The 144,179-nt window shown below is 40.2% G+C and overlaps 5 protein-coding genes across 6 annotated transcripts; 4 read left to right on the top strand and 1 right to left on the bottom strand.

The window, feature by feature from the left end:
• Window positions 1-2,303: 2,303 nt before the first annotated feature.
• On the top strand, window positions 2,304-3,224 carry LOC124291262 (putative proline-rich protein 21). The gene has a single exon (XM_046728201.1). It carries the CDS (start codon window positions 2,304-2,306, stop codon window positions 3,222-3,224), a length of 921 nt encoding a protein of 306 aa, XP_046584157.1.
• Window positions 3,225-24,747: 21,523 nt separating this feature from the next.
• LOC124291263 (glutaredoxin-1-like) lies at window positions 24,748-31,974 on the top strand. Its single transcript, XM_046728203.1, has 2 exons — window positions 24,748-25,306; window positions 31,575-31,974. Exons 1-2 carry the CDS (start codon window positions 24,986-24,988, stop codon window positions 31,671-31,673), a joined length of 420 nt encoding a protein of 139 aa, XP_046584159.1. The 5' UTR covers window positions 24,748-24,985; the 3' UTR covers window positions 31,674-31,974.
• A 7,078-nt stretch (window positions 31,975-39,052) lies between these two features.
• Window positions 39,053-76,475, bottom strand: LOC124291274 (vacuolar protein sorting-associated protein 45-like). The gene is given in 15 exon segments (XM_046728248.1): window positions 39,053-39,381; window positions 43,584-43,675; window positions 43,677-43,716; window positions 45,580-45,701; window positions 46,179-46,286; window positions 46,913-47,071; window positions 50,136-50,303; window positions 56,838-56,948; window positions 57,036-57,170; window positions 57,798-57,908; window positions 64,933-65,070; window positions 66,099-66,167; window positions 67,943-68,022; window positions 70,439-70,634; window positions 76,282-76,475. Coding segments are annotated over 15 exon segments (1,698 nt in total). The 5' UTR covers window positions 76,375-76,475; the 3' UTR covers window positions 39,053-39,305.
• Window positions 76,476-79,065: 2,590 nt separating this feature from the next.
• On the top strand, window positions 79,066-106,461 carry LOC124291268 (40S ribosomal protein S8-like). Of its 2 annotated transcripts, none has more exons than XM_046728236.1 (6): window positions 79,066-79,116; window positions 80,385-80,491; window positions 85,015-85,114; window positions 96,818-96,993; window positions 99,296-99,425; window positions 106,291-106,461. In XM_046728236.1, the coding sequence occupies exons 1-6, from the start codon at window positions 79,113-79,115 to the stop codon at window positions 106,398-106,400; spliced, it is 627 nt and encodes a 208-aa protein (XP_046584192.1). In that variant the 5' UTR covers window positions 79,066-79,112; the 3' UTR covers window positions 106,401-106,461. The 2 variants fall into 2 exon arrangements, with proteins under 2 accessions (XP_046584192.1, XP_046584191.1); XM_046728235.1 differs by lacking the exon at window positions 79,066-79,116 and adding an exon at window positions 79,293-79,392.
• Window positions 106,462-126,709: 20,248 nt separating this feature from the next.
• Window positions 126,710-138,211, top strand: LOC124291273. Its single transcript, XM_046728247.1, has 4 exons — window positions 126,710-127,210; window positions 127,993-128,170; window positions 130,752-130,972; window positions 137,894-138,211. Exons 1-4 carry the CDS (start codon window positions 127,124-127,126, stop codon window positions 138,098-138,100), a joined length of 693 nt encoding a protein of 230 aa, XP_046584203.1. The 5' UTR covers window positions 126,710-127,123; the 3' UTR covers window positions 138,101-138,211.
• Window positions 138,212-144,179: the final 5,968 nt, after the last annotated feature.

Here is a 144,179-nt window from a genome sequence, read left to right on the forward strand (position 1 = left end):
CCGTGATCCATCACTCATCACACCGCACCCGTGATCCATCACTCACCACACAGTACTCACGATCCATCGCTCACCACACCACACCCGTGATCCATCACTCACCACACCGTACCCACGATCCATCGCTCACCACAGCGCACCCATGATCCATCGCTCACCACACCACACCTGTGATCCATCACTCACCACACAGTACCCATGATCCATCGCTCACCACACAGTACCCATGATCCATCACTCACCACACCGCACCCATGATCCATCACTCATCATACCGCACCCGCGATCCATCGCTCACCACACCACACCCATGATCCATCGCTCACCACACCACACCAGTGATCCATCACTCACCACACCGCACCCGTGATCCATCACACACAACACCACACCCATGATCCATCACTCACCACACCACACCCATGATCCATCACTCACCACACAGTGCCAATGATCAATCGCTCACCACACCGCACCCATGATCCATCGCTCACCACACCGCACCAGTGATCCATCACTCACTACACAGTACATACGATCCATCACTCATCAGACCGCACCCGTGATCCATCGCTCACCACACCGCACCCATGATCAATCACTCACCACACCGCACCCATGATCCATCACTCACCACACAGTACCCATGATCCATCACTCACCACACCGCACCCATGATCCATCACTCACCACACCGCACCCATGATCCATCACTCACCACACCACACCCATGATCCATTGCTCACCACACTGCACCCACGATCCATCACTCACCACACCACACCCATGTCCATCCATCACTACCACACTGCACTCCTAATGATCCATCACTCACCATACCGCACTCTGTGGATCCATCATCCATCCTCACCACACCGCACCTGTGATCCATCTCACTGCAGACCGCACCTGTGGTCCATCTCTCACTGCACCACACCCACGAACCATTTCCTCATGGCTTGCAGCAACGATCCATCCTGCACTGCACCACTAATACCCCATGATCCATCCTGCACTGCAACGTACCTCAACGATCCATCGCTCACTGCACCACACCCACCAACCATTCTGCACCTGTAATCCAATACTCACTGCACCACACCCATGATCCATCCTCACCGTATCACACCCACGATCCATCACTCACCGCACCACACCCGTGATCCATCACTCACCATGCCACACCCGTGATCCATCCTCACCGCACCGCACCCGTGATCCCTCCCTCACTGCACCCCACCCGTGATCCATCTCTCACCGCACCACACCCACGAACCATTCCTCACCGCACCGTACCCACGATCCATCCTCAACGCAAAGTACCCACGATCCATCCCCCACCGCACCGCACCACACCAGTGATCCATCCCTCACCACACCACACCCACTATCCATCCCTCACCGCAGAGTACCCACGATCCATCCCTAACTGAACCACACCAGTGATCCATCCTCACCACACCGCACCAACGATCCATCCTCACTGCACCACACCAGTGATCCATCCTCACCTCACCACACCTGCATCCCCACGATCCATCATTCACCATCCTCCCACCCGTGATCCACACTTCACATTCACCATACCACACCCGTGGATCCATCCTCACACCGCACACCTGTGTGATCCATGGATCCATCTCTCTCTCACCGCACCACACCCATGAACCATTCTCACCGTACCACACCAACGATCCATCCTCACCCCACCGTATGCATGATCCATCACTCACCGCACCACACCGCACCGCACCACACCCACAAACCATTCCTCACCGCACCAACGATCCATCCTGCACCGCACCGTACCCACTATCCATCGCTCATCGCACCACCCCCGCGAACCATTCCTCATCCGGCACCGCATCAACGATCCATCCCGCACCGCACCGTACCCTCGATCCATGGCTCACCCGGCACCACACCCACGATCCATCGCTCACCACACCACACCCACGAACCATTCTTCACCGCACCGCACCAACGATCCATCCCACACCGCACCACGACCACTATCCATTCTTCACCGCACCGCACCAACGATCCATCCTACACCGCGCCGCACCACACCCACTATCCATGGCTCATCGCACCGCACCAACGATCCACCCCACACCGCACCACACCCACGAACCATTCTTCACCGCACCGCACAAACGATCCATCCCATACCGCACCACACCCACTATCCATTCTTCACCCCACCGCACCAACGATCCACCCCACACCGCACCACACCCACTATCCATGGCTCACCGCACCGTACCAACGATCCATCCTGCACCGCACCACACCCACTATCCATGGCTCATCGCACTGCACCAACGATCCATCCCACACCGCACCACACCCACTATCCATTCTTCACCGCACCGTACCAACGATCCATCCCACACCGCACCACACCCACTATCCATTCTTCACCGCACCGCACCAACGATCCATCCCACACCGCACCACACCCACTATCCATTCTTCACCGCAACGCACCAACGATCCATCCCACACCGCACCACACCCACTATCCATGGCTCATCGCACCGCACCAACGATCCATCCCACAACGCACCACACCCACTATCCATGGCTCACCGCACCACACCCACTATCCATTCTTCACCGCACCGCACCAACGATCCATCCCTCACCGCACCACACCCACTATCCATGGCTCATCGCACCGCACCAACGATCCATCCCGCACCGCACCACACCCACGATCCATAGCTCACCGCACCACCCCCGCGAACCTTTCCTCACCGCACCACACCCACGATCCATCCCGCACCGCACCGCATCGCACCGCACCGCACCAACGATCCTTCCTTCACCACACCTCACCGTACCCACGATCCATGGCTCACCGCACCACCCCCGCGAACCATTCCTCACCGCACCACACCCACGATCCATCCCGCAACGCACCGCACCCTCACCGCACCAACGATCCATCCCTCACCGCACCGCACCACCCCCGCGAACCATTCCTCACCGCGCACCACGATCCATCCCACGATCCATCACTGCACCGCACCGCACCGCACTGCACTGCACCGCACCGCACGCACCGCACCGCACCGCACCGCACCAACGATCCATCCCTCACCGCACCGCACCACCCCCGCGAACCATTCCTCACCGCACAACACCCACGATCAATGGCTCACCGCACCACACCCACGATCCATCCCTCACCGCACCTCCCGCTCCTAACAAGCACATAGATCCATCAGGTTGACATTTTATCTGTAATGAAATACACTGTCATGAAGAGACCCCCTTGTGGAGATGGACACATAACCTTTGAACTGTTGTTTTGTATGGTATGTGAATAGATCGGACACGTGACTTTCTAAGTATATGACAGATCCAATCTACCACAACAGGCCTTAAGACACAATGGTGTATGGTAAAGAACTATATCATTAAAAGGTGTGTTAGTGCTCGTACCACTTGGCAACCAGGACAGGAAGTAACATCCGACGATGAGACACACAGTTTTCGTATATTTCAGAGAATGTCTCTCTGAAGACCTCAATGTCGGTCCACGCCTGTTTTGAGCTGCAATGACCCGAGCGTGTCTACTCGCAATCTTGAAGATATGAAGATAAAGTCCGATCATCAGAAGCATAGGGCACCAAAACAGGGTGACGACCAACTGGAGATAGGTCTGGTTAAATATTGCAAAATATCCACATATGGGCTCCTCGATACCAACAGTTCCACTCTCCTGTTCATTCTTCCAGCCAAACATTGGAATTAGTCCTATAACTGTGGAGATGGACCAGATAGCTACAGATACAACCAACACGGACATTCTATTGCAGACAGTCGGGTAATGATAGGGCTGGGCGATCTTCACGTATCTGTCTACAGTAAGGGCCGCCATGTGGTACACCGATGTCAAACCCAAAATTTGGACAAGTCCCATTCTGAAAGCACATTCGTAGTACAACTGGTAGTTGATGAGGTTGTAGGTGGTGTTGTACAACAGAAAGAAGCCGCCCAAGGCGTCTGCTACAGATAAACTACATACAAATACATCGGCGGGTTCCCGTGACATCTTCATCCGTAGTATAGTGTGCAAGACAAGGATGTTGAGGAAGATTATCCATACAGCCAGCAGGAGGATAACAATGTTGATAATGAGATCAAAACGTGTAACACCATACCCATTAAGGGCCCAAAAGACAATTTCACCGGAGGTAGGGGCTGTTTCATTACTGGACATGTTCCCGGTACGCTAAGACACGGCTGGTAGCAAGTCACTCTTGAATGTTGTAACTCCCTGACAGTACCACTACTTCCACTTGTTTACAAGGCAACACATCTGCGACACATCCACAATGTAGCCTGTCGTTGCCAGGTAAATGGCCATTACTGTACATGTGCGAGCTGAATGGGCCCAAGTGATTCACTGTGTGATTGTATTCTATCACGCAACGGATGTCAACTGTTATTTATCGAGTGCTGTCGGTTGAAATATATGCCCAATGGTGATGTTATGATAAATAATGGATTCCTGGATGTTAAAGACGGTAAAAAGAATTATTGATTTCCCCCAAGTCTGTTCGACGGAAATGAGAGTGTGCCTGTGGTTACTGAGGTGGAGCCTATAAACAGCTGGCACTGGAGGAACTCTGTGTAAACACTCACAGTAATGGTCTCTCCTGAAGCTGAAATTACTGCTGTTATATGTGGAGTGCCACAGATTTGTCTTTGCACTATAGATACGATGGCATACATGTGTCTCCAGGGCAACATCATATAACACCAATAGATGGGGTACGCCATTATCCTTTTCTCTAATGCATTAATAATATGCTCGTTAGTTCAAACAGATTTGATATCTGTTACGTGATCTAGACGCCAAGTGGTCAGTGAATGCGTTCTCGCAACGTACCCCTATTAAGTGATCTACATGCCCCGTGGTCAGTGAATGCTCTCTCGCAACTTACTCCTATTACGTGATCTACATGCCCCGTGGTCAGTCAATGGTCTCTCGCAACTTACCCCTATTAAGTGATCTACATGCCCCGTGGTCAGTGAATGGTCTCGCAACTTACTCCTATTACGTGATCTACATGCCCCGTGGTCAGTGAATGCTCTCTCGCAACTTACTCCTATTACGTGATCTACATGCCCCGTGGTCAGTGAATGCTCTCTCGCAACTTACTCCTATTACGTGATCTACATGCCCCAGTGGTCAGTGAATGTCTCTCACACCCTTATTAAGTGATCACACTTACACTCCTATTACGTGATCTACATGCCCCGTGGTCAGTGAATGTGAACTTACTCCTATTACGTGATCTACATGCCCCGTGGTCAGTGAATGCTCTCTCACAACTTACTCCTATTACGTGATCTACATGCCCCGTGGTCAGTGAATGCTCTCTCGCAACTTACCCTTATTAAGTGATCTACATGCCCCGTGGTCAGTGAATGCTCTCTTGCAACTTACTCCTATTACGTGATCTACATGCCAAGTGGTCAGTGAATGCTCTCTCGCAACTTACTCCTATTACGTGATCTACATGCCCCGTGGTCAGTCAATGGTCTCTTGCAACTTACTCCTATTACGTGATCTACATGCCCCGTCGTCAGTGAATGGTCTCTTGCAACTTACTCCTATTATGTGATCTACATGCCCCGTGGTCAGTGAATGGTCTCTTGCAACTTACTCCTATTACGTGATCTAGATGCAAAGTGGTCAGTGAATGGTCTCTCGCAACTTACTCCTATTACGTGATCTAGATGCAAAGTGGTCAGTGAATGCTCTCTCGCAACTTACTCCTATTACGTGATCTACATGCCCCGTGGTCAGTGAATGCTCTCTCGCAACTTACTCCTATTACGTGATCTATAGGGCCCCATGCAGTAGTGCAGCCTCAACTTCCCGGATGTTTCGCACCTGTTGTCGCCGCGAAAGACTTTGACCAATTTCGTCCCACAAGTGCTCAATGGGGGATACATCTGGCGACAGTGCTGGTCAATGAGTAACCTGGGTGTGTTGCTGGGCCAGATACTGCATGGAAAGTCTAGCTGTGTGTGCCCATGCGTTGTCCTGTTGAAAAGTATGGACATCTTGGTGGTGATTGAAGAATGATACAATGTGATTCTGAAGAATCTGATCACGGTAGTAAAGGGCATTAACTCACCCTTGAAAGACATGAAGGTAGTCCTGTGATTGTAACTTATTCCACCCCAGATTTTGACACTCCCACCACCCAAAGGTCTGTCTGAACCACACACTCATCAGCATAACGTTCACCACGTCTACGCCAAACACGTAATCGGCCGTCAGTATTACGTCGATGAAGACGTGACTTGTCAGTGACTACCACACCATGCCCTTGTTGTAACCTTCCTGTTAGCCCATTGTATACGCTCATTACGGTGTGTGTCAGTCAGAAGTGGTCCAACGTAAGGACGTCGAGCATCGAGCCCTAGGCGTGTAGACGGCGTCGCATAGTGTCAACGCTGATGACCCCACGTCGACCTTGAACTAGTGCAGCAGTGTTCGATCACGGATATGGTCAAGGTCAATATGGCGATCCTGACGGTGCGTCGTGACACGTTGTTGGCAAGGTCGTTGAAGGTCACGGGTGCTGCCTGTCTGCTGATGTCGTCTATGAAGCCTAATGATGGTGGAGTGGCCAAGTCCAAATTGTCGAGCAATATCCCTGCTGCTGGTGCCAACCTGAATCTTGCCTAGTGCACGTTCTCTTTCGTGAGGTGTTAACCTCGGCATCTCTGTCCTCGCTTTACAATCGTTAGTGAAGCAATGAGAATCGGTTCTCATACACCTGCTTTTAATGTCAGCATGATTTTATAATGAAATTCGCGCTTTTTTCATTGCGTGGCTGCATGTTGATGCGTTTGGGAACAGGAATTTGTTTCTAAAGCATTTTTTCAACTAGACATGCCCTTCGACATCATGTTAGACATGTTCATTGATTATTGTCATGCTGAAATCCATCTTGATGATAATATGGACAATTTTAGACTGGTGCGTTTTCAATGTTGGTGAGTATATAATGTTCTCTGCATCAAGGAAGCGCTGTAAGTATTCCATTACGGAACATTGTATCACAATGAATAACACTGAAACATAACAATATATACTGTCACAGTACCAGAAAGGTTGTTTGTTTTAATTAACCTCTTTGAGGTATCAGAAGGTACTGGTTTCAATTTAAAAGCATTAGACTTACTGATAGCTGATACAATAGCTGCTAGTCCTGACATCCGTGATCATCATTTTCGGTTACACTTTCATTGCCTGATAATGCAACCGTGTTTGGTTAATCTACAATGGCGAGCTTCCCTTTCGCCGCGCTGGACTGTAACATTAGGGCTCCTTACTACTCTACTCCAGGAATTTACGTCCAGAAGCGACAAAACCTTTCCACATTCATAAGAAATGTCTGCCAACAGCAGAGTCGATTGTACAATTGTGACTATATTATGAACAGATATTTGTTTCAGCAGTATTACAGCTGTATGATGTTGTTAGTAAACAAATAGGGTCTGAACCAGACAATCCAGTGATTGTCACCATGCGATACGACGACAGAGCATATGTTTATGAATCACTATGAAATAGTGATGATACCAGGTGTTCGCGAAAAGGTGAGCGTATTTTGCCCCACCGATGGCACCCGTCATAAACATATACCAGTCACTTGTTTCCCTGAAATAACCCGGGAACGTATGGTATAAGTCAAAATAGGGAATTGCATCGGACATCATATTTGTTACTGATGCATCAAATTTGGATATTTCCTCCACATGTCTACCATAAAACATCTTGAAAGATTTACTGGGGCCTTGAATCTTGTAACCTTGATCAATCAACTTCTGAAGAGAGTGACATGACTCTCCTTGAATGTTATCAATGAGAAAGTCCAGCATTTCACATATTGTTTTCTCGGTAAACTTCAAATGACATATGCTTTCATTTTGACAAATTGTCCCGAACCTCTTAAGATAGATATGTACGTATATCTTTGTTCACCACGTTTTTTACAAAAGCCCCATGATTAAAGGAATGAAGTTTTTCCTTAGGTTTGTTATGTGGGATAGTGGTATACAATGTTGAGTGGGTGAGTGAGTTTAGTTTTACGCCGCACTCAGCAATATTCCAGCTATATGGCGGCGGTCTGTAAATAATCGAGTCTGGACCAGACAATCCAGTGATCAACAGCATGAGCATCGATCTGCGCAATTGGGAACCAATGACATGTGTCAACCAATTCAGCGAGCCTGACCACCCGATCCCGTTAGTCGCCTCTTACGACAAGCATGGGTTACTGAAGGTTCATTCTAACCGGGACCTTTGATGGTACATTTGCTGGAACCAGCAATGCATCTCTCCTTGTTTGGGTTTTAAGGTATATACGAGACAGGGCATTGGCTACCTCTGAGGAATCTTTTGAGATGAGTGGCTCTGATTTTTCTTCTCGACTAGCTGAATTAACCACAGTCAATGCATAACTGATAGTTTTGCGTCTTGTCTTTTTGAAGGAAAACGATGTCGGTTGTGCTGGTAAACATATTTCCAAAATAGCTTGCTTCCTGAGCCAATTTCTCTGGTTACTTCGGCAATAGTAGCATGTTTTGGAATCGCCGCTACTCCTCATCAATATTACCGAGAACTGTGCTAAATTTATTTCTTTACAAGTATTTATCGTGCCAGTTTTCAAGAGATATAAACCCATTTAAGCATGACCTTTATGGGTATGTAAAATGTCCATTGAAACAATCCATAAACAACATTCAAATACGCACACGCACACGCACACGCACAGAAACAGTCCACTCCTCACCACCACACCGCTAATACCGCGTTCCGCACACAACTTTAACTCCACAAGGAACAAAACTCATGTTGGTGTTTTGCAACCTATAAAAAGTCAACCTCAGAGAAAGCGTTGTTGATCAATCGAAACAGATACGTTTCGGAGTAAAAGGCAAACAAGCCATGAAATACATGTGGTGACACCAGGTACAAAAATAAAAAATACAATTGGTTGAACTACAGGTAGGATCCATCACTGACAATATTCAGATAAGACCTCTGTCTGACATCCAGGAAGTTATATTATCTTTATCAATAACAGTTGTTGATACCACAAGAGTATATTCCATAGTATTCGTAGCCTACATCTTCAGAGAGGATATTCCTTCCTTTGGACGACTTCTGTGACCGGTCATTCCTGGTACGTTATTAATGTGCATTCTTTGAAATGTAAATATAACAAAACAAAACTCCTCCAGTAATTTCCTCCAAAGATCAGTCCTCATACAGGTAATGTATTTCTCAAGCTTTTATGTGATTCTTTGTATTCTTGACGAATCAATATTTTGCAGGACACTGCACTGACGTTCACAAAAGCGACATTGCGTACCTTATTTCTAACATCAAACATCTGACGCAAGTACGTATGCCTCACATTCAGACTTATTTGGTTAATCAATACAGTTTGTATAAAATGGACGAGTACAGGTGAAAGGGATTATATGTGTATAGAAACACAGAAATGGACAATTAAATGACGCAGACATTCAATTGGTGTCTTTATGTACCGGGAGTGGAATAGATGGAACATGCGTAAATAGAATTACTATCCCCCGAGGAGCGTCTAAACAGCTGGGACATATAACTAATGTGTTGTACGCCAGATTGTTAGATATAGTGTGTACGTACTGGATCACCTTTCACTTGGTATATAGTATGAGGCCGTCCGTATATTTTTCTGTGTTTCTCATCTCCCGACCGACCCAAATTTTCCTTTCGACAGAACAAAAAACCAAAAATGAATTTTACAAAATGTCGCCGACAGTAATGATTTGAGCCCGATCAAACGCAAAATGTGTCTTAAAGTCAACTTTGAAAAAAAGAAAATAAAAAAAATATTTTGAAAAGTCTCCCAAGCATCATCCGTGAAGGTCTGGGTTAGAATGAACCTTCAGTAACCCATGCTTGTCGTAAGAGGCGACTAACGGGATCGGGTGGTCAGGCTCGCTGACTTGGTTGACAGATGTCATCGGTTCCCAGTTGTGCAGATCGATGTTCATGCTGTTGATCACTGGATTGTCTGGTCCAGACTCCATTATGTACAGACCGCCACCATATAGCTGGAATATTGCTGAGTGCGGCGTAAAACTAAACTCACTCACTCACTCTCAAGCATCTAAATGGGCGATCTTTTTGAATGTATCTTCCCTTCACTAATCCGCTTGGAGCGCTGATCCGGACGGTCCAACCTTAAACTGACAGCGGATGTCTTATGCGCGTTGGGTACTAAACACTTAGAGACAGTTAACCAGTACAGCCTTCACCATCACCGTTAACGTTCACGCTGGTGCATATGGACAGTATATCTTTTCCCTTGACCGATGATATATCAAGTGTGATATCCTGAATATTTGTTATGTGATTCCATGATACACCGTGGATAGCCATGACTGCTTATATTGCCTTAATGAATCGCAAAATGGCCATTCGAAGCGAGGCTGTGGAATCGTTTTCAGATCATATTTTGTCATTTTGTTGACGTTTTGCAATCGGTAATTCAAGTCTGGCACTAGATGTCTGAATATCACACATTTAAGCCTGCAGTGTATTTTTGCATCTGTACTCAAACCTATATCGTATTACGCAGATTAGGCTACATTCATGTAATTCAGTACGATCGGGAGCTGATATTGTGCGTGAAATGTGAAAACATTGTTATGCAACGTGTGAATTTCGTCTTGAATTTTATCTGATATTTTTGTATGATGGTGCGTGTGTACTTTAATATTACATTACACATGCATGACTTTATTCAGTCATTGTACATAAGTATTATCTGTTAAATTTTTAAAAAAATATAAATAATGCATACACATATCTACATGGAATTTATGTCATCAAAAACATATTTTGATTTTAAACACATTTTCTATGTTAATTCCAAACAAACTGACATAACACTAAAGTTTTCTTCAGAATCGTTGAATGAAAATCAGAATATAAACCTATAGCTAGATAGTATATGGTCTGTCACGTGAAATATTTTATCAACATAATGTTACTAAAACAAGAAGAACATTCTATACACATCTAATTCTATCATGCACATCCTCTTGGGTGGTCAGAATGATCCGTTGTTTGTTGAGATAAATATCTGTAAATGAGTACTTATGTTTAGAGGTTGAATGGTGTTAAAGTTTTGTAAGAAATGGATTGATGAATTAACATATATAATGACTCACAGCACTGACTGATGGGCACATTTTATAAGGGCTAAAATTTTTATTTCAAACTATGATGACTGGTATTTATACTTCAACCGACTAATTGGATAATAGGTGTATGGTACATTAAGTATGCGTCAGGAACATAGTGTCAGAATATAAAAACAAAATAAAATGTGTGAAGAACTGCTGATCAAAACGTACTATTCATATTTATAATTAAAGGTTACAGTCTACACAGAATCGCTTCAATTGTCAGGGATGTGTAAAAATCACAAATTTGCGATAAAGGTCTTCCAGGGGATACAGGTCCGTTGGTTGGAGGTGTATCTCCGATTCATTTTACCTTGAGATAACATAAGGGCTGATATATAAAGTGAGTTTACATTATTTCATAGATGCTATGACACCCGAGACTTACACTGTCTCGTGTTCTGTCGTAGGAAATGCCGTGACAATATAGCGATTTTTCATGGCGTTTTCCCGTTATCTTCTATCGTGTCAATTCGTATTGCGTTTGGAAAATAAACAAACTGTGGACCTGCAATCAGTGTGCTACCAGTGCACGACCGCCTTTGACCGGTGGCCAAAAAATAACTACAAAAAGTGATAAATCTCTCCAAAATAAAGAACATTCTGACATTCACCGCTATTGTTTTTCTACCACCTACTCCTTCTGACATTCACCGCTGTTGTTTTCTACCACCTACACATTCTGCCATTCACCGCTGTTGTTTTTCTACCACCTACACATTCTGCCATTCACCGCTATTGTTTTTCTACCAGTCCTACACAGTCTGCCATTCACCGCTATTGTTTTTCTACCACCTACACTTTCTGCCATTCACCGCTATTGTTTTTCTCCAACCTACACATTCTGACGTTCACCGCTATTGTTTATGTCCAACCTACACATTCTGACGTTCACCACTATTGTATTTCTCCTACCTGCACATTCTGACGATCACTGCTATTGTTTTTCTCCAACCTACACATTCTGACGTTCACCGCTATTCACCGTCCAACCTACATCTGACGTTCACCGCTATTTTTCCCAACCTACATATTCTGACGTTCACCACTATTGTTTTCTCCAACCTACACATTCTGACGTTCACCGCTATTGTTTTTCTCAAACCTACACATTCTGACGTTCACCGCTATTGTTTTTCTCCAACCTACACATTCTGACGTTCACCGCTATTGTTTTTCTCCAACCTACACATTCTGACGTTCACCGCTATTGTTTTTCTCCAACCTACCCATTCTGACGTTCACCGCTATTGTTTTTCCAACCTACATATTCTGACGTTCACCGCTATTGTTTTTCACCAACCTACACATTCTGACGTTCACCGCTATTGTTTTTCTCAAACCTACACATTCTGACGTTCACCGCTATTGTTTTTCTCCAACCTACATATTCTGACGTTCACCGCTATTGTTTTTCACCAACCTTATTCTGATGTTACACATTCTGACGTTCACCGCTATTGTTTTTTTAACCAACTACACATTCTGACGTTCACCGCTATTGTTTTTCTCCAACCTACACATTCTGACGTTCACCGCTATTGTTTTTCTCCAACCTACACATTCTGACGTTCACCGCTATTGTTTTTCTCCAACCTACACATTCTGACGTTCACCGCTATTGTTTTTCTCCAACCTACATATTCTGACGTTCACCGCTATTGTTTTTTCCCAACCTACACATTCTGACGTTCACCGCTATTGTTTTTCTCCAACCTACCACATTCTGACGTTCACCGCTATTGTTTTCTCCAACCTACATTCTGACGTTCACCGCTATTGTTTTTCTACCAACCTACACATTCTGACGTTCACCGCTATTGTTTTTCTCAACCACATTCTGACGTTCACATTCTGACGTTCACCGCTATTTGTTTTTCACCGCTAACCTCCAACCACATTCTGACGTTCACCGCTATTGTTTTTTCCAAACCTACACATTCTGACGTTCACCGCTATTGTTTCTTCAAACCTATATTATTCTGACGTTCACCGCTATTGTTTTTCACCAACCTACACATTCTGACATTCACCGCTATTTGTTTTTCTCCAACCTACATATATTCTGACGTTCACCACTATTGTTTTCTCCAACCTACATATTCTGACGTTCACCGCTGTTGTTTTCCCCTACCTACATATTCTGACGTTCACCGCTATTGTTTTTCTCCAACCTACCCATTCTGACGTTCACCGCTATTGTTTTTCTCAAACCTACACATTCTGACGTTCACCGCTATTGTTTTTCTCCAACCTACACATTCCAACGTTACACTTTCTGACGTTCACCGACGTTCATTGCTTTTTCTCCAACCTACACATTCTGACGTTCACCGCTATTGTTTTTCTCCAACCTACACATTCTGACGTTCACCGCTATTGTTTTTCTCCAACCTACACATTCTGACGTTCACCGCTATTGTTTTTCTCAAACCTACATATTCTGACGTTCACCATTTTTCTTCATTGTTTTCTCCGTTCACTATTGTTTTTCCAACCTACATTCTGACGTTCACCGCTATTGTTTTCACCAACCTACACATTCTGACGTTCACCGCTATTGTTTCTCCAACCTACCACATTCTGACGTTCACCGCTATTGTTTTTTTCTCCAACCTACACATTCTGACGTTCACCGCTATTGTTTTTTCAAACCTACACATTCTGACGTTCACCGCTATTGTTTTTCTCCAACCTACACATTCTGACGTTCACCGCTATTGTTTTTTTCTCCAACCTACATTATTCTGACGTTCACCGCTATTGTTTTTCTCCAACCTACACATTCTGACGTTCACCGCTATTGTTTTTTCTCCAACCTACACATTCTGACGTTCACCGCTATTGTTTTTCTCCCAACCTACACATTCTGACGTTCACCGCTATTGTTTTCTCCAACCTACACATTCTGACGTTCACCGCTATCACCGCTATTGTTTTTCCAACCTACACATTCTGACGTTCACCGCTATTGTTTTTTTCCAACCTACATTCTGACGTTCACCGCTACATCCAACCTGACGTTCACCGCTATTGTTTTTCTCCAACCTACATACATTCTGACGTTCACCGCTATTGTTTTTCTCCAACCTACACATTCTGACGTTCACCGCTATTGTTTTTTCATTCCACCTACCTACATTCTGACGTTCACCGCTATTGTTTCCAACCTACATATTCTGACGTTCAACCTATTGTTTTTTCCAACCACATTCTGACGTTCACCGCTATTGTTTTTCTCCAACCTACACATTCTGACGTTCACCGCTATTGTTTTTCTCCAACCTACACATTCTGACGTTCACCGCTATTGTTTTTTCCAACCTACACTTCTGATTCTGACGTTCACCGCGTTACCGCTATTTTTCTCCAACCTACCCATTCTGACGTTCACCGCTATTGTTTTTCTCAAACCAACCTACATATTCTGACGTTCACCGCTATTGTTTTTCTCCAACCTACACATTCTGACGTTCACCGCTATTGTTTTTCCAACCTACATATATTCTGACGTTCACCGCTATTGTTTTTCCAAACCTACACATTCTGACGTTCACCGCTATTGTTTTTCTCCAACCTACACATTCTGACGTTCACCGCTATTTTTTCACCGCTATTGTTTTCTCCAACCTACACATTCTGACGTTCACCGCTATTGTTTTTCTCCAACCTACATATTCTGACGTTCACCGCTATTGTTTTCTCCAACCTACTATATTCTGACGTTCACCGCTATTGTTTTCTCCAACCTACCCTACATTCTGACGTTCACCGCTATTATTTTTCTCCAACCTACACATTCTGACGTTCACCGCTATTGTTTTTCTCCAACCTACATACATTCTGACGTTCACCGCTATTGTTTTCTCCAACCTACACATTCTGACGTTCACCGCTATTGTTTTTCTCAACCTACTACATTCTGACGTTCACCGCTATTGTTTTTCTCCAACCTACTACATTCTGACGTTCACCGCTATTGTTTTTTCCAAACCTACACATTCTGACGTTCACCGCTATTGTTTTCTCCAACCTACACATTCTGACGTTCACCGCTATTGTTTTTCTCCAACCTACACATTCTGACGTTCACCGCTATTGTTTTTCTCCAACCTACCATTCTGACGTTCACCGCTATTGTTTTTCCAACCTACACATTCTGACGTTCACCGCTATTGTTTTTTCTGACGTTCAACCTACACATTCTGACGTTCACCGCTATTGTTTTCCAACCTACATTCTGACGTTCACCGCTATTGTTTTTCAAACCTACACATTCTGACGTTCACCGCTATTATTGTTTTCTCCAACCTACACATTCTGACGTTCACCGCTATTGTTTTTTCCAACCTACACATTCTGACGTTCACCGCTATTGTTTTTTTCGTTCACCAAACCTACATTATTCTGACGTTCACCGCTATTGTTTTTCTCCAACCTACACATTCTGACGTTCACCGCTATTGTTTTTCTCCAACCTACACATTCTGACGTTCACCGCTATTGTTTTTCTCAAACCTACACATTCTGACGTTCACCGCTATTGTTTTTCTCCAACCTACACATTCTGACGTTCACCGCTATTGTTTTTTCCAACCTACACATTCTGACGTTCACCGCTATTGTTTTTCTCCAACCTACACATTCTGACGTTCACCGCTATTGTTTTTCTCCAACCTACACATTCTGACGTTCACCGCTATTGTTTTTCCAACCTACACATTCTGACGTTCACCGCTATTGTTTTTCTGTTTTTCAACCTACCTACCATTCTGACGTTCACCGCTATTGTTTTTTCAAAACCTACATTATTCTGACGTTCACCGCTATTATTTTTTTCCAACCTACACCATTCTGACGTTCACCGCTATTTACGTTTTTTTCCAACCTACACATTCTGACGTTCACCGCTATTGTTTTTCCAACCCTACATTCTGACGTTCACCGCTATTGTTTTTCTCACCTACATTCTGACGTTCAACGCTGTTTTTTACTTCACCTACCATTCTGACGTTCACCGCTATTGTTTTTCTCCAACCTACACATTCTGACGTTCACCGCTATTGTTTTTCTCCAACCTACACATTCTGACGTTCACCGCTATTGTTTTCTCAAACCTACACATTCTGACGTTCACCGCTATTGTTTTTCCAACCTACACATTCTGACGTTCACCGCTATTGTTTTTCTCCAACCTACACATTCTGACGTTCACGCTATTATTGTTTTATCCAACCTACCTACACATTCTGACGTTCACCGCTATTGTTTTCTCAAACCTACACATTCTGACGTTCACCGCTATTGTTTTCTCCAACCTACACATTCTGACGTTCACCGCTATTGTTTTTCTCCAACCTACACATTCTGACGTTCACCGCTATTATTGTTTTTTCCAACCTACCGCATTCTGATCACCATTCTGACGTTCACCGCTATTTTTTTCCAACCTACATATTCTGACGTTCACCGCTATATTGTTTTCTCCAACCTACACATTCTGACGTTCACCGCTATTGTTTTCTCCAACCTACACATTCTGACGTTCACCGCTATTTTTTTTTCTCCAACCTACCATTCTGACGTTCACCGCTATTGTTTTTCTCCAACCTACACATTCTGACGTTCACCGCTATTGTTTTTCTCCAACCTACACATTCTGACGTTCACCGCTATTGTTTTCTCCAACCTACATATTCTGACGTTCACCGCTATTGTTTTTCTCCAACCTACACATTCTGACGTTCACCGCTATTGTTTTTCTCCAACCTACACATTCTGACGTTCACCGCTATTGTTTTTCTCCAACCTACCTACATTCTGACGTTCACCGCGCTATTGTTTTTCTCCAACCTACACATTCTGACGTTCACCGCTATTTTTCTCCAACCTACACATTCTGACGTTCACCGCTATTGTTTTTTCCAACCTACACATTCTGACGTTCACCGCTATTGTTTTTCCAACCCAACCTACATTCTGACGTTCACCGCTACCTTGTTTTTCGTTCAACCTATTGTTTTCTCCTACACTACATATTCTGACGTTCACCGCTATTGTTTTTCTCCAACCTACACATTCTGACGTTCACCGCTATTGTTTTTCTCCAACCTACACATTCTGACGTTCACCGCTATTGTTTTTCCAACCTACACATTCTGACGTTCACCGCTATTGTTTTTCTCCAACCTACACATTCTGACGTTCACCGCTATTGTTTTTCTCCAACCTACACATTCTGACGTTCACCGCTATTGTTTTTCTCCAACCTACACATTCTGACGTTCACCGCTATTGTTTTTCTCCAACCTATACATTCTGACGTTCACCGCTATTTCTTTTTTTTCGTTCAAACCTACTACATTCTGACGTTCACCGCTATTTTTTTCACCAACCTACATATTCTGACGTTCACCGCTATTGTTTTTCTCCAACCTACATATTCTGACGTTCACCGCTATTGTTTTTCACCAACCTACATATTCTGACGTTCACCGCTATTGTTTTTCTCCAACCTACCCATTCTGACGTTCACCGCTATTGTTTTTCTCAAACCTACATTATTCTGACGTTCACCGCTATTGTATTCTCCAACCTACACATTCTGACGTTCACCGCTATTGTTTTTCTCCAACCTACACATTCTGACGTTCACCGCTATTGTTTTCTCCAACCTACACATTCTGACGTTCACCGCTATTATTGTTTCTCCAACCTACATTCTGACGTTCACCGCTATTGTTTTTTCTCCAACCTACACATTCTGACGTTCACCGCTATTGTTTTTTCCAACCTACACATTCTGACGTTCACCGCTATTGTTTTTCTCCAACCTACATATTCTGACGTTCACCGCTATTGTTTTTCTCCAACCTACCTACATTCTGACGTTCACCGCTATTGTTTTTCTCCAACCTACACACCATATTCTGACGTTCACCGCTATTGTTTTTTTCTCCAACCTACACATTCTGACGTTCACCGCTATTGTTTTCTCCAACCTACACATTCTGACGTTCACCGCTATTGTTTTCTCAAACCTACACATTCTGACGTTCACCGCTATTGTTTTTCTCCAACCTACACATTCTGACGTTCACCGCTATTGTTTTTCTCCAACCTACACATTCTGACGTTCACCGCTATTGTTTTTTCTCCAACCTACCTACACATTCTGACGTTCACCGCTATTGTTTTCTCCAACCTACACATTCTGACGTTCACCGCTATTGTTTTCTCCAACCTACACATTCTGACGTTCACCGCTATTGTTTTCTCCAACCTACACATTCTGACGTTCACCGCTATTGTTTTTCTCCAACCAACCTACACATTCTGACGTTCACCGCTATTGTTTTTCTCCAACCTACACATTCTGACGTTCACCGCTATTGTTTTTCCAACCTACACATTCTGACGTTCACCGCTATTGTTTTTCCAACCTACATTCTGACGTTCACCGCTATTGTTTTCTCCAACCTACACATATTCTGACGTTCACCGCTATTGTTTTTCTCCAACCTACACATTCTGACGTTCACCGCTATTTGTTTTCTCCAACCTACCCATTCTGACGTTCACCGCTATTGTTTTTCCAACCTACACATTCTGACGTTCACCGCTATTGTTTTTCTCCACCTACCACATTCTGACGTTCACCACTATTGTTTTTCTCCTACCTACACATTCTGATGTTCACCGCTATTGTTTTTCACCAACCTACACATTCTAACGTTCACCGCTATTCTTTTTCTCCTATCTACACATTCTGAAGTTCACCGCTATTGTTTTTCTCAAACCTACATATTCTGACGTTCACCGCTATTGTTTTCACCAACCTACACATTCTGACATTCACGGCTATTTCTTTCACCAACCTACATATTCTGACGTTCACCACTATTGTTTTTCTCCAACCTACATATTCTGACGTTCAACGCTGTTGTTTTCCCCTACCTACATATTCTGACGTTCACCGCTATTGTTTTTCTCCAACCTACCCATTCTGACGTTCACCGCTATTGTTTTCTCCAACCTACCCATTCTGACGTTCACCGCTATTGTTTTTCTCCAACCTACACTTTCTGACGTTCACCGCTATTGTTTTTCTCCAACCTACACATTCTGACGTTCACCGCTATTGTTTTTCACCAACCTACACATTCTGACGTTCACCGCTATTGTTTTTCTCCAACCTACACATTCTGACGTTCACCGCTATTGTTTTTTCACATTCACCGTTGTTGTTTTTCATCAACCTACACATTCTGATTTCGTTCATTGTGCATTGACGTTACAAGCTTTTTACGTGATAGATAGTATCTTGGCTAATTGACAAGAGCGATATAACTTGCTGTGGCTTGAATGCTCGTATAGACAAAGACAACAACCCACCAGAGGCACTTAAACAAGCTGCACCTACCAACTTTGCAGCGTTCCCTGTTCGTACACAACAATAGAGTCAATGGTATGAAAAATAATTTGGATACATTTTGGTACATTTATGGTTTACCGAGAACGTATTCAACAGAAGTACCATAGGTGATTGTGATAAAAGAACGGGATGAAGTGCAGTAGAACATGAGTATAGATATTGCTCATTGATGTTTACAGAAGACACAGTAGAGGGTCAACATAAATTAGATGACTATAAATAGAATGAATGTCAATCTGGCGTATTGTATTATACATTGAACAATTGTACTTCACAAAGGATCTTTCTATACCAGGAGGATAACGAAGATGTTAAGTCGAAGAAGGCACTCTTCCGGAAATTCTTCCCCGCTCTTCCTGCAATGCGATGACCAGCTGTGGAAATGTCTGAGGCATACACGTCGATCGAGCTCATCACATAGGTGTTCTATTGGGTTTAGATCTGTGATCGGGAAGGCCATGGCAAGATACTGACGTGAGAATTGGCAAGGTACCGGGCCTTGTCCCATGTTGTATGTGAAGTAGCGTTGTCATGTTTGAACAACTCCCACTGTCGGTCCATAATCGGAAGCGTGTGGAGTGCAAGGACTTCGTTGATGTACCGATTTACTGTCAAATTCCCCTAAACCACCACTAAATCAGATCTTTGTGTGCTGGATATCGCACCCCACACAATGACACTTTCTCCGCCGAATCTGTCGACCTGTCAAATACAATTAGGGGCAAAACATTCATTTCTCAGACGGTAAACACGCTGTGTTCCATCTCAACGCTGAAGAGGAAATCGTGATTCATTAATGAACCAGACTCGCCTCCAGTTTCTAAGGTTCCAGTTCCAGACACTACGACAGCAGTGCAAATCGACTGCGCCGATGGAAGTCTCGCAAAAACAGGGGCGACAACTGACTTTCTTGGTCGAATCCCCACTTCATTCCTGACAGTTTGGTCGGAACGTCTTCTCAAACCAGGGATGCGTTGTGCAGTTTCCACGGCTGTGGCAAAGACGATGACGCAAGTGAGCAACCTGGATGTAGCGTTCCTGGGCGTGGGTGGTAACTCTTGGACAGCGGCTTCTCGAGCGATCTTGGGCGGAACTGGCCTGCAGGTAACGATCCCATAGGCGAGATATGCTGCTCTGATGAACGTTGAAATGCCGGGCAACTGTAGACTGCGAGTACCCAGCTTCAAGGCGGCCTATGGCGATGTTTTGATTGGCGGCACTCAGTCGTGGCATGATGATTTCCTCTTTTCCAGCATTTTCTTCCCACAGAGGTTATTCAAATCACCCATGCCTTTTTTTTAAGAGTGTATTTCAGAGAGGTGTATGTCCTACTATATACCGTTTTCACTTTGTAAAGCATTATTAATAATGATTTCCCCGTTGGCTTTAGTCACGCCACCTTGATAACGCTGTAAGAGTCTACATAGAAACCATACTAATTTATATAATGTAATATGTAGGAGTGATTATCCACAGAATTGAACTTACTTCCTTCACCCCCTTAAGTTTTTTCCTTATCCTGGACCTCGTCAGCACAAATCCCAACACCTCCTTTACATGAATGACCTTGAACTTCTTGCCAAAGGAGGCTGGACACTGATAAAAACCGGATTCATCGTGTCGTGTCCTTTTCCAATGACATTGGCATGCCCTTTAATTTGGGCTCGACAAATGTAAAATTCTTCTTCTGGAACGTGGCAAGATAGAAGTGGGACGATAAGTCACTTTATTTGATGGAGGAGGAGTTATTAACCATCTCGTGGAACGTCAGACCTATATGTACTTAGGAATGCAGGTTAGAGGTCTGCGGAATGCCCTTATAAAGAACAAACTTCGGGCAGAATACAAATGTAGACTAAAGAAAATATGAAATTCAGAATTGAACGCTCGTAACAAAATCAAAGCCACAAATACCTATGCTATGCCCGTCCTCTCTCATTCTTTTAGTGAATTTCTGACTATTGACATCCTTACACGAAGAATCTTGTCAGACAATGGAGCCCACCACCCTTGTTCTTCCCTCAACCGTTCGTATTTATCAATGTTAATGGGTTAACAGTTTTATTAACGTGTGGGCTCATCACGATAGAATTGTACTGTGTACCTTTGTACAGATTTATTTATCTGGAGATTCTCTTGTGAAACATGTCAAAACACGATGAAAGCAAGGCATTCTACAATTTTCATAAACGAGCCAAGGATGTTGACATATGAAATGAGCACAGATTCAGTTTTTCCAAAAAAGGATCTCTGAACGACTACTGCGATGAGTAGTGAATTAGAGATATGTTGAAATGAATTAAGGATATCTCGGAGATAATGTATTCAGAAATTATTGATATCGTAAATTGTTTTAAAGATATCTTGAATTGAACTAGAGATATCTTGAAATGAATTAAAGATATCTTGAAAAGGGATATTCAAAACGATTTCAAGATATCTTTGATTCTGTAAAGTACATTCACACTGTACATGCTACTCCATAAAAATCATCATCATCCAAAAATCATTGTCAGACAGCCATTCCAGCAGCTGCTCACTATATGCGAGAAATTAGAATTTGAGAACCCCCTTTCAAATGCAGCAAATATGACCAACAATCAAAGAATTCGTGTGCAGTCGGGTAAGTACTATTCACGTTCCACGGGAGAGGCGCATGATGCACGTGGATATAGCTAAAGCATGATTCGTGAGTTGTTAGTTTAAATTTATCTGTATATCTTTAATGTCTAATAGGGAAATAGATACATTTGCTTATATATTACGTTTCTGCATCTTCTTAGCATATCATAGCCGTCAAAGTGTATGAATAGATTGGATGTTATTGTTCAGTTTAATGGGAAAAGAAACCCGATCTTGTGTAAGAATTCATTAATATTTAGTAAGATTCATTCCCTTCTTAGTTCTAAGAGACATTTAGAAGGTGGAACAGTAAGGAAGGATAACAAGCATTGTCACTAAGGTGGCGTAGTCCCCCGCTGCAAACTATCAAATCAAACTTGAAAAGTAATGAAAGTGAAGGTTGTAGTTTAAGATGAAGTTAAATGGCAACAAAAACATGACCAGTCAACCTCTCTTGATATCTTGCTCTGTAGTTGTTCAAACACAAAAATATTTTCAAGACTCACTTTGACCTTGACATGAATGTCATGGTGTGTGAAATAAGCAAAAATAGTTATAAAGAAGTCGCTGATCAAAAAACATTCAACAGAAGTCTTGAAAGTCTATGAAGAGAATCCAGGGAACCGTTCTTGAGATATCTTGCTGACAATCTTAACATGCAGGTTAACGTGCTGAGATCTTCAAAGTGTCCCCGTGACTTTGAAAGGAAGGTCAAGGTCACCAAACCTGACTTATACCTTTCTCATACTGTGATGAACCTAGGTACCAAACATGAAAAGAATGTAGTCAACGGTTCTTAAGAAATTCCAATTGGTACGTCCATACGGACGGAGCCTAATACAATATATGGATAATCAACTTTTTTAATTGTGAGAGCCATGTAGGTTCTAACACCGTTATCAAGCAACTTCCACCGAAAAATCACCCTCACTACAATAAAGAAGTTGTTATTCATAAATTGTTATCTTTTTCTTAGATTAATACCCCTTTAAGCCGAAACCAAATACAGTCAGTCCTTGTAATTAAATTTCACAACGAAAATGTGGTCTCTGCAGTAGTTTAATTGAAAACAACAATACAAATCAAAGCGAAAATGGCGAGGATGACAAAATTTCTAGGCAGAGGAATACATGTACTGTAGGATGACGTGAATCGGGTGACCGGGTAATTCATGCACATCACTTGATAAGCTCACAACACCAGCAGCCAATCAATGGGGAGCAGCATCAAAACAACGTTCATGTCACCTATCAGTCAAAGGCACGATGCGATAAGAAACGCAACAGTCAGACTGTAACAAACCGGAACAAAATGTTATAATATGTAAGTGATACGGCGGATTAAAGACAGGTGTCCTGAGAACCTGTACATGAGATGTGTGAAACACTGGCGGGTGAGCCCGTATAGGTCCTGCACAAGTCTTACACCTAGTCCCTGAATATATAGAATTCCTAGAAATTGAAAATAATTCAGAGAAGATATTTAATCCGAACGTAAACCGTCATCAAACTGTTATCATTTGTTTTTTCTGGTAACGTTCGTCTTAACGTAGTGGGGCAGACACATCAATAGAACAGCGCGCCAGTTAGCCCTGTGCGAGGATTCTTAATTTAGGTCGCCGGCACCGTCGTTTGTTTTCTGCCTTAAATTAATCGTAATTATCCTTAGAAAGTATTAAATTAGGCATCTTAGAAAAGAAATACAGTTCGCTCTACCACCATGTATAGTGTAATAAAGCACACTTTCGCCCTGAACTATTATAATGTTAAAGCACTCGGACATGTACACGAAGAAGGAACCTACAGACATTAGAACAAGACATATATGTCTTGTTATTCGTTGAAAATATGATTTGTTGTAATAAACGTCAAGTTTTGTCTGATATAACTTCTTTTGTCATTGTTACAGCTATATAGCTGGAATATTGCTGAGTGCGGCGTAAAACTAAACTCACTCACTTATTTTTACACCTTGATATCAAATAATGCAACAAGGGAAAATTTTATCAGGTTTTGTCTGATATAGCTTCTTTTGTCATTTTTACACCTTGAAATCAAATAATGCAACATGGGAAAATTTTATGAGCATTAAAAAATAAAAAAAATAATGTATTGCCATCTTCACTTTTTTTGTGACCCCATTTTGACTTTTTTTGTGGCCATTTTGAACTAGATGTTTAATGGCCATTTTGACGTGTGGCCATTTTGACTAGGACCACTGGTTAGTGGTTACTGGCCACCTCTTCGCGGCATCAAATTTTGACTGGTTCCCGTCCCGAGCAAGGGCAGAGACACCAAGCGGGCGATTAACTTTAGACTAGTTTGCATGCAAGTGAGCGCCAGCGCTCTGTGTTGCAAAACAAGCGCCATCCTGGCTCCCGGGCCTCTCATTAGTTTATATAGAGGCCCTCTATATAAACTAATGAGAGGCCCGGGAGGCCCTCTATATAAACTAATGAGAGGCCTGGGAACCAGGATGAACAAGCGCGGTTACTAAGAAGCAGGGTACCAGTCTACCTCAACATGCGTCATGAACCGCATTAGAAGAAGGGAGACAAATTTTACGTTCGGGCTCGAAACAGCGCTTGTTTTGCCTCCTTTACCTTTACAAAGAAGGAGCATTTTGTTGCACGCGCAGTGCAAATATTGAATGAATTTCTTCCGCAAAGGTTTCGTACCAACCACTGTTGTCAACATACACTGCTTTGTGCGCTTCGCAGGATCATACAGAACTACAAGCACAATCATAATGTCTGACGTGAAAGATCTGGTCGACAGCAAAATAGCTGGAAAGAAAGTGATGGTTTTCTCCAAATCTTCATGCCCATTCTGCGTGAAAGCGAAGGACGTCCTCAAGAAATACATCGGAGATATCCTGTCGGCGGATGACTACGAGGTTATGGAGATCGAAACGAACTCCAAATGTGGTGCAATACAGAACTATCTTGGCAGTATCACAGGAGGAAGCACGGTACGTAACATGACACAATCAATGATATTAATTTATGAATATTATTTGGGATGGGGAAACGGGAGGAACTCTTACCCAATACAAACCTCTGTGCACAAATACGCTTAACACCGTTCGGACTTTGGCATTTCCTGCTCCCTGATATCACCCAGTGTCATTCAAACCAAAGCAAAATGCCAAAAATGACCTCTGAAAATTAGCTTCTTCGTAAAGCTAAAGCTGCTGTCGTCATGGGTACTACAGATATGCGCCCCAGGCTCATTAACAGGTTGGGGAAACCTACCGATCGGCAATATAATAGGCCAAACGGGATATTATCCCTACAGTACCTGGCCTGGCGCAGGGGAAAAGGAGGGAAACTCAAAACAGCGTAACTTGATAACGCTTAAAGGCTTCCAATAATATTTTGTCAGTTCACCCTTCATATGCAGCACTTCCCGTACACGGTCAGGTAAAGTCCGATATAAGTCTCTAACATACCATGGTGTAACGTGTTTTCTGGGTAATAACGCAAAAGATAATCATGTAAATTATTGCGTATCAGTAGATTATCAAAACTGTAATTCCGTAATTAAATGTCATCTCACCTTTCATAAATTTATTGTCAGAATGTTGTCGTCTGCTGGTTTCCAATGCAGCGAACATTTTGTGTCTGTCCTCCAGCACGAGCGGGAGAAGTGACGTACCATGTTTTCGGGTTACTCGTTATAGCGCGGGGTCACGACCTTGTATGGAAGCCCAGGTAATGCATTCTCCCAAGAAGTCAACAAATACGTGGCATTTTAATGAAAAGTCAAGCAAACTTGTCATTTCTCTCTTGATTATTTGAGTGGGTTTTTTTGTGAAAATTGTTAAAAATAAACATATTTACAGGTAAGTTATTCAATCATGTGCACATTCATTCTTCTTGGCACGCCATGGCAGGGACAATAAACAGGGATAAAACACGTCTTGTCTGCGCAGTACAGTGACATCGCATCAGTATTTTAAATGAACCCAGTGGTCACAAGCCGAGACGAATTCTGCACCACGGAAAAAAAAATATGTAAGAGATGACCAATTCGGTCTTCCATAGTTTTTTTATTACGTCGTCAACATTCCATTAGAGTCACGTGATGTTTATGCTTGGCGTTTCACTCTAGCAGACGATGGTCCGCTTGACATGTTACGAGCTTTATTTCAAAAGTTATGATCACATTTATGAAGGTTCTGAAAGTGCATTACGTTCTAGGGTAGAATTTTAGTACTTTGACAGAAATTTAAGTCACAGCTAACATGAAAGCTGGATATTTCAAACATTTTGTGTCCCAGTTGCCACGGAAGCTTCTGCACTGGAGACAGTGTTTACAGGTGGCGCTGTCATCTCTCTGTATGCGAGAAATTACAGGAAAAAGACATACCCGAAAACATGGTTCCCCCGAAAACATGGTACGGCACGGTAATTCAGTGAGAGATTTTCCCATACACACAGAATTTCCACGTAAAGTTCGTCATGTTTGTTGATGCGATGTGCTGCAACTGCCTCTTAATTTTTTACCAGATATTTTCAATTATCTTGAGATCAGGAGACTGGGGGGCCATTCTGTGTTAATAATACCATTTTCTTCTTTGTAGTTTTTCACAATTCTGGCCCGATGTACGGGGGCATTATTTTCCATGAATACATATGGCTCGTGTGTATAATGACAGGCTATAACTAAAACTTCTTTTTTTTCAAGCTGACGAGGTCCAATAGCTATTCATCTCTATGATCATATAAAACCATTTCGTGAGGAAATTGATAGTTTGTAAAATAATTCGAAAAATGTTAAAATATATACCGATCGGCCTATAGCAAAATAGGCAGAACAGCCTATAATATCCTGTTCGGCCTATTATAGGCTGATCAGTAGGTTTCCCCAACCTGATTAAGTATACACAAACATACCATGGAATGAAAGGTAAATATCAAATATTTACTTGAAGAATTGAATTTTACCCATTACTGATATCAGTTTATATCATCAAAGTACCGATATTATTTCTGAAACGTTGCCGATAACCCTGAAATCAGTACTGGCAACTTAACAGTTATCGCCATATTTTAGTGGTATTTACAAAATTACTCCGTTGTTCGTTAAATTAATGAAACAGAATTAATTATGATACTTAATTAGCCATTCACCGATGTGTCCAGCCTGTTCACTGCCGCCGATCGTGTTTTTATATAACGCGATGGAAGGGAATCATGGCAGTATAAATAGATGTTTTCTCACAACTAACTGTAACAGTTATCTCCATTTAGAATTTCTTATGCCATTCGTGAAATAATATATATTTATATGATACAGTAACCTCGAATAATTGATTGGGTGACTATTTGAGTGTTTCTTTTACAGTAGATTGATAGGGAATGAAAAAATTAATGACTTCTGAACTTGAACTTGCTATTACATAGGTCGTGGGTTCATAACTTTATCTTGAATTTTTGTCTTATGTTACTTGTCGTGAAGAATTTTCTTTTGCTGTCCATTATTTTTGTCAAATACCATGGGGAAAAAATACCGGAATTGTAAATGACCGGAACTGCGCACGTGTGATACTGATGTATTGGCGATAACTATTATGCTGCGATAACTGTTCGCTATCCAGTATGAATAAATGTTTTGGAAAACATTAGAGCTTTCTGCCATATTGGAAAGTGATCTAACAAAATCACATTTCACGCAGGAGTGTCATAAGACATATAAGACATTCTGAAGTGTGGCCCACATGGGCACAATGTGAAGCCCATTTCTGGTGTCCCCCGCCATGATGTTGCTGGAATATTGCTAAAAGCGGCATAAAACCAATCTCAGTCAGTCAGTCTGAAGTGTGGTTGGTATATAGAGATTATTAACTGAGTTTGTTTCCATATCATTAATATCATATATTAGGCATAACACTGTCAAATGGAATCAGCGAGTGCATGATCAGAGATAGTGTATGTCAGCTGTAGTGCCAAGGTTTACTCCCATAAGAACTACATCCCATTTGAAGTACATCCCAAATTAACTACATGGATTAATTAGGGATTAAGTATCTGAGTAGAGGCACCCCCATGGCATGTAATGAGCACAGCCCATCAGCTCTCCCAGAAGAACTACATGCTTAAAATCCTATTGACCAGTCATGTTGTTGTAAAGGTAATCTAATAACCAGAAAGTAAAGGACAAGAGCGAAGCGTATGCTAATGAATGTTCTTGTATTCATATGATTCGTATTCATAAAACAAGCCAAGCTTAGTATTTGGAGTATAGGTAAAGGTATATTAGAGTAAAGGAGAAATATAAACGAATGATTTTTAAGTTCAAATAGTATTGTTATAAACTGCAACCGAGTGCCAGACTCCAGACTTTATCTGCACAAGATCTTTCGCCGGTCAACGGTTCTTCAGGTGTACTATGAAAAGTAAGTCATAGGCGACGCATAACGGTAGTATCTATGTCGTCATCATGCGTATAAGGTTAGTGACAATAGGTAATATGTAATAGATATATAAGACATATCTTCTTAGGTAGTTGAAAATACTGTTCATAAAGCAGTAAAAGTCACAAGAGAGACACTTAAACAAAAGAAACAAACACAGAGATGGACATTCTTCCATTTGTTCGTACCTACAATCCTAATAACTACACAGTTATGCCCATTATAAAAGCAAATTTTCCAATTTTGTATAAAAGTGATACTATGAAAAAAGGTTTATCAGTCAGTGTAACAAAATGTTAAACATTTCGATGCGGAACTTGTTCAATCATAACTGAAGACTGCAAATTTACATTTTGTGAAGGCAAACTATTTACTATCAAAACCAGCATGAACTGCTGCAGCAAAAATGTTATATATGTTTTCTGTTGGGCAAATCCATTAAGCAGACGCAGGTGACAGCATGTAGTGAATCTGTGCACTGGACCATAACATGTGTTGTTTTAAGCTGTAGTTCTTATGGGAGGACACCAGTGCCAAGTGTCTGTATTGATACTGTCAAATAAAATCAGTGAGTGCATGATCAGTCTTGACGTGTGAAATCACCAAAGGCATGTGCATGATGTGGCCTTGCAATTGTAAGTGTAACCCTGTCCTATAAGACAAAATACATGTATTATATACTAGCCACATAAAGAAACTGTGCATTGTCAAAATATTATCCCAGTTGATAAGTACGATAACAATGTCAAAGGTACATATAAACTTCAATGGAGGGATCATGTGACCATAACAAGTCGGGAGAATTTCAATGGAAAAGTCAATCACAATGACGTCACAAGTCCACAAGCGGGACAGGGGTCAAACGACCATGTCACAAGCTCAATAACGGGTATGTCCACCATCGGCATTGAGAACAGCAGTGCATCGACGACGCATAGAGCCTATCAAACGTGCAAGGAAGGTTTGTGGGATGTCACGCCAGATTCTCTTAAGTTCTGTTGCAAGGTCAAGGACGTTATCTGGCGGATGAGGAAGACGGCGTAGCCGTCGATTCATTTCTCCACTAAAACAAGGGTCTGCGGACATGATTTCGGCACCACATTCGGCGAGCTTGTCGATGACGTTGTGTCAGGATAGGCCGTATGGAGGGACGTCGTGGTCTGATCCCGTGATGATGTAAACGTTGTCGAACTGTGTTGGTTTCGGGCAATCATCACTGCAGTCTGAAACCTGTGGCGAAGATGGGTCACCCTTATCCATCTGTCCTGTCTTAGCGTTGTTACACGTGGACGTCCAGAACGTGGCCGATCGATGACGTCATTTGTGTTCTGGTAGCGTCTCACCAGTGCAGAAATGGTGTTCTGGTGGCAGTGGAAATGTGCAGCCACTTGTCGTTGAGACATTCCCCAACGGACCATCCCAATGGCCTCATGACGTTGTGCAGACGTGAGCCTTGGCATGCTATGCGTTTCAACAGCCGTTTAATTTTTTGAATGATCGCAAGGGCAGGGGTTGAGCTTTCCAAAGTGACAGTATTGTGTGGCATTCATTTGCTCTGTTTCTCTTTCCCGGAATGCACGTGCAACAACGTATTGCACGTCTCAAGGACCCACTGACGTCACGGAACGTGGCACGTGCATGCATGTTGGATACATGTCACTAATCTCTGACTTTAAATCCTTATGTGTCTACACAGGTTTGATAAATTTAGATTTTAAATTTTTGTATGCACAGTTTCTTTATGTGCCTAGTATAGATGTCAACTGACGAAGGGGCAAGGAAAAGAGCAGAAACATTGTGTATACAATAAAGGAGCAGTTGACATTAGAGCTGCCACTATGTGGCGAATATGATACGTATCATGGATATTGGGTAATGAATACGAATAATTATTCACGAATACAATATTGTAGTTAAGTGATTGATGTACAGTATGGAACGGACATGTTGACAGTGTTAATTTGTCGTAGCAATAACCAGTGATCTCATGACACTCAAATTTGGTATGTAATAGTTATAGATGACAGTACCATGTGCGGCCTTGGCAAACTAACATGACTTGCACTACTGCAATGTTAGTACATGTTCCGTTCTTGCATATGTCACTTTGGAAAAGGACATAAGAGTTCAAGTAAAACATGCTCCCTTAAAAAAATCATAAATATTCGTTAATATTCGGTCTCGGTGACCACGAATAATGAATTGAATTCATGAAGGGCTCCGGTTCAGTTCACCGAATATGCGAGTAGATCGTTACAGCCTTAGTTGACATCCATAATATTTTGTCTTATACTTGAATACCAACTTCGATATGCCTCTCAAGAACCTCCCAGGGTTTAACACAGCTCTTCGAAACTGGGAGTCCTGGGGACTCAGGGCATATTCTTTTGAGAGTCCATATCCAAAATTGGGAATCCATCAATTTGCATGAAATCAATGATCATGGATGCTTCCCATTTGATAATGATTATGTTTTAATATGTGTTACTTTCAATGTCTTGAGAATAATGATTGTAAACAGAATGTTTATATGTTAATAAGGGATATTACAAACTCAGAAAGTTCTTTCCCAGAAAAGAAGTATATTGTGTCCACAAGGACACACTGGATATTAGTTTGGGGGTACTTCATCAAATTTCCTTGACCTCCACCCTGTCTAGGATGTCAGTGATGTGTGTTTGTCCATTCAAATTTTGACTGATTGCGACAAGGGCATGTTTACAGTTTATAATTTGTCACTGTGTTTTTGCAGATAAAGTTGTTGGATACCTTGGAAAACGGTTTGTGAATATATCATAGCATGCCGTCTTTTTTTTTCCAGGTGCCAAGAGTTTTCATCAATGGTCAATTTCTGGGTGGTGGAGATGAAACTGTTGCTGCACACAAGAGTGGGCAGCTGAAGTCCCTCCTACAGGCCTGACTTACTACTGACACAGAACATTCATCGTCAACTTGACGGCAAAATTGTCTGCAAACAAAAGTATTCAGAAACTTGTGGATTATTGGATGAAAAAATGAATTAAACCAGACCATTGACTCTTCACTGACATCCCAGAATTTCAAGCCAAGTATTTATCAGTTCCAATAATAAATTATATGTTGATATCTTTCAAGTGGAGGTTTGTTTAATAGGTCTCCGCTTTATTGTTTTAATCAGCATTTAAGTTTGAAATTTGGTCACTTTGTAACTATTCTTGTTCATAAAAACGTATTTAGTTTGACTTTGTGTGTATGTTCAGCTGAAGTCATTGCACTTCTGTCCAGCATCCAGCACAAACACGATTCCCTGAATAACCACAGAATTAATGAATCTGAAACTTGGCCTGCTTGTCGAACAAATGGTAAGACATTAATTTGTTCAACTTCAAGAGGTGCCTATCTGATTTACTGTATGGCCACCATGTGTAGATAACACATCAAGTAGTAGTGGAGTGTAACACATACATTTCAAGCTTTGTGACGTTATAAATTGTTTAACTTTGCACTAAGGCCATGACACCAAGTTATCTCACACGTCCTGGAGACAGAAATCCACAAGGACAATGAACTTGAAACTTCACATGCTTGCTCCCACTAATATTGAGAAGTGAATTTGTTTAACAGATTTGAATCCAGCTTTCAATATGACTGGCAGAGCTCTATATTTATTTATTGTTTAGCATGATACACCATGAGGTAATAGTAGTAGCAGCAGCAGCAGTAGCACTAGTTCTTGTTAAAAAAAATCATTAAGTTTTAAAGATTAAAATTTAAACTAAACTGCAGCAGAAAGATGTTGGTTGATCCTGGCACAGTCACAGGCTGATAAGGCTCATCATCAGCTCAGAGCCCTTGACCCCTCTACACACAGCTCAGACAGTGAATGGGACTTCTCCCAGGAAGAGACGCCTAGTTAAACCCACCAAGAACTTTCCGGAGAATATGAAGACTCCCCAGAACTGAGTGTACATCTTAATTCTTTTGACTATTGTTCAGGACATTATTGGTCAGTGCAAAGTCTTGACAAATACGACCAAGCCCTGCAGCAAGAATGGGACAGATTATCTGTTATCATCTTACATGGTCGTACCTGAGAGAAAACAACACAACTGACTTGAACGCCATGACGCTGCTCCGATCGGTGAATTGTCAGCTGAATACAAGCAGCTATCAGTGATGTAGTAGTATTATGTAATAAGATCATATCACATGTCAGAATGTGATATTTTAATGATAGTATTTGGCACTAGAGTCATTCATTCATTTTTATACATGGGTATAAAAAAATGTATCTCTTTGTGGCTAAAGTCATGGTTACTAGTAGCTAAAGTAAGTTACAAACAATATTGACTGTGTATAAGCTTAAATTTTATTACCAAATGTTCTCATAAATGTTATTCAAGCAACGTTTGACATGGTTACAATGATGAAGTACATGCAAGATGTGTTCATTTTTAAACTGGCAAAATATACATTTGTCATCAACTAATTTTATAACTGCTGGATCTTGTTCTTTTCAGAAATTTAGTGTACATTAACCCAGATTTGATTAAAAAAGTAAGGAAACTTGGTCCTATACAGACCATTAAATGAAAAAGGGGGACAAGTCTGAAAGTATTACAAATAACATATTTTGAAAATTGTCACAGTTCACTGGGTATTTGTTTTTACATTCTGTTTTTGTTGGGTCATGGACTTGACATATTCAAAGTAAAATACAGTTGTGAAATACATGCATGGTGTGTCAGGGGTGGAAATAACTATAAAATTGCTACTGTACTCCAGTACTGTGGCACATGCAAAATCACTTGCCCTGATAATTTTTCCACTTTACCGTCCGTTTTCTTGTTGATTTTTTAATTAAACAACATAATTAACATTGGAAAGTCAACTGGACACCGGTACAGTGTGATATACAAATTTGCTTGCCCGACAGAAAAACACACTACACTCAGATGTCGGGCAATGGGTTATTTCCACCCCTGTGTGTCAGTGCATCTTGAGAAAACTAGAAGTGTCTGTCTGGAGTAGATTATGAATCAAGAGGTGGAGTTGCAGAGTACAGTGTACAGTCCCTAGACATTGCTATTTGAATGACTGACTGAGTTTAGTTTTTCGCCGCTTTTAACAATATTCCAACAACATCACGGCGGGGGACACCAGAAATGGGCTTCACACATTGTACCCATGTGGGGATTCGAACCCGGGTCTATGGCGTGACGAGCCAACGCTTTAACCACTAGGCTACCCCACCGCCCCCTATTTGAATGAATGAATGAATGAATGAATAAAGCATATGCGTGATGTGTCATAAATAACACTAATAAAGATGTATTGCTACTAAATAGGTGATCATCTTTATAACATGACCCATGTTCAGTAAATAAATCCTTTATTTCCATTCATCACAGTTGTGAATCAAGGATCATCCAAAGTACCATCAGTGACAAGCAGGGACATCTGAATGGCAATATCAGATACTTCGACCATGATGCCTTCAAATCTCTATCAACACAATATTCATTCTGCACCGAGTCCTTAGCTTCAGTAATAACACATGAATCATTCAAATACACAGAGAGAAACATTTATAACTAAAGGGTAATCATATATTCATATGATAAATAAAATATGTGATACACATCCTAAGACAAAGTAAAAAGGCCTGGGCTCACTTGCACAAAGTTATAGTTGACCAATGCTGGAACTATTATAATAAGTCAATAAAGGTCTGTACCGCCAAGACTATTTCCTGCTTATTCATATTTCTCTGAAAAAAAAAGACTTTCAATTCTGGGGAATAAAGGCTTATTTGATGATACATAACAAGTGATTGCCACTAACATGGTATCATGTGATCAAAGTGTCATTTAGTTACTTGAACATACATCAATCATTGTCATTTGACAATGAGGTTTGACATGAAAAGTGAGGTTTGGCATGATTCCTTCAATTTAATATGTACAAGGAAGGTGACTGAATGTTTGCTCAGTACACTGAATAACAACCAACTTGGTGTGCCCATGTGTGAGTATTTGAAAACAGTTTCAGTGCAATTTCTCAAGCTCAAGGTAAGCTCAAGCTCAATTTTGATTATTGGTTTGTTTCACAGGGACCTTATTCATTAAATCCAAATAAAAAAATGCATCCTGGCACTTTAGCTCACTTGGACAACAAAACAAGACACTTCATAAACCTCTCTGTTGCCATGGGTACACAAAGATTTACTTCATAATTATTGAGGACATAAATGATATTTTTAAGACAAAATATGATGACATCATCAGGAGAAACATGCATGGCAAACTTCAGCTCCCTGAGCCAAACGTGCCCTTTGAGTTATCAACACATTGTCAAAATAATAGAGCATAAATGTGGAATAAAAATATGTACCAAATTTCGCTACAGCTGAACAAATATGCCAATGTACACAAGGTATTGGATCAAACAAACATTTATCATGGTGACTAAATACTTCCTCTAATACATTATAGCCATAAATTCTGTTTTGGCTGTTATCAAACTATACAAATCAGTTACACTTTTCAACAAATGTCCTCTTCACTGTAACTTAATTCATGAGGAATTGCACAAGAAACAGCATCAAAGCAGATCTACTGCACCAGTGGCACTTGTTACCAATATCAGCATATTTGAGAGAGTATCCACATCTTCAAATGCCTGTAATTCTCATGTACTTCCACAAAATAATGTTCCAACGATTCTCCAATCCAGACACATATACTGATTCTGACATCATATACAACTGAAGATAACTCTCAGGTCATATCTTTAACCAAGACCCCAAGAATGAAGTACCTCTCAAAGCTTGGAATCTTTCCCCTGCTCCCTTTTCCCCTCAGAATTGGGAGGAGATAGCTACTGCGACACCATGTTGCAGATTCTGGCTGTCGCTCATGGCCCCAATGTATAGATCTACAATCCTGGAAGATCTGACTGAACATCATAATGAATAGATGTTTGTAATACTGTTCTTTTCTCAGTGAGCTAGTCTCATGGCTAAAGCTCAGCAATTACCAAGTTCATTTTTGCAGTAGCCATGCTGCTACTGTTATCTGGGTGATATCCTCTGCACACACAAACATACATGATAACAACAAGGTTTTGTGCTGTGTTTTCTGTGCATCGGAGGGACTGTCAGGTGGGACTGAACTGCTCCGACTGAGGCTGTCTAATCCATCCACAAGTTTGTTCAATACTGGTAAAGAGTACTGACCGAGTTGATCTGCAGCTACTTGGCCATGAACTCGGTAACCTGGGAATAAGTTTCCCATGCTCAAATAGAATCAAAAGATGTATCCCAGCTTTGAGATTGCACAGTGGACTAGTTTTGATAATGTTTCCCTTGCAACTACTCATTAGATAACAGGCAGTGAAGAGGACATCTGTTGAAAAATCTAGTGTTGACAATCACAGGACACTGAGAATGTACAAACAATGTACAGTCAAGCAGAAAACAGCCAGTTTAATATATGTGAATATGATTATTACAGTTGCATTAATTAAAAAAGTCATTTTCAAAATGTTCCAACCATCTTGAATTTAATGGCATCTATCAACCAAGTAAAGAAATAGCGCCAATGAATATAATGCAACTATTGAGTGGGTGAGTGAGTTTAGTTTTATGCCACTTTTAGCAACATTCCAACAATATGATGACGGGGGGACACCAGTGCAAGTATTGAAGGGCCACCACATGAATGTAAAGGGTTGAGTTGAAGAGCTCCTGGTTCAAACTGTAGGTGAAATATACAATCTGAGGTCAATGAAGATACATGATGAGGAGCCTGTTGGAAATGTTAAAGGGAACAAAATGTGAACAAAGAGAACAGTAGCATGTTTTGGGGAGAATTGGTATCAGTGGTCATCAGCTGATTTCTCCAATGTTCTCTCTGCATTTCCCTCCTGGATCAAGCCATGAACAGATGTCATAACCATCTGGGGTGGCGGTTGTGGGGGGTGCTTCCATAATGGTCTTAAGTATCATTGTTGTCCATGGGAACATTACAGATGTGAGGACCGCCTCCGTGGTGTAGTGGTCCGCCCGGACAGCGGAAGGTCGCGGGTTCGATCCCCGACTGCGTCATACCAAAAGACGTTAAAATATGGTACTGGTTGGTCCCTGTCTGGCGCTCGGCATTAATGGGTACAACAAGGACTGGTCGGCTCGGAGTCAGTATAATGTGTCTGAGTGGGATATTCATGCTTCACTGCAGCATGGTATCTTAGTGGGCTAGCACTATAAAACCAGCTTAAGTCTGGGCTAGTACAAGCAGCCGCATATACACCTACACACGCATGCACGTCGTCATATGAGCGAAATATTCTAAAGTACAACGTTAAACCCAATTTCACCTCACCTCACAGATGTGAGATATTGGCTGATGTCATGGTACCATTCATTAATACTATAAGCTGCTGGAGGAGGTGTTCTTAGGGCTCTTCAAAGAATGGACTGGAATGCCATTCCTCACACTGTCAAGATTAACTTGTGATGAGCATGAGGACAAGGTGAACTGACAGGAATCTTTAACTCCCTATGTGTTGCAGCTGTTTGTGTGAAAATGATGTAACAGAGTGGTCTTTTGGTTGCTCCAATCACTGACTTCCTATTGATAATATTGCTTGTCATTCATAATGAATTTGGAACTTCGTGAAATCACTGTGACCCCCAGGGATTTCATGTATTCCCTAAAATTTCCAGGGATTTCATGAGATTACTGATTTTCATGGTGTTCCATTACACACATTCCCTGTTAGGATGTTTGTAGCTTAAAACTTTACTGTTGAGTCTCATTTCATCCCTTAGTTCTTTGGAGTTGAAAACTTTGACAATTTACCGATGACACTTTTGGCTAATTACTACCTTGAGTCGGGATACCAAGTTAATTTTCTCACGGCTTTACTGTTTAGTCTCATTTCATCCCTTAGGTCTTAGGAGTTGAAAACTTTGACTATTTACTGATGACACTAAGTCAAGCTAAGAGAGGGAAATTACCAGATTTCGATAATATTCCAGTTGATGTTTTGACAAATGACATCTGTATAGATTATCTTCATAAACTGTTTTCTACATGTTATGAGACTGGTCATGTACCCTCCAACTGGGCCCAGGGGATCAGTACCCCTACCCCAAAGTCTGGAGCTGACAACCAGAGAGACCCAATGTCTAATCGTAGCATCACACTAGTGCATCTTATTGTTATGATTAATAATTTAATCAATATTCCTTTTGTAGTTTCAAAAGTTACAGATGTTGTTTTTAGCGATTTCGTTTATAAATGGAGACAGTACCTTTTACAAGTTGGTATTTTATGTTAATTGTAATGTCTCGCTATGAGAAAAGCAATAGCTTTGTTTAGATGTGTGGTAGCGCCGCTTAGAATTGAAACTGTAAAGATTTTATTGAAGATGAGTGTCATGTTTTATTGCATTGTCCTTTGTATGCTGATGAGCGATTGCAACTTTTATCTAAATGTACAAGTCTTTTAGATGCTTTCTTTAAAATCTGGGTATGTTGAAAAAGTTAGTTTTCTTCTAGCTTGTCCAGGTGTATCGATTTTATCTGCCAAAACCTGCCTTAATATTCTTAAAAAAGCGTACTGCAAATTTGTACATATCATCTTAATGTAACTTGTACCCTTATTATTGCATTTTTAATATTCATATATTATACTCTGTATATTGTGGCACAAGTGTCTCTCATAATTCCGTACGGAATGGCTCAACATTTTACTGTGATGTAGCATTTAAAAAATTAGCGATTTTTTCAAACATTTTGCTTTCTTTATTGAAAATAGAAGTTTAAGTTTAAACAGACTATACCATTCATAGAAATAACTTGGAATATACATCATCCCACTGTTGAAGAAGAGCTTTGGGATATGGGTTTGGGAAGGAAAAGGTATTTTTCAAACCATATATTTCATGTTTGTCCTCAGCGTCTTCTTTCTACGAATGATGTGACAATGGACAAACAACTGTTTCTCCACAAAGCTGTGATTTTCGAGTCGAATTGTGGTGGTCAGGGTTTCCAGAAATGTAACTGTTGTCTTAACCAGTGTAAATCAATACGTTGTAAATGTTTTAAAGTGCTACTGAAGTGTAATAGCTTGTATGATAACACTCTATCTTGTCCCAACAAATGAATTTTATCAGGAAATACTCTGTACTCGCATCATAAATTTGGTGTTCTCTATTTCAGTAAGGGCTTACCAGGATTTCATGAAATCCCTAAGCCAATATTTCAATCATTTCATGGAATCCCTGGAAATTTTAGGGAATACATGAAATCCCTGGGGGTCACAGGGATTTCATGAAATCACTGACTCTTTCAGGGATTACGTGAAATCCCTGGTTTCACACATTCCCTGTACATATATATAAATCAAATGATGATACATCAAAACAACATAGACTAGGAACAATATCACAAGCCATAACTTGACAAGGAGTTGTGAGCATTTTACACAAAAAATGTCTGATAATCATGGAAACCATTGCATGCTTTGGAAGAAATTGTTCATACATAATGCTCTTGCTCCTATGAACATCATCGCCGTGTCCCTCTTCCCATATGATGACTGGGTGACGTTGCTCCAACAGCCTGGGAAATCTCCTGCAGGAAACTGGAATGAAACAGGTACTGGTAAGAAGCTAATTCAGTTGCAAGCTCTATGTAGTATGTTACTCTATCGTTATGGTGACACATCTGCTGATGTTGAAGTAGCATACATAACAATGTGATCTTTTTACTTACCTACCATAGTATACTGAACCACAAAAGAAACATCACACATTAAAAGAGCACAAGTTTCAAGACATTAAGATTTTATGGATTTTTACATCTTTTGAGGTAATTTGACATCACAAAGATGACATTGTTTTGGATTCTGTGTACGGTTCAAACTTTTTTCACTATCAATGAACATGGTGATGCTCGTGAATGCGTCTTTATGAAAAGCATGATAACCAAGCTAAAATGTTGACTCAATGGGTATAAAAGGCACCCCAAATTACCAGCCTGTCATTCGTTTCCTGAACGCAGCGAGTATGCCAAGACTGACAAAAAATCAGAGGGTGCAAGCCATCGGACATCTCCATGCTGGTCAATGTCCAAGGGTCATTGCTAATGACCTTAACTGCAGTATTTGGACGATTGAGCATTTGAGGGAGCGGTACAATGCCACAAACAGCACAGATGATCACCCACACGGTGGCAGACCGAGGGTTACGACTGCACGTCAAGATCGTCACCTACACAGACAACACTTGCAGGACCGTTTCCGCACACATGTGAGTGAGTTTAGTTTTACGCCGCTTTTAGCAATATCCCAGCAACATCATGGCGGGGCACACCAGAAATGGGCTTCACACATTGTACCCATGTGGGGAATTGAACCTGGGTCTTCAGCGTGACGAGCGAACGCTTTAACCACTAGGCTACCCCACCGTGGCAATATCAGCAGTGTAGGACTGTAGTCTTTCTCCGACGAAAGTCAGTATTATCTTTATGTGGCAGATGGCAGAGCTAGAGTTTCAAGGAGAGGTGAACACTACACCGATGGCTGTTTTGTGGAGAGAGACACATGGGGAGGACAGAGCATCATGGTATGTGGTGTTATTGCACTTAACCAGAAACTTGGACCCGTGGTCTTCTAGAACATTGGCCCAGATCGAGGCAATGGAGCAAACGCTGCTCACTGCATCAACCAAATGTTAATACCTAAGGTTGTGCCACACTTTGCTTGTCACCGGAATCACGTGTTTCAACACGACAACGCCAATGCCCACACTGCCAGACTAACAACAAACTTCCCCCAGCAGCACAACATCCTCACACTGCCATGGCCTGCCCTCAGTCCGGATTTGAACCCTATACAGCACCTCTGGGATGAAATCCAAAGAAGGCTGGATGACCAACAACTGCTGCACAACTCACTGCAAGATTTCAAAGAGTGTGGACTGATATCCCCATAGCCTTCCTCAATCGTTTAGTGCATTCAATGTACAGTAGATGTATAGCAGTTATCAACACAAATAGTGCTCGCACGAGGTGTTGAGTTCAACTCTCTAGATCAAGGACATGTCTTCATCACGTGACACCATATTCAGCCAAACTTGTTCCAGGAGTGACTCTCTATAATCAGGAAAGATCAGTTCCTAAACTACTAGTTCCTCAGTCTACCAGTTTCCATATAGTATGTGTGTGACGGGAGTTTCTGTGATATAGTACACATCAGATGAAACATGTTACTATTTCATTGAGAGAGCTGACCATCTACCATGGTACATCAGGTAGTGTGTGTGTTACTTCATATAGAGAGCTGACCATCTACCATGGTACATCAAGTAGTGTGTGTGTTACTTCATAGAGAGAGCTGACCATCTACCATGGTACATCAGGTAGTGTGTGTGTTACTTCATAGAGAGAGCTGACCATATACCATGGTACATCAGGTAGTGTGTGTGTTACTTCATAGAGAGAGCTGACCATATACCATGGTACATCAGGTAGTGTGTGTTGTTACTTCATTGAGAGAGCTGACCATATACCATGGTACATCAGGTAGTGTGTGTGTTACTTCATAGAGAGAGCTGACCATATACCATGGTACATCAGGTAGTGTGTGTGTTACTTCAGATGAAACATGTTACTATTTCATTGAGAGAGCTGGCCATCTACCATGGTACATCAAGTTGTGTGTGTTGTTACTTCATAGAGAGAGCTGACCATATACCATGGTACATCAGGTAGTGTGTGTGTTACTTCATAGAGCTGACCATCTACCATGGTACATCAGGTAGTGTGTGTTACTTCATAGAGAGAGCTGACCATCTACCATGGTACATCAGGTAGTGTGTGTGTTACTTCATAGAGAGCTGACCATCTACCATGGTACATCAGGTAGTGTGTGTGTTACTTCATAGAGAGCTGGCCATCTACCATGGTACATCAGGTAGTGTGTGTGTTACTTCATAGAGAAAGTTGACCATCTACCATGGTACATCAGGTAGGGTGTGTTGCTACTTCATAGAGAGAGTTGACCATCTACCATGGTACATCAGGTAGTGTGTGTGTTACTTCATAGAGAGCTGACCATCTACCATGGTACATCAGGTAGTGTGTGTGTTACTTCATAGAGAGCTGACCATCTACCATGGTACATCAGGTAGTGTGTGTGTTACTTCATAGAGAAAGCTGACCATCTACCATGGTACATCAGGTAGGTGTGTGTTGCTACTTCATAGAGAGAGCTGACCATCTACCATGGTACATCAGGTAGTGTGTGTGTTACTTCATAGAGAGAGCTGACCATCTACCATGGTACATCAGGTAGTGTGGGTGTTACTTCATAGAGAGCTGACCATCTACCATGGTACATCAGGTAGTGTGTGTTGTTACTTCATAGAGAGAGCTGACCATCTACCATGGTACATCAGGTAGGGTGTGTTGTTACTTCATAGAGAGAGTTTACCATCTACCATGGTACATCAGGTAGTGTGTGTGTTACTTCATAGAGAGAGCTGACCATCTACCATGGTACATCAGGTAGTGTGTGTGTTACTTCATAGAGAGAGCTGACCATCTACCATGGTACATCAGGTAGTGTGTGTGTTACTTCATAGAGAGAGTTTACCATCTACCATGGTACATCAGGTAGTGTGTGTTACTTCATAGAGAGAGTTTACCATCTACCATGGTTCATCAAGTAGTGTGTGTTGTTACTTCATAGAGAGAGCTGACCATATACCATGGTACATCAGGTAGTGTGTGTGTTACTTCATAGAGAGAGTTTACCATCTACCATGGTACATCAGGTAGTGTGTGTTACTTCATAGAGAGAGCTGGCCATCTACCATGGTACACTAGGTAGGGTGGGTTGCTACTTCATATAGAGAGTTGACCATCTACCATGGTACGTCAGGTAGTGTGTGTTGTTACTTCATAGAGAGAGTTTACCATCTACCATGGTACATCAGGTAGTGTGTGTGTTACTTCATAGAGAGAGTTGACCATCTACCATGGTACATCAGGTAGTGTGTGTGTTACGTCATAGAGAGAGCTGACCATCTACCATGGTACATCAGGTAGTGTGTGTTACTTCATAGAGAGAGCTGACCATCTACCATGGTACATCAGGTAGTGTGTGTGTTACTTCATAGAGAGAGCTGACCATCTACCATGGTACATCAAGTAGTGTGTGTGTTACTTCATAGAGAGAGCTGACCATCTACCATGTTACATCAGGTAGGGTGTGTTGTTACTTCATAGAGAGAGTTTACCATCTACCATGGTACATCAGGTAGTGTGTGTGTTACTTCATAGAGAGAGTTTACCATCTACCATGGTACATCAGGTAGGGTGTGTTGCTACTTCATAGAGAGAGCTGGCCATCTACCATGGTACATCAAGTAGTGTGTGTGTTACTTCATAGAGAGAGCTGACCATCTACCATGGTACATCAGGTAGTGTGTGTGTTACTTCATAGAGAGAGCTGACCATCTACCATGGTTCATCAGGTAGGGTGTGTTGCTACTTTATAGAGAGAGCTGGCCATCTACCATGGTACATCAAGTAGTGTGTGTGTTACTTCATAGAGAGAGCTGACCATCTACCATGGTACATCAGGTAGTGTGTGTGTTACTTCATAGAGAGAGCTGACCATCTACCATGGTACATCAGGTAGTGTGTGTGTTACTTCATAGAGAGAGTTTACCATCTACCATGGTACATCAGGTAGGGTGTTGCTACTTCTAAGAGAGAGTTTACCATCTACCATGGTACATCAGGTAGTGTGTGTTACTTTAGATAGAGTTGATCACCTACCTCTTAAAATTGTGTATTGTAGTGCCACCAAGAACTACTCGAACTCCTGGTGTAGATCTGTTGATGCTGTGGATTGCCAAGGCTTCTTCATACTGTACAGCCACCAATCACAAATACAACAATGTCTTGTGGCCTGTGCAAAGGCAAAACAACATATTACTGTGATAACATCAGTTTTAATGTTAACATGGTTTGGTGAATCTTGGAAAACAGAGGCAGTCCTATCATTATTGCATTCAAATACAGAAAGTAACAGAAAGTTTCATGTTAAATGATAGATATTATTATCTTTGTTATTCATGAGAAGACTAGTGTTTCATAGCCATTTTCCGTCCAAGGTGTGGTCCTTGGCAAATGTGGAGTAGATTAGGCAAGCAAGTAAGAAAAGTGTGGCCCTTACTGGGACATGTAATCTAATCTGTCTGAAGAGAGACGACAGTAGGACCCAAATGTAATGTTCACCTCACCATAAAGAACATCATTACAATTAGTGGTGTAACGATTCATCGATAGTATCGATGTTTACATCATCAACTACGCGATACGAGTGCATCAATACAAAACACATTTAGGCAAAATATCAGGATATTTATATCGCGAGGGACCATGATACATGCAGATATGAAATATTGAAATATGCAGATATGTTTTAGTTGTTTGACAAATAATACTATTGATTTACAACTATGAACGATGTCTTAGCGTTGTTAAGAAAGAGAAAAAGAGAAGATAGTATTTTGAAAGCAGATTTAAGTGATTCTGAATGCTGATATAAATTACATTGAGTTGTTTGTGAAAGCATTGGTGTAGAAACACAACTTTCCAAGGAAAACTTCACTTTCAGATTTATATATATTAGATCAAGGTATACTGAATATGTTTGACTTTCTTAAGCATTAAATGCTGAAACTTTATTAGATGAACAGCTTTTTAAGTGTGTGTGAATGGAACATAAGTTCTGCTGTATAACAAATTGTAAAGTATCGGGATACGTATAGTATCACCACTATTGTATCGTGATGATAATCGTCTTGCAGGTTCCTTGCTAATACTTTCATGATATATCGTCTAGCCTCATTAAACTGATATCGGGATACATCGTCTTAAACTGATATCGGGATACATCGTCTCGCCACTTAGGCCACGATACACAGTTCTAATTACAATAATAGACATTAATGTTAGTATCCTAACATTTGGTGACGTCTGAGATATTAAACACTCTATTTGTGCAACAGTGATAACTCTGCACACCCTGGTTGTGCTAGATACATATCTTATATTGAACAATAACATATTAACTAAATAAAGTGAAAAACATGTTTTCCATTTCTTGAGAAGAACCTGGTTCCCGTTGACAAAGGGATCAAAGCATGATGACAGTCGTGAGGTTAAAAGTATATGATAATCATAGTGATCTAGATCCTTCTGTGGAATCGGACCAAGGTCATATTATAGTGTTAGATAACTTTTAGCTCTCTGAGCCTTGTGGTGTCTGAAAAGTAGCCTCTGAAAGATTTTCAATGTTTAAAGCATAAATTCTGACTTTTTTTTCATTTTAATGGCATTAACAAATATCATTCAAGGTCACATCAAATTACATCTGTGTTTCAGATTCATTGATCATATACTGTCGGACATCCTTCTGTAGTTAAAGGCTCATCCCTTCAGTTGGTTTGGAGAAGATTTGTTCGTTAGAAAGTACAACAGAAGCATGGCAAATGGATAAAAGAGGGACAACCGAGAGACAGACACAATGTTATCTGGACCTTCAGTCTTTGTGAGCTTCATATTTTCAATATTTGCAGGCACAATTATCAGGTAAATCAAAACAAGGCCTCTATCCCCACTGTCTATGAAATATTTTGTCTACAGAAGTTTACAAAAGCATATAATTAATGAGATATAAACAAGGCCTTTGCTTCGTTGTTGAGAATGATGCCTGTCATATGTTACATGAACATGATGATGGTGTTTTACTATTCACTGTTACTACCTGTCCTTGAGCTGGCTGGGACCGAGGTAGGGATAGCTGGACTCCTTCAGCTTGCCCTTAATCAGCTGATCTATGATTGAGTACACAAGAGGTTTGTGCTGAGTGTACACATTCTCAACTCCCTGGAAAGACAAGAAAATCTCCATGCATACAACAGACAATATGACCAATATGTCCAACACTGTTTGACACAACAGGACCCAAAACCACATCAAATAAAACTGGACCCAATTCAGATTTTGTTGTTGACTCATGGATGGTGGATGGAATGGATTTGTTGCAGTAGCTCTCCAATGGTTAGCCTTCACATTCATACTGAAAATAGCAATGCTATAGACATTAAAGCAAATTGTGATTTTAGTCTAAAATATCCATTTCCAAATTTACTGTCAATCACATGTACTAAATGCCCTGCTTCACCTTTGACCTGGTTCTGGCACAGCCCTATCTGTAAAATATTCAGTGCAGTTGCTTACCAACTGGGCTGTGTAATGCAGTTTCCCAGGAGACATTTGAATGTGTACATAACACATACTGTTGGCCCGATGAATGTGCAGATCTGATGGTCAAGTACCTACTTTCACCAACTAGTTTGTTACCTTCAGTCCTTTAAGGAATCTTTTTGTGATTGCACCAGGATCATGCACTCCAAACAGGTCACTTCCACGGGCCTTTTTCCCTCCATATTCAAGCATGGCTTGAACCATCTGGAAATGTATAGAAATTAGTGCCAAAGCACTGTTACAAAAGTAGTCTATTGTTTAAAATATCAATAATCGAATGAAAATCTGATTATGACAGGATAATATTCTCTCAACAGTCATATTAAAATTAGTGTTTGTTGCAGCATTGAAATTCAAATATTAATGATATATTTAAAAACACTTGAAACCAGTGTCTAAATGTTATGACTGCTTCACAACCTGCCGCAATGAACGTAGCATGCTGTACATTATAACAATGGCAGTACTCCTAAGCTAGGTTTCTATCATATGCTTTCAACGTAGAGCCTCATATTACTTGTGTGAGAAAATCAAAAAAAGGATACCTAGCCAAAGTTTCATTGTCATCAGATCTTGTGAAAAGAATTATATATTGAAAGTTTATATTTTGTGGAAAGCTTAATTACCAAATGTACTGAAAGAAAAATGCATAATTTGTTGTGAAGAGTTGTCAAAGTTCAAATCTGCATCTCAAGGATGAAATTTTTATTGATCTGCTTTCACTGCCTTGGAGTTACAAGACAAGTTGTCTGTCAATCTTGGAAATTGTTTATGTATAAAATCCTGAATCATCTAAATGAGTGTTGTTGACTGAAGGTGTCAACACTCACAGATCTGTAGTCCTCGCTTAGGCCTTTTTTGCGAAGTGTGTCCACCAATCCTGACAAATCGTTGTTGGTGTGATTCTCGTACCGTAAAGCATACAGCATCACCATACGTAGCATATCCAGAGGACGCACACTGTCATTCGACATGAGGCCCTTGATCTTCTGTAAGTTGAAACAAGAAAACAGTACTGTCACTATCCACTGTCAATGTGTCATGGGGCGCAGCAGGAATTGTTGGTAGGGAATATTATCGTCAGATCATAGGTTTTTGGTCATGATACGTTTGTGATGGCAGTGTTTACTCTGACTATCATGAGGGATGTTGCGTTACAGGGACATAACAAATTTTTGAATGATGGCTTGTGTTTAGAATAAAGTTATCTTTTAAAAGTTAGCGACAGACTTAATAATTGTTCAAGATGGTGATACAAGGATACCAAAACAAGTACATCACATAATATGTTTTCTAAGGAAATCTTATGGCAATTTTTAAATTTAGTCTTCCTAAGTCAGTCTTAGACAAGCTTGCAGAAATTTGTTCAGGTTACTGTCTCAGTTCCTAAGAAAACTTGTACCAAATGAAGACACTGTGTATGCAAAATATCATGAATCAAGTGCTATGTAACAAATTTAAACACTGCACCAATATTGTTTAAATCAATTTCAACAACTATCTTCAGATTAATATGCCAACCTTAACATTTGTGTAAATTGATTAATTTCTGTGAAAGCTGCTTGCCCTGTGCTGATGAGAACCTCAATAACAAGGCCATGAGCACTTCAACCAAACATATCTTTATGCAGAAGTTGTGTCCAGCTTGTCCAGAGAAGGCACAAAAACATTTTATGTAATTCTGCTATTATGATTGTTGTTTGGACTGCCAAAGTTTCTATGTTACATGCATACAGAACTAAAATGATAATGTTTGGAGATGCTGATGTCAGAGGCCTTTTAAGGATTAGGGCAACTCTGCTGCCCACCTTTATAGTGATATAGACTAAACCCTAGATGTACACAGCACACTGGGACAGTGTGACATTGTGTATCCCTAGGTGTACACAGGACACTGGGACAGTGTGTATCCCTAGATGTACACAGGACAGTGTGACATTGTGTATCCCAAGATGTACACAGGACAGTGTGACATTGTGTATCCCAAGGTGTACACAGGACAGTGTGACATTGTGTATCCCTAGGTTTACACAGGACACTGGGACAGTGTGTATCCCTAGATGTACACAGGACAGTGTGACATTGTGTATCCCTAGGTTTACACAGGACACTGGGACAGTGTGACATTGTGTATCCCAAGATGTATACAGGACAGTGTGACACTGTGGATCCCTAGGTGTACACAGGGCAGTGTGACATTGTGTATCCCTAGATGTACACAGGATAGTGTGACATTGTGGATCCCTAGGTGTACACAGGACAGTGTGACATTGTGGATCCCTAGGTGTACACAGGACACTGGGACAGTGTGACATTGTGTATCCCAAGATGTACACAGGACAGTGTGACATTGTGGATCCCTAGGTGTACACAGGACACTGGGACAGTGTGACATTGTGGATCCCTAGGTGTACACAGGACAGTGTGACATTGTGTATCCCTAGGTGTACACAGGACAGTGTGACATTGTGTATCCCTAGGTGTACACAGGACACTGAGACATTGTGTATCCCTAGATGTACACAGGACAGTGTGACATTGTGTATCCCTAGGTTTACACAGGACACTGGGACAGTGTGACATTGTGTATCCCAAGATGTACACAGGACAGTGTGACATTGTGTATCCCTAGGTGTACACAGGACACTGGGACAGTGTGACATTGTGTATCCCTAGATGTACACAGGACAGTGTGACATTGTGTATCCCTAGGTTTACACAGGACACTGGGGCAGTGTGACATTGTGTATCCCAAGATGTACACAGGACAGTGTGACATTGTGTATCCCTAGGTGTACACATGACACTGGGACAGTGTGTATCCCTAGGTTTACACAGGACACTGGGACAGTGTGACATTGTGGATCCCAAGATGTATACAGGATAGTGTGACATTGTGGATCCCTAGGTGTACACAGGACACTGGGACAGTGTGTATCCCTAGGTGTACACAGGACAGTGTGACATTGTGGATCCCTAGGTGTACACAGGACACTGGGACAGTGTGACATTGTGTATCCCTAGGTGTACACAGGACAGTGTGACATTGTGTATCCCTAGGTGTACACAGGACAGTGTGACATTGTGTATCCCTAGATGTACACAGGACAGTGTGACTTGTGTATCCCTAGGTTTACACAGGACACTGGGACAGTGTGACATTGTGTATCCCTAGGTGTACACAGGACAGAATGACATTGTGTATCCCTAGGTTTACACAGGACACTGGGACAGTGTGACATTGTGTATCCCAAGATGTACACAGGACAGTGTGACATTGTGTATCCATAGGTGTACACATGACACTGGGACAGTGTGTATCCCTAGGTTTACACAGGACACTGGGACAGAGTGACATTGTGTATCCCTAGGTGTACACAGGACAGTGTGACATTGTGTATCCCTAGGTGTACACAGGACAGTGTGACATTGTGTATCCAAAGATGTACACAGGACAGTGTGACATTGTGGATCCCTAGGTGTATACAGGACACTGGGACAGTGTGTATCCCTAGGTGTACACAGGACAGTGTGACATTGTGTATCCCAAGATGTACACAGGATAGTGTGACATTGTGGATCCCTAGGTGTACACAGGACACTGGGACATTGTGTATCCCTAGGTGTACACAGGACAGAATGACATTGTGTATCCCTAGGTTTACACAGGACACTGGGACAGTGTGTATCCCTAGATGTATACAGGACAGTGTGACATTGTGTATCCCTAGATGTATACAGGACAGTGTGACATTGTGGATCCCTAGGTGTACACAGGACACTGGGACATTGTGTATCCCTAGGTTTACACAGGACACTGGGACAGTGTGTATCCCTAGATGTACACAGGACAGTGTGACATTGTGTATCCCAAGATGTATACAGGACAGTGTGACATTGTGGATCCCTAGGTGTACACAGGACAGTGTGACATTGTGTATCCCAAGATGCATACAGGACAGTGTGACATTGTGGATCCCTAGGTGTACAAAGGACACTGGGACTTTGTGACAGTGTGCACATTGAGATGCTATGAGTAATGAAGAAAGTTACCTGAAGTATTCCTGAGTGGTCACTCTGGCAGGCTATTTCTTGCTCTGTCTCCGACACCTCCAGTAGACAGTGGCTGCCCACCAATCGGGACAACTCCCCAACAACTGTTACATGCTTGGAGACGGTGCCAGACATCTTTTTGAACTGGGGATAGTTCTCAACAAATGCCTGCAGATAATGAGAACCATAAACACCATGTGTGTAGGGTAGCCAGGACATTGTCTTCCTGGTTTGATAACTACCGTACTTATTGCTGTCTCTCTCTTTACAGATATATCAACAAGTGTTCAACAATAGCTTACATGGTTATATATACCTGTACAATATACAATGTCAATATACACCATTAAACATGTTGTCAGCATAAATATACTGATGTATTGTAAGTATTGGGACATTATCCATCCATCAGAAATTCAAATTGTAATGGTGTCTAATTTTGATTTTGATGACATAACAAAACACAACAATGGTGTCAAAACACATATACAGTAATCAGAATATTTTTATCAGCTGAATTTGGTCAAAAACTTTCAGAAACTAGAATAGTGTGAATATAGAATTAGGTCCCTAAACAAGGCACAGCAGCTCACCTGAACTATGAAGACAAGATTTCAATAAACATTACTGATTAAACATTTAAAGTTACCATTGTAAACAAATTTGAAATTGGTGCAACAGAATCCACTTTTGCAAATAACATCCAGTCTGTGAAGTTGTCACATGTCACATATATGCAGATGATTACAAACAAATACTCCAGACTCCTTCAGGAAGCATTCAATCAAGCACATTGAGCACCACAACATCCCCTGATTCGTCACTAGAACAAACATAACAGGCAAATGCCTGCAATCTGAAATTATCAACTTTTGTTCTGGCTTAAGCACTGTGTTTGCTGTAACAGTCTAAAACATGACAATTAATTTACCATAATAATATTGATATATCTGCATATAATATTCATATATCTGCATATAATATTCATATATCTGCATATAATATTCATATATCTGCAATTAAAGTTGAAAGAAATAAAAGACACCTGAGCTTCCAGTAATCTGTGATGTGTGGCAGGTTGGGTGGGAATCCATGCATGAGATAGGATAAGTTATAAATATACAATTTATTTTTAAAATTTTAAAATTTTAAACTTATCCTATCTCATGGTATGCATTATCCCATAGTTGGAAGGCAGGCCGCAGATTACCTGGTGTCAACTCTACAACCGTGAGGTCGATAACACAAGGAGGCCAGGAAAAAGCACCAACTCCCAATATAACTCCGAACTTGTGATGGGTTGAATCTAAGTGATAACCCTTTGGCTTACACAGCACAAAAACTCTAGGGAGTGGGCGGTCCGAAAATTAATGTGCTTTTCAGCCGTAACTTTTGACAAGCAAAACGACGCACTTTGGCAGGTAGATCCCGCGATTTATCAGGTGACCCCAGTGAACTAAAGTCGAAGACCTTAATCTGGACAGCCCCTGCTTCGAAACTATCCTCCACAGACACACGCTGGAAGGCGGTGAATGGGAGAACAGCCCGGTTGCTCAACTCGTTAAACGTTTAGTACCAATCCCCCTAACTTACCAAAGGTGAAAAAGGACTTAGGAACGGAACGCTTTGAAAACCATGTAGGTAATCGGAAATCAACACTTCGCTGACGTGATTGCTCAGAGAGTAGAAGTCAACAAGTGGAGTGTCGACCACCTCTGCATGAAGTACAAGACTGGCCTCACAGTCTATCGAGTCATGGGTATGACAGTACTAACACGCCCTAGTTCCAGCTAGGTGAGGTGATCTATGCCCAAATATAATCCATACCAAGAAGAAAGATTGGATCGATATCTTTCATTGATATAGAGAATGCAAGACCGACACAAGGTAGGAACTGCATCTTATCTGCGTTAGCGAGCCGATGACAACTGCTGCGCCAGAACCAATGGACCCAGTAGGTGAAGACCTTCCACGTCAGTGACAGACAGATCCCGGAGGCAGTGTGAGGCAAAGACCGTGTCCAATCTCCAAAAACAACCCTCCATGATGGCATGAAGGGAACAGTTTCTGTGTAGCGCAATCGTAGAGGCCAAGGCTCTCGTCTCATGATAGTTGGTCGTAGTAGGAGGAGGAAGGTCACCATAGGCACGAAGGATGGTGGATCGCATCCAGAATGCCAGTGTGGTACGAGAAACCTCTGTACATGAGGCAGTTGACAGAGGAATAAACAGTCTCTTGCATAACCTATGACGGTTCTTGGAGGCAGCTTAACAGACCTGTAAAGTCCGGACAGGAAATAGGGAGAGATCCTCGGTGTCGTCAGGGCCCAGAATAGTAGACAGCGGCGGAAAGGCGAATAGTCTGTCCCGCTGTCCAGGCAACTGGGTTTCAGGGACGAAATCCTATCTCAAACCAGGGAAGACTTTGGCATGTCTGGTACTCTCTAAGCACAACCGGGTGACATCCAGTGCGTGAAGCTAGGAGATGTGGGCAGCAGTCGCAAGAGCCAAGAGGAAGAACGTCTTAAGAGTGACATGCTCAAAATCCTTCTCCGCCAGAGGTTCGCATTCCTCTGACGGAGATGGTTAAGAACCACGGAAAGGTCCCAGGCAGGTGGAACTTCCAGGATTGATCAGCAACTTTGTAAGATCTGAGGAAAGACTTGAGCTCAGGGACAGTTGACACCTTCAGTTGACCCGTAGCCCTCGCAATAACTGTGTTATGCGCGGCCAGGTACGTAGACAAGGTAGAACCCTTTAAATCCTTGGAAGTTCTAGGATGCTGGAGGTACTCAGTAACCATCTGTGGCGATGCTGTAGTGGGAGATACAATACCCTTCGCCTTGCGGTATGCTTTAAAATTCTTCCATTTGTCATCATAGAGTGACCTGTTTGAAGTTTGGTGCACAGTGGGAATCGCCGTAGCGACTCGCTTGGAATATCCCTTTAGCAGTTAGCGATTAATGTAAATGTGCCAGGCATGAAGATGGAGCATGAGTGGAGACCAATGCAGCTGATCGGAGTCAGGATGAACCAGAAGATCGGCGCGATCGGGAAGTGGTACTGGATGTGGATCGGCCAAGTCTTGCAGGTCTATGAACCAGCTCCTGGCCGGAAATCAGTGTCATCCGCTGCGTCATGCGTAACTTGAGCAGTATGAGTGGAAGTAGTGCCACTGGTGGAAACGCATACGCGTTCAAGTCATCCCAGGGGATGGCCAGAGCGTCGTGTTCCCATGCCAAAGGATCTGAGAAACGAACATTTAAAGCTGGTGATTGAAGCGGGTAGCAAACAGATCCACTCTCGGGTTCGAAATCGGAAGGCACAAAGTCTTGAACACCTGCGGATGCAGTTTCCACTCCATAGGGGATGGTTGAACCGGACAGGACAGAGAATCTGCAATGACGTTCTTCACCCCTGGGGTGTGATTGGCCTGGAGCGTGATGTTGAGTCCACTAAGTTGAAAAACTGTTGTGTTCACTGAAGAAGCTGAGGAGACCCCCGTGGATCCCATTCGAATGATGTGCCACACGACTGCAGCATTGTCCGATCAAATCAAAAGCTTGGTTGATTGTAAAAGGTGTTGCCAGTGAGTGATCGCTTGAATCACTGCCCTGAACTCCAGAACGTTGATGTGGTACGTGTGGTCTGTGGAAGACCACTGTCTTTCCACCTGCTGATCGAGAAGGTGAGCTCCCCACCCGTGTAGAGAGGCGTCTACGTACAGGTGATGTACTGGAGCAAACGGCGACTCATCAACTGTTGGAGCCGTAGAGATTTTTGTTAGGCCGTGGACATGAAAGGTAGAAGGATTTTATCTGGGAGCAGAGAATCCGTCCTTAATTCATTTCAGGCTCTTGAAACCATCATTTAGTGTACTGGATAATTTCAGAATACAAGGCCGAGGTGGTAGGGCGATGGTAGACCAATCCCGGTTCCTAAGAGTATAAGAGTGATCCAGGCGTCTCAACTGCTGCAAAGCTACCCCCAGGGGTAGATAACTCAGAGTGAGCGGGAGATGCAGGCATGGCTATTTGGACTGGATCAATCTCAGGAGGTGGACCAGATGAAGAGCCAGGAGCTACCGAAGCCGTATGGGCTGGAGTAGAAGGCTGTATTTGGTTCCAGGCTGAGGTTATGGCCTGATCATCATATTTAGATCTGGAGTCGCTGTAGGAGTGGGATTGTTATCAGGTTCCCATGACTCAGCAATGATCCTAGAGTGAGTCAAAGGATTCTCAGAGCGTGTAGACGGAACATCATAAGAGACTGTAGGCCTATTAGTGGTATCAGAGCAATGATCACCCGAACATCGGTCAGAGGAACTGTATCGAGATCTCGACATGGTAAGTACCGAAGTAGGTTGGTAAGCCAGTGATCTGGATTCCTTAGTATGGCTAGGTGATCCGGTATGATATGAAGAACTAGTCCGGGTCGCTGTAGTTCTAGTTGGTGATCTGGTTCTGATTAGAGCTCTGGTTCGACCATCTGAATAGGATCTGCCATGAGATGTGGATCTGTACTGTGATCCCGATTGGTCAATGTAAGGTGATCTAGATCGTATAGGTGACCTGGGTTGGTAAGATGATCTGGATTTGTTAAGTGATCTGGATCGATTCGATGCACTAACTGGAAACTGTGATCGTGATCTGGATCTATAAGGTGATCTGGATCGAACAGGTGATCTGGTTTGCAGTTGCGATCTGGCTTGATTTGGTGATCTGGATCTGTTTGGTGATCTGGAGCGGTCTGGCGATCTACTTCAATGTTGTGATCTGGATCGGTTAGGTGACCTAGATTGGTCCGGTGATCTGATTCGAGGTTGTGATCTGGATCCATTCGGTGATCTGAATCGGTCCGGTGATCTGATTCGAAGTTGTTATCTGGACCCGTTTGGTGATCTGGATCGGTTAGGTGATCTGGATTGATCAGGTGATGTGGATCGTAGTTGTGCTCTGGATCGTGGCTGTGATCTGGATCAATCCGGTGATCTTGATCGGCACGGTGATCTAGATTGGGCTTGTGATGGCAGTCTGGATAGTGAAGGTGATCTAGATCGTTGTGGCAATCTGGATCCGCGATTAGGTGACGAAACCTGAAGTGTTGATTCATGATGAATGTCCCCTGGCGATGCCGTTGTAGCCAGCTCCGTCCGGTTCAGTGAACTGTGGGGAGACAGTTGGCTGGTTGAACGCGGTTGGCCAGGCTCCAAACAAACTGAGACAGTCGAGGGGGATATGTACCGATGATCTGGATGATGATAATGTCGATCTAAGGTCCCCTGGTAGTGTAGATGGGACAGGCAATGAAGAATTATCGATCACAACCACCCGCGAGTGATCTGACGCTATAGAAGCAGGTGATTGATGCGTACGTAATAGGTGCCGAATGTCCTCAGAAAAGCAAGAATCTGATGAAGCGTCCATAAAATCCTCTTGAACCACAGACGTCGCTCTCCTTGCGTGAAGGTACGATTTTCTGTCGCTGTAACTTGATACGCTTGGCGGGAGTGGGATCAGATTCTGTTGATTTCCTGTCCCTATCGGCGATTCTCCAGGAGCAAACATGAAGGTAGGCCTTAAAATTCTCATCTTTTAGTGAATTACACTTGCCACATCGTTTGTTCCAGTTACATTGTCCAATACAGTCACTGCAAGACAAGTGAGGGTCGAGGGACGAATAATTCGTCTTGCAAAATTGCAAAATTCCAGCAAAATTATGACTTGGGACACCAGAATGGGCTACACACATTGTTCCCATGTGGGGAATCAAACCCGTGTCATCGGCGTGACAAGTGAACGCTTTAACCACAAGGCTACCCCACCTCCTGCCTGCGCACCGAGACACAAGAAACACACTTATACCTGCACCACGTGAAGTGGGTCTAATAAGTTCTAACAACGTCATTCGTTTATCAGTCGGGCACCAATGACGTCATTTCCAAGGGACATAAACAATAGTGTGTTTATTATGGCCATAGAACTCTCGGGTAATGTGGGAAATATGAATCAATATAACGCAAAAAAAAAAAAAAATTAGTTACTTACTAAAGTGCAACACAAAAAGGTTATATAAATTGTTATGTCAACTTGCCCTTTAACAGGCACCCTTCAGACTCTACGTTAAACATGTCTCAAGATTGGGCATAAAATGTTGACTAGTTGTTTTAAGATCTGCTCCGGAAACAAGACCTACCTATGGAAACAGGAAGTATCAAAATGCAAAAATTCCACAAATATTTAAAGGCGCCACTTCAGGATCTGTATGATGTACCAGCCAATTTTTGATGAAAATCAATGACCAGTTTTTGAATTGTGCTCCAGAAACAGAATGATTGTGAGCTTACTGACAGAGACAACTGTATTTCACAGCATTATATGTCACTGTGATAAAAGTGAAGAGGTAAGCCCTGACATGTAATCCTTGATCATGTTAATCAGTTAATATTATGAGGGACTGTCAAAATTTCAGGCCAGTTTAAAAATCATCATGTAACACTTCAATAACAGACCAATACAGATGACTTGTGTTAAACTGTGATTAGTCTCTCACCAAGATATGTATCTGTAAAGCATTAACAGTTTTTGTTCACAATAATTCAGAATATTTGAATTGTAAACATGGCAGTAGCATATCGGTTATATCGTTTATGGTCACTGACCAGTCCCCCTGATGGAAAATCAAACAGATAATTTTACTGTACCTTCATGTCAGCAATAGATTCCACTTTTGCTTGACTTTTGGATTTCTTCTGAAATTCTTCCATCAACTCTTTGATATTTGAACCAATCTCTCCAAAATTCACGTACATATTCTGCAGAAAAACACAAAGAGCATTTAGAGCATGTCATATGAAGCCGATCATGAACGCATGTTATGGTCAAGAAATATGCTTACTTACATTGGCATAAAACTCATCATGTTCAGCAGACAACACCACTTCCTGCAAGTCCTTGGTAATGCCTGGGACACTGGCTAGATTTATGCGATTGTTGTTGATAGCCAACAGCTCATGTACCATTGCCTGGTAGGTCCACTATAAACATAAGTTACAAAACATAAATTATTAAAGGAAACCTCTGTTCACTTATTACTTCCCTTCCCTTACAAGGCTTATTCATGAAAAGTAAAAGTAAATCAATTAAGTTAACAAAAGCTCACAATTGACATCCGTCACATTAGAGTAGTCCATGAAAGTAGCACTTCCAATTCACCTTGCAGGGCAGCAACAAATCACTGACTTTGCTTCAGTCTGCAATGATTTCTACTATTTGTAGCATAGAGGTGAAATTATGTTTGAGTTCATGAGCAGAAATCAAAACAATGATAAGAAATGAAGTAAGCTTCATGTCTTTGTAACCTAGAATCTCTCCATGGTCTATAACTTTTTGACAAAGCTAAATGTGAAAAAACCAGAGGCAGATGATATACCTTGCAGTTTCGGTTCAATTGTAAACCCTGAGATGTAGAGCTACTCAAACTAACTGAAGGATTGGGTGACTAGCCCACCCAAATATACTGCTGTAGAAGTAACTATGTGACATGTTTCCTAACCTTATCATAGATATGCGGAGATAATTGTGACAACTGGTCTCTGGTAGCAGTTAAAGTCTGATCCAAAACGTGTGCAGATGCACTGAATGTTTATCATTGGTACAGTCACCTGATTCAGAAGTGGTGTGACAGCATCATCTCTGCGGTCTAGGATCAGAAGAACTGGAGCCACATCAGTCTTACGGAACTCGAACAGGGCAGCTTCTTTGTTGATCACTTGCTGAAAGTCAAGGTCCAAACACTTAAAACAATTCACACCATTTAGATAGAGGAAGTGAGTGCACATTTTTGCTCTATCACGCTATACAGGTAAACCAATGGTTGGCATCTTCATCAATGCATAGTGTAATCATCCAATCCTCATTTTCTCTGCTTTGTAAAAGGAATGAGGTAGTGGACACTTCAGGGAAAAGGTCATCCACTATGTCTGAAATTTACTAAATCTAAATATTTTCTATATTGTATACTTATCCAATCTCATTCCACATTGTTCATCACTGTTCATTGTTTGATGATCTGTCCCTTTCTATGTGAAATGTTATGTATTGCATCATGCAATCTATTTTTGAAATCTTGTGTAATATGAATTACTTATTCTGTAAAGCTTTCCACCAAGAATATTGTATACTGTTTGTACCGAGGGCCTAAGGCCGCAAATACTGAATAAAAGAATTAAAAAACTTATCCTGCATTGCTTACTTCCTGCACTTATTGCTTATAACTCAGAACATGGCTGCCAGACAATGTCAAAATGAACAGATTAACTGGTAAAATCCCAATCTGTGTCTCTGCATGCATCGCCAGAAACTACACACTTACAAAGGCATTATTAGCTGTTGGGAATGCAGTAAAAAGCATGGATTTGAGTTATTCCAAGTGCTACTTCTTAACTGACATGCCCTCAGAACAACACTATCCCCCTTCCTGGGGAGAAAAAACTGGAGGTCACATACTTCTGGAGATTGGTGAGTTGTTGGACAACCTCTAATGGGCTGAGGCTTTGGTCATTGTTGATGTCCATTAACACCATGTTGCACAGGTAATGCCTTGAAGACTGTGTCCCACCTCCAGAGGCATCTCTGCATTATGGACGACACAGTTCAGTCACTGTGGATCATCATGGATGTAATCACTCGAATGTCGGGATTGTTGGTCATACAAAGTTCCAGCCTTGCTTCATTATAGGCATGGAGGATGGTTGTTTTTAACCATTAGGAAAAGGTATTCTTGCTGACTTCCCCCCTGCAACGCCTGGGAGAAATAATACTTTCCCAGTATGTCTGATGCCTTTGTTTCACTGACATTAAACACTAAGCACATGAACAGGAATCAAGAGAACGTCTTATTCTTCTTCTGAGCTGATAATAGATGAAACCCCAGCGAAGACCCAGATGCACAGAGCTATGTCTGAGCCATTGAAACCTTACTCTAATAACATCTAACACATGGGCTTTCCTAACTCTTGCTGCTCTGGCTAGAGATAGAAGGAAAGGCATCTTTCTGGCTTAACCTTCAATGGAAACATCTGCAATAAGCTCGTAGATGTTCCAAGACGGTATTGAGTTCTTGGCAGGTGGTTGAAATTTGGGTCTTAGAGGTTGAAGGAATGGAGCATGGACAGTAATTCCAGAACCCTTGAGATTCTCTAATGGTTGAAACTGCTAAGAATCTATTGCAGATAAGTAAGTGGCAGTCGGGTCCGACTTCAAGTGTCTTCTGGTCCATAGACAGAGCAGGAAGTCCGCTCAGAATTGGGGAGATGCCTGCATAGGATCTTGTTTTTGGGCTCCACAAAACTGCTCAAATGACTTCTATTTGTCATCACACAGGTGTCTGGTGTAAGTCCTATGCGCTAGCTGTTCTGGCTGAGAAACTCTTGCCACTCAATGCCTTGTGCAGACAGTCCATGCATGCAGATTGAAACTGTCCAGCTTTGGAGCACAAGGATATTTTCCCAGGCCAAAGGATGAAGATGATCGCAGTTAGACTTCATAACACCAGAAACAAGGTTTAGAACTGTCTCGCACCATTGTCCCATGGACTAATCAGATTACTAATTGTAGTCTGAGGAATGTTCACCCGAGCTGTTTGGTGACAGGAGCGCTACTAGCACACTCATTAACACTGAGAGTGGGGCATTTCTTTCTCCTACAATTTACACAAAGTGTGTTACACAAAAATCTGCAATGTGACAGAAACTCCCCCCCAAAAACACACACATGAGAGAAATATATACAGAAATTACATTGCTAAAAAATATTCAATTACATTATGATATTATGATAGTGTTAAACATAAACAGCAAAAGTGTGAGAATGAAGAACATTTGAAAAATTACTGAAGACTGGGGATCAAAATTATAACTAATAAAAATCAAAATCAGTACCATAAACAATAGCAAGTTTATTATACAAGGCAAACCAAAATCCAAGGGGATGAAAAGGATTTCAGTCCTAGCAAAGAATACATCTTTCTTAGCGTGCAAAAAGCACATATCTGAGGTGACACATATCACCTTCAGGTGATGCATATGCAGATGGACACTAAGTGCAGATTAGTTAAAATATCATCAACTGAGAGCCCAATTCAATAGAGCTGAAATATTCAGCTCTATTTCCACTTTGTTGTCTGTCCATATTTCAGTTCAGTCAATTCTAATATACATGCCATGATCAGCTCATGAAAACTATTTCACAAAATACAGTTGAGTTGATTTAAAACCATATCTTAAAGTACAGTGCCTTCATCATGTTTATCAGCTCACCTCTGATTTATTCAGTAATAATTGTATGACACTTTCAATACAGCTAATCACATGAAAGAGACCAAATTTGAAATGCTGTAGGTCTTCACTCACTTGGCTTGCTATCTATTGCAGTGTTTGGGCTTTGATTAACCAGGGATTAACTGTCACACAAGTAAAAGTGGCAAAAATGCTGGTCTACTATCAATGGACAGTTGCTTGACAGACCTGCTTTAACTTGTGTTGCAGGTTTATCTTGGCGCAACCAAGGCTATGAGAAAAACACTCAACTATAATCAAGACTGTTACACCATGACTGGGTTTCCTGTGATCTGTCTTGTTTCACCATAGACTCCAAGGCCAATAAGGTTCTACCTAAAGCAGTTGGACTGTCTCTCCCACACCTTAAGCAGTACATAGTAGTGCTGGCAATGGAATGGCATACAAAATGCTCAAGGTATACAAAAAGGTTAAATGTAATCATGTCCTGATCTGTGCACACATGGATATGTGTAACTGTATACCAGTAATTTAAGCTTAGGCCTTTTTTTCATTACTTGGTTTACGGATCTGCCGACCCAAAATGTGAAGAAAGTGAAAAAAATTATAAAAAGAAAATAACAGTAAATTATACCTTTCAAATATTCCCTGAAACAGAGTGGAAAAGAGAGAAAGGTAATGCCACAGACTGCTCAGCTGGCATGCTGCACCTGGCATATATGACATATTCAAGTGAGCAAATAACATCTCCATTATTTGCCCTTTTTTTTTTCCTCCCCACCGACCTAGTAATATATTTTTGTTTAAATCCGTAAACCAAGTAATTAGAAAAATAGGCCATACTACATTCTGTTTCAGGACATATCCAGTGTGTGGGAGCATGGCATGCCTTATATGAAGGTCAATAAATGACATTAACCTCAAACAAGTGTCCATCATTATTCAACCCGAGACCTCTGCAATACCTCTGTTGCATTTACACATTTGCATAATGGCATAAAATTTGTATTCAAAGTCATTTTAATGATATTTCAGAACCTTTAATATACTTCCCTCTATTACAGTGATCATGTCACCATAGCTGACAATTCAATAAGGCTAAACATACATTTAAAAAGCTTCCCATTTTCTTCTATTTTCTCAGCATGAATGTTTATTGACTGAATGCATAGTTTTCATAGTTGAAAACATGAGACTTGTATGCCCTGTGAAAAATATTTAGTATGTTGGAATGTTTGGTAAATATTCGATGACTGCTAATTTACTCAATATATAATACATTCCTTTTACCTGCAAGTAATTAAAGCTATCTTGTAGAGGAGCATGGTAAGAGAAAGGCCAACTCTTCATGTGGTTGCTGTTTGAGAACCAACATCCCAGTCAAACACAGCTGGGTATGGTTAGTTTACATGTTTGTTGTCCTGTTCTGTGATAGTACATTATGTCAGATGTTTAGCAGTTACTGTAATATAATAGTAATCATAAAGTGGCAATAATAGAAAATAATTGATCAAATTTACTACCCTGAATCTATGTTCATTGTGTAAACTAATACTGACATGGAGTTACTGCCCTTAATAAGTTGGTTTCTACTTCCATGACAATTGTTTTGATTCAGCATTGTTAAGATGTTTATCTGTGAGTATGTAGTTGTATGAGAAATGCTCGTGTGTGAGTATGCAGTTGTATGAGAAATGTTTGTGTGTGAATGTGTACATGTTTGAGAAATGTTTATGTGTGAGTATGTACTTGTATGGGAAATGTTTATGTGTGAGTATGTACTTGTATGGGAAATGTTTATGTGTGAGTATGTACTTGTATGGGAAATGTTTATGTGTGAGTATGTACTTGTATGGGAAATGTTTATGTGTGAGTATGTACTTGTATGGGAAATGTTTATGTGAGTATGTACTTGTGAGTTTATATGTACTTGTATGTTTTGAGAAACGCTTATGTGAGTATGTATGTTTGTGAGTATGTGACTTGTACTTGGGAAATGTTTATGTGTGAGTATGTACTTGTATGAGAAATGTTTATGTGTGAGTATGTACTTGTTTGAGAAAATGTTTGTTTGAGAAATGTTGAGTATGTGTGTTTATGAGTATGTACATGTATGGGGAAATGTTTATGTGTGAGTATGTACTTGTATGGGAAATGTTTATGTGTGAGTATGTACTTGTTTGAGAAATGTTTATGTGTGAGTATGTACTTGCATGAGAAATGTTTATGTGTGAGTATGTACTTGTATGAGAAATGTTTATGTGTGAGTATGTACTTGTTTGAGAAATGTTTATGTGTGAGTATGTACATGTTTGAGAAATGTTTATGTGTGAGTATGTACATGTTTGAGAAATGTTTATGTGTGAGTATGTACATGTTTGAGAAACGTTTATGTGTGAGTATGTAAATGTTTATGTGTGAGTATGTATGTACATGTTTGAGAAATGTTTATGTGTGAGTATGTACATGTTTGAGAAACGTTTATGTGTAGAAATGTTTATGTGTGAGTATGTACTTGTTTGAGAAATGTTTATGTGTGAGTATGTACATGTTTGAGAAATGTTTATGTGTGAGTATGTACATGTTTGAGAAACGTTTATGTGTGAGTATGTACATGTTTGAGAAACGTTTATGTGTGAGTATGTACATGTTTGAGAAACGTTTGTGTGTGAGTATGTACTTGTTTGAGAAACGTTTATGTGTGAGTATGTACTTGTTTGAAAGGTGTGCCATGTACATTATGTTATTGTTTTGTGCATTACAGGGTGTCATTACCTCTTCCACAAGCAAAATATAGGCTCACACCTGTAGCCTGTGCTGGACATTGTTTTTCCCTCTATTCGGTTAGAAAACTGGAGCCCCCAGTGAGGACATTTTCCATGGAAACAACAGCTGGTCCCTTTATGTGATAGACAGCTCTCCCTCCTTACAGTGTGCATGTACTTACATCTGCCAAGCCATGTACTTCCATAAACTTTCATGGTATCTGTCACTGCTGTCTGTTTGTGGACGTTTATCCCTTATATCAAAAATGTAACTTGTTCTTTATTCCTGAACTCATATCATGATTGATTTTGTATCTCGAAACATGTAAAATACTTCCTTTGTAAACAACAATTTATCGTGTATTACTCCATGGTATGTACTTGTAACCTACTTCTGTGCTGGCTTCATTTATTCTCCTTGTATAGCGACTGTCTTTATCTAAATATGGTTTTGGTAATCATCACATTCAGCCCTCCAACTATATTTGGATTTTGGTTCCGTATTTACCTGTAGTGAGTCTATTTTCCATGTGCATCTGCATCTGCATTGGCAGCATGTTTTGTTGTAGATTTACTTAAGGTAGGTAGATCATAAGAAAGTTTTTGAGACATGCTGGTTGAAATGGATCTCTGTCATGCTGCTGAGTGAGTGAGTATGGTTTTACGCCGCTTTTTAGCAATATTCCAGCAATATCACGGCGGGTCATGCTGCTGAAGGCTGTATTGATTTCATTCGAGTTTGTAATCCTTTGGTACAGGGAGACACAGCTAATTGTTCATGTCACATCAGACATGAAAACCTAAGTATCTGAAAAGTGTACTGACTGCTAAGATTACTGCATACAGCTTTACAGATGGTCCAGACAATACAGAGTCTATGAACTTGATAAGGTTAAGTAAGGTCAAAACTGAAACTAAACTTAGGGCACACTGGCTCAAAGAACACAATCAAAATGATTTTGGATATAAACTGAACAAAACTGACTTTTAATTTAAAAAATGGAGGCTATCAATCATTACAGTATGAGTTTTAACAAAATATGGCAGCAGATCTTGTTAAGAATTATGATATATGTAAGCAGACGCCTACAGACAATTGCAGGTATAACAAATAGCAAGAACCTTGGAACAGGTTTACACCTGTTTTAGTATTTGTATATGTGGAGTTGGATTGTTGGCATTCATATGTCTTTGGTTGCAAAACCTCACCACAGAATCTCTTGAATCAAGATCATTCTAGGGAATGGTTTTCATCTTATTGTAATGCCAATATAAGTCCCTGGTTGCACTATCAGTTGTTTCAGGTGTTCAAGTAAACTTTTCATTTTCTTCCAGAGTTATCAACAATTTCCAGACCAGACACTTTCTGCAGACTGAAACTGATACAGACTTCGGATATATCAAAACCTCTGTGCAGTCTTGTTGGCATGTAAACATGACAACAGACCCCTGGCTGTGTTTGGTAACTGCAGTAAGAAAACAACAGATACATATCAAATAGTGTTAGCTCCAAAGGCTTTGACAATAGAGGATGGATGATGGACAATGTGTGGTGATATAAGCTCACTTGACTTTCACTGTTTCAGTCAGGAAAGCTAAAAATGTGCCACTGAAACAGAAATTAAGACCAATCAAAACAGTTGGACTCATCATCATCATCATCATCATCATCATCATCATCATCATCATCATCATCATCATCATCATCATCATCATCATCATCATCATCATCTTACCCTGACACTCTCTGCCAGTCTGCGTGCCATTTCAGATGAATTCTGAAAGCGGATCATTGGGCACTTCTTCAGTGAGAGTAAAACAGACGTTAGTCCTTGCACTGTTCTCTGAAGAGCATGTGGTGCCCAAGTCAGTGACTGCAAAGCATATAGACATATAATAAATTTTTTGGAAAGATCTATGTTTCCTCAAATGTAACATAATCTATAAGGGACATCACTCACCCATCAACCGTTGTCAGCAAATGATCTGCTGTCAGTCCTTTGACAACACTGACTGAGTGAGTTTAGTTTTACGCCACTTTTAGCAATATTCCAGCAATATCGCGGCGGGGGACACCAGAAATGGGCTTAACACATTGTGCCCATGTGGGGAATCGAACCCGGGTCTTCGGCATGACGAGCCAACGCTTTAACCACTAGGCTACCCCACCGCCCCCCTTTGACAACACAAAAGTTAGAGGCAGACATCATGGTTTCAAACAAAGCCCCATGGAGTTAAGAGGAATGAAGGAAAGTCCTTTCCTCACAAATTCAATATTTATGATAATTCATGAGCAATTCTTTGGAACCAGAAGCTAGCTTTGTTATGATTTTTTTTCTAGAGGATACCAAGAGGATATCCCAGAAATTACAACTACTTTGTGATCTATGGTATGTGACTCATAAACCTTATTGATAGTATTAGGGTGTATAGTCACATTGATCAGCAAATATGAATTGAAGTTTTACTAAGGAAATTACTAAGGAAATGTAGACACCTCTGAAGGACACATCAGTCACAGTGTTAAAGTTTAAAAAGTTACTTGCCTGGCATTCTGCAATTATTGTACTATTTTACCTTGTAACACAAACAAACAAATTCACCTGAGCTTTGCTTATCTTATCACATTACACATTCACCACATCTAGTGGTCTTTGGAGAAAATTTTGCACAGGTAACTGCTATTTCCTGTTCATTTTACAAGACAAATACACACCATGACCTTGACCTACAATACTGTTGTCATGTTTGGTTCATTGACGTTTATATAAAAAGCCCAACATGCAAACTGAATATAAATTTCAAGTCCATTTACCAATTTATTTAGTGTCACCAGCTCACACTTACAATTCAGCTCTTTATGTTTTACAAACTGAAGGAGCAGTGTCCCCAACAAACTTACCTGACAGACACCAGACAGGTTGAGGGAAAACAGATGGGGGTTTACAGCAATGTAGTCTCCAAAGAATTCCTGTAGAAGAAGGCAATACTAGTACATTAAGGCAAGTGGTGAAATTATAGCCAAACTTTGTTGGAAAGTTATTTGTATTTAGTTATTGAACTATCATGCAGTCCCATACTATCACCTGTTTTACTGCCATCACTTACAGTACACCATTGCTTGAACTATCATGCAGTCCCATACTATCACCTGTTTTACTGCCATCACTTACAGTACACCATTCCTTGAACTATCATGCAGTCCCATACTATCTCCTGTTTTACTGCCATCACTTACAGTACACCATTGCTTGAACTATCATGCAGTCCCACACTATCTCCTGTTTTCCTGCCATCACTTACAGTACACCATTGCTTGAACTATCATGCAGTCCCATACTATCACCTGTTTTACTGCCATCACTTACAGTACACCATTCCTTGAACTATCATGCAGTCCCACACTATCACCTGTTTTCCTGCCATCACTTACAGTACACCATTGCTTGAACTATCATGCAGTCCCATACTATCACCTGTTTTACTGCCATCACTTACAGTACACCATTGCTTGAACTATCATGCAGTCCCACACTATCTCCTGTTTACTGCCATCACTTACAGTACACCATTGCTTGAACTATCATGCAGTCCCATACTATCTCCTGTTTTACTGCCATCACTTACAGTACACCATTGCTTGAACTATCATGCAGTCCCATACTATCTCCTGTTTTACTGCCATCACTTACAGTACACCATTGCTTGAACTATCATGCAGTCCCATACTATCACCTGTTTTACTGCCATCACTTACAGTACACCATTGCTTGAACTATCATGCAGTCCCATACTATCACCTGTTTTACTGCCATCACTTACAGTACACCATTGCTTGAACTATCATGCAGTCCCACACTATCTCCTGTTTTCCTGCCATCACTTACAGTACACCATTGCTTGAACTATCATGCAGTCCCATACTATCACCTGTTTTACTGCCATCACTTACAGTACACCATTCCTTGAACTATCATGCAGTCCCACACTATCACCTGTTTTCCTGCCATCACTTACAGTACACCATTGCTTGAACTATCATGCAGTCCCATACTATCACCTGTTTTACTGCCATCACTTACAGTACACCATTGCTTGAACTATCATGCAGTCCCACACTATCTCCTGTTTACTGCCATCACTTACAGTACACCATTGCTTGAACTATCATGCAGTCCCATACTATCTCCTGTTTTACTGCCATCACTTACAGTACACCATTGCTTGAACTATCATGCAGTCCCATACTATCTCCTGTTTTACTGCCATCACTTACAGTACACCATTGCTTGAACTATCATGCAGTCCCATACTATCTCCTGTTTTACTGCCATCACTTACAGTACACCATTGCTTGAACTATCATGCAGTCCCATACTATCACCTGTTTTACTGCCATCACTTACAGTACACCATTGCTTGAACTATCATGCAGTCCCACACTATCTCCTGTTTTCCTGCCATCACTTACAGTACACCATTGCTTGAACTATCATGCAGTCCCATACTATCTCCTGTTTTACTGCCATCACTTACAGTAGGCCCCAACAAGGTCTGATGCCACACACACACACATAGAATTATAAATTCAACTGAAATTGAGTATAGCGAACTAAATGTTGCTATCTTTAGCGTGACATCAATAGATTTACATATTCAGAGAGCTATGTTTCATTTCATAGACATGGCACAACACTGCAATATCATATGCAGTTTGACTTGTGTGGAAAAGAGATTACAGGTTACCTGAACTTCTCTAACCACCTCCTGATCATCAGCTTCTGCCAGCAACTTCACATCTTGTTTGCTGATGACGTTACTCCAATCTGGATCATTCAACATGTTTGGAGAAATTACTGCCTTTGGACTATGCACAAACAGAACATATTTTGGATGGGTTGAAGATGATTTTCAAACAGCTAACAAGTGTAATATTGTGAATCAGAAAACCGAAATGTGTTCATATCAAATTCCAAATCAACTGAAATTCCAAACCAACAGTAGGGAGCAACAGCTGATACAGGAACTATATAATGGAAATGATATTATCATGGATAAGTGTACTGATGCTGTCAGTTCACCGGCAGCGATTCCAAAACTTGGTTCCAGAGTACACCTCATACATGACAGAAATAGACCAGAGAATTTTCTATGACCAGCTATATGACACAGCAGTATCACACTCTGACCTAAGACAGCATGTTCAAATAGAGACCCATCAATCTGTAGAAATGTGTATCTTTACCGAGAAATAGGCATGTCTGAACTTTTTTTTATTAAGCAGGCCAAAAGGCATGTCTGAACTTTTCTTTATCAAGCAACATGCACCATAATGGTAGTCCTTCTATAAGTACAATTTAATTTGTAAAGTATTAAAATAAAATACCTTTGCAATGTTCTTAATAACCTACTGGTAAATATCAAACCATACATACTTCTCAAATGAAAACATTCAATAATTATCTTGACTGAAACAATGTTTGATCTTAATGCCAAGTAAGCTTGGACTTAAATTTTGGGTGCTTAATTACTGATGTAAAAATACAACAACAATAAATCCCCATAATCCAAAAATGATGAAAACAATATGGAGTGTGTTTTCATTTACTTTTGTGAAAAGCTTGGATACTCTGAAAATGTATTTTTTATATACTGTAAGCCATTAAAAACGCAATTGGTATTTGTTGTCCTGAAACTCACAAAAGTTCTATTGAAGATTTTTGCCTGCGATACAGAGGATGTAGGGATAAAAGGCTGTTATTCTGGCCCATTTCGAGTTCGAGTCCCGGAGCATTCCTCTCACATGAACTTTGATACTTAAAACTGAACCTTTGACATTTCTCGTAAACACAACCACATTCATGAAACACGTTGTGCACATGCGTTACCTGCACCCAGGCCCTGTAAAAGCACAAGGAATTGTGGAACTCAATCACTTTGAGAAAATGCCACACTTGACACAAGACGAAAGGAATCAGGTTATCGGTATGGTAAGCCAAGGTGCTTCAGATGTGATGATTGCCAGGCACTTTAATGTGCATCCATCCACTGTAAGTCGACTCAGACAACGTTTTCGGGCTACCGGAAGTGTTGCTGATCGTCCGCGACCTGGTGCACCACCTGTGATAGCAGCTCGACAAAACCGCAATATCCGAGTTTCACACTTGCGAAATTGGTTCCAAACAGCTGATGATGAGGCAAGGAGGACAATTGGGACACGTCAACGTCATTTCAGCGCCCAAAAGGTGCAAGGACGCCTTGCTGCCTTCAACATCCGGTGTCGTCACCCGTACCGTGGTCCAACCTTATTGCATCGCCACAGACTTGCCAGACAGCAATGGGCAGCAAATGGGCCCAATCTTGGCAACAGGACATGGCCAGATGTCATTTTGTCAGACGAAATCAGGTTGAACTTATCCTTTGCAGATGGACGTCCACAGATTTATCGACGTAAAGGAGAAAGACTTGTGCCAAACTGTGTCCTTGAACATGATCGTTTTGGAGGGGGTGGTGTCATGATCAGACCACAGACCATCAGAGGCTGCAGACCATCCAACAGCTGTTCCTGAGAAATGTGTGTCTTTCAATGCCCCAAAGACTGCGAGCATGTCTTGCAGCGCACGGTGGACACACACGATATTGACTGCAAGTGACCCCTCATTTGTTTGATGTCGTTGTTGCGTCACTGATGTTGTTGTTGACTGGACATTTTCAGATGAAATTATTCACAGATGTTCACTTAAAACATATCTGCCAGTTAGGTTTATATATGTTGAAATTGGTGTGACTAAAGAAAGTATGAATGTCAAATTGCGTTTTTAATGGCTTACAGTATATGTATCAGCAAAGTAAATTAGGTCATTAACACTAGTTGTACCAGTTAAAGAAAACTGTAAAACATTTTCACAATTTCAAAGCATATCTATATTGTTGGTCTCATGTCTTCTGGAATTGGCTCAGTGAAGCAGCAGTTTCAGACAATAAATATAAAACAAAACACTCTGAACATGATGAAAGAATATCAAGAACAGGTCCAAGGTCCACAAATCAATCTTTGCTCTTGGAGCATTTAAACTCCAATCCTTTAACACAGACTTATGACAATTGTAGCACTAGGATTACATTGTGGAATGGGACCAAGTGTAGGTTGACGTTTATGATGAACATCATTTGTTATCTCTTCCTTCATATACATCAGATATTTTTAATGCAAAAAACCAAAAGTTTCTTGAAACTACTCACAAATGTAATAAAGTCCATACTTGGGAACTCGAAGTTCCTGACACAAGAGCTCCACGTTCTCCTTGCTGGGGCGCAGGAAGGCAATGCACTTGAGATGCTTCATGGTCTCCCGCCCACTTGTGTCAAGTCTTTCAAACAGGTACACCTCTTTCTGTAGGATCTCAGACTGCGCATACACCATGCTTACCACACCAGTCTGAACAGAAAAGAAAATACATTTACAGAGTCTGAAGCACAGTATGTACATAAGGAAGCAAGGTCATCAAAACAAAATTGTGCGCAATGTCAGTGCCAATGTTTGGGGGATGTCTAAATTCACACTGAGTAACCATGATCTTCAATGTCATCAATCACATCCAAGGACATTATTTGCTAAGAACATGTGATGCTACAAACCATGCTGACAATAGTTTGTGAATTATTTAACAGCGATTTCATGAGTGACTAACCTTTTAATCATTTACAAGGACATTGACCTTTCTATGATATTTTATGTTGAGTGGCACCAATAGAAACAATAAACACAACATTTTTCACAACCGTGACAAATTGAAAGTATTGAGTTAATTCTTGTGAGGCTACCTGAAAAGATCGGAAAAGGAGATTTTAATCTGTTCAACCAAAATAACCTGAGCTATGTTTCACAATGTGCCCATAAGATCATGTGTACTAAGTTTTATCAAATTCCAGCCATAAAATGTGTACATAAAACTTTTAGGAAGCCCAATCACCCTGGGAAACACATTGCTAATTTAGTCAGTGTTACAGAAAGTAGAATCCCTTGTAATGATCCCTTGACCTTGTCATACCAAAGTCACTGAAAGGCCATACTTGGTGTTACCCTACCCTTTTCTGGGCATTAGAGAGGTACAGAGAGGACAGGTCTGCTCAGAGTCTGTATAATGTGTCTGAATCCATGCGAGACTGTAGAATGGTATTTCAGTGGGGTAGCACTACATGCAGTACATGCAGGCACACAGGGAAACATGCCCTGTGCTGAAAATGGGAAATAATCTTGAATGCCTTTAAACCAACTTTTCTCGTAGCTTTCATCCCTCCTATGTTACAGTATAAGAGGTATGAATGCTACAAGAAAAGTTATAAGATCTTAGGCTTACGAGAGCTGTGTGAAATGGGGCCAAGGTGTCCGAAGTGACCTGGAAATTTGAAATAGCCATGACATGTGACAAGTTTTGAGTCAGCTACCAGTGGTTATGTCAAGTCATACTCCAAAGTGTCATTTACAATTATGTTTTGAGTCGGAAATCTTGTGACATGGCAGTACTACCAAAGCTGATGCTCCAGAAACACTTCTGTGAAGCATAACCAGTTTCCTGACATTCGAAAAATAAATACTGTTCTGCAGATAATAGAGAGACAAGTAAGATGTAACCAAAGATCCAGCAAATATTGAAAGAAGCAACTTTAAGTAATACAGTGCCAACTTACTGCCTGCTGTACAATTATGCACTCCATTTGGAAAACACATGGAAAACCGTTATTAAATTGCCCTGCATAGCCTTATTTTACAGAAGAGCTCATGTTCATGGTGTTGTCTTTTAGTCTACATACTGTACATCGGATATATTTTTCAGAATAACTAAACACCTGCAAAACATGCATACAGCTTTAAGGGGAAATACACTCTAACTTTAACGGCACTGATACATACATGAATTGATTTTTCCTACACAGACTCTAGTACTTGCTTCTTCGGTAACTTCAGAAGTGTGACCAATACTTGGAACTGAGTATTTCACTCCACCTTGGCAGATAAATGATCCCACTGCTTAGGTAAGGACTGGACTATGGTTGGCGAAGCAGGTCTACTCTGTAGCGTTAGTCCCAGGAGGTGTGATTTAGCGGGTCGCGTTTTCAGGATCGCCATATCTAAATGAACAGATTTGACTGTCGCAGAAGAAGGTCCATGTCCAGCAGTCGAATCATTAGCATTTGCCAAATGTGAGCCAAAGGTCCAGATAGCAGATTGTCTGGGGTCTTGCTTTTAGACAATTGTAGATTGTCTGCTATCCATGCTAGCATGTGTGTTGTAGCTACAAGTTCGATGCTACCCCCAGGCTTAGCCATGTTAGGGTGAAGTTTGCCAGTGTCACTCTAATATCTTGCTATAAATAGGTAGATAGGATGGCTGAACTGAGAGCGAGGGGTTCACTGATGTCGATAGGATTGGCGAACATCTGGAGATGTCCGGAGATATCGCCAATTCATGAGAGATCGTCGCAGTCCGAGGGATCGCTGATCCTGGTTGGTTCTCTGATTCGAAAGGGATCACCGAAGTAGATGACATCGCCGAACATTTGGAGATTCCAGAGGGATCGCCGATTCATGAGAGATTGATTCCATATGAGGGATCGTCGATCATGGCTTGAATGACGCACCCTGTGGATTCGGCGAACAGTGAATGACCACCACTCATGAAGCGATACAGTAGCCGAGCCTTACAAGTTCGTTTGCCATAGGTCAGGAATCTGGGCGATGGTGCAGGGGAAGAGGAGAATGACTACACAAATGGGTCACATGTCCTATCAGAGCTGTCAAAACAGGGCGTAGGTATAAAACAGGGAATGACTTGAAACCAGTATTGTTCAAATTGTTGTAAACATGCCTGTGTTGACTTAACATTATGGGAAAATCGTTCTATTCTACATTTAATTTGTTTGCTATTCTAATGATGACATGACACTCTGTTAACTGCATGTTAATGCCTTGAATGAAAGTTTTCTTGCTGTTTCTGAAATGAAACTTAGAATCATGATCAAAAGTAAGTGGGTCTGTCTGCCTGCCTGCCTGCCTGCCTTGTGGTTCTTGTCTTAACAAACTTCCAGATGGAGTTTTGTTTGTTGTGAGGAATGAATCAGCAAAGACCCAGAGTCACAAGAGACTAATTACAATTATATTTCCTAGAACAAAATAACAATATCTTGAATATAGCAGGGAATGTGTCTGGGTCGGTACAACCCTCTGGGTTGAAGGCAAGAACTACCCTTGGTTTGAGAGTCTAACTCCTGCCTATCATCCTGGTTCTCCAACTATTTTACAAAAATTTAAACAACATAAAGAAAAGGACTCATTATTGATATAAAATGGGGCATGTCCTTCAAGAAATTGCTGCACAGAAGACAATGTTTAATCTTATTTATTGTACTAGCATTGATCTTGTTGACATATTAACTGAAGGGGATAATGATATCACAACAAACGAGTTTGTATGGGGCTAAATCTTAATGAGCCTAACCTGAATGTTATTCCAATATAGGTGATGACACGTTTACTTACATGAACAATTTCACGGCAATTTATTAAACTGTGCGGCTTTGCTTCGTTCAATACTGCCAGGAGATGGGTTCTTGTTACCTTAGGTTAGTATTTGTCTATTAGCTATAACTAATACTAAAACTAAAAGTAAAATATCCATATTTTCTGTGAATCCTAATATGTTTTTTCTTTAACACCACACTCAGCCATATTCCACCCATATGACAGCAGTCTGTTAATATTCACTAGGGTTGGGTATTGCCAACATTTTTGTACTGCAATATATCGTGATATGTGTTGGCGTATTGCAATATGTATTGCAATATATTGTGAAAGTGTAACACATGATTTAAGGTAATTAAATTATTGTTTCCTTTCTTTTGAAACAATGCCACTGGCCACTCAGATGTAATTACAAGAGATCAACTGAAAATGTTTCCAAATTGAAGACTTCGCTCTAAAGTTTGGAACTCGCACAGCGATAGTAAACAAAACATTCTAGCACGACATTGTGTGATACTCAATTCTGACAGGCTGAGAGCTCATCAAAAGTGTACTTAAAGGGCAGTTTACGGACGGCTAATTAAAGTGACTGACTGACTGCGTACGAATACAAATAACGCGTTGACCCTTTTGTTTGTAAACAAACATATTGGACATCGGCGACTGCTACTTCAACAGCATCTTTGATGTTTTGGAAGTAAAAAGCAAATGGTTTGAAGAAGAATTTCTTTGGCTAATCCCATTGAAAAAACTTCAAAGCAGGAAAATTTATCAGCAGCACAAAAACGTCAGTATTCCACCATACTTCAAACCGGGTCTAGATCTAGCAGGCCTGACAACACACATCTTAACCTGTCCACCTCAGTCCTGGCCTTAATGCCGAGTCCTTCCACTTCCATTGTCTATGTTTCCCACATAAATGCTGGCATGTCCTTTCTTTTCCAAACTGGGAATAGTAGCATGGTTATCAACAATTACTTCCGTGAATTAAGTTAGCGGCGACTACACTTAGTGAGTTCACTGCTTGAATTGGGACTAGTCGATAGTCATACAGTAGGGAAGATTAATAATACGCTTGAGTGAGTGAGTGAGTTTTATGACACACTCAGCAATATTCCACCTATATGGCGGCGGTCTGCAAATAATCGAGTCAGGACCAGACAATCCAGTGATCAACAGCATGAGCATTGATCTGCGTAATTGGGAACCGAAATAATATACTTGAGAAAAATCAAATAATTGTACTTGCTCAAAGTATAAACTGTATTTTTGGTAATCTATTTATGCTACTTGTTACAAATACAAGCATATTGGTTCCTGAAATAAAGCATTTATGTCGTTGAAAATGTCTTATTTTGTTCATTACACAACCTGTTCCTCAACTGGACGATTCCAAGCGATTTCCAGGAAAAAGGCCCCGTCATTCCTTGTGTTCTTGCGCGCTAAAGAGTCCGGTTTTAAAGCTCTTATCAGTCATGATAGAATGTAGATAAAGGTACTCTGTGTTCAGTTTTCCGATCCTTTATCGTTGATTTAAGACCACTAAATGTAATTAAAAAACCAAACGTGTTTGCATTTGCATGAGGCTTTTAAATTGAACGGCAGCAGTCTTAAATCAATGATAAAGGACCGCAAATTGAAGACAGAGTACCTTTATCTTCTAGTTACAGATCCATGTATTTGTTTATTTCTAAAGTTTGTGGTGCTGTATTCTAAAGGTAGTCCCAAAACTTTACGGATGATCAACTTCTTTATATTCAGAATAGCGACATTTCGGTATAGCTTCTTATAGTGACTATACCGTTTTCAAGTTTATGTTCTTATACCGTTTTCAAGTATACACTTGAAAACGGTATAGTCACTATAAGAAGCTATACCGAAAGGTTGCTACTGTGAATATAAAGAAGTTGATCGTCCATAAAGTTTTGTCACCTCTGGCATGATAATGTTTCACATGAACCAATTTGACAAGAGAATGGAAAATACTCTCCCCATCACTCTTCACCATCTAAAGGAGATCTGATTGCAAGACAGAATTAGAGTAAGCTTGCCTAACATCAACCTTAGACTGTTGTAATTCTACAACCCATTATCACGAGCTATTTAATTATGTGTTCTGGGTATATATTGTATTCTTGTACTGTGCACAAGTATGTATGGGTGTGTGTGATCTGTCAGTAACATGGCACCCTTTGACTTAATATCTTGGACACAATGAAACAGTATAAGACAGAGTGAAATGTGGAATCATTAACTAATATTAACTAAGGAGCGTTTGATCAGCAAGGGTACCAAGTCTAATGATTGTAAACGAGTGCTTGCTTAGTCAGATAAGGGATCAGTGCCACTGCCAGGGTCGAGTTGCATGTTACCTATACCAACGTGCCCTTACACAGCATAAGCTCCTCCTAGAGGATAGAAAAGAGGTAGGCGAAATTGGTCAAACCAGAGCCACAACCCGCAGCCACAGCAACAATGAAGGGTTCTTTTTCTAGCCTCTGACTTTTAGTGTAAAATATCATCAAAGGAATATTGATGAGACTGTCGTGCTAATAGTTACTTACAGTATCTTTATCCATTAATAATACTTTCATTCCGGGTCCACTGTCGTCAATCATTTTGCTGATATACTGCTTAACTGCTAATATGACGTTCATTTTTTTATGTTTCAGCAAAGACGTATCTGCTATATATTCCTGGTCTATATGCAGGAACAGGAAAACAACGTTCTTCCTTGTCTTCTACGCTAACTGGGTTATCTCCCTTGTTTCGTGTCTATAAATGACGAACTGACAGAAAAACGGATTTCAACCCAAACATATGTTCATTCAAATAATCATAAACAAGGAAATAAATGGTCGCTCTAACCATATGGCTGCTTGAAAATTTATACTCATTAGATCAGCAGATGCCAAGCTTTAGTTTTGCATTTTCGCATTACGTACCGCCTTCGACACATTTCTGTAACCTAGTACAGTATAGTGTTATTGTCAGCGAGGGGAACATGAGTGAGTGAGTGATTTTAGTTTTACGCCGCACTCAGCAATATTCCAGCTATATGGCGGCGAGGGGAACATGCACAAAGGTTTCAAAATATGTTTCACGTGATGTGCGATTTGAAATTGGAAATTTTACAGTCTAACAACCATGTTGCACTATTTTAAACCTGCCAAGGGCCACAACTGACAATCAGCATCAGACATAATCCGGGACCAGTATCTCGTATTGTGCTGGGGGTTGTAGTCAAATGGGCCGAAGAACAAAAGAGCCGAAAAAAAAGTCAAATGGGCCGAGGCCAAAAATCAAATGGGCCGAAATCAAAAGTCAAAAAGGCCGAAAAATAAAAATGTAATAAATAACATAATGACCAGTCGGAAATCTTCGTTGTTTGGCGGCTGTATAAAGAAGGTGAACTCAGCCCAACTGCGCTTCTGACGATGTGTTCAAGAGTGTATGCCCCAAGTGTGTTTGAATGAACTTGTGAGAAACTGAAACATGCTGGAATGAACCTAACCTGTAGTGGCTCTGATACTTTAGTGCTTAAGAACTTTACATTATGAAGTATGTCTGACTGACTGACTGACTGACTGACTGAGTTTGGTTTTACGCCGCTTTTAGCAATATTCCAGCAACATCACGGCGGGGGACACCAGAAATGGGCTTCACTCATTGTACCCATGTGGGGATTCGAACCCGGGTCCACTAGGCTACCCCACCGCCCCTGAAGTATATGTACTGTCATTAAATGCAAAGACATGCTTGGTAATTACCATTTTATTATTGTTATGATATTAAAAATGAAAAACATTTGTAAACTTTTTTTGGTTCGGTTCATGTGACTAAGAATAAGGCCCATTTGATTTCACCACGGCCCATTTGACTTTTTCCATCGGCCCATGTGACTTGGCACTTCTCGGCCATTTGACTAGATCCCTTGTGCTGGTAATCTAAGATATCCAAAGTAATACATTTATCTGTATTAACGGCTATGATCTGTTTGATTGGCATTTTAGAAGTTGATGGATAATAGAAAAGTATAATACTTTATGGATAACAATTTCTTTATGTATTATGATACGACGTTTCGGTACAGCTTCTTATACCGTTGTCAAGAAAGAATAAAGTAATACAGCACAGAACCGACTTATATTATTATTATTATTACATGATATTTATATAGCGCACATATCCACGTGACTAGTACATGCTCAAGGCGCTGGTATTTCCCTCGATCACTGGATGTCAATCTCAGCGGCACATCGTATTATCAATCTCAACTCCCCAGGGAGCATACAACATGTAACAGGGATTAAGTAAGACAACATGAGGGAATACCATGTCTTACTTAATGCCAATCCATAAAGTATTATACTTTTCTATTAACGGCTATGTTTATATTCCATGCTGGTCAAATCACACCAGTGCCACGCACACACCCGTGTCATACTCGATACACAGCTATTCTATAAATTTATCATCGATGCTTCGGTCAAACCGTGAAATGATATAATTCTGTCAAGATAACGCAACGGAAGTTCAAAAAGAAATTATATCGTCAATTTAATCGGTAAATTCGGCAGGAGGAAATAAAGACATTCATTCATTCATTCATTCATTCACTGGCAGCTTAGTTTTATAAGGGCTTGAGGGATAAAGAGGAATAATATTCCTGTGTACAAAGTTACATCTGCCATATTTATATACATGGGTAAACAGTATGTGTAAAAGTATAGGCTGAAAATGTTGATTGATGTTTGCATAATACGTGAGTGAGTGAGTGAGTTTAGTTTTACGCCGCACTCAGCAATATTCCAGCTATATGGCGGCGGTCTGTAAATAATCGAGTCTGGACCAGACAATCCAATGATCAACAGAATGAGCATCTGATCACCGACTGTTATATACTGACAGTGTACATATAGGGGAAAATGTTCCCATATCCTATATATGTATGATATGAGTGTCTCTGTTTGGGTGTTTTGTTACTTAATTATATAATTACACAACCATGATGTTTTTGGTATCTTCGGCCCTATCTGGAGGAAATAAAGACATTCATTCACGGCTTGGTTTTGTTAAGGGCTTGAGGGACACGCACTACATCTTAACTCTCTTACTACTAAATATACCCTGTATATACAGAACTGGTTGTTGGTCTCAGTTTATCTCTATTTTTACAAGTGAAATACATATAGTTAAAGTTATAAGAAATACGCCATAGTTAGACATGGCGAGGTGGTCTTTCGCGTTGTTGTTTCATGAATGGAAATAAGGATTCCAGTGAAGATTCATTGTGGCTGTCTATCCTCTTCATTTATGTCGATTACCTCCCTTGAGAAGTTGCTCATTTCTCGTGTTATCGGCCTTGACCTTCCTTTCCTACTCCATCAACAATATGGGTATGGCAGAATCTTTGATAGCTTCAATTCATCCATTGTAATCGGCCACTAAAACGCTTGATCGTTTGTTTTTGTGTGTGATATTTTAAAGTCCGATGGCTAGTAACTATTTTCAACGGTACAGTGTTTTCATAAAAGTTCGCTTTACTTCAAAATGTGCAATGAAATGACGAAACGTGTGGTTCAAACACATGCATCATGGTGGACTAGTGTATTTCAGGATAAAACAGAAATCCAGAGGGACGGGGTGCCCACCCCTACCACCCTCATTTCAATGTTTGTGAAGCACGTTAATTATAATTCTTTTATTCCATAGGAAGTTTATTTGTCGACGAGTACACGTATTAATTCAATATTAGTTCCCCAGCGTTTCAGATCGGTTCTTTTTCCTTTGACATTGACTTAAGCCAATCAAATTGTCCTGGAACATTATTCGACTATGACATAGAAAGTTGATTAAATTCTGAAAATGTCCTGTTAGTGTATTAAATATCATTGGCGTTGTTAGGTATCTTTAGGGCCAATGAACAGTTCGTTTTCTGTGAAAATCAAAGAGGTGTTGAGGATACCATGGCCAGCATATTCTCCAAACCTTGCTCCCACAGAGCATGTGTGACATCCTTGGTAGGCATATCCGTCAGAATCATCCTCTGCAAGTGAACGCTGACCAACTGTTCAGATTTCTGGACCAGGAGTGGCAAGCAATACCACAGTCACTGAGGATATTAGTGAGGTCGATGAGGGCTAGATGCGCAGAGTGTGTCAGAAACAGAGGTGGACACGCGCACTGCTGATTTGCAATTGAGTCTGTGACTTTGCAAACTGACCCTTCGTCATTCGGTTGAATTTTCATATTCATGGAATAAAAGCTAAAGTGTCGTATAACACAAGTTTCAATAGGCGCTTTTAACTTCTGAAAAAGTAAATGAGTGTTCCCATATTTCTTCCGAATGAGTACATAATACATGTGCCCAACAATATCTCCTGTTATTTTTATACCCAGCACTGCATGTAATTTTCAAATACACAAAGTTGACAGCTTTAAAGGAAGGGGCACAGTGGTAGGAGGAACAGAGCAAACAATGTGCTGCAGGCTTATTTCTGATTGTCAGCCTCTATTCATAGCACAGATTGAGGATGAAGATTTTTTAAATAGATTTAGATAGTGATTCCCATAGTCTTCTTTATTATGAAAAAGGAGGCTGAATGATTCTAAATATTGCTGTCATGTGATCATTTACATTTGTAACTGCTATTTTGGTTGACAGGTATCTCGCGGGATAAGTGGCATAAAAGGAGGAAGACTGGTGGTCGCATGAACCAAATGCGTAAAAAGAGAAAGTTTGAACTAGGAAGACCATCTGCATCAACCAAGGTAAACTGACTAGAGCAAGGTCTTGCCCCTTGTTTCAATCAGTTTGTGTTACTGATTAGGAAAGTATCTTATTTACTTCTTACATTTTTTTGTATAGACAATCCAGATATCAACAGCATGAGCATCGATTGATGCAAATGCGATACGGTGACAGACAAACTTGATTATTTACAGATCGCCAACATATATATGGAATATTGCTGTGTGCGCCGTTAAACAACCAACCAACTAGTGTATAGTCCTATGAAAGGATTGAAAAGAGGAGTGCGCATTATACATGCCATATATTGTTTCCCTTTTTGTATCCAAATACAGCCATTAACACGATACCCGTGAAGGTCCGGGTTAGAATATTGATCTTCAGTAACCCATGCTTGTCGTAAGAGGCGACTAACGGGATTGGGTGGTCAGGCTCACTGATATGGTTGACACATATCATCGGTTCCCAATTGCGCAGATTGATGCTCATGCTGTTGATCACTGGATTGTCTGGTCCAGACTCGCCGCCATATAGCTGGAATATTGCAGAGTGCCGCGTAAAACTAAACTCACTCACTCACTCATTAACATGAACTTGCAACACTGAAAATACCATGTCAACAAATCTGAAATTAAATACTCAGTTTCGTCATTTAAGTACACTGGTGGTTAAATGTGTTTATTGTTTATCTGGACTTGCGTTTTTTTCTTTTGTATTGAATTTACTTAAAATTTCATTCAACGTGCTTCAAGTTCTGCAAAATCGTGCGAGGTTATCAGGAATGCACCAAATCCACATCATTTGGTGCAACCACAGTCCTATTACGGCTACTCATGCCTTGAAACAAACTTCTGTATACAGAAATGGATGCAATTATTTATATGTCATACATTTACTTGTCAAGTCATTTGGAGCAGTGTGACTAAAATATGTCAATTTAAATGTTTTGGCAACCAAGATAGTGACTTGTCAAATAAATAGTTCATGTACCAAAGTGCTCTGCATGTTATAATTTTCATACCTTTTATATAATTCATATTTGCATGGCAGAAATGACTTAACATCTTTTATGATAGCATGAATGTTGACAGTAATGTATGTTCAGTGCCTGTCGCTGTCAGTTTGTATATTCTGTCATGGGCAAATTTAGAAGTGAACTTCAGGCTGTCCATATTTTTTTCTATTTATGTGAAAACTATTCCCTTTTCTCAGTTTTTCTGGCCACCATGAACATTTTTTACCCGATGTAACTTTAAAAATACTGTTACCCTTGCACACGCCTGGAAAAAGGGAAGTCAACTGGATCTTTAGCTATTTATTAAGAAAATGGTTTCCAAATTAAAGAGAGAAATTCATTTGAGGCAAAGTGGTCTAAATATTTAAATTTTGTCAAATAAGTTACACAAGTAGTTCAAAAGATTTTTGTATTTTTGTCTTATTTGTGTTTGTCCTCTACTCTACTTGTTGGTTGAGGCTGGAGATGTCTCTCCCGAATGTCTCTCCTGAAGGTAACATAACTGTTATTTGATTTACATGAAATTATAGCATTATACCAAGACACTAATGCCATCGAATCTTGTTTTGTTTAGTGTTTTTATTTATTAGAATACACAGTCATGTTTGGGACCCCCCACCCCAAACCGGCCCCCAATGACTCACTTTGCCAGTAGAGAAAGTCACATTCAAAAACATTCTTCCACATCAAAGGAGTTGATAACTGCATGGGACCTCGACTGATAGTGACCAGCTTTGTCCCAATACAAGGTGTTGATTCAGTTGAATACAGACTTCAGATCTAAACTACAGAAATGAATGTCTGCTACTTCGAGAATATTAAATTTAAGATTGTTTGTGTCAGATGTTTTCCTGATTATCTATTGTGCCATAAATGGTAATGGCTTCAAATGAGACACATGCCTATGGAGAAAGAAAATAAGTTCTACCATTAACCCAGTAGTTGTCATTTACTTCTGATAAAATTTGAATTATAGGAATAAGCACAATCAAATATAAATCTGGTTTCAACTTAAGTCTTACCCAGTTATTGACGAAAATATAGCAATGGGTTTCATGCTATAGTGCTAGTTAACAACATTAGCATGATTAGTGTGCTATGCCCTACCCAGGTGGTCCAGACTATGCGGGAATCAGGGAGTCAATATTCAAAGTTGTGTTCATGTTTTAATGTTATTATTTTAATTCTCACAACAAACTATGAAAATATCAAAACTGCCATTGCCAATAAGGGAACAGTTGCTATTTTTAAAGGCCGGAGAACAAACTTTAAAAAGTCCCTTTGGGTTTCCAGTTAGTCACACATTGGCTACTCACCAGCAGTGTAGACTGTCTGCCCATGAGTGACAGGACTGTAACGGCTATGGGTGCCTGGCAAAGGTAAAGCTTTGAATTTACTACTATAATAAACATGTACCTTATGGTAATTGTCCAATGACCTTTTCACTACATATATTTTAGAACTTAACAATAACAAAAATACTATGCAAATATCGCCCTCTCTAGGGAGCAGTGTTCATTTTAGCCCAAGTAAAAGCTGGGCCCATGGCCCATCTGTAGTAAGTTATGTGAGTTAAGAAAATAATGAAGGTCATGTCAAATTGCTGTGGCTTGTTAGCCGGTACCTGTTAGCCATACATTACTCAGTAGTTACTAATTTGAGTTCACTTAATTCATTTGACTTCAAATACAGGTAATGTCAACAATTGGAACATGAGAAACCAAACCAACAGTTGTTCAACACATTCATTAAACAGTTAAGAATAATTCAAAATGAATTTGAAACCCCAACTGAAATGAACACCAACTCTGCAACAACAGTGTTTTCAATAGTATTTAAACATCACAACTCCATGCTTCATGGTCCTGGTGTTTTTCCAGGGGCACATCCTCTTTTTGGTTATTGTTGTTGGTTGGGATCCCTGTATCTTTATCATGACACGGTTTTTGCTTCTTCATGACAAAAAGATTTTTCAATTGACATCTTGGTTTGACAGCCGGTGTGCTGGTGTCCCTCATAGCAACAAAAGTATGAAACTTCAACATTGGGTCCTGTAAGTTTCAGATGTCTGACTGACCCATTCAAAATTCACAGGACCCATAGAATAAAATTAAACACACTTTTCATATTCAACATTTCTTATAATTGGCATTGAAATTTTTAACAACGTAAGATTTATAAAGGGCAAACTAGTGTCACATGTCACATATAACAACTTCAGTCAAAGTCATTGTGAAATATACAGTCTGACATTGGGGCCGGCGGGTTGTAGACTTCTATCGGACCGTAGGCAAATCTGCCGGATTTGTCAGAAGGTCAGACGCTATTCGTGAACACTGTAAACCTGCAAAGCAAGGGGTCAGGGCAGTGGGGAGGGGGGTAAGTTTAACTCCCCATCCTAGGAAACTAGTGAAATGAGAAACAGAATGAAACGTTTCCTCCACTAGCAGACATCTTGCTAGTGATGTGTTTAGATGAGTTTAGTTTTACACCGCACTCTGCAGTATTCCACTTATATGGTGACAGTCTGTAAATAATTGGGTCTGGAACAGTCCAGTGATCAACAGCATGAACATAGATTTATTCAAAAGAGAAATATATTTTCAAAATGTATATGTTGTAGACACTGCATCAATACCTTTTCATAAGATACTTTATATTATGGCTAAATTACATCATGAACCAGTAAGTCCATATTGTGACATTTCATTGAATGTACTTGAGTATTGCTTTGTATTACATCGAAAGACAGCTTTAACTAGACAGTGTCTACACCCCATTTATGTATTGGTTTGAACGCTTGCCCTAAGTTAGCTGCATGTGTCACACGTGAAAAGAAAGTCAGCCAGTTGTTGGTGGGATAGTTCCCGATATCCGAGACAATTTTTTTGGGAAAGATTTCAAACAAGTCCGGCATCACATCTAATCATTGTCATCAGACAAATCCTGCCCCCAAGCAAAGTTGAAGAAAATAACTATAGTCATCATTGTTGTCATCCATGTAGGGAATCTGATTCAGAGAAATCAGTCTCCATCGTGATTCCTTTCATTTCCATTTGTTTCAAAAGTCTGGATGCCTTTTCTTCTTTTTGTTTTTTCTTCTAGTTCTTTCTCTCAGGGCTTTTATGACTGCTTTCTCGTCTTTAACTTTTGCCGCCACTTAGTTGTTTTCGGTCACATGAATGTCCGGATTAGAATATTGATCTTCAGTAACCCATGCTTGTCGTAAGAGGCATACGGGATCGGGTGGTCAGGCTCGCTGACTTGGTTGACCCATGTCATCGGCTCCTAATTGTGTAGATCGATGCTCATGCTGTTCAGATTGGTATCTTCATAATTACAGTGCATGTAACTGATGGTATTTGTTGGAAACCTGATGCTTGAAGTTCTATTGTAGTAGGCCTGGATTCTACTGATACAGGTTGCGCTGTTGTCATTAGACAATCCATCAACACTAAAATTTCCATTTAGTGAAGATAGGTGTCTGCTTTGCCAAACAGAAAATATATACCGATAATTCTTCTTCAGTTAGGATCCAAGAGAATTCACACCGTGAGAACCCGAGGTGGCAGCATCAAGTTCCGGGGACTTCGACTAGACCAGGGAAACTTCTCTTGGGGTTCAGAGAGTAAGTTTTTCTTTGTTATTTAAAGTCAAAGTGAACCGTTCCTATCCTTCCATTATCTTGACTTTAATTGTGACTGAAAGTATACATGTCAAGACATCAGGGCTCTGACTTTTGCATGATGTAAAATAAGCATTGTTAGAACAAATTAAAGTCATTGAAAACCTTGAATCTTACATTTGGTTTTGTTGATTTTCTTATATCATTCTTATATGATATTCTTACACATATTATAAGGTAAAAACAGTAAAATTAAAAGTTTCAAACTTTGTATTTGAAAGGTTTGGTACAGAGAGCTGATGCTTTCAAAAAAACCCTCATGTCCACAAAAAACTTTGCTCATTACTTTGTCGAATTTTTCTGCATGCTGCTGTACCCGCAACAAGGCGTTTGCATGTACTCATGTCGCCACCCTCTGGTCATTTACTAACGTATTCGTGGGTTCTTTTAAGTGCACAGGTTTGTGTACTGTACACTAGGGGTTGTGACAACACTGACAAAGTCTACACTCAAAGTTGACTCCAAGGATTTTATACCCAGTCACAGGTTGGCTCAGTCCCGTCACCACAAGCTCACTGGATCACTAGCCTGGCGCTTTAGCCAGCTCACCCACCATGCAACCATTAATAAGCCAAAACTGCGGTGTGCACATTTACAAATATAACAGAATGATGACGACTTGCAGAACAACACAAATAATTAATTGAAGTGCAACAACCATGGTGCCTTTGGGTGTTCCAAAAGTACAGCAGTTGGTAACTGAATTGAATAGGTCACAAGTCAGTGCAAAAGATGGATTTTTTGTACTTTGGTAACAAGTGATTTGATTGTTGCATCGTGCGAGTCAACAGCAACAAGAAGGTTGCTTGCTGCTCGTAAGACAGGTTTCATATCTTACAGAGGGACTAAAGTGACCAACTACATCATCAGACAGGATCATTATGGGCATTTGGCATTTGTAAATACTCAGTTGGTGAAAACATCCTGTGTCTTCCCAAAAATGATTGCAGGACAAGATTTGACATACTTGTCAACTTCAGTAAAGTATGCCCAACAGAGACTTGAGTGTCATGGTCTGGGATGCATTATATCTGTGATGATAGGACAAGTCACAACCATACAAGTCATCATTAATGTAATGTAACTGATACAGGAGTGACTCGCCAAGACAATTCGTGTGACATTTAGATGCCAGATTTGACATTCAGCACGTGTCAGGATTTGTTTTAATAATAATAATAATAATGTATTTATAAAGCCCCTAATATCCACCATAGAGATGCTCGGTGGCACTGTGACAATATTGGGGAAGGAAATAGTTCATGTAACTTTATAGAAAGGCAGCAGTGAATAGATGGGTCTTTAGCAGAGATTTAAAAGTTTCTTTCGATGAACTGTTCCTGATTTCCTTTGGAAGAGAGTTCCACAGTTGAAGGCTGGCAAAGGAGAAGGCTCGGTCAGACAGTTGGTTTGGAGATATGTGTGGGGTGAGGAGAGAGTCGGGAGGATCGGAGACTTCGCTGAAATAGTCAGGAAAGTTATTGTTTTGGAGGCAGTCATGAGTCAGAATGAGGATTTTGAAGGTAATTCTTGCAGAGATGGGGAGCCAGTGTAGAGACTGTAGTACTGGGGTGATATGGTCATGACGATGAGTGTGGGTGATACATCTGGCAGCAGAATTTTGGATTCTTTGTAGTTTCTGGAGTGATTTAGTAGAGAGGTTGGCACATAGTGAATTACAGTAGTCGAGTTTGGAAGTGACAAGACAGTGCATCAGAAGTTTACAGGTGTCAGTATCAAGGTAGTGGCGGACTTTGCTGATATCATGGATGTTGTAGTAGCAGGCTCTACTGATGGAGGTGATGTGTGCATCCATGGACATGTTTGAATCGAGGATGACACCAAGATTCCTGGCACTTTCTGATGGTAGGATGTCTGTGTCACTAATACGAAGTGAAGGTGATGGCAAAGCAGTCTTCAACTTTATAAGCTGATGTTTGGAGCCAATGAGAAGGATCTCTTGTCTTCTCCTCATTCAACATCAAATAGTTGGAGATCATCCACGATCTGATTTCCTGAATGCACAGTTCAAGTTTGTTATCCCCCGCAACGCGTTTTGCGGGGGGTATTAAAATGGACTCCGTCCGTGCGTCCGTCCGTCCATCCATCCATCCGTCCGTGCACATTTGTCTTTTCCGGAGCAGAACTCTAAAACCGTTCAATATTTCTTCACCAAACTTGGCACATACATGGATCTGGTGGTGTACTGGTGCCTTTTGGTAGTTTTGGAATTCTGAATTAAATGTTTTTGGCGTTTCCATGGCAACAAGTTCGACTTTGACTGAAATTGGTGGTAGTGCTCTTTTCTGGAGCAGAACTCTGAAACCGTTTAATATTTCTTCATCAAACTTGGTACATGGATAGATCTGGTGGTGTACTGGTGCCTTTTGGTAGTTTTGGAATTCTGAATAAAATATTTTTGGCGTTTCCGTGGCAACAAGTTCGACTTAGACTGAAATTGGTGGTAGTGCTCTTTTCCGGAGCAGAACTCTAAAACCTTTCAATATTTCTTCACCAAACTTGGCACATAGATAGATCTGGTGGTGGACTGGTGCCTTTTGGTAGTTTGGGAATTCTGAATAAAATATTTTTGGCGTTTCCATGGCAACAAGTTTGACTTAGCCTGAAATTGTAGTAGTGCTCTTTTCCGGAGCAGAACTCTAAAACCTTTCAATGTTTCTTCACCAAACTTGGCACATAGATTGGTCTGGTGGTGTACTGGTGCCTTTTGGTAGTTTTGGAATTCTGAATAAAATATTTTTGGCATTTCCATGGCAACAAGTTTGACTGAAATTGGTGATAGTGCTGCTTTCTGGAGCAGAACTTTGAAAACCTTTCAATACTCTCCTTCCACTTTTCTATATACACACCTAAATATTTCTATATACACACCTAAATATTTGACATAATCATAACTCGTAGACATAATCATGAAGAGTATTTTGCCATTGCGGGGGATATTGATGACTTTGTCTTCTTGTTGATATTGAGTGAAACATCGTCTGATTCAAAGGCAATGTATCATCCGCATATGTGTGGAAACCAGTGAAATGCCTCCTGATAATGTCATCAATGGGGAGAATGTAGACTGTGAACAGAAAGGGCCGAGAACTGATCCCTGGGAAACACCATATAACAATGGTGACTTTGATGATTGTACATTTCCGATTTTGACAGATTGTGTGCGGCCTCGCAAATATGAAGAGATCCAAATATGATATATGATTGTTTGATATTATAAATAAAAATATATAAACAAATATGATTAAGAATATGATTGTTTTAACCAGAATGTCAGTCTTACTTGTGTCAAGTATCTTTGGGACCACATAAACTGCCAGATTTTATTGAGGCAGTGATCAATGCTCAACAAATGTGCAAATTGAGATGAGAATGGCAGGCACCCCAAATGACATCAAAAGACTAACTGCATCAATGCCAAGAGATGCATCCACCGGTGTTCGTGCTGAAGGTGGTCACATGATATTGCAGACAATCTAAAAAAATGGAATTTGACGTCAGTTTATTGGTATGCCAATTCTGTTATGGGTCTCATGCATGGCTTGTTTGTCTTTATGTATATTTTACTGAATTAACCACGTTGACGTTGAATAACTAGCTAACAAAGCTCGTTATGTTGCATTTTGGTTTGGTGCATTTGTTTAACTACGTTTACGCGCACACATTTACATCATAAAATCTCATGACAGTAAAATCATAAACTTCCAGAATGTACCATTCATTCACAAGAGGTGTATGTGATCAGTTGACTTCTGTTGATCAGCCTCCGCAATGATTTGACTGTAGAGACCCGTTTTGAGAGACTGATGGAGTCATTTTGATTGGTGAAAATGCTACAGCTTCATGTGTGTGCAGCTTGAGAAACTCAGGACAACGGTACCTCAGATGTCCTGAAGGACACCCTTGTTCTAACTATGGTAGCATAAAGCCTGACAGAAGAGACAGAAAACGTGTTATTTTGTTTTGAAAAATTCTTTTGAAAATACCACAACTGATCACAGGTCACAGGATAGGTACAGACCATGATCTCAGAAAGTTACCACAGTGTTGCTCTTGGACTTGGTAGGGCAGGTTAACATTGATCATTGTTATCCTAATGTGAAGAGGGCAGATTATTTGCAGCTGGAAGGATACTGGATCCACTGGAGGTGTCGTCAGAACCAGAAGTAGGATCAGGATTTAATCCCAACTCCCCAACTACTTGCATCTAGGCTGGTGTTTCATTGGAAAGAAGTTATGTTTAAATGTCATAATTTTTCCTTATCCTGACTCATGCTCTTTTGCTTGTCTTCTTCTTCCTGCGAACATAGTGGAACACTTGTATCTCCTTATTTGAAGCTCCCTTCAAAGTAAAATCACTAATTGGTACTCACCACGAGTTGCTCCCCTTTGCTCCCCCTGGCGGGAAAGGTGTCGCCACCCTCTTGCCATGTGCTCCACTCTCTCCTTCTTCGCCCAGTGAGCAGGATGTGAGAGAGCCTCGTGTCTCCTTACACACCATATCCTTTGATATTTTCTTAATTTTTACCTCTCTTAGGTTACTATAGAGGTATAGCTAGTATCCTTTACTAATTTGTATTGATTATTTATCATTATTTCTACTGTTTATTCCGTGTATTAAGTGATTGTTCAGCTAACTTCGTTGATGAAAATCTGTACTATTTGTAGATTACGTTTTCCGCCTCTGATCCATGTAATATGCCCTAGTTGTTCTTCGCCGTGTGCGTTTGATTCGCGTTGCAGTTACTGCATTAATCTATCTCATTCTGCATTTAATAAATATCATCTTTGCGTCTTAGGGCGTGCTGCAGATAGGTCGCGCAAACAAGGGCAAAACATGGCAGATAGTCAGATATTCCATCCAGTCAGCTGCTAGCGATCGACCCTCTCCGTCTGGTGTGCTGCTAGAGACCCCTGCGGTAGAGGAGCGTGGGGCCATGATCCGTTACCTCGAAAAGCGACCGGCCTCCCCAGACATCCCGTCATCGCAGACCAAGTCTAAGAGGGCCTCAAGCGTCTTCTCAAGCGCAGACTTAGGACCCCCAGGGCAGCGCAGACTTCAAAGGGAAATCTACGAAGACAGCGAGAACTTTCTCAGCGAGATGGTTCCAGCAGCAGAATTGGGCCTCTCGATGATCAGCCGATAATCATCCCGACTTACGGCACAAGAAGCGACCCGGTGTCAGCGACTGTGACTTCTGCAGAGATCACCATGCAGCCTGATGCCTCTACACTGGCGTCGGACGTTATTGATGTGGACCCCATCGCAGAGAAGGCGCCCGGCGACCGTCTGAGATCATCCCAGAAGACATGATGCGGCAAATTATGAACATCATGGAGGACCACTACAAACTGCAGAAGCAGGGTCCGAGCCAGCCAGCGAAGGCTCAAGCGTGAACAGCACCCCAGAGGCACCCCGTCAGCGTAGCAGCCAAGGCGATGTCACCTTTGCGAAGGAAGTCCCGGACCACCTTGGCGAAGGACCTAGATGGCGAAGGCCTTCCAGCGAAGGCGGGACAGATCATCACCATCTTCGATTTCATCCCTAGATATGGACTCGGACCATCAGGCGTCCACGGAGGCCTTCGCGAAGGTCATATCATCGATCCCCCGGACCGGACGCAAATGAAGCTTAGCGAAGGCATTCGCGAAGGGCACATGATTCCAGATCTTCATCATCTAGAAGGACATCGAGGGACTATAGAAGAGCTTCGCGAAGCTATCAGCGTTAAGCCTCACAAAGTAAGCCAAGAAGATCATCCCATAGGCGATCTCTCGCCGTTCATCACCATGTCGATCACCCGTCAGGTCACCACATAGAGCTGCGCACAAGTCAACTAGATCGCCACAAGCATTATCGGACATACAGACAGCTACACGCAGTCCCGAAGAGCATCAACCATTAGTTAATGATGATGGTATTGAGGATGATGGAGGAATCATTTTCTCCGATGCAGAATCACGGTATTGGATGGTCAATAACCTAGATCTCTCATCACCATCTAAAAGTGGCAATACAAGCGCAGACTTATTTGATGAAAGAAGGCGATCCAGATCGCGATCACACTACCCCGATCGACCCGATGGCGGCAGTGCCACAGAATCTAGATGCAGCTTTCCAGAAAGCTACGAAAGTTCAGACACCACATCTGCCAAACTTTCATGCCAAGAAGTTCTCCACGCATAACATGGACCCCTTCTACAAAGCCCAGGACATCGATGAGAACTATAAGATCATCAGCGATGTCAAGAACAAGATTTACAAGATGGATGATCGCAAGTTGGCTCATATAGAAACCATGGCCGAGGCGTATGTTCTTTGGGCTAAATAGATCTAGGGCGATCAATGAGACTCTTATTACTAGATTCCGTGATTCCACGACTGAAGATGATAGAATGATTTACTCTGCCTTACTTATGCAAAAGAAAGATCAGCAGTTCTTAACGGATCATCTTACATCTGTTTCAGCAGCACTGACCTTAGCTCGTCGTCAAGGCCTCCTCGCTTCCTGCAATTGGGGTGAGAACTTTACAGCCCCACTTTATACAGCCCCGTGGTCGACAACATCCATCTTTGACGGAGAAATTGACAAAGTCGCCAAGGAAGTCTCTAAGGATTCCAGGGAAGTCCTTATGATTAAATCGATGGACACACTAGCCAGCGTCATTCGTCAGACTTCACAAAGATACTCAGGCAGATCTAAGTTCACGGGCCTACAAAGAGCAAGAGACAGGAAGATAGCCAGCTCTAGAGGTAAAGATTCTTTTAAATTAAGCCCATATGGCAACTATAGAGGAGGGTCAGGAAGAGGCAGGACACCCAGAGGTTCCGCAACTATAGGCAGCTGAAACACAGGTTGGAGCGACTGGAGTCTTCCACCCCAGCCGTTCCAGTACAGCCAGCACAAGTGGGTGGGCGCCTCCAACTACACTGGGAAAACTGGGGAATATTGCAAGACCCTTCGTCTCCAACATTCTTCAACAGATTTAAGTATCCCACTACAGGCCAAGCCTCGCTGACAATCAAACCCCTCAAGTTCGATTTACAAAGCGCAACAACTACCAAAGTTAAGAGAGGCTGTTTCATCACTCCTATCCAAACAGGCCATAGAAGTAATAGATCAAGCAAACATCGAACCAGGTTTCTACTCCCCAGTTTTCCTAGTTCCCAAGAAAAACTCCCACGGAGAAATACAGACTCATCTACAACATGAGCTTTTTCAACAAGAATTATCTCGCCAAACCACGAAGTTTAGCATGATACATTTACCTCAGTTCGCCAGATGATTAGATCCTATGGACTACATGGGCAGCATAGATCTACAGGATGCCTACCTGCATCCCCATTCATCCCGATTCCAGGAAATACCTACGGTTTACTCTAGAAGGGCTACATTACCAGTGGAAAGTACTCCCATTGAATATCATCAGCCCCTGGCTATTCACGAGGATAGCGAAACCCGATTATCACCTTTCTACATCGTCAAAGGGCTCGCAGTGCGTTTTACCTCGACGACGGGATACAAGTAGATCAAGATCCACAGCGTCTCAAACTACAGTTAAATTACATCATAAAGCTACTAACACAACTAGGATGGTTAGTAAACTTACGCCAAGTCGGACCTAGTACCATCGCCAAGACCTACAGTTCCTAGGTATTCGATTCATCACAAATCATAACCCGTATCGTTGTACCAGAAGACCGTTGGCTCAAGATACAACAGACCATTCCACCAGCTCTACTCTCTCCGTTACCGCCGACAATGGCAGAGCCTACTAGGTCTTCTCACATCAGCCCAAGACATGACTGTCACAGGCAGATTACAGTTCACGTCCCCTACAGGTCCTCATCAGCGCACATCTCAGCGATGTACAACCATTCAGTCTACGAAACATCTCAGACCTCATCTACTATGGTGGACCAAGAAATCGAATGTCTGCGAAGGGATTTGTTTAGCAGAGCAGGAATTCAAAACCCATCTATATGTAGGCAGCGTCACTCCAAGGTTGGGGAGCTCATCTAAGCCAACCCACGCGATATCAGGATTATGGAATCAGCAAGAAAGCAAACTCCATATAAACATTCTAGAAATGAAAGCTGTAATCAGCGCCATCCTACATTGGAGCACATTTCTACAAAATCGCACCTAATGATCCATACAGACAATTCGACAGTGGCGTTCTCGTAAACAAGCAAGGCTCAGCGAGATCGCTGAACCTTTTGAACCTAAGCTTTCAACTGTTAGATCTAATACAAGATCTAAATCTACATGTCAGAGCAGTTCACATTCCCGGGCCAGAAATGTACTAGCAGGCGGCTCTCTCGGCCTCATCTACCATCACCGACAGAGTGGATGATCAACAGGGAAATATTTGCACAGATAATCAAGCAATTAGGGCCAGCTAATAGATCTATTAAGCCACCGCGATTCAACAATCAGCTACCGACATTCGTGTCACCAGTCCCAGACCCTCAAGCTTGGGCAGCGGGCGGCTCTAAGTCTATCATGGGAAGGCCTCAATGCGTACGCGTTTCCGCCGCCAGCAATAATACCTCAAGTATTACAGAAAATCAGACAAACAAAGAGCCTACAACTCACTTTGGTCGGGCCCTACTGGCCGGCCAGAACGTGGTTTCCCATACTAATTCAAGAAGTCGGTCAACCAGCACTGGAGCTACCCAAAAGCGCAAACCTGTTAATTCATCCTCACACCAAACAAGTGCGGAAACCCAGGAGTGTTCCAACTACGCGTATGGACTGTATACAAATGTGTTTAAACAAGAGAGGATATTCTGCCAGGCGGCAAAAGCAGTCGCGCGCTTACGTTACTCAACTTCGTGGCAATGCGGCGACAAGTGGCACAGTTTGAAAATTATGCAGCAAAGAAAGGTTTTACAGCGAGAGAGGCTTCACAACCTCAAGTGGCAGACTATTTGTGTTATCTTAAGCCAAAACAAACATTTAAAAGGTTCAGCGATATCAACATATCTTGCAGCTTAGTTCTGTAATCACCATGAGAACGGGGGTCAAGTTGACAAGATCTCCAGAGTTACTGGCCTTACTACGGGCATTCCGATTGGAGGACCAAAAGCGGAAGTTCCACGCCCCAGCTTGGGATCTGAATATAGTGTTACAACACCTCACTAGTGAGGTTTATGAACCATTGGAATCGACAACTTTTGAATTTCTCTCACAGAAAACACTATTTCTACTATCTCTAGCCACGGCAGCAAGAATGTCCGAAATTCACGCTCTAGATTACGAGAGGATACAGTTTGATGACAATCATAACACAGCGCACCTCGGACTAAGATGGGATTTCATCGCTAAAATCAACTGCCAGGTCAACCAGACAGATTATTCCACATCCCGGCTATCCTCTATTCTCGGATCACAAGATACACAAGACTTATCACTGTGTCCAGTAAGGCTCAAAGTTTATTCTGACGATCCAAAACAAGGAGAAGATTTCTCAAGCGTTTATTCATCCCCTTATAAGCCTCACGAATCAAACAGAAGTGTCACGGACCACAATATCTATTTGGATAAGGACTGTCATCCTCCGTGCCTACAAGGCAGCAGGCTTGGACCCACCAACAGCATCAAATCCACATGAGATCAGGGCACTGGCCTCCACCCTCGCCCTGCGGTAACTGTTAGTTGAACACGATTATGGAAGGATGCTATTGGAAATCTAACATGGTGTTTGCGAATCACTACCTGAGAGACATCACTACAGAAGATGTCTCTGGCATTCACCATTTCGGACCACTGGTCCTCGCTCAGCAACTGACAGTCCCTCGTAGGCGTTAACTATTACCCTCACAAGATTAATATGTATTATATACATACTTATCTAGCTTAAAACTCTACGGAGTATTAGGGCTATGTATATATATTCAGCTTAAGTTATTCAGCCTTAAGCTTATACTATGATATGTTCAGTTTCAGTGCCTCTATTAGAGTCACTATATATATATATATATTATATGTATTGTTCAATATATTAATAATGTAATTCCCCTTTTAATGGCATTATCAAACCTATGGTTTTTAATACAGGAAATATCCTAAGTCTATGCCTTCATGAAGTTCCCGTAGGGGATATTACAGTTACATCTATACAAAATCACTAATTATAAATCCAAAGTATTCTGTTACTCCCACCTCCGTTTCCATTAGGATTCTACAAACAAAAGAGCATGAGTCAGGATAAGGAAAAAAATATAAATTTTGGAGTAAAATTGATATTTTATACTTATCCTGACTCATGAGAGTAACCCTCCCATCCTCCCCACATAACACTTTGGATTTCCCTGTAAGTCCAAGTGTTGGGCTCGCAAAATCAGGAGAGAGTGGAGCACATGGCAAGAGGGGGTGGCGACACCTTTTCCGCCAGGGGAGCAAAGGGGAGCAACTTCGTGGTGAGTACCAATTAGTGATTTTACTTTGAAGGGAGCTTCAAATAAGGAGATACAAGTGTTCCACTATGTTACTTGGAAGAAGAAGAAGACAAGTCAGGAAAGAGCATGGAGTCAGGATAAGTATAAAATATCAATTTTATTGCGCTGGCAGGAATGTTTTCAGAACAAGGTGTAAAAATTACATATTATCTATACCAAAAAGCACCGTTCAATATTTTTCAACAAGACTTGGTAGATATATCAAACAGAACCTTATGTGGTGCCTTTTGCTATTTACAGATTTTTAGCATTTTTATTTTTCTTGGTTTCCATGGAAACATTTTAGGTTCTTGAGTTATGCTCCGGAAACGAAGCCCACCCCTCACTTCTGGGACTAAGTCCGAATCGTTTCCATGGAAACCGGGAAAAATAAAAATGCCAAAAATCTGTAAATAGCAAAAGGCACCACTTTAGGATCTGTTTGATATATCTACCAAGTTTTGTTGAAAAATACCGAACGGTTCTTGAGTTATGCTCCGGAAACTATTTACAGATTTTTAGCATTTTTATTTTTATTGGTTTCAATGGAAACATTTTGGACTTAGTCTCAAAAAGTAAGGATTGCTTTCGTTTCCGGAGCACAACTCAAAAACCGTATAATATTTTTCAACAAAACTTGGTAGATATATCAAACACATCCTAAAGTTGTGCCTTTTGCTATTTGCAGATTTTTGGCATTTTTATTTTTTCCGGTTTCCTTGGAAACGATTCGGACTTAGTCCCAAAAGTGAGGGGTGGGCTTCGTTTCCGGAGCACAACTCAAAAACTTCTTAATATCTTTCAGCAAAACTTGGCAGATATGTGAGGCAGATGCCAAAGTGGTGCCTTTTGCTATTTGCAGATTTTTGTCATTTATTTTTTTGATGATTTCCATGGAAACGATTTGCACTTAGTCTAAAATCAAGCTGGACTTTAAGTAACTGTCAGATGCTTTGTTCTTTCAAAGATGTGGAGGCCGGGGGGATATGTCATCTTCTGATGACTCTTGTTTATTGAGCAGCAGATTCAACTTGTTTGTGTCTGGTGCAACAAGGTTAATTCCCGAGGATGCACCAGGTGCAAGTAGGCTTCACTTCCTTAAATCGAGCCCTGAACACAGATTCTAATATTAATTATGTATCCAATAAAAACTAAGATGGTAACTGCTTCATTTATTGCAGGTATCACAAGAAAAACCCGTATCATCGATGTGGTGTACAATGCCAGCAACAATGAACTCGTAAGAACCAAGACACTTGTAAAGAGCTGTATCTTACAGATTGACTCCACCCCTTTCAGGCAGTGGTATGAGGCCCATTATGCCACACCTCTTGGCAGGAAGAAGACTGTCAAACTGGTATGTTACGTAGATTTTGTGTTCAGCCAAAAACTATTGGTTGGGTTGTTTTCAATTCTGTTTTAAAGCAGCTACTTTGTCGAAAAGGTGTACCTGTGAAGATCCGGGTGATTTGGTTTTCAACAACCTGTACTTTTTGTAAGAGGCAACTAATGGGATCAGGTGGTCAGGCTCGTATCCTAATTGCGTAGATGAATGTTCATGCTGCTGTTGACCACTGGATTGTCTGGTCCACTCACTCACTCATGATAAAGGAATAGAAATTCTTTTGATTTTTTTTTAACTTAATCACCGGTAGTTTGGAGCAAAACATGTATGCACAGCTGATGGCTATTTCTGGCTTAGTTGAACAACAGGAACGACAATTGAATTATCATGCCTGTTGATGTTGGATTGCAAGTTTCCTATTTTCATTTATTTGTTTATTTTTTCACCTTTGACGATACTACATAGTTTTGACTAGGCATAATACATGAAATAGCAGTTATACAATGCACATGGCAAATACGATTTTACTTGGCCTTTATACCGTGTTATGTATAATGGGGGTGTCCCATAACGCCTTGGTCATCCATGGACTCCCAGACCAGCGTTATGGCTACGGCCGAGAGATGCCTGTATTTAATTACAGCACTTTAAAATTTGAATTTAGAAAAAGTTAATTCAACCAGTAACTGAGTTGAAAAGTATTGGCAGGGATTTACAGGACGCGAATTCCTGCTTCCTATACACATAAAAATTGACAATGGACGCAACAAAATTTATTAACGCATCCCCAAGGACGCTGAAAAAGTTCAAATACTTTTTGTAAAAATTCCAATCAAGTAACAATAGGTTATCACCGAGTCTGCTACTAGCCGGGTTATGGTATCATTTGCAATTTAATTACGGTAACAATGTGTTGATCATGATACACAATACAAAAACAGTATTAATGATAATATTTCAGTGTCTGGGACCCCTATTTTGTTGTCCAGGGCCTCCTTTCACAAAGAACTAAGGTGATTGTAAGTCACTAAGGTAACCTTAGTGCAATGTTAAAGAATGGGAGTTAAGGTTAATCTTAGTAAAGGTTGCTTCGTGAAAGGAGCCCCAGGACTCCTGAAAATTAAGAGTATGAGTCCCAGGGACCCTCAAATACAGGGCTCAAGGTAAATCCCTGTATTGGTCAAAATGGTTGCAAATTTAGGGACCACCTTTGTCTAAAGGAGAGGTGCAGTGCAAAGTATGGTTCCGATTTCCCTAGTCTAAGTAAACTTAGGCTCAGTATTATTCGCTATACTGAGTCTAACAAAGCCTTGTGGAAGGTCGCGTCAGGGAACCTTTGAGCGAACTATGCCCGTCCAATCAAATGCGAGACGGCCGAACAGATTTAACCAATCAGATAACAACTACTTGTTAGGGTTCGGCGGGACTTACAAAACAGTTTTTGAATTTTCTCTTCCCTTGTCGCTGACACTGATCTATCAACAAACGAAAATCCGCATAAAACACAGATATTTGACCTGCAGTATATACGCTTATGGGTTTCTAATAACTTGGTTACTATTTGCTTATATTTTCGCAAGATGACATCCTTGAATATTGACAAAAACGCTATTTTGCAGCGACTGTATACTCATTGCGTGTATCACTCGGAAGCGATCGTGCGAAAAATAGCATTCGGAATCGTTCGAGGTTTTTAGGTAAAGGTTCAAACGGTATGTGCGAATGATAACTTTCGCGATTTGGTAAGCTGTGTTCTGATTGGTCAGTCCAAAAGGTTAGCTGACACGACCTTCCACAAGGTTTTGTAGACTCAGTATAGCAGTGTAACTAATAATACTGAGCCTAAGTTTACTTAGACTGGATTTTCCTATTTCTGAAAGGATTGCATCAGTTTGCACATTTTGAACTTTAAAAACACTAAGGAATCTTTTGGTAACCCAATAACCTCAACACATATCAATGGAATGTTTTCAAATTTGGGGATCGCACCCATATCTATGAGAGGTGCAGTGCAAGGTTATGTTTTGATATTTACAATGTATGGAGAATTATCACAAATTACATCTCGTGGACTCATAGGACTTCTATCAAAAGTTGATAAAAATCGTGTCAAGAATAATGATGTTTAATTGTTGTACAGCTGAAGTTGGGAGTGTTGGTTGCGGGTATTAGTGAGCCTTGCTCACATTTTGCCTGGTTTCAGATCTGTCATTAGGTATGAAGTGCAGGTAGGTTTCTTATTAGGCTGGCTAACTGGATGTGCATTGTACAGTTTCTTCTTTCCTTCTCAGCACTGGTATTTCATTTGTTCCAGACAGAGGAAGAGGAACAAGTTCTGAATAAGGTTCGCTCCAAGAAAACAATGAAGAAGTACAAGGCTAGAAAGAAGACGGCCAAGGTTGAATCTGCTCTTGAAGAAGAATTTGCTACAGGCAGAGTGCTGGGTATGCAAATTTATAGCTTGTGATTTTGTTATTGTTTGAAATGTAAAACTTTGTGTCAAATAGATGTTTCTGACTATATATGAAATAAGCATCCATTCCATAAATAAGAACAATAAATTGGTTGCACATGGAAGATTACTAGTGAAAGGAATATATGAACATTGTTAGGAATTGCCTTTTTCTCAACATCACTTTCTGGATTCTTAGTGATCAATGCATTGTACAGGGTACAGTGTTCAATCTAGGTTACACACCACCAAATGTTTTCCCATAGACTTCTATAGTAACCTTATAATTTTTTTTAAAATAGACAAGCTATCAACAGCCATTCCATGTACACATGGGTACACTCTGGCCTTTAAACTACAATAAAACACAATATCAGGCCAACTTGTCCGGCTCGTTTTGCGAGGACAGGAAGCGGAACACATCAACCCCAGTTCCGCACCAGATGTCACTACTGGAAAATATCTGTACACACAATAAGCATAAGTCATGGTGATGAAAATGACAGCACTGAATACTTAAAATTGTGGTCAGTTTTAATTGCTGGTTGGATATGCTTTTAAAAAACATAAACATCTTACACTATTTCATCCAATCACAGCTGTCACATGTCTCTATCTCTTCATTTGTTTACATACGCTTCTCGCTCAGTGAGCAAGCGATTCTCATTTAGTGTAGTATAACCTCTAGCTGCAAATGTCACATGAATAAAAGTGAAGATCATTTTCAAAATACTAAGATGGAATAAGTTGTGAGTCAGTCCAAGATTTTACTTGTACTCGACACAAAATTGCTTGTGAGGCCCCCAACTAAGGTGATATAGAAGTCACTTTGTGCATCTGTCTGTCCTCTCCTGTTACTTTTGACTTGATCATATCTCTGTAAACTAACAGGTGTTCAGCATGTAATATTATTTAATTACAAGCCTGCAACTGGAAGAATTTTTATTATACTGAGAGAGTGTAGTCCCAAATATAACCTGTTACATAAGGAGAGCGTAATCCCAAATATAGCGTGTTACATTTGACCACTTTCCTTATAGCATTGTGTAAATTTACTAGGCATTTATTTATGGAGCCTTTTTCTATTTGGGTTAGAAGGACTGGTAACTCCTATCCAACTTAATTCAACTCGTATTCAAATGAACTCTAAAACCGTTCAATATTTATTCACCAAACTTGGCACATACATAGATCTGGTGGTGTACTGGTGCCTTTTGGTAGTTTTGGATTTCTGAATAAAATATTTTTGGCATTTCCATGGCAACAAGTTTGACTTGGACTGAAATTGGTGATAGTGCTCCTTTCTGGAGCAGAACTTTAAAAACCTTTCAATACTCTCCTTCCACTTTTCTATGTACACACCTAAATATTTGACATAATCATTACTTGTAGACATAATCATGAAGAGTATTTTGCCATTGCGGGGGATATTGATGACTTTGTCTTCTTGTTTCAACTTATTCACACACTGTGAAATGGAGGCAAGTTTTCTCAGGCTTAAATGAGAACTGAAATTTCACACAATGATGTCACTGGTGAATTTTTGAAATGATTTTCAGAGAAGGGACTTTTTGCTTCTTAAAGGTTAATCTTTTTTTTCTTTTTATCCCACCGGCATATAATGCGGTGGGATATAGTCGTCGCCTCGGTCCGCCCGTCCGTCCGTCCGTAATCATTTTGTTTCCGGACCATAACTCAAAGACCGTTCGATATTTTTTAACCAAAATTGGTAGATATGTCAAACATAACCTAAGGTGGTGCCTTTTGCTATTTACAGATAATTGTCATTTTTATTTTTCTCGGTTTCCATGGAAACGTTTTGGACTTAGTCTTAAAGAAGGGTGGACTTCGTTTCGAAGCATAACTCAAGAACCATTCAATATTTTTCAACAAAACTTGGTAGATATATCAAACAGATCCTAAAGTGGTGCCTTTTGCTATTTACAGATTTTTGGCATTTTTATTTTTCCCGGTTTCCATGGAAACAATTCGGACTTAGTCCGCAAAAGTGAGGGGTGGGCTTCGTTTCCGGAGCATAACTCAAGAACCGTTCAATATTTTTCAACAAAAGTTGGTAGATATATCAAACAGAACCATGAGTGGTGCCTTTTGGTATTTGCAGATTTTTGTCATTTTTATTTTTCCCGGTTTCCATGGAAACATTTTGGACTTAGTCTCAAAAAGTAAGGATTGCTTTCGTTTCCGGAGCATAACTCAAGAACCGTTCAATATTTTTCAACAAAACTTGGTAGATATATCAAACAGATCCTAAAGTTGTGCCTTTTGCTATTTGCAGATTTTTGGCATTTTTATTTTTCCCGGTTTCCATGGAAACGATTCAGACTTAGTCCCAAAAGTGAGGGGTGGGCTTCGTTTCTGGAGCATAACTCAAGAACCGTTCAATATTTTTCAACAAAAGTTGGTAGATATATCAAACAGAACCATGAGTGGTGCCTTTTGGTATTTGCAGATTTTTGTCATTTTTATTTTTCCCGGTTTCCATGGAAACATTTTGGACTTAGTCTCAAAAAGTAAGGATTGCTTTCGTTTCCGGAGCATAACTCAAGAACCGTTCAATATTTTTCAACAAAACTTGGTAGATATATCCAGCAGATCCTAAAGTTGTGCCTTTTGCTATTTGCAGATATTTGTGATTTATTATTTTCTCGGTTTCCATGGAAATGATTCTGACTTAGTCTCAAAAGTGAGGGGTGGGTTTTGTTTCCGGAGCACAACTGGAAAACTTCTTAATATCTTTCAGCAAAACTTGGCAGATATGTGAGTCAGATCTTGAAGTGGTGCCTTTTGCTATTTGCAGATTTTTGTCATTTATTTTTTTGATGATTTCCATGGAAACGATTTGCACTTAGTCTAAAATCAAGCTGGACTTTAAGTAACTGTCAGATGCTTTGTTCTTTCAAAGATGTGGGGGCCGGGGGGATATGTCATCTTCTGATGACTCTTGTTTTTAGATGACATAAAGCTACCCTTTGTCTCTTCACAAACAAAATTCTAATTCTAGATTGGCTCATTAACAGAATGAAGGATGGCAATATGATGATATCTATGCTTGGAGGTATTCTGTTTGCGGTATTTGCAATGTGATTACCAGAGACGTGTACATGTCATAGTTACTCTGATTGCCATAGAAGGTTACCCAATCTGTTAATAAAAAAAGTATTTATTTGTAACAGTTTTCAGAGCCTACTTCAAGAGTCGGCCATAAGGTCTCGCACATACTTGTCTTTCATGTTTATCTACTGCTGACTGTCCCCAGCTTTCCTGTTTTTATCCACCACAACATGTTTCCAGGGGTGGGTGGTGTGTGGTATAGTGGTGGTCCGATTAATTGAAATAATCGAAGATTGGTTGTAGTGACTTAAACGACCAAGCAATCAATCATGTGTTCTCATAATCGAACACAAACAATTCTGGAACACTTTTTGCATTAACAATATTTTTCACACGGTTGGTTTTGTCTGTTAATTTCATGAGCACTACAAGCTCGTTCCAAGTCATGATTGAATTTATCTTAAAGACACCAAGAAATTTTTGTTCCTAACATACTAGTCATCCTTTAAAGAAGAGCAATTTGCAACAAAATAAACCCCCAAAGAACTACATGTGTTTTCTTTGTTTTTGTGCAAACAAACATAACCCGGAAAATTTGATAAATGACGCTAACCAATTATTTTCGATGATTGATCAGTTGTAATGAACCAATCATCAATTATGAGATTTTAACCAATTCCCAACACTAGTGTGGTATTAAAATGCGCTTCGTCCGTCCATGCACTTTTGTCTTTTCCGGAGCAGAACTTCAAAACCTTTGATTATTTCTTCACCAAACTTGGCACATAGATAGGTCTGGTGGTGTACTTGTGCCTTTTGGTAGGTTTGGAATTCTGAATAAAATAATTTTTTTAGGATTCCATGCCAGTTTTGACTTTGACTGAAATTGGTGGTTGTGCTCTTTTCCGGAGCAGAACTTTAAAACAGGTCTGGTCACTATTTCTTCACCAAACTTGGTACATAGATAGGTCTGGTGGTGTACTGGTGCCTTTGGTAGTTTTGGAATTCTGAATAAAATAATTTGTGTTTCAACGCCAACAAGTTTGGCTTTGACTGCATTTGGTGGTAGTGCTCCTTTCTGGAGCAGAACTTAAAAAACGTAATATATTTGGCCAAGTTGCCAGACTTGTTACTTATGTGTAGGTGTGTGCTAGCAACAATATTGTTTTTTCCTGAAGTATTGTCTGGGTGGTTTGACAAGATGAGACAGTAAGTAGCAGAATGATGACAATTTGTACATAATCATGGAGGAGACAGACGTCTGGCGTTCTGCCCAGGTAGTGTCCTGTGATACCATGTCGTAGTTTTGACTGCAACTTGCATTCTCAATCTTCAGAATGAGCTGACTGTTGGCACCCATTGAAAACTTGTGTAAAAGCATCTCACTTGGTCACCTGAAAGATCAAGGGCAGATGTGGGAGGGAAAAATGGGGAGTTAATGGACAAAATCAGGGGTAAAAATTTACAAGTGTCTGACCATATATGTATGGTGCACAATAAATTTGGGCAGGTTTCACAAGAATGTAATCATGTGATTGTAAAGTGATTTTTGATTGCCAGTCTGAAACACTTACAAGCGATGAACCAAATTAATTAGCACACAGCTTCATTAGTCAACAAGTATAATTAATACACATGGGTGGACACGTCTCTTCCCTACAGTGCACACTTTTTATCCCCCGCAACGCGTTTTGCGGGGAGGTATTAAAGTGGACTCCGTCCGTCCGTGCACATTTGTCTTTTCCGGAGCAGAACTCTAAAACCGTTCACTATTTCTTCACCAAACTTGGCACATAGATAGATCTGGTGGTGTACTGGTTCCTTTTTGGTAGTTTTGGATTTCTGAATAAATTGTTTTTGGCATTTCCATGGCAACAAGTTTGACATAGACTGAAATTGGTGATAGTGCTCCTTTCTGGAGCAGAACTTTAAAACCTTTCAATACTCTCCTTCCACTTTTCTATATACACACCTAAATATTTGACATAATCATAACTCGTAGACGTAATCATGAAGAGTATTTTGCCATTGCGGGGGATATTGATGACTTTGTCTTCTTGTGTTCATAAATCCATACTTGTAGTATGTACTTCTAGTACTTATCATTTATCGATAATTGATTGGCAGAAGACATCGATAATCGATTATGGTTTTAGAGGTCGATTCCCAACACTACAGTTGGCTTCATTTCTTGGAATTTCTTAGCAGGGTAGATCTAATGCCTAGTTTTAGATTTTGTTATAGTTGAGTACATCAAGCTGGAAACCTTTTGGCAGAAGTTGGAGGTAGATTGCAATCAGAAATATGACATGTTGATCCAGAGTTTTAAGAACGTTACACTTGGTCCTTTTTTTATGACTTCAGTTCTAAAAGCGTCTTACTGAATTCTTAAGCCTCAGACTTAAGAATATCCCAGTTAGAAATAATCTTCAGGATTGATGTATGATGTCCATTGTTGGATTGTCCAGATATATATATATATATATATATATATATATATATATATATATATATATATATATATATATATATATATATATATATATATACAAATATATATATATATATACTGGTATTATATATATATATATATATATAAATATATAGTATAAATAAATAATATAGATAAATAAAAAAATATCCAACATGTTTTTTTCGTTCTTTACTCTTCAGGGAGATCTCCCTGAAGAGTAAAGAACTAAACATGTTGGAGAAAAAAGGCATTCTGTTTTATTTATCTATGCAATATATATATATATATATATATATATATATATATGTTAAAAATACCAGCAAGTGTCATAAATTTAGTATGCTGCAAGTATGTGTTCTAACATTTAACACTCTTTTTGATGATATGGAGTTTTAATCTAGCTACAACCTTCGATCTATATTACTAGTGTATTGCACATTTTACATAGCCTCTGAAACTATAGGCCTGAGAAGCTAAGTATTTTCATAATTGATAATCGGGCAGTTACTATCAGTACAAGCAATAACGTAAACATAGCATTCTGATGGGCAGTCACTGCAGCAAACACAGTTAGATTACCAATATTGAAACAAACTTTAGTTGACAGAAAGGATGCATTTATCATAAATGCCATAATTACAAGTGATGTTTGTTGCATTTTTAATAAAATGTCAATGTAATGTTTTGGGGATTTTCTATTAAAAAAATAATGCAATATTGGAATATGATGTTGTACATAAGTACACAAATTAGTCCTTGTATTTCCTGGTTACAGAAAGACTGAATTTTTTCTGTACATGTTTGAAATCTCATTTATTAAATTTTATTCAACATTTTATGCAATATTTTCATTAATTTGGCAGAATTATGTGTGGACTCACCATTATTGACACCTTGAAATGTCATTGCAATGTTTTGATTCATTAAAACCCATATTTGTTATAGTTAGACAAAACATGTCAGGTTTTCTCAGTTGATTGTTCAAATTGTTTCATATGTGAACAGTTTCTGTCAAAGCAATCAGCTTTCATGGTGTGAAAGCAACTAAATTGTTATGGCAATGCTGTAATAAATGTCGTGTTCTTAGAATTAATGATAACTTTTTTATTGATTTATTTGATTCTGCGAGTGTCCAGTATATATTGTTTATTTTGTGATCAAATGAATATATTGAAGAAAAGGTCAGGGATATCAATGACTTTTTTCAGGTGAACTACAGAGCTGTGTATCACCGTGTTTGCCTGTTATGCAAAATTTTTTTAGGTATATAATTCCTGTCATCATTCAACTCACAGTGCCTGTTTTATTCCAGCCAAGGTAGCTAGTCGTCCTGGGCAGTGTGGAAGGTGTGACGGCTATGTCCTTGAAGGCAAAGAATTGGAGTTCTACATGAAGAAAATCAAGGCCAAGAAGGGAAAATAAGCTTTTCCACCGTCTATCCCGTGTATAATATAACGAGGAAATAAATGTGGGATAACAACAAGTTAAAATCTTTTACTGTTACATTAAAAAAAAAAGCCACGTTGCAGTTCTTATCCTTTTGGAGTGAGTGAAAACACTGCAGCCACCAATGTGCAAGCCGTGTTATAGAATTCATTCTATGCTGCAACACTGGTGCCTTAAGTTAGCAAATAGAGCACATTGAAGTTGCAGAGGATCCAAGAGGGTAAATTGTGTTTTATTCCACTCCAGACTGAAAGAAAGTGACTTTGTTGTGCTCTGCCTCAGGAAATACGGAATTTACAAGGATCTTACAGTCGTACACCCTTTCAAAACACCATATAACTAATAATATCTGAGATTTTTGTTTGTCCTAACCGTTACGGTAGCTACCGCTGAAACAAATTAAGTTTGTGAAGTCAAACAACGTCAAGTACCTTAGATAGGAGGGGGGATATCATTTGAAACCATGTGCTCAGTATACTTTGGGGACCAGTTATTGTTTTAAAACTGATACTGTTAGTGGCTGTCACTACCGTTGGGGACACTGTCGTTATCTTTTGGTTTTATTACGGCAAGGACAGGCTTTGTGAGAGCAGTGATATTTTTCAAGTTAAATGTTTGCATCTAATTTTTCAATTCAAACATATCAAATGTTTTGGAATCTTATTTAACATAAAATTTTGTATCAAATGAATAAAATCAATAAGCGTATAAGTATGATTATTTTTGTTACGGTAAGGGCAGAGTTGTGTAATGGCTGTGACAAAGAACATGGCTGTGACAGTGCCGTTACGGTAGTGTCATTATATACTGTGACAGTTCCGTTACAATGTCACTGCCGTAACATGCAGTCTTTACTTGTTTTTTACATATCCTTAAAACAATCTGAAATATCTGACTGACAAATTTCATTAAATCAGCTTTTAAAGTAAATGTATAGAACTGGCTATTGTTAAAAATGTCACTATGCCACTGTCTCCATGCCATAACATCATCATTCTCCAAGATATTTTTATGGATTAAACTTCTTTTTAATTTCTCTCACGACATTTTGAGACCATTCCAGGTCCTTTCATCAGGTGAACTTAGATGAAGGGACCTGGAATGGTCTCAAAACGCGTGTGGAGAGAAATTAAAAGAAGTTCAATCCATAAAATATCTTGGACATCAATGTACAACTTCTAAATGCCACTGAAAGACATTATCATTCTGCTTATTTAATTAAAATTGATTTATCTGTTTGTCTGGAATCTATAGTGCAAGTATGTTTGGTAGTAGAGCTTCAAGTAGGCATAATATAATTCATATTCTCATTTTGAATGTTTTGCTACATGTTACTTTATATTACTATATAATTTGCAAATCAGAAATGAAAAGTTTTTTTGGCTTTTAAATATCAAATTTCAAACTCATTAGCCATGTTATTTTGTAAAACTAGATATTCTAATATATATATGTACATAAAATGATTTCAGCATTGGATTTGTTTCTTTTCAAAATAACCTTACAAATTTCGTAACGGAAGAGCCGCAATTTCATGAAATTTCTAATAAAAACGGTAAAATGTGATAAGTAAAATGTTGTTAAGCTGGCATAATTTATGTTTTGTATATTCGGAAAACTACAAACGTAATCCACAACATTTCAAGATAAAACAAGCAAACAAAATTTACATTCTTTGCCTACATGAAATGTGCATGAATTTTGAGAATGACGCTTTTGATGCCCCTGGCATGTAATGCAGGGGGATATAGTCGTCGCCTCGTCCGTCCGTAATCATTTTGTTTCCGGAGCATAACTCAAAGACCGTTCGATATTTTTCAACAAAAATTGGTAGATATATCAAACAGAACCTTAAGTGGTGCCTTTTGCTATTTGCAGATTTTTGGCATTTTTATTTATCCTGGTTTCCATGGAAACGATTCAGACTTAGTCCCAAAAGTGAGGGGTGGGCTTCGTTTCCGGAGCATAACTCAAGAACCGTTCAATATTTTTCAACAAAACTTGGTAGATATATCGAACAGAACCTTAAGTGGTGCCTTTTGCTATTTGCAGATTTTGGGCATTTTTATTTTTCCCGGTTTCCATGGAAATGCTTCGGACTTGGTCTCAAAAAGGAGATTGATTTCGTCAATATTTTTCAACAAAACTTGGTAGATATATCAAACAGAACCTTAAGTGGTGTTTTCAGATTTTTGTCATTTTTATTTTCTTGGTCTCCATGGAAACGAGTTGAACTTAATCTCAAAAGGGAGGGGTGACCTTCGTCCGGAACACAACTCGAAAACCGTTCAATATTTTTCTTCAAGACTTGGTAGATATATCAAACATAAGCTAAAGTTGTGCCTTTTGCTATTTACAGATTTATGGCATTTTTATTTTTCTTGGTTTCCATGGAAATGTTTTGGACTTAGTCTCAAAAAGTAGAGATTGCTTTCGTTTCGGAGCACAACTCAAAAACCGTATAATATTTATCAACAAAACTTGGTAGATATATCAAACCGAACCTTAAGGGGTGCCTTTTGCTATTTGCAGATTTTCGGCATTTTTATTTTTCACTGTTTCCATGGAAACGATTCGGACTTGGTCCCAAAAGGGAGGGGCGGGCTTCGTTTCCGGAGCACAACTGGAAAACTTCTTGATATCTTTCCGCAAAACTTGGCATATATGTGAGGCAGATCCTAAAGTGGTGCCTTTTGCTATTTGCAGATTTTTGTGATTATCCCCCGCAACGTGTTTTGCGGGGGGTATTAAAATGGACTCCGTCCGTCCGTCCATGCACATTTGTCTTTTCCGGAGCAGAACTCTAAAACCGTTCAATATATCTTCACCAAACTTGGCACATAGATAGATCTGGTGGTGTACTGGTACCTTTTGGTAGTTTTGGAATTCTGAATAAAACACTTTTGGCGATTCATGGCAAGTTTGACTAAGCCTGAAATTGGTGGTAGTGCTCTTTTCCGGAGCAGAACTCTAAAACCGTTCACTATTTCTTCACCAAACTTGGCAGATAGATAGATCTGGTGGTGTACTGGTTCCTTTTTGGTAGTTTTGGAATTCTGAATAGAATATTTTTGGCATTTCCATGGCAACAAGTTTGACTTGGACTGAAATTGGTGGTAGTGCTCTTTTCCGGAGCAGAACTCTAAAACCATTCACTATGTCTTCACCAAACTTGGCACATAGATAGATCTGGTGGTGTACTGGTGCCTTTTGGTAGTTTTGGAATTCTGAATAAAATATTTTTTGCTTTTCCGTGGCAACAAGTTTGACTTGGACTGAAATCTGTGATAGTGCTCCTTTCTGGAGCAGAACTTTAAAAACCTTTCAATACTCTCCTTCCACTTTTCTATGTACACACCTAAATATTTGACATAACTCGTAGACGTAATCATGAAGAGTATTTTGCCATTGCGGGGGATATTGATGACTTTGTCTTTTTGTTTATTATTTTCTTGGTTTACATGGAAACGATTCGGACTCAAAAGGGAGGTAATTAGGTTTTGTTTCCGGAGCACAACACGAAAACTTCTTAATATCTATCAGCAAAACTTGGCAGATATGTGAGGCAGACCCCAAAGTAGTACCTTTTGCTATTTGCAGATTTTTGTCATTTTTATTTTTCTCGGTTTCTATGGAAACGATTCAGACTTAGTCGCAGAAGGGCAGGGTAGGTTTCGTTTCCGGAGCACAACTCAAAACCTTCTTAATATCTTTCAGTAAAACTTGGCAGATATGTGAGGCAGATCTTGAAGTGGTCCCTTTGGCTATTTGCAGATTTTTGTCATTTATTTTGTTCATGATTTCCATGGAAATGATTTGCACTTAGCTGGACTTTAAGTAACTGTCAGATGATTTGTTCTTTCAAAGATGTGGGGGTCGGGGGGATATGTCATCTGATGACTTGTTATATGAAGCAACTTGATTGGTCTACATCGCCAGTTGGTTTTTCAAGATGCATAATTCCTTATGTCAGGATATTTTCTTTTTTTGAAAAGACGCTTGTCTTGAAGTCCTGTAATTTGGCTGTTGTTGCACTAACAAACTATTTAAGTATGGGATATTCTATTTTGGGGTGTTATTAACTGGAAACCAAGTACAAGGATTGCGAAAAGACTGTGAATGGAATAACCAATTTCATGCAAACGTCTTTCATGATGTGCACGTGAACATGCAGTAAACTTTGAAACATGTCTATTTCCGGTGTTGTACATATCCGTGATAAAAACCACACTGAAAATTATTGTTTTAAACTCGATTATACGTGTTTTGACATATCTGCGTCAGGAGCGACAACGTGTAGTTGCCATGTTACAAACAGAACATTTGTGGCAAGAAGTGTTACCGTGTATCAGTAGCAGATTACAATCGCAGGGTAGTACGACTGTGACAACATCCTGGAGGCACACGTCATTTTCGCAGCTGACGTAGACACATTGTTCCACAGTACCTCCATTACAACATGACCATCTTACCATGGTCACCACTCCGTACAGACTCGTAATATGTGTCTGGGACAACCTTGGACGGTGCTTACCCCACAGTTAACCGCCGCTGACCACTCTCAACAAACTTGGCGCCAGCTTGAAGTAGGAATAGGATGGAATAAACGCCATCCGACGTTCAACGACTAATACAAGTCTCAGTCAGATGTCCTTGTATACTAGCAAACTATTTACCACATTAAAATGTAAAAAATATCAATAGATATATAATGAATATCCCCTTTATTATCCCCCGCAAAGCGTTTTGCGGGGGGTATTAAAATGGACTCCGTCCGTCCGTCCGTCCGTCCGTCCGTCCGTGCACATTTGTCTTTTCCGGAGCATAACTCTAGAACCCTTCAATGTTTCTTCACCAAACTTGGCACAAAGATAGATCTGGTGGTGAACTGGTGCCTTTTGGTAGTTTGGGATTTCTGAATAAAATATTTTTGGCGTTTCCATGGCAACAAGTTTGACTTAGACTGAAATTGGTGGTTGTGCTCTTTTCCGGAGCAGAACTCTAAAACCATTCAATATTTCTTCACCAAACTTGGCACATAGATAGATCTGGTGGTGTACTGGTGCCTTTTGGTAGTTTTGGAATTCTGAATAAAATATTTTTGGCGTTTCCATGGCAACAAGTTTGACTTGGACTGAAATTGGTGGTTGTGCTCGTTTCCGGAGCAGAACTCTAAAACCGTTCAATATTTCATCACCAAACTTGGCACATACATAGATCTGGTGGTGTACTGGTGCCTTTTGGTAGTTTTGGAATTCTGAATAAAATATTTTTGGCGTTTTCATGGCAACAAGTTTGACTTAGACTGAAATTGGTGGTTGTGCTCTTTTCCGGAGCAGAACTCTAAAACCATTCAATATTTCTTCACCAAACTTGGCACATAGATAGATCTGGTGGTGTACTGGTGCCTTTTGGTAGTTTTGGAATTCTGAATAAAATATTTTTGGCGTTTCCATGGCAACAAGTTTGACTTGGACTGAAATTGGTGGTTGTGCTCGTTTCCGGAGCAGAACTCTAAAACCGTTCAATATTTCATCATCAAACTTGGCACATAGATACATCTGGTGGTGTACTGGTGCCTTTTGGTAGTTTTGGAATTCTGAATCAAATATTTTTGGTGTTTCCATGGCAACAAGTTTGACTTGGACTGAAATTGGTGATAGTGCTCCTTTCTGGAGCAGAACTTTAAAAACCTTTCAGTACTCTCCTTCCACTTTTCTATATACACACCTAAATATTTGACATAATCATTACTCGTAGACATAATCATGAAGAGTATTTTGCCATTGCTGGGGATATTGATGACTTTGTCCTCTTGTTTTTATAGTATATTTGATCACTGGATTGTCTGGTCCAGACTGCAATATTTACAGACCGCCGCCATATAGCTGGAATATTGCTGAGTGCGGCGTAAAACTAAACTCACTCACTAATAGTATATTTTCATTGTTTTTCACGGTCGCCTGTGAACGGGGTAGACACTTGTCACTGGATCAAGGTCGGTGAGTGATCAGCACAGAATGAACTACTCTCGTGTGTGTGGAACCTACGGAAGGTTCAGAACGTTCAGGATTACGGTGTTGACGTAGACCACCACAATGGTGCTTGTGTAAGAAGTTTTCTTCGGCAACCCATTTTCATATCTACCAACTCTCAGGCCCTTGGTTTGAGACTCACGCTTGTATTACTCATGTCACACACTCACGACTGAACTGATTAAATCTTGAACACACAAATACGTCCGAATACATGGTTTTCAGTGACATTTCTCAGAAGGTAATTATTCAATTACGCGTTGGATGGTCAACCGTGGTTGGACCCGTCATCTCATGCTTCTTTCACTAAAGCTGCGTTTATGGGAGTACCGGTGTGAAAATGCGGTGTAATGCTTTCTGTTCACTAACTTCTAAATATGATTCTCACCGCTGGAAAGTCCTTTTCATGCAACTATTTGTTACATTTTGGCGTGTGTTCCTATGGCTACAGGCCAATAAAGTAAATGGTGTCAAATAATACAACAAATACAGCATTTGGGTGGCGAAGCTGAAATCCCAACTGTCTTCGGAGGGGAGTCGTTTGGGTCTCGCTTCTGGAATTTGAGCAAGTTGATGGACTACAAAGAGATCAGTGAGCAGGGTACATTTTACGATATTATTTTCCCTAGAAAATAAGAAAGTACTCTCTGTATCTCACATGTATCTATCTCATAATATTCGATCTAATCATCCTGATTTGACGATAAATAACTTCCTAAATGCTATCCACATGTTTCTGAATACTCTGTATCTCACATGTATCTATCTCATAATATTCGATCTAATCATCCTGTTTTGACGATAAATAACTTCCTAAATGCTATCCTCATGTTTCTGAATACTCTGTATCTCACATGTATCTATCTCATAATATTCGATCTAATCATCCTGTTTTGACGATAAATAACTTCCTAAATGCTATCCTCATGTTTCTGAATACTCTGTATCTCACATGTATCTATCTCATAATATTCGATCTAATCATCCTGTTTTGACGATAAATAACTTCCTAAATGCTATCCTCATGTTTCTGAACACACTTATTGTGTATCTTGCAATCTGTTGGTTTTTTTTCTCGCGAGTGAGTTATTCTTACGAACAATGTGCCAGGTGTAGATTGAAACCTACTATTGTCAAAACATGGACGCCTGTGTTGTCTTAACGCCAACAAAATACCCTGGATATATACCTAAATTTGTTTCCAATACAAATAGTTGTTACGCATTTATGGTGTTGTTTTGTACAGTTGTAAAGATATGACTGGCACGTTGGTTACAGTAAGTGCTCTATATCTTGGACTTAACTATTTTAGAGAGAGACATTCAAACAAACAGATACACACAGAGTTTATTTTACAAAACGAAGAAATAAAACAGGCAACAATAGACACACTTGTAGTTGTCTCGTTAGAATTTTTTCGACAAATGTATGCCAGAACAACTTTGTCACAATAACATGTTTGAAAAACTCTTCAAATGATTATTCATAATAACATAGATATACCCCAATGAAACACATGAATGCCTATCTAATAAAATTGAGACATAAAGAGTGCATGCAGAACAAGTTTTCCACGTACTGCACGTACGGTAAGACCAAATTCACCATTCCATTACGAAATTACGACGCAAACGAAGATAAAAAAGTGCCAAGATTGAATGCTACAGACCGAAATATCGCCATTGGACGTTTGGAAGCAGGGGAGTCTCAGTCTGCCGTTGTTAGACACTTCAACGTTCACCGCAGCACCATATCTCGATTATGGCATCGACATGTCTGCTTCAATTCGACCCAGGATAGTCCCAGAAGTTGAAGACCAAGCGTGACCACTCCTGCTCAAGAGTGATTCATCCGGGTGTTTCACCTTCGTCACCGATTAGCAACAGCAACTGACATTGCAAGACAAGGGGCCTGGTCGAAGAATTTCCGACCAAACCATCAGAAGTCTGAGAGAAGAGCTGATTCGAGCATATCAACCAAAAGTTGGACCTGTCCTGACACGACTACACCGACAGGTCCAATGGACGTGTCCAATGGTGCAACAGGGTACATGCATGGAACCCGGGGAACTGGCGACGTGTATGTTTCAGCGATGAAATACGTTTAATACATTTCCTTATTTTTGGCAAGGATGCAAGGCAATGAACTAAATATATTTGTGACAATTACAGGGAACCCACTTTAAATATGACATTGAACACTGTTCATTTCTCGCTATCTTCTGTTTGCACATGATCGCAAAGGTCCGTATGAGCCTTACGGACAGCAGAAGGTCTACTGGCCCAGTTATGGAGCATCACGTTACAGCCATCACTTTACAGGTCGCACGGACCACATCGGTCACAGGAGCAGCGCAAACCGTTCGGATCTCGGAATATTTTCATCACAGAACACAGATAGCTGTTCGAACAGCACGTGATGCACAGCTAGCATAGACCGTACGACCTGTTTTCGATTCACACCTGAGTGAGTGATGGAGTGAGTTTAGTGTTACGCCACACTCACCAATGTTCCAGCTATATGGCGGCGGTCTGTATATAATCGAGTTTGGACCAAATAATCCAGGGATCAACAGCATGAACATCGATCTACGCAATTGGGATTCGATGACATGTGTCAACCCAGTCAGCGAGTCTGACCACCTGATACCGTTAGTCGCCTCTTACGACAAGCATGGGTTACTGAAGATCAATTCTAACCCGGATCTTCACGGGTAGAATCACACCTGAGAACCATGGGATCATTCATAGCGATCTGTGTGCTTTCCTTTCCCTTTAACATGAACATCACAAAAGTGCAATACTCTCTATTGGACAGTAGTTTATTTTCGCCGAGGACAAGGTTGTATGGTTGCAGTGAATGTGTTACTTGTTTCTGTGGGGATCTGACATAGTTCGGCCATGTTAACATCGTACTGTGGTCTCTGATAGCATGACCAATGTCATGGAAGCTGGTGTATTTGACAGTTGGACACAATTTGGAAAATCTAGGCCAGGTATTTGTAAACCTGACATTAGTCAGTCATTTGTTTATAAAACAGTGTGAAACTGTTTTATGTCATCAACCGGTCAATCTAAAAATCAGTCACTATTATCATTTATTTTATCAGTCAGACAATGAGATTTTATCAAATGTATAAGCATATGCATTAACTGAGGTGTAATTGCCATAATAATCCACAATAACATTTACACAAATTTGCAATAAAATGCATAGTAATATACTCAGCAGCCCCCAAAACGTCAGTACGAATTAAAAATTAGATAGGCACTGTAATCAAATCATTACAGAAATTGACATAATAAGCGGATCAAAACATTTTTTGAGTACGATATCTTGACACACCAATGAATAACAATTTCAGAATTTAAAGACATAACGTGAACGTTTGCAGTCCATTTTGAGTGAGTGAGTAAGTATAGTTTACTTTTAGCAATATACCAGCAATATCACGGCGTGGGACACCATAAATGGGCTTCACACATTTTACCCACAGTCCATTCAGACTCTTGACTTCAGTATCTAGTGTGACCACCACGAGCGGCAATAATTGCAGCACAGCGTCTATGCATGGAGTGCACCAATCGATTGATGAAGGCCATTGGCACCTGGAACCACACTCTGAGAAAGGCCTGGCGCAATATGGCCTTGGTATGACATTGTTCAGTCTCCTCTGAATTTCATCCCAAAGATGTTCAATCGGGTTTAAATCAGGACAAAGGGCTGGCCACTGCATAATGTTGACACCGTTCTGCTGTAGGAAGTCCCGTGGAGCTCCAGATGACAGTATGGGCCCGGGTGTTATCATGCTGGAAAATGTTGTTCCGGTGACGTGCGAAATGTGGTATGACGTGGGGTCTGAGAGCTTGGTCGATGTAGAGCACCCTATACCATGATGCTTGCACCTCCCCATGCGTTTCTTTCCATAACACATTGGTCTGAGTAACGCTGGTCACGTCGTCGCCATATTCTTGTTCTGCCATCTGCAGTTGATACGCAGTACCGACTCTCACCTGTGAACAGAACAGTTCTCCATTGCCTGTATCGCCAGTTTTGGTGTTGTAGGGCAAACTGTAGACGTTCACGCCGATGACGAGGGATGAGGATAGGTCCACGGTAAGATCTACGGCAATGGAGGTTCCCGCTGTTAAGACGTCGGCGTACTGTATCAGTTCTGATTGGTCTTCCGTGTGTTCCCACTGTCTGGCGTGCTGTTTCGGATGCCTGCATGAAGGGAATCTGTACATGCTGTCGCACAACATGACGGTCTTGTCGTCTTATGGTCACCCTTGGTCTGCCAGTACGGGGCGATCATTTGTGGTGTTGGTGGCCCGGAAACGTTCCTGCAGCCTGAAGATGGTCCGAACGTTGACCTGGAAGTGATTGGCAACGGCTTGTGCAGTGTGGCCAGCTTCAAGTCTTCCTAGCGCCTGGTTCCTCTGAGCTGTCATGAGTCGCGGCATCCTGCTGACGTTGTAATGTGAATGTTTCAACCAGGTTTGGAAGTGCATTTTATAGGACTGGTCCTTGTAAACAGCACGTGCAGCATGAGTTTCATGAAAAACATGGAGAACACCGTACCATCACCGAGATCAGGTTGCGTTTTTGAGACCATTTCCTGGGTTCCATTTTGAGTTTGGGAAGGAATGTCTTTGTTCAGGTAAAGTTGGAGATGTTGTCAAAAATATACAATCAAAACATTAAATGAGTTTACAGTTATCCGTTTCTGCAAAGGAAACTTCCAAACTGACGTTTCTTTTGCTGCTTAGTATATTACAGAAAAATACATTGACATCTTAATCCCTGCACGATTTATCAATTTCTAAGCTGTGCATGATTCCAACATCACTGATCAGCATCATCTGAGTATGAATGACAGTGGACAATATTGTCATTAAAAATACTCTGTCCAAAAAGAAACTGTGCATCTCAAAAACCCGTATAGATCATTAAGGAATAGAAGTAAAGTTATGAAATAATATGATAAACGTGTTATGATTGATTGTTACGCATTTCCCGATAAAATCATGCACATCATGCGTGGGAAGTCACTGCCACGTGATCTGCACGTGCAACCATACACCACTTTCAACAGTTGAAATCAGTGAATGCTGACAATAAACTTTGCAGCGTTGTACTGCCTCCCTTTAAACATACAAACATGAATTTGGCTGTTTATTCAGACAATATGACACGACTGTCAAATGTACAACGTAATCAAGCAATTGGTTTGCTTGAAGCAGGTGTCTCTCAACAGGACATTGCCAGGCGCTTCAATTGTCACCGAAACACTGTTGCAGCTCTAAGACGACGCTACCGCCAGACTAACGACGTTCAAGACCGACCGCGGACAGGGCGTCCAAGAGTAACCACCCCTGCTCAGGACAGGTGGATACGGATTACTAACTTACGTAATCGCATGCATCAACCTGTAACAACAGCCAGAACCATTCCTAACTTAAGGCGAATTCATCCTAACACCGTCAGAAACCGCCTACGTCAGTTTGTCGACCTGCAATTCGACCTGTTCTTACACAACGTATTCACATCATATCCAATGTATTCATATCATATCAACTATATTCATATCATACCTACTGTATTCATATCATATCCACTGTATTCATATCATACCTACTGTATTCATATCATATCCAATGTGTTCATATCATACCCACTGTATTCATATCATACCCACTGTATGCATATCATACCCACTGTATTCATATCATATCCACTGTATTCATATCATACCCACTGTATTCATTTCATACCCACTGTATTCATATCATACCCACTGTATTCATATCATACCCACTGTATTCATATCATCATATTCATCACTGTATCCACTGTATTCATATCATACCCACTGTATTCATACCCACTGTATTCATACCCACTGTATTCATATCATACCCACTGTATTCATATCATATCCACTGTATTCATATCATACCTACTGTATTCATATCATACCCACTGTATTCATATCATACCCACTGTATTCATATCATACCCACTGTATTCATATCATACCCACTGTATTGTATTCATACCCACTGTATTCATATCATACCCACTGTATTCATATCATACCCACTGTATTCATATCATACCCACTGTATTCATATCATACCACTGTATTCATATCATACCCACTGTATTCATATCATACCCACTGTATTCATATCATACCCACTGTAATCTATATCATACCTACTGTATTCATATCATACCTACTGTATTCATATCATACCACTGTATTCATATCATACCCACTGTATTCATATCATACCCACTGTAATTATATCATACCTACTGTATTCATATCATACCACTGTATTCATATCATACCCACTGTATTCATATCATACCTACTGTATTCATATCATACCCACTGTATTCATATCATACCCACTGGTGTGATTTCCTATAAATTGTGTCACGCTGCCAGACGAAATTCATTGTGATCCAACTGCTAGCAGTATCGCACTATTTGATCGTCATTTTCATTGTAGAATATGGAGAAAGGGGCAAGGGCAAAGGAAAGGGCTCCAAATTAAATCATGCTGTCCGGAAGTTGTGTTACAATCGTGTTTAACCGCCCTTCTTCGACTACACAGAAGGCAACAACAGGTAGCAGATCGTTATGAACGTCTCAGAACGTAAGAAATCGCAACAGATAGGATACTCAAATCGTAATGATCGTAATAAAGTTGTTACAGATGAACAGATCGTCCTATATCCGTAACAGATCTTCACTGAAGCGTAACTGATCGAATATCCAATCATAAAAATGCGTATCAGATCCTATCAGAGCGTATGGCACCGCAAAAGAGCGCCAACAAAGAGGAAAATGAACAAAACGTTCCACGATCATGAAGATCTACTACGGTATTTGGTTCTCGTCGGATCGGCGTAATCGTGGCCTAGTGAAAACGTAGCATATTCCAGCTATCACAGATAATCGTATTTACTGATTAAACTGACGATAAGGTAGTTATTGTGAACTTCAGTGGCGCTATCTCGACATAATGATACTAAGCATTGACGATAAATTAAATAATGGATGACCAGTTGTGGGTATACCGCGTATGTATGCACCAACGAGGAATATTAACAGAGCCGTAAATACAGATAAATGGATTGCACCTTGGAAGTTTTAGTTTAACTCTATTTGACCAGCACAATAAGAAATACTTGTCTTGGATTGTTATCACTTGTGACACTTGGCAGGTTTAACAAAGTGAAACGTTTTTCTATCACATATAACATAAAACCATTTCTAAAACTGTGTTCATTTTCCCATATTAATAGTTAGTTAATGACAGATACAGTATTTGAAGTCTCTTCGCATGCTGATCAAACCTCAAAGTTTCTTCTCTTTGGACCTAAATCTTAGAATATTTGCCGACGCAACCCATTAACAAAGAGACTGTTATTTGGAAGAATACTGTAAAAGATCTTACAAATAATCTGTCTTCTGAAATAAATCGAATCTTGAAAAGTGTAAAGACCCCAAAACAGGAGGCATCAACGCGGTACCACAAAGCTTTCTGTCAGTACTAAAGGGTGAGAAAATGTCAAACAGAATTAATATTAAAGTTTCCTTTACAGTTACAACAGTAGAGACTAATATATTCAGACAGTTATAGTGATGTCTAGGTCCACTGAAAATGCTACGTATCATAGCAACGTAAACCAAAACAAAACTGAGTACACAATGACAGATAATGATACTACCACACATTTCCTCAGAAATATATACGACAGGCAAATTAGCCACATCATTCATTCTTCAGTGGTCGCTGACACATAAATGCATTTGTCACACAAACAAAGCCTTCCTTCTACTATTGTTACGAAATGTATGGAAACGCTATAATTCAAGCCTTTGATAACACATTATATGTTTTTCACATTCTACCAAAAGATACAAACACACTTTGAACAAATTCACCAAACACTTATTTCGTTTGAAAAGAAATTAGGATCCTAGTTCTCATTAATAAATTATAAAATAGTAGTCAGGACAATGCATAATTCCCTAGCTTTAGCTTGTGGAAATAGTTATGGTTCAAGGTCATAGAATGACATCAAGTCAGCCAATGAGAATACAGAGCAACTTTCACGGCACACATTACTGACAAATAGCGAGTCCGATGCTGACGCGCGTAATTTGACAAAATGGAACTCAATGAATGAAAATAGTACTTCATCATTTGCCGTTGCATTTATAATTATAATGGGTTTTATTCGGGAAGACTCGCAGTATTTGGAGCTCCAAACCGGAAAGAACGTTATAGCGAAACATGAATTCAAGCTCGTGGGAAATCTCTTACAGATTTTGATATTATATATTTCATCACAATCGGACTTGATTTAATCAGTGTTACAAAATACCACTCTCAGTGAGTTGTAACATGTAATTATATAGTATAATTGAAAACTATGTACCTCGTACGCCGTGTCTATTCCCATTGCTCGATGACGTCGTGCAACCCCAGGCAACACAATACCCCATCTTACCAATTTCAAAAACGACAGAAAAATCTTGTTTACATTATTCTAAGTTAATTGGTCTTACGGATAATGACCGACCTAAGTCACATATGACGTCACGAGAGTAAAAGGTCACATGAATTCAGCGGAATATGCGTAATGGCCGAAGCTGAGATATCAGAAACTGTTGTGATGTGTTACAGGTGTCACGTAGCTTATCATATACATATAAATTTGATGTTAGCTTAAGTGCGAATTTTCTTCCATCTTTCTTATGCCAGGAGATAAGAGCGTATTTCACCAGCAGCAGCATTATCAGGTACATAGACAAAATGTATTTAATATAATCGTTAGCTGCATTTGCTTCTTAATATCACTGAAGTCACTGATGCTGCTCGAGACATTCGCATCACTTTTAAATCATCAGCTGTCTCGAAAACTGAAACTACAGTAATTTCCTTTGCTTTTGTTATTGATTTTCTGGTATAGCACGACGTACAAACTGCTGAAGGTCCCTCGGGGGGAACCACTGGGCCAAAGCAAGCTAGGGATCAATAATGGTGTGTCTGGACGCCATTATAATCATTAGCATATCCACTCTCTGTCTGACTTTCACTCAGTTATATCTGAAACATTTTTATGTTAATAAATAAATCATTATGGATGAACTTATTCGCGGACGTTAACTGAAAACAGTTCTTTTTTAACACATCTTTGATATTTAGCAAATCCACTACTCTCGTCCTTCGTTCTCGTGATTGGCGTGTACAAGTAGGAGCTCGGCAAAACATTTCACCCGTGTGCGAAATACGCATTATGTCGAAAAGCTCACGTGCAATCATGCAAGAACAGTATGAAAGAAAAAGTACGTCCTACCGTTTTGCATGAGAACACAAAATTCACACCGCTCTTCCACAAAGTACATACCAAAAGCTTCTGTATCTCTGTGTGTTCAAAGGTAAACATTACATTTGTGTCAAACATAAAAATCAGGTATGCATTGTTCAGTATTCCATTCCAGTACATATCAACGTCAGACAATGCTCATATCAAACATACACCCCAAGTTCATCTACATGAATCTATGAATAAAAAACTAGAGCAGTAAATCTTAAAAGGGGACTAATGACATCCCGGCATAAGGACAACTAACATGGTTGATGAATTGTCACTGGATCCCACATCGATGCTCATAGTGTCAACCACTGACCTGGTCTGTCCAGATTCGAGTAGATACATGTCTACGTCATATGTCTGTTATATATACACAACAACATAAACAACAACATTTATATGTGTAGTAAAACAACATGTACGAAGTACTCCTAAATATCATATATATGTTAGGAGCCTTTGTAAAGCCTATCACATTTTAACCTCCATTACACGTTCATCGCTTCGTTCTAACAGTATAATCGCCCCACTACGTACATTTTCTAACTGCATTATCTTCCTTCAAAGACACACCTCTTCGTTCTAAGCCCCGCCGTGATATTGCTGGAATATCGCCAAAAGCGGCGTAAAACCAAACTCACTCTTCATTCTAACAGTATAATCTCCTCACTACGTACATTTTCTAACTGCATTACCTTCCTTCACATACACCTCTTCATTCTAACTGTATAATCTCCTCACTACGTACATTTTCTAACTGTATTACCTTCCTTCACATACACCTCTTCATTCTAACTGTATAATCTCCTCACTACGTACATTTTCTAACTGCATTATCTTCCTTCACATACACCTCTTCATTCTAACTGTATAATCTCCTCACTACGTACATTTTCTAACTGCATTACCTTCCTTCACATACACTCTCTTCATTCTAACAGTATAATCTCCTCACTACGTACATTTTCTAACTGTATTGCTGTACTAATTCCTTCACATACACCTTCTTCTTTACATTCTAACTGTATAATCTCCTCACTACGTACATTTTCTAACTGCATTATCTTCTCCTTCACATACACTTCTTTCATTCTAACTGTATAATCTCCTCACTACGTACATTTTCTAACTGCATTACCTTCCTTCACATACACCTCTTCATTCTAACAGTATAATCTCCTCACTACGTTTGTTTTCTAACTGTATTACCTTCCTTCACATACACTTCTTCTTCATTCTAACTGTATAATCTCCTCACTACGTACATTTTCTAACTGCATTACCTTCCTTCACATACACTTCTTCATTCTAACTGTATAATCTCCTCACTACGTACATTTTCTAACTGTATTACCTTCCTTCACATACACTTCTTCATTCTAACAGTATAATCTCCTCACTACGTACATTTTCTAACTGCATTATCTTCCTTCACATACACCTCTTCATTCTAACTGTATAATCTCCTCACTACGTACATTTTCTAACTGCATTACCTTCCTTCACATACACTTCTTCATTCTAACTGTATAATCTCCTCACTACGTACATTTTCTAACTGCATTACCTTCCTTCACATACACTTCTTCATTCTAACTGTATAATCTCCTCACTACTACGTACATTTTCTAACTGTATTACCTTCCTTCACATACACTTCTTCATTATAACTGTATAATCTCCTCACTACGTACATTTTCTAACTGTATTACCTTCCTTCACATACACCTCTTCATTCTAACAGTATAATCTCCTCACTACGTACATTTTTCTAACTGTATTATCTTCCTTCACATACACTCTCTTCATTCTAACTGTATAATCTCCTCACTACGTACATTTTCTAACTGTATTACCTTACCTTCCTTCACATACACTCTTCATTCTAACTGTATAATCTCCTCACTACGTACATTTTCTAACTGTATTACCTTCCTTCACATACACTTCTTCATTCTAACTGTATAATCTCCTCACTACGTACATTTTCTAACTGCATTACCTTCTTCCTTCACATACACCTCTTCATTATAACAGTATAATCTCCTCACTACGTACATTTTCTAACTGTATTACCTTCCTTCACATACACCTCTTCATTCTAACAGTATAATCTCCTCACTACGTACATTTTCTAACTGTATTACCTTCCTTCACATACACTTCTTCATTCTAACTGTATAATCTCCTCACTACGTACATTTTCTAACTGTATTACCTTCCTTCACATACACTTCTTCATTCTAACTGTATAATCTCCTCCTCACTACATTACATTTTCTAACTGTATTACCTTCCTTCACATACAGTATAATCTCCTTTCGTACGTTTTCTAACTGCATTATTCACATACACTTCTTCTAATCCTAACGTATGTATAACTACGTACATTTTCTAACTGCATTACCTTCCTTCACATACACTTCTTCATTCTAACTGTATAATCTCCTCACTACGTACATTTTTCTAACTGTATTACTTCTTCCTTCACATACACTTCTTCATTCTAACTGTATAATCTCCTCACTACGTACATTTTCTAACTGTGCATTACCTTTCCTTCACATACACTTCTTCATTCTAACTGTATAATCTCCTCACTACGTACATTTTCTAACTGCATTACCTTCCTTCACATACACTTCTTCATTCTAACAGTATAATCTCCTCACTACGTACATTTTCTAACTGTATTACCTTCCTTCACATACACTTCTTCATTCTAACAGTATAATCTCCTCACTACGTACATTTTCTAACTGTATTACCTTCCTTCACATACACTTCTTCATTCTAACAGTATAATCTCCTCACTACGTACATTTTCTAACTGTATTACCTTCCTTCACATACACTTCTTTCATTCTAACAGTATAATCTCCTCACTACGTACATTTTCTAACTGTATTACCTTCCTTCACATACACTTCTTCATTCTAACTGTATAATCTCCTCACTACGTACATTTTCTAACTGCATTACCTTCCTTCACATACACTTCTTCATTCTAACAGTATAATCTCCTCACTACGTACATTTTCTAACTGTATTACCTTCCTTCACATACACTTCTTCATTCTAACAGTATAATCTCCTCACTACGTACATTTTCTAACTGTATTACCTTCCTTCACATACACTTCTTCATTCTAACAGTATAATCTCCTCACTACGTACATTTTCTAACTGTATTACCTTCCTTCACATACACTTCTTCATTCTAACAGTATAATCTCCTCACTACGTACATTTTCTAACTGTATTACCTTCCTTCACATACACTTCTTCATTCTAACAGTATAATCTCCTCACTACGTACATTTTCTAACCTGCATCTGTATTACCTTCCTTCACATACACTTCTTCATTTCTAACAGTATAATCTCCTCACTACGTACATTTTCTAACTGCATTACCTTCCTTCACTACACTTTTCATTCTAACTGTATAATCTCCTCACTACGTACATTTTCTAACTGTATTACCTTCCTTCACATACACTTCTTCATTATAACAGTATAATCTCCTCACTACGTACATTTTCTAACTGTATTACCTTCCTTCACATACACTTCTTCATTCTAACAGTATAATCTCCTACGTACATTTTCTACGTACCTTTTCTAACCGTATTACCTTCCTTCACATACACTTCTTCATTCTAACATTCTGTATAATCTCCTCACTACGTACATTTTCTAACTGTATTACCTTCCTTCACATACACTTCTTCATTCTAACAGTATAATCTCCTCACTACGTACATTTTCTAACTGCATTATCTTCCTTCACATACACTTCTTCATTCTAACAGTATAATCTCCTCACTACGTACATTTTCTAACTGCATTACCTTCCTTCACATACACTTCTTCATTCTAACTGTATAATCTCCTCACTACGTACATTTTCTAACTGCATTACCTTCCTTCACATACACTTCTTCATTCTAACAGTATAATCTCCTCACTACGTACATTTTCTAACCGTATTACCTTCCTTCACATACACTTCTTCATTCTAACTGTATAATCTCCTCACTACGTACATTTTCTAACTGTATTACCTTCCTTCACATACACTTCTTCATTCTAACTGTATAATCTCCTCACTACGTACATTTTCTAACTGCATTATCTTCCTTCACATACACTTCTTCATTCTAACTGTATAATCTCCTCACTACGTACATTTTCTAACTGCATTACCTTCCTTCACATACACTTCTTCATTCTAATAGTATAATCTCCTCACTACGTACATTTTCTAACCGTATTACCTTCCTTCACATACACTTCTTCATTATAACAGTATAATCTCCTCACTACGTACATTTTCTAACTGCATTACCTTCCTTCACATACACCTCTTCATTCTAACAGTATAATCTCCTCACTACGTACATTTTCTAACTGTATTACCTTCCTTCACATACACCTCTTCATTCTAACTGTATAATCTCCTCACTACGTACATTTTCTAACTGCATTACCTTCCTTCACATACACCTCTTCATTCTAATAGTATAATCTCCTTTTCATATTCATTACTCTCGTTCTTACAGTGTATATACCCTTGGGTTGTCATCTTCGTTTCGGGAGTATAGATCTCTGTTCATTATGTATACAATATATCCTTGTAGTTATCTTTTGAAGCAACACATGTTGGTTCAGTACGTTTGTTGATAATCTTTAATGTGCGGCGGCATCCATTAAGATGCGTATTAGCGTTGTCATTCCGCGCATTGATCTTGCGATGAGTGCATTACATAACCAAAACGTTTGCATTTGTGGAAGGGGATCGATCCGTGGTGGTGCATTCGATGTGCCCTCTCCCACAGGCTCGCTTGTCTGGCACTGCGCATGCCTCTGGTGCTACAATCTGTCTAACATTTTAATATTTAATGAGAACAAAGGGACGTGCCGATATTTCAGGGATCATAATATCCGCGGCGCATTTGTGAGAGATAATGAATCCTGACTGGTCGCTTCTGTCATGGAGTTTGGTCTGATGTTACTTTAGGTATCAGAAGTTGATGAATCTCCTGCTTGCATTCTAGCACGTTGAATGTTGAGTAGAGAACTGAAGGGATGGTGGATTTGTATGTTCTCTACAGGAGCGCATCCGCAGAGATTGTTAATTGAAGCCGTTCTCACAGAAGGACCATCGCACAGGTATTGATTTTCCTCACGTCAACTCTCATCTTAGCATTGGGACTAACATTTGTGCATAATTTGGCCGGAGGTACCAGGTTCTTGTGGCAAGATGGATACAATACCGGGCACGTTGTGGCTTCTCCATGTGGCCGCCATGTTGGTACTTACAACCGTCAGATGTGATGAAGAAGACGAGGTGAGTACTGTACGCGGAATACGACCATGTTGATGATTGCTCGATATGATTCTATTACTATTCTATAATGGCAAATGTGAAAAATCAAAACAAGGAAAAGCTTGGTCAGTTTCGTAATAAAAGACATGAAGTTACCAGACAGTTTATTTAAAACCCACTTCTTTCTTATGTTACTTTTAGCTTTATCTATAGTTTGTGTCTATTTTGTCTACATTTAACATCAGAGTATCATTAATATTACACAACATCACAACATGAATCATGAAGAACTCAATGCACGGGTGTTCTGAAAGCTAAAAAACAGCTCAAGATTAAATTTCATGGTGATTTAGTCTCTTCTCAAACTGTATTATTGTGTTCACCTTGAGATATACACAGTTATGTACACATAGTGTTGAACACTTGACCGCCAACTGGAAACGTACAAGGCAGAATATTGCTGTTATGGAGCAAGGGCTCATGTCTTGTGTAGACTCAGCATCTCATTATGTACCGTTGATAAGCGATAATACGCGAGAGCTAAAATCATTTTACGCCATTTTTGCAGTAATGTTATCTTTCTTAAATATATGCGAGTACTTGCCTAAATGTCAGCAGTCAGATCTGTGTAGTCAGTCTGATATGGATAACAGCTAAACTGACTATAGAAATGACAATTAACCGCTTCGCAACACATGACACATTTTGACGCATCGCATTATGTGCAATGAAACGGTTTTAAGCTGGATGCAAATGAACCTTTTTACACAAAGCACAGCTTGTTTTTCTGTCGTTAATTTCAGCCACGAAAAGGCAGCGATATCTGCGGGGGACCGAGGCATGTTTGTACTACGTTGATGAAGTATCCAGATGGTTATGTTGCAAACGAAGGACCCTATTGCACCTGCAGCGACGGCAACTGTGGATCGGCATGGAGTGACAACGACGACAGGGCACTCACCTGGCAGCATTACGAGAGAGGTAACACGACAACAATAGCACAACATTCTGCAGGGGCGTTTCACACGATTCCGAACAGATGATGCGTATATCGGCTTTGAGAGAAGGTAGTAATCAATGCAAAGCGCATTTAGAGTAAATGCATTCCTAACAACTAACTTGAACCTCTAATGAATCGTAACGAAAACTATGTGAATGCAAGTATAAGACAAAATATTATGGATGTCAACTTCTTCTATGTTGTACCCGTGAGGGATCCAGGTTAGAATATTGATCTTCAGTAACCCATGCTTGTCGTAGGAGGCGACTAACGGGATCGGGTGGTCAGGCTCGCTGACTTGGGTGACACATGTCATCGGTTCCCAATTGCGTAGGTCGATGCTCATGCTGTTGATCACTGGACCAGACTCGATTATTTATAGTCCGCCGTCATATAGCTGGAATACTGCTGAGTGCGGCGTACAACTAAACTCACTCACTCTTCTATATTGTATACACAACGTTTCTGGGCGTTTCCTTTGCCCCTTTTTCAGGTGTATGATGAAGGGGCAAGGAAAAGCCCAGAAACGTTGTGTATGTAATAAAGAAGAAGTTGACATCCATAATATTTTGTCTTATACTTGAATACCAACTTCTATATGCCTCTCAAGAACCTAATGTTCTAATTGTTTCCTTACACTGCCATATACCACTGGGATAAATCTTGACTAGTCTTTACTGCTTTTTGGCTCTGCAATCAAATCTTAACGCATATTTAGTGCGACACAATACTTATATACTCCGGCTCCATAGATGAACGGTCTTAGTTTAGGCTCTGAAGCGGGACGCAAGATTGCACCTGGACAACTTTCAATGAGAAATTGTTTTAAACATTAGTGTTTTTTCCAGGAAGTAATGTTTCCAATTATGAGAATCCCCTGATACAAAATGCAAAGTAACTTGGGACTGAGCATTTTTGTACTCAACTTTGAATTCCTGCTGCACAAGATCCTAGCACCGGAAAGAAACTTTTTAACGGTACGCTTTGAGACAGCATGGTATTCATTCAATATTTCGTCGTGCTGACAAAACTTGCACTTTCCTTCTAGTGCATGGGGAACAATTCCATCGTACAAACTGAATAAGAAAGGGATGACTGCACCTTCTAAAATGTTAGATATGTATCTAGTTGCTAGTAAAACATGAATGTATCTTTCCGATTTCTTATGCCATATTTATGGTACCGTTTGAAGATCAATGGCAGACATCTATGATTAATTTTAGATTAAATTTTGTGTGCAGTTTTCATTATCGCAGTGTATACCCTTTCAATGCAAGAGAATATCTAGCTTATAGACAGGTTGCCTTTCGCGAGAAGGGAAATAGCTGTCAAAATACGTATGAAAGGACCACTGAAACAGTGACCACACCAAGTGTTCGCATAAAGGGTAAGCACATCCTGCATACATATACCTTTTACAATTGGTATTTTTTCACCTCCTTTTTAAAAAATGTAAAACATAAAAAGTAGTTTGGAATTTAAGCAAGGGAAATATTTTCATTAAACAAAGTTGGTTTGAACAACGTTATCAAGTATACTCAGAATGATGACTATGGACACTATGACGGTTCTGAAACAACTGATCCAGTTAATAACTACTCTTTACAAATTAATATTTATTCCATATATGGCTTAAATCACATGCATCCAAATATGTTTTGATCGACACACATAATGGTGAATGATATAAATGATCACGATGTTTCTGAGATAAAGTTCTGTACACAATAACGGAAACCTTACATCAACCCATGACTGTTTCGTCATAGTACAATATGGTGTGTGTACCCTTATCTGATTTTAGACATAATTTTAGGAATAATTTATGAAAATTTCCAATTATAGAGAAATCTTAGCAACTTATTGGACACCTCCGGACAACCGTATGTCTATTTATCCTTGTGGAATTACAGGCATTCTCACCTCACATGGTGATCAAGTGGTTCCATGTGGATGATTAGTCTATTTATCCTTGTGGAATTACAGGCATTCTCACCTCACAAGTGGTGATCAAGTGGTTCCATGTGGATGATTAGTCTATTTATCCTTGTGGAATTACAGGCATTCTCACCTCACAAGTGGTGATCAAGTGGTTCCATGTGGATGATTAGTCTATTTATCCTTGTGGAATTACAGGCATTCTCACCTCACAAGTGGTGATCAAGTGGTTCCATGTGGATGATTAGTCTGGTTTGAACATGCTTTTTTCGAAAGAAAGGAACTGGGCACAAGTTGTCCAACTTAGGAAAGCCGTTTCCCTATTTATACTGAGGTGGTTTCACGTGGATCTGCAGGCATTCTCAGCTCACCTTTGGTGAGTGAGTGAGTGAGTTACACAAACACATTATTAGATAATTCCTTTTAGTGCATTTTGGGGCTAAAGCACATTAGGGGATGTATTCGGACAGACTTGGAACGTAACTAAGCCTATTTGCGGCCAACACATCAGCCGAATTAAGAAAAGGAAGAAAATCCCTTGCTCTTTTCTGACTTACGACCCCTTGCTGAGTGTCAATTTGGAGAATTGTGAAGATGTGTATCAAATACATTTTGATTGTTTAGGCCACTGGAGGGTCCAGTACCGATTTTGTCAATCTGTGATGGCTGAAGATAAAGTGCGTGAGTGTGGAAGTGGCGAACTGTCTACCGTAGTGAAGACCGAGGTGACGACCTGGAAGCCCTACATGGACACCATGAGGTGCCGCTGTAGACATGACCTATATCATATGATAGGATGGACAAGAGACGGCAACGTCTGGAAATACTCCTACAAGTGTGAAAAGGTCAGTAGAGAATGCAAACATCTTAAACTGACTCAAAGAATTCGAACGATTGCATATTTGTGTTTCATAAGTAAAAGTGAATGATTTATAATGTACTATACAAAGTCGATGGTCTCCCGAAACACTGCTGTATTCGCCTGCAGTCGGATGGCCCATGCTTGATGACTCACTGAGGTGGTCAGCCAATGAAGCGGCCGTACAATCAACGACCAGGCCATGTTTGTTGTTCATCCATCCACTTTTGGAAGCCGAGGTGTTTAATTGTAGACAAACAATTCTTGAAAAAGTCTTGAAAATGCCTTTCTCCTAATTTGACTATTACAGAATCTCACACGTTACTGCTGAGCCTATGTTTGCATATAGAAGGTATTTTACAGTATATTGCTCAGTATGTGGGACCTTGCGGAACATCGCCTTACACTCATTCTCAATGTTAGTGCACAATTGCAAATATGTATTTCGACAAAAATGGAAATTTGCAGTAAGCAGTTGTAATGTCACCTGTGTGTAAACTACGTTTAAGAATTTGTAACATCCAATTCAAACCTAAGTTCTTGTTATCATGGGCAATTGATTGTAATTTATGATATTTTTTATATAATTGATAACTGTTTAAACAATTAAATGAGTAAACTTTTCAAATTGTATTCATTTATAAGCAAGAATATATACTCACAGACTCTTAGAAATAAAAAAAAACACTGTCCTAAACATCGTCCGTAGTGTATTATCTAATAAGGTGAGGTGAGGTGAAATTGGGTTTTACGTCGTGCTTGAAAATATTTCGCTCATATGACGACGTGCATGCGTGTGTATGTGTATGTGCGGCTGCTTGTACTAGCCCAGACTTAAGCTGGTTTTATAGTGCTAGCCCACTGAGATACCATGCCGCAGTGAAACATGAATACCCCACTCAGACACATTATACTGACACCGAGTCGAACGGTCCTTGTTGTACCCATTAATGCCGAGCGCCAGGCAAGGACCAACAAGTACCATATTTTAACGTGTGTTGGTATGACGCGGTCGGGGATCGAACCCGCGACCTTCCGCTCTCCGGGCGGACGCTCTAACCACTACACCACGGAGGCGGTCTTATCTAATAAGCATGGAAGCAGGCCTGATTGTATATTACATTATGAAACTACACCTAAGTAACTTCCAACCGATAGCACTCATTGTCGGTAACGGCAAATTGCAAATGTAACGTGTACACAGCTTTAAAGATTTCCTCAAATTTCCAGGTTCATATTACGTTATACCATCATTCATCACATGAGCATCGTATCGTACTATCGTATTGTCAAGTGCGCTACCTCACTTATGTATGTTGCAACCTATATATTTGACAATTTATTCCCCTGGATTTAGTGTATATAGCTTTAGATGTGTGGACAATAAATATATAACTTAATACACGTAACGTAAAACACAATGACGGTTTTCGCTGGTAGCCAACTGATATATTTAGCATGACTTTGCAGATTTCTCCATTTGCTGGCATCATTAGCACCTAACCAACTCATGTATGATATGACGCGTGTATATTTATAACGTAAAATACATCCTTAACCATACGGTTATATGTTAATAGAAAGTTGCTAAACTCAAGCATGAAAAGACACCGTATGGTATAAAACGTTTTTTATTTTTCTTGTATTCCACAATTAAATAAACTAACTATGCGATAATACAGATGATCACTGCAAGTTAAAATTGAATTTCAGCTAAATTTTAGTCCATAACGTGAAAACAGCGACATGGAACATTTCATTTTTTTGTGAAATTTAAGAAAACGCTTAACAGTATGACTTCGTGAAAAACATGTCCAAATAGATGTTGTGCTGTCATTAGACACTTGTTTCCGCTTCCACAACCCAGCAAGTCATCTCACTAACGTAGTCGATATACCATCTCCTGTTGGCGACATTCCTATTTTGACAAGTTCTTTCTTAGCTGGGGCATTTCTCACAAACATGGACTGTAAAGTGTGATACTAAATTTAATTAACTTCGATTTTAAGATAAATCAATCATATATTGTGACGTTTTAATCAAGCATTTACCGGAAAATGTATTGTATATGGAGACAGAATGAATGTTTAGCGGTTGTGCACTTATATTGAGAATGAGTGCTTACTGTCTTTAGTCTTGTAGTAGTCTGGCTACCTGTCTGACTAGGATAAACAGTACATGGATGAGTCTATGGATAATGCTCAATCTGCGGGACAGGTGTAACCGGGGTGTTCAATCATGATACACAGGTCGGGTTTCAGTTTGTGTGTACTGGGGCGTGGACTGATTGCACCAGTTGATTATATCAACTGCATCTAAATACTAATAAATATACAAATATAAATACTATTGAAAGACTGGGTAACATTCCATGTATGAACCATACCTATGAACACTTCAAAACATACATAGTTATAGACAAACACATAAATGATAAAAAAGTGTATGCTCGCTCACTCATTCTCAAGGACAGAAATAGGACAGTGAAAAGCTGATGTTTAGGTGAATTAAACCGTGTATAGACTTACTGTTTTAGTTGAATTACATTTTGGGTTATACCTATATTGATTATATAGATAATATGAAAACATGATTTTACTATAACTGATTAGGCACCATATACAAGTACATAATTGTGAAATACACAAAATACTGTAGGAATGTCTGGTCCGTCTTAGTCTACAGTGGCTTGTGTGCTGTGCTGGTGAAGTGCTCAACATTAGTATTTTAAACAAGGCCAATCAGGCGTAAGCTGTCTTTAAGAAAGGATTGACCAAAGCTATCTAATCTGACCCCACAGCTACCCAAAGGCAGTTAAGTAATATTAAAGCTGTATTAAAGACAAGTCAACCAGGAGCTAAATAGAAAGCACGTTTATTTTATTCTGTACTTCACAGTGAAAATTAGTACATTATTTATACATTGAATAACATTGAATATATACAAATATGTTAAATACAGATATATACATAAACAACATTGCCACACACTTCCCTCCACTGCGAAATGATGTCGTCATCATTTAATCCTACCAGTCACAATATCCAAGATTGCGTCAGATACTCGATGTGACTGATCGGAAAAACATGCTGATTCGAAGAGAGTGTTGAGATAATTGGCTCTTGTTAGCCAGTCTGGCTGTGCTATGGCTGATAGTCTCCACCTGTCATCCACCGTGGTTGTGTCCGATGTCGACTAGACCGTCGGGGTTGAGGGACAGGTGGTGTAGATGATCTCACATTAGAATGAGAGTTAGGATCTTCACGATAGAATAGGACAGTATATTGCGAAGCCTATAGAACCTTATAATGAGTACAACACTGTATGGATAGTCTCCCTGCTCAAACCGAAACATGAGTCTCATAAATCTATTCAGACAATGACCTACTTTTCAGCCGATCCGAATTTTCTTGTGTGGAAGTGAAAATAAACATCACACACAACTATGGTTACACTGAATTCCAATTCCTTTTTACATAAGAAAATGGCATTTACAAATGAATTTCAATTGTAAACTTTAATAACATCGTATTTCTATATTTGATGGTGAGGTGTAGGCAGCATGACCTTAACTAAGACGTCACAGACTGCCCCTGTTTGATGAGGTCGTAAAATGATTCACAATGCATCTGGCTCACTGGTTACACCTGTTATGTGTATTTTGCGCTCATTCAGTGTAGTTCTGTAACGCACAATATCATATCAAGTCCGTACCAGACCGCCAAACTTTTCTAGCGGGAGAGCCTCGTTTTGAGATTTCCACGATTACCAGGTTTCCGTTTGTCAGAGCTCGCTGTACGACAAAGCACGCTGCACGACGTGTTTGCAAGGATAAGAAGGAACGCAGTGTTGCAATATACAAGTGCTTAGACCTATCAAATAATACAGATTAATAATTATGCACCCAGTTAAATGAATTGGTCTCAAAAGTCTGAACTGGTTATTGTACTAAGTTGCGCAATAGGACGGGACCCAGTCAACAGGAAACGAGACTGTTGTGTAATCAATGTTTTGACTTGTGAGACCTTGTTAAATTTTCACACCATGTTGGACCTTGTAGGACACCTCAGTATATTTCTGAGTCTACGTGACCTTGTAGAATGTTTTAGTTTATTACTGAATCTAGGGTACTTTTAGAATGACAGTATATTGCTGATACCGTCGAGCCTATAATACAGTATAGAATATCACAGTATATTACTGTGTTTGTCGGACCTTTCAGAATGACACAGTATATTGCTGAATCGGACATGCTAATGAGGTCACCGTGAGAGAACGGTCAAAATGAAATTCACACACTCAACAACGTGTGTGTCCACCATGAGCATTGATGCATGTTTGACACCTGCGCCTCATAGAGCCAGCCAATCAAACGTCGCAAGAAGTATTGTGGAATGGCATTCTATATCTGGGAAAGCACCTGGCGGAGCTCCTGAAGCGTGACTGGGGGGATTTGGCCAACGTCTCAACCTCCTCATTTCATCACAGACGCGTGCGATAGGGATCTGATCTGGGGATTTAGCGGGCCAGGGAAGGACGTTAACATTGTGCTGCGCCAAGAACTGCTGAACCCACCCTGGCGACATGAGGTCTGGCGTTGTCCTGCTGGAAGATCATTCCTGGAACATTCTGCTGGAGAAACGGTATGACGACTGGATTAACAATTTCGTCTCTGTACCTGAGACCCGTTAAATGTCCATTGATGACAAGCAAAGGTGTACGCCCAGCACTCGTTATCCCACCCCAAACCAAAACGGTCGGCCTCAAGAACACAGTTCCTAACTTAACGCACACCACTTCGCCGGTAAACTTGAGCTCGGATTCGGCCATCAGCGCGGTGCAAGAGGAATCTGGTGTCGTCAGTGAAGAGAACATGTCTCCACGCACGTGCTCTCCACCGCAGATGTTGCTTGCACCACTGCTGTCGTAGACGTCGGTGACGTAATGTCAAAATTTATCGTCTGGCAGGACGTTTATCACGTATCCTGTGTGCAGCCGGCGAATGGTCCTTGGCGATATCCTGTTGACACCAGGAACTGTTCGGGCTGTCAGTGTGGCTGGTTGGAATCTTTGGCGTAGATGGGTGGTTTCGAATCCAACGATCGTTACGTGGCGTGGTTACAGGTGGACGGCCACTCTGGGGACGGCGTTTTGTTGATAACGTCTCCACAAGCGGCATATGTTGTTCCTGTGCACGTTAAACTACTGTGCAACGTTGCGCTGGGATGTTCCGGTTTCAAGCATTCCGATGGATCCCCATCTTTCATTTTCAGTTAGCCGTGGTATAGAGAAATGCAAGCAGATTCTTCCAAATTTGTTTTTTTCGGACCCGTCGACGTCTAAACAATGATTTGGGTGACAATGATTCGAGGTTTAGAGCAACACTTTTTAAAGGGCACGTTTTATGCCTTTTTTCCACGGACTTGAAAGCACGAAAAACCAAAACTACCGACAGGCCTGTTTGGGTTATGGATAAAGTTGATGTAAAGAATATTAAAATGCGTTTTTATTTTTTTCTCATTAAATAAACAAAAGTGTTGATCACATTAACCTTTGCCTTTGAGTATACGTTGTTATGTGATAATAAAAATGGGTGTGGTCCATTTAACCATACAGTAGTCAAAAAAGAGTTGTGAAATCACACCAGCATTGAAAAATCAACTGGCACGAGGTTCTCAAAGTCTTGATATAGTATGGATAATAGAGTAAGCAGAGATGTGAAATGTTTTGTGCCAATAACGGGCATCCCCCACCCCCCCCCACACACCCCACACCTCACTCACTCAATCTCTCTCTCTATATCCCTCTCTCTCTGTCTAACTTTCTCTCTCTCTACATGTACTGATATCTGATGTTAAAACAAAGCGCCACTGTGGATCGGGACTTGCATTCATGTATTCCTTGGCAGCACTTTCATCGCATAAAAAAATGTTTTATATGTGTATATTAAATGTAACAAGGTTATATTTAAAGGTTTCGTTCAATGGTGAAACTAAAATCGATTTAGTTGTGTATGACTATAGAGTAGTTGTATCCTTCACCATAGAAGATAAAACATAATTTCAAATCTATACATTTCAGACCGGTATCCTTCACCACAGAAGATAAAACATAATTTCAAATCTATACATTTCAGACCGGTATCCTTCACCACAGAAGATAAAACATAATTTCATATCTATACATTTCAGACCAGTATCCTTCACCACAGCAGATAAAACATAATTTCATATTTATACATTTCAGACCGGTATCTTTCACCACAGAAGATAAAACATAATTTCATATCTATACATTTCAGACCGGTATCCTTCACCACAGAAGATAAAACATAATTTCAAATCTATACATTTCAGACCGGTATCCTTCACCACAGAAGATAAAACATAATTTCATATCTATACATTTCAGACCGGTATCCTTCACCACAGAAGAAAAAAACATAATTTCACATCTATACATTTCAGACCGGTATCCTTCACCACAGAAGATAAAACATAATTTCATATCTATACATTTCAGACCGGTATCCTTCACCACAGAAGATAAAACATAATTTCAAATCTATACATTTCAGACCGGTATCCTTCACCACAGAAGATAAAACATAATTTCATATCTATACATTTCAGACCGGTATCCTTCACCACAGAAGATAAAACATAATTTCAAATCTATACATTTAAGACCGGTATCCTTCACCACAGAAGATAAAACATAATTTCATATCTATACATTTCAGACCGGTATCCTTCACCATAGAAGATAAAACATAATTTCAAATCTATACATTTCAGACCGGTATCCTTCACCACAGAAGATAAAACATAATTTCATATCTATACATTTCAGACCGGTATCCTTCACCACAGAAGATAAAACATAATTTCAAATCTATACATTTCAGAACGGATGCAAGGAAAACGATGGTGTGTGCGCAACGATATTTATGGATCTAAGCAAAAAGACGGACATAGTGAAAGAGGTGAAATTTAAATGCGCATGTCCACGGGGATACCTATGTCCTGCCAAGATCAGGGATGAAAGTAAGGAGACAGAGGCACAAAAGGAGGTGAAATGCCAGCCGATAAAACAGTCTCACAACAAGATCTAAGCAGTTGCTCTCTGTCCCCGACCACCATGTCACAGTTGGTTTACTTCGGCGTCATCACCACCAGCACCTTGACATTAGTATGGGGGATGATGGATGCGACAGCACAGTATAGTATCACCACCAGCACCTTGACATTAGTATGGGGGATGGTGGATGCTACAGCACAGTATAGTATCAACTTTCATCGGAATAGGCGTATTTGAAGTCATTTTTATGATGCATGTACATGTTATTTATGAACTGTTGTTCAGGAAATACACACCGCACTATGTTATACGGGGTTATTGGCAGGATAAAGCCAAGGGAAAGAAAGAAATGCAGATATGAGATGTCAAAGAGGGACCACACTCAGTGTTAACAAACTATCGACGATCGAGTCAGAAGTAATTGTCGGGAACATAGGATGGCACGGCACACACACACGCATACACGCACGCACTCACACACGCATACACGCTCGCACTCACGCAGACGCACTCCCGGTAGAAATATAGATTTTGCAGGTTGCAGACAATGAACCATGCACCCCCTCATTACATGTTGCATATAGTGCGGCGTGCTGTGTGCACCTGGCTATCTCCACCTGGACACTCACACAGACGCGCCATTCCCTTTTGCCTTGAGCAAATTGGGAGACGGGCTTCCCTGGAGAATAGACTGCCAAGAATTCAGGTCATTGCCGGGTCAGTGGGATGGATTTGAGGATATTAAACGAAACATTATGCGTATGTGGGGCAAGTATGTGCTCCTGTGTCGACAGTTAACCTCACCAATGTGAAACGGTTATGCCCATCTCCCACCCAATATCCAAAACATAGTCATAATCCGGAGTATATCCTGGACGTCGCCCTGCTGACAAAACCTAGTCCCAGTGGGTAAGCTTTGATGCTCAACTGTAATCAGTTAAACTCATGTTGTTCTAACTGGGGGAAGTCTCATGTGGTGTTACCAGGAGCGTAAGTTAATATAAGCTCATGCGGTCATGTTTCATAGTAATTAATGTTTCATATATCCGTTTTTATTGTTTAGATTGAAAGTTATGATAGTCTAGCTGACGAAAGAAGAGAGCACGGCTGAACATATCTAGTGTTTGTATTCTTTAGTAAAACAACGTAAGCAATCAAAACGTTCTATCTTTGTTTGTCGTATTGGGGCAATGAAAGCCTTTGATCGAATTTATCGCGTCTGTATCTAGTAACAGAAAAACTGGGCGTAATTTGTTCTTTCTTATTACGTGTTAAACTGATGTATGAAAACAGTCGGTCAATAATTTCTGGCCTTTGAATGAAGTCTATATTCATGGCGGTGTAAAGCATGGTTGTCGTCGACGTTATTGTATGTTTTGATTATTGTCATGCTCGTGTTGATGTTTGTTTGTTCATGGTTTTAGTTTCCCGTTTTCATCTGTACATGTTTTAGTCTTCTTGAAGACTAAAGTGTCTTCATAGGTCACACTGCCCTCGCATTGTACATAGCAACTTATACATTATGTAATATGCTGTACAACACGTGACATCAATAAATAAACATCATCTTCATTTCTTCTTCTGTAATAAAACTTCTTATTTGGTGACACTTTATAGTTACTGTTTGTATTACGTTATTCATGTTAAACCTACACAGGGTGTTTGTATAACGTTATTCCTGTTAAACCTACACAGGGTGTTTGTATAACGTTATTCCTGTTAAACCTACACAGGGTGTTTCCATTACGTTATTCATGTTAAACCTACACAGGGTGTTTGCATTACGTTATTCTTGTTAAACCTACACAGGGTGTTTGCAATACGTTATTCCTGTTAAACCTACACAGGGTGTTTGCATTACGTTATTCATGTTAAACCTACACAGGGTGTTTGCATTACGTTATTCCTGTTAAACCTACACAGGGTGTTTGCATTACGTTATTCCTGTAAAACCAGGGTGTTTGCATTACGTTATTCCTGTTAAACCTACACGGGTGTTTGTATTACGTTATTCATGTTAAACCTACACAGGGTGTTTGCAATACGTTATTCATGTTAAACCTACACAGGGTGTTTGCAAAACGTTATTCATGTTAAACCTACACAGGGTGTTTGCAATACGTTATTCATGTTAAACCTACACAGGGTGTTTACATTACGTTATTCCTGTTAAACCTACACAGGGTGTTTGCAATACGTTATTCCTGTTAAACCTACACAGGGTGTTTGCATTACGTTATTCATGTTAAACCTACACAGGGTGTTTGCGATACGTTATTCATGTTAAACCTACACAGGGTGTTTGCATTACGTTATTCCTGTTAAACCTACACAGGGTGTTTGCATTACGTTATTCCTGTTAAACCTACACAGGGTGTTTGCATTACGTTATTCCTGTTAAACCTACACAGGGTGTTTGCATTACGTTATTCCTGTTAAACCTACACAGGGTGTTTGCATTACGTTATTCCTGTTAAACCTACACAGGGTGCTTGCATTACGTTATTCCTGTTAAACCTACACAAGGTGTTTGCATTACGTTATTCTGTTAAACCTACACAGTTTGCATTACGTTATTCCTGTTAAACCTACACAGGGTGTTATTACCTATTCATGTTAAACCTACACAGGTTCAGGTTCTGAATCTCTGGTCTCCCTGGGGCTTGCAGTGCATTACTGGGGCGTTATTCCTGTTAATTCAGAGACTGGGGCTTGTTTGTTACTATCAAACCTATATACATTCAGAGACTGGGGCTTGTTTGTTACTATCAAACCTATATACATTCAGAGACTGGGGCTTGTTTGTTACTATCAAACCTATATACATTCAGAGACTGGGGCTTGTTTGTTACTATCAAACCTCTATACATTCAGAGACTGGGGCTTGTTTGTTTACTATCAAACCTATATACATTCACTGGGGCTTGGTTTGTTACTATCAAACCTATATACATTCAGAGACTGGGGCTTGTTTGTTACTATCAAACCTATATACATTCAGAGACTGGGGCTTGTTTGTTACTATCAAACCTATATACATTCAGAGACTGGGGCTTGTTTGTTACTATCAAACCTATATACATTCAGAGACTGGGGCTTGTTTGTTACTATCAAACCTATATACATTCAGAGACTGGGGCTTGTTTGTTACTATCAAACCTCTATACATTCAGAGACTGGGGCTTGTTTGTTACTATCAAACCTATATACATTCACTGGGGCTTGTTTGTTACTATCAAACCTATATACATTCAGAGACTGGGGCTTGTTTGTTACTATCAAACCTATATACATTCAGAGACTGGGGCTTGTTTGTTACTATCAAACCTATATACATTCAGAGACTGGGGCTTGTTTGTTACTATCAAACCTATATACATTCAGAGACTGGGGCTTGTTTGTTACTATCAAACCTATATACATTCAGAGACTGGGGCTTGTTTGTTACTATCAAACCTATATACATTCAGAGACTGGGGCTTGTTTGTTACTATCAAACCTATATACATTCAGAGACTGGGGCTTGTTTGTTACTATCAAACCTATATACATTCAGAGACTGGGGCTTGTTTGTTACTATCAAACCTATATACATTCAGAGACTGGGGCTTGTTTGTTACTATCAAACCTATATACATTCAGAGACTGGGGCTTGTTTGTTACTATCAAACCTATATACATTCAGAGACTGGGGCTTGTTTGTTACTATCAAACCTATATACATTCAGAGACTGGGGCTTGTTTGTTACTATCAAACCTCTATACATTCAGAGACTGGGGCTTGTTTGTTACTATCAAACCTATATACATTCAGAGACTGGGGCTTGTTTGTTACTATCAAACCTATATACATTCAGAGACTGGGGCTTGTTTGTTACTATCAAACCTATATACATTCAGAGACTGGGGCTTGTTTGTTACTATCAAACCTATATACATTCAGAGACTGGGGCTTGTTTGTTACTATCAAACCTATATACATTCAGAGACTGGGGCTTGTTTGTTACTATCAAACCTATATACATTCAGAGACTGGGGCTTGTTTGTTACTATCAAACCTATATACATTCAGAGACTGGGGCTTGTTTGTTACTATCAAACCTATATACATTCAGAGACTGGGGCTTGTTTGTTACTATCAAACCTATATACATTCAGAGACTGGGGCTTGTTTGTTACTATCAAACCTATATACATTCAGAGACTGGGGCTTGTTTGTTACTATCAAACCTATATACATTCAGAGACTGGGGCTTGTTTGTTACTATCAAACCTATATACATTCAGAGACTGGGGCTTGTTTGTTACTATCAAACCTATATACATTCAGAGACTGGGGCTTGTTTGTTACTATCAAACCTATATACATTCAGAGACTGGGGCTTGTTTGTTACTATCAAACCTATATACATTCAGAGACTGGGGCTTGTTTGTTACTATCAAACCTATATACATTCAGAGACTGGGGCTTGTTTGTTACTATCAAACCTATATACATTCAGAGACTGGGGCTTGTTTGTTACTATCAAACCTATATACATTCAGAGACTGGGGCTTGTTTGTTACTATCAAACCTATATACATTCAGAGACTGGGGCTTGTTTGTTACTATCAAACCTATATACATTCAGAGACTGGGGCTTGTTTGTTACTATCAAACCTATATACATTCAGAGACTGGGGCTTGTTTGTTACTATCAAACCTATATACATTCAGAGACTGGGGCTTGTTTGTTACTATCAAACCTATATACATTCAGAGACTGGGGGCTTGTTTGTTACTATCCTATATACATTCAGAGACTGGGGCTTGTTTGTTACTATCAAACCTATATACATTCAGAGACTGGGGCTTGTTTGTTACTATCAAACCTATATACATTCAGAGACTGGGGCTTGTTTGTTACTATCAAACCTATATACATTCAGAGACTGGGGCTTGTTTGTTACTATCAAACCTATATACATTCAGAGACTGGGGCTTGTTTGTTACTATCAAACCTATATACATTCAGAGACTGGGGCTTGTTTGTTACTATCAAACCTATATACATTCAGAGACTGGGGCTTGTTTGTTACTATCAAACCTATATACATTCAGAGACTGGGGCTTGTTTGTTACTATCAAACCTATATATACCTATATACATTCAGAGACTGGGGCTTGTTTGTTACTATCAAACCTATATACATTCAGAGACTGGGGCTTGTTTGTTACTATCAAACCTATATACATTCAGAGACTGGGGCTTGTTTGTTACTATCAAACCTATATACATTCAGAGACTGGGGCTTGTTTGTTACTATCAAACCTATATACATTCAGAGACTGGGGCTTGTTTGTTACTATCAAACCTATATACATTCAGAGACTGGGGCTTGTTTGTTACTATCAAACCTATATACATTCAGAGACTGGGGCTTGTTTATTTACTATCAAACCTATATACATTCAGAGACTGGGGCTTGTTTGTTACTATCAAACCTATATACATTCAGAGACTGGGGCTTGTTTGTTACTATCAAACCTATATACATTCAGAGACTGGGGCTTGTTTGTTACTATCAAACCTATATACATTCAGAGACTGGGGCTTGTTTGTTACTATCAAACCTATATACATTCAGAGACTGGGGCTTGTTTGTTACTATCAAACCTATATACATTCAGAGACTGGGGCTTGTTTGTTACTATCAAACCTATATACATACATTCAGAGAGAGACTGGGGCTTGTTTGTTACTATCAAACCTATATACATTCAGAGACTGGGGCTTGTTTGTTACTATCAAACCTCTATACATTCAGAGACTGGGGCTTGTTTGTTACTATCAAACCTATATACATTCAGAGACTGGGGCTTGTTTGTTTGTTACTATCAAACCTATATACATTCAGAGACTGGGGCTTGTTTGTTACTATCAAACCTATATACATTCAGAGACTGGGGCTTGTTTGTTACTATCAAACCTATATACATTCAGAGACTGGGGCTTGTTTGTTACTATCAAACCTATATACATTCAGAGACTGGGGCTTGTTTGTTACTATCAAACCTATATACATTCAGAGACTGGGGCTTGTTTGTTACTATCAAACCTATATACATTCAG

This window comes from Haliotis rubra, unplaced genomic scaffold (assembly GCF_003918875.1).
Source record: "Haliotis rubra isolate DU_JTF1 unplaced genomic scaffold, ASM391887v1 Scf489, whole genome shotgun sequence".
In the NCBI taxonomy this organism is placed as follows: domain Eukaryota; kingdom Metazoa; phylum Mollusca; class Gastropoda; order Lepetellida; family Haliotidae; genus Haliotis; species Haliotis rubra.

Coding starts and splice junctions, on each gene's coding strand:
- LOC124291268 (XM_046728235.1), top strand. CDS start 79,308: ATGCATCATGGTGGACTAGTGTATTTCAGGATAAAACAGAAATCCAGA. Junction 96,994..99,295: donor GGAAGAAGACTGTCAAACTG/GTATGTTACGTA, acceptor CATTTGTTCCAG/ACAGAGGAAGAGGAACAAGT. Junction 99,426..106,290: donor TGCTACAGGCAGAGTGCTGG/GTATGCAAATTT, acceptor GTTTTATTCCAG/CCAAGGTAGCTAGTCGTCCT.
- LOC124291262 (XM_046728201.1), top strand. CDS start 2,304: ATGGCTCATCGCACTGCACCAACGATCCATCCCACACCGCACCACACC.
- LOC124291273 (XM_046728247.1), top strand. CDS start 127,124: ATGGATACAATACCGGGCACGTTGTGGCTTCTCCATGTGGCCGCCATG. Junction 127,211..127,992: donor GATGTGATGAAGAAGACGAG/GTGAGTACTGTA, acceptor CGTTAATTTCAG/CCACGAAAAGGCAGCGATAT. Junction 128,171..130,751: donor CTGGCAGCATTACGAGAGAG/GTAACACGACAA, acceptor TTGATTGTTTAG/GCCACTGGAGGGTCCAGTAC.
- LOC124291263 (XM_046728203.1), top strand. CDS start 24,986: ATGAATTTCTTCCGCAAAGGTTTCGTACCAACCACTGTTGTCAACATA. Junction 25,307..31,574: donor GTATCACAGGAGGAAGCACG/GTACGTAACATG, acceptor TTTTTTTTCCAG/GTGCCAAGAGTTTTCATCAA.